Source organism: Lolium rigidum, chromosome 7 (assembly GCF_022539505.1).
Source record: "Lolium rigidum isolate FL_2022 chromosome 7, APGP_CSIRO_Lrig_0.1, whole genome shotgun sequence".
In the NCBI taxonomy this organism is placed as follows: domain Eukaryota; kingdom Viridiplantae; phylum Streptophyta; class Magnoliopsida; order Poales; family Poaceae; genus Lolium; species Lolium rigidum.
Genome location: NC_061514.1, coordinates 356,528,530 through 356,659,699, shown reverse-complemented (window position 1 = coordinate 356,659,699; position 131,170 = coordinate 356,528,530). Strand labels below are relative to the sequence as shown.

At 44.6% G+C, this 131,170-nt stretch overlaps 5 protein-coding genes and 2 long non-coding RNA genes across 10 annotated transcripts; 4 read left to right on the top strand and 3 right to left on the bottom strand.

The window, feature by feature from the left end:
* Window positions 1-12,765: 12,765 nt before the first annotated feature.
* Window positions 12,766-41,544, bottom strand: LOC124677138 (IAA-amino acid hydrolase ILR1-like 8). Its single transcript, XM_047213140.1, has 7 exons — window positions 41,342-41,544; window positions 29,690-29,714; window positions 17,177-17,554; window positions 14,029-14,154; window positions 13,406-13,720; window positions 13,186-13,314; window positions 12,766-13,110 (listed from the first exon to the last, which is right to left on the bottom strand). Exons 3-7 carry the CDS (start codon window positions 17,522-17,524, stop codon window positions 12,766-12,768), a joined length of 1,263 nt encoding a protein of 420 aa, XP_047069096.1. The 5' UTR covers window positions 17,525-17,554; window positions 29,690-29,714; window positions 41,342-41,544.
* Window positions 19,589-23,181, bottom strand: LOC124677137 (exosome complex component RRP45A-like). 4 transcript variants are annotated; one of them, XR_006993953.1, is made up of 10 exons: window positions 22,992-23,181; window positions 22,642-22,851; window positions 22,477-22,572; window positions 22,268-22,382; window positions 21,968-22,048; window positions 21,681-21,869; window positions 20,843-21,105; window positions 20,696-20,751; window positions 19,831-20,139; window positions 19,589-19,745 (listed from the first exon to the last, which is right to left on the bottom strand). XR_006993953.1 is itself a non-coding variant. In XM_047213136.1 (9 exons), the coding sequence occupies exons 1-9, from the start codon at window positions 23,117-23,119 to the stop codon at window positions 19,937-19,939; spliced, it is 1,341 nt and encodes a 446-aa protein (XP_047069092.1). In that variant the 5' UTR covers window positions 23,120-23,181; the 3' UTR covers window positions 19,589-19,936. The 4 variants fall into 4 exon arrangements, 3 of the variants coding, with proteins under 3 accessions (XP_047069092.1, XP_047069093.1, XP_047069094.1); XM_047213136.1 differs by having other exon boundaries at window positions 19,589-20,139; XM_047213138.1 differs by lacking the exon at window positions 19,589-19,745 and having other exon boundaries at window positions 20,027-20,139; window positions 20,943-21,105.
* Window positions 41,545-62,144: 20,600 nt separating the features above from the next.
* Window positions 62,145-66,548, top strand: LOC124670110 (cytosolic invertase 1). The gene is made up of 4 exons (XM_047206614.1): window positions 62,145-62,713; window positions 62,812-63,243; window positions 64,909-65,467; window positions 65,864-66,548. Exons 1-4 carry the CDS (start codon window positions 62,309-62,311, stop codon window positions 66,157-66,159), a joined length of 1,692 nt encoding a protein of 563 aa, XP_047062570.1. The 5' UTR covers window positions 62,145-62,308; the 3' UTR covers window positions 66,160-66,548.
* A 2,768-nt stretch (window positions 66,549-69,316) lies between these two features.
* Window positions 69,317-70,565, top strand: LOC124678666 (trafficking protein particle complex subunit 12-like). Its single transcript, XM_047214533.1, has one exon. The coding sequence runs from the start codon at window positions 69,325-69,327 to the stop codon at window positions 70,300-70,302; it is 978 nt and encodes a 325-aa protein (XP_047070489.1). The 5' UTR covers window positions 69,317-69,324; the 3' UTR covers window positions 70,303-70,565.
* A 3,756-nt stretch (window positions 70,566-74,321) lies between these two features.
* On the bottom strand, window positions 74,322-78,742 carry LOC124678056 (protein disulfide isomerase-like 5-3). Its single transcript, XM_047213994.1, has 5 exons — window positions 78,427-78,742; window positions 77,884-77,987; window positions 77,419-77,789; window positions 75,102-75,409; window positions 74,322-74,822 (listed from the first exon to the last, which is right to left on the bottom strand). The coding sequence occupies exons 1-5, from the start codon at window positions 78,673-78,675 to the stop codon at window positions 74,586-74,588; spliced, it is 1,269 nt and encodes a 422-aa protein (XP_047069950.1). The 5' UTR covers window positions 78,676-78,742; the 3' UTR covers window positions 74,322-74,585.
* Window positions 78,743-109,401: 30,659 nt separating this feature from the next.
* LOC124669760 lies at window positions 109,402-110,709 on the top strand. Its single transcript, XR_006992317.1, has 3 exons — window positions 109,402-109,504; window positions 110,086-110,241; window positions 110,372-110,709. It is a non-coding gene; the product is annotated as an uncharacterized LOC124669760 (long non-coding RNA).
* Window positions 110,710-114,000: 3,291 nt separating this feature from the next.
* On the top strand, window positions 114,001-115,544 carry LOC124673022. The gene is made up of 3 exons (XR_006992738.1): window positions 114,001-114,044; window positions 114,160-114,235; window positions 115,396-115,544. It is a non-coding gene; the product is annotated as an uncharacterized LOC124673022 (long non-coding RNA).
* Window positions 115,545-131,170: the final 15,626 nt, after the last annotated feature.

Here is a 131,170-nt window from a genome sequence, read left to right as displayed (position 1 = left end):
TAATCTGTTGCATGATTGAATTACAAGTTAAGTGTTTGAATGAATTCAAACCAAATTTGAATTTGAATTTCAAATTCAAACATCAAATGATTATCAAATAATTCAAAATTGAGATAATTAATCAAACAATTATCATTAAGCAAGAAAATAAGTAATACAACAAATACATTAGCTCATTAAGGAAAATTGGAGCTTTATTGAAATTCACACAAAATACAATGTCAATTACAATATCCAGAATTGAAATATAAATTTACAACACATTACAAGAATTGGAGAAATAGAAAAAAAATAAAAGAAAATAAAAAGAAAAGTACAAGGATGGATCCTATCCTAAATACTACAAGATCCTCTTCACTTGATCTTGGATTTAATGACCTCCAGATTCATTTTGATCCATTGTTGATCCCTGCACATAATCACAACAAATAGAAGTTAAGCCAAGTGGCAAAGCCACTTGGCAGGTTAGAAAGAAAGGAAAAATTGAGGATATGGATCAGCTCTGCCGAGCTGATCATCTCCAAGCCAAGTTCAGAGTATCAGGTGCACACACACACACACAGGCAGCACACACTGCATGTGTGCATGCTGTACAACACACAAGCCAGAGAGGAGTCACCAAGGGAGGCCAGGCCAAGCTGTCGACCAGGGAGCAAAAGAAGGTTCATATAAAACCTTTTTCCACCGCCAGAACTAGCTCATTCATCGACAGGCAACAGGGTAAGTCACCAAGAACACCAAGAACAGCTAGAACAAGAAGAACAGCCAGTGCTGTTCAATCTGTCCAAACTCACCACTGAACCAAACCAAGAATCACAAGCCACAAGGAGGAGCAGGGCAAGTCAAGCAAACCACCGAAGCAAAACCTCTACACCAACACACTATTTCTAGGAGCTGGAGTGAGGTATACACATCATCATGAACAAACCGGATGGTTTTGTTCATAAATTGCACGAGCATGATCTCAAGCACACCACAAGGGTAGAAACCCTATATGTGAGTCATCATATGGCTACTAGCCAAATTGGTGCAAGTGAACAAGAGGGAAACAAATAGGAAAGCACCCGGGAACATTGGCTATGCCAAACCAGTGACATAATCAAAGAAATCCAACAAGGGATGATCCTATCTAGCTAGTCAGATTCACTTTACACCTATAGCTACTACACCATCAGACAGATAGACTATCAAGTGTCTATTCATGTTTATCAACATCAAAGGAAACTGGAAAAACCACAAGGATTCTTCCAGTGAGATATTCCCCAAATCACAGCAAGCCAACACAGGTGGGAGCTACCCTAACAGCAAGGAATTGCTGTCAGGGCCACCTCAACCACTTTACCAAATTCCACAGAGAAGTCATGCACTAATATCATCACCCAGATGGGTTCAAAATAGAGTCAGGGTTCCCAACAGATGTTGGCATCCTTCTAGCTCAATCAAATTAACTGTCAGATGATCACAACTGCAAGCAGTTCACATCATTTATCCACTTAGCCAAGCAAGACAACACAGATAAATGAATTTACCAGTAATCAATACACCAGAGCTTTGCAGTGGATCCAATTGATCACTGCAAGCAATAGTAATTGCCTGAGCCAACCACAGCTCACACTAGCACAGGTATGTGTGTCACACAGACACCAAAATGAGCATCAGATAGGCACTGACAGTAGATAGTGAGCAAAACAACATGCAACAGATGATCATTGGATCATCAGTGCTTGTCAAATTAAGCAAGTGCTTGTCAGAGACAAACCAGACATCAATTCATGAACTACATAAAATAAACAGCCACAGACAAGCAACAATTGAATCACCGAATAACCCATAAACCATTTCTATGATTGTATCCAGAAGCACTCCATCAAGGGATGGAGCTGCCAAGTCAGTAACAATGCTCAATTGAGCATGATCATGAATTATAGCACAGAGATAGCACACCAGGAGCACTGGCACTTGCCAAAGGCAAGGATCATGCATCATGATCAAGTCAGGGAGAAGTAATTGCACACACAGGAGAGGTAGGAGCAAGATAGCAGCAGCAGTAACGAATGAATAAAGCAAAGCATCACAAGTATGCTCATGAGCAAGAGCTCATGAGTTGCAACCGCAAGCTATAGAGCACAATAGCATAGCACAACGAGCCGAATCTATGGCAAATGCACAGCGAGCAGCATACGCATAGCAGCGAGCTAGCACAAGACCCGAGCCGGCTTGGCGCAAGGCACACGAGAGGCGCCGAAGCAACAAGAAGACGGCAGAGCCCGCATCTCCATGAGGAGAGGCAGGCTAGTAACTAGAGCATGGCATAGAGGAGGAGGAAGAAAGGGAGAAGATGGAGGCGTACTAACCTGGAGCAGTGTCACGGCGCCACCATGGCGGTACGGCGGCACAGCCTGGCCACGGCAGCGCCAAGCCATGGCCAAGCCAGGCGGTCGCCGAAGCACAGAGGCTCCAGCGCAGGCACGACGAGGCCTACGGCCAAGCCGCGGTACTAGGAGCGTCGGCGACGGCGAGATCACCGTGGATCTCCACGCCTGGCGACCAGAGCGAAGAGGGTCGAGGCCGAGGGCAGCTGGTCGTCCGCGTCAGATCGACGCGGATAGGATTGACCGCCGTCGTGGGGCGCGTCGGCTGCGCACCATGGCGGGGGCCAGGTCCGGCGAATCTCGCCGGAATCGAGCGGCGACGGCGGCGGCGACACGGGTCGCCGAGCGGCTAGGGTTAGGGTTCGGTCGCGCGTGAGAGGGAGAGAGAGGAGTGGGGCTGGTCGAGCCGGACCAGGCCGGTCGGTTCGACCTAACCCACGGGGTTGCACCGACAGGTGGGCCCAGGGGCATTTTTGCCATTTCACAATTCCATTTAAATACATAAACTTTGAAAAAGCACCATAAATACTTAATAGCTCTAACAAAATAATTAAAAATATGAAAATAGATCAGCATAAAATTCTCTATCATAATAAAATACAAAGGGGAATTTTTGAAGACAATTAAGAATAAGTCTTAATTTGAGGATTTAAATAATGATTTAAATCACACACCTTATTTTCAACAATAAAAATAAGTCCATTAATGCAATGGGACTTTAAAAACACCTTGACAATATTTCAAGGTTGTATTTTACTTTAAATCAAGTATCTCCAAATTATTCTTAGTATTAAACTCTTACATGAAATAATAACGCCATCGGAAGGGGGGAACAAACCCTAAAACTGGAATCATGCATAATTGCTTCTTTAACCATTGCCCTTATCGGACAATGATGCTATTTTTCAGAGACAGAGGACAAGGGTCAGTCCACACCTTCCAACTGCAAAACTTTGCAGTGTTCAGGCAAGTTCATCACTTGCTCATGTCATTTGAGTATTTCTATCAAATTAATTGCAAAGTACTATGGTTATCACTATCGCATAAAAATCAAAACCACTACTTTCATAACTATGAATATGACTATGTGGTGGACAATGGAACCATGGATTGTGTTGATATGGTGGAGGTTCCATTGCACGGGTTTATATCCATCTAGGATTAAACAACAAATGTCGCCAAGTGATTCTTGTGCCGTAATACCCGTGTTAACCATAAGATCCGGAGTGGGACGGAGTAGTCAAAAGTGTTTCCACCTCTCGTTCATCAACGGATGCGCTTTACCGTAGTACACTTGTGATCCAAGGGGGCAAGCGGTGAGGCCGGGGAGTCCTAAGTCCCCACGGCATTGTCCGTAGTACACTTGTCGCCCGAAGGAGCAAGCGGTGAGGCTGGGGAGTCCTAAGTCCCCACGGTATTGCGGTCTATGATGGGTTGCAGCCACCGGCGTAGGAGCGTATGGTAGAGCCCAAGCATCGTTGTCGTGGTCGGGGTCCACCTTGAAATCTACAGGAATAATGGGACCGACGTGGACCCAGGGTCGACGCATGCAACAAAGGGTGGGTGTTCGAGGTAGCGGAGGAACATGATTGGCTAGACCTTATACCGGGCCTCACACCGAAGGAGGTGTGGACGGGAAAGCTGCCCGGTTGGCACCAAGGTTAAGATCTCTTATGGGTAAAGCAACACACCTCTGCAGAGTGTAAAGAACTGTGACCTATCACTCCCTGTTCCGGGATAAGGAACTGCGAACGCGGCCGGAAAAAGGAGCTCCATGAAGTTCTAGTAAACCGGTGAAGGCTGACGGACATAGCTATTTGAAATAAAAGCAATCTCTTGAAGAAATGTTTATCAAAACTTGCATTGATATTAGACTTTCTGGTCTAATACCGTAGCTAGTGCATTAAACACCTCTTATCTATAATGAACTTGTTGAGTACGCTCGTACTCATACCACTCTTAAATCCCATGCTTAGATTGTCTGAATCGTCTGGAGGAGGACTACGACAACAATGAAGAAGCCGAGATCATCGGCTATGATGAACCTGACCTCTCGAGCGGTGTTGAAGGCGTAGACTATCTCATAGTCTACGGATCCGGGAGGCTTCCGGAGGAGATCAAGCCTAGAGATATCCTATAGTAGTAGTAACCGAGCAGCCCTAACTCTTAGTATTTAGCTGCTCGATGAAATAAATGTTTAGTTTAATGAGACTCTTGTATTGTAAGTTAAGTTGGGTTCGCCTCGAACCCAGGAGTATTCCTCTTAGGACCCAAGAGGAGCTCCAAGATGACATGTGGATGATAGTTGTAATAATAAGTGAATGAGTTATGGACCCTGCTATGTTCTGTTGTACTACTCTGAGGGATGTAATATTTGCGGAATGGTACTTCGTGAATGTTATATCAACGACTGGCATACTACAACATGCAGTGGTATGCAGGGTCACCACAGCGCTCATTAACGGCGGCACGAAGAGCAAGGCGCGCGCGACGGGACGGTTCGCTGCGCGTCTGCGGAAACTGCACCGCCGCTGCGTCCCAATAACTCCCGTCGCGAGGTAGCGACAGTTAGGTTAAAATTGAATGAGCCGCTGACGCGTCGGCCCCGCCACTCCCCGCTGGCGTCGACTTTTGGGATGTGTGGCTGATAGGCGGCTCCCACGCCCAAAAAATCAAGCCTCGTGAGGCGTCGGCGCGCCCTTGGCAAAGGGACCGGCACGGGGTTGCCGGCGATTCTATTGGACTCCAAAATTGCGGCGCCGTTTGGGGCGCGCCAGTGCGAGCCCATTTTCGCCCCCGGCCCTCAAATCGCTATCGGGGTCGTTATCGGGAACGCCGATGGAGATGCTCTAACAACCAAGAACAGCACCGCGCAGTCGTGCCAATTGGCATGATTTCCTACATGAGCATGAAAACAAGACATGTACTCTCTTTTCCGTCCGTTGCTGATTTTAACTAACGGTTATAAACGCGACAGCCATATTAGAGCATGTACAGTGGTGATGAGTCAGTTGTCTGTAAGAGGTAGTTATATGTGATTTTCGTGATATGGAGAAAAGAGAATGAGGAGAAAGAAGGAGGCTGTCTGTAAAGTTCCAGACAGTCTGTAGGCTTCTTACAGACAGCTTACAGACACCATTTTTATTGTTGTATGAAGGATGTCTATAATTTATACTCATATATAGCTATGGCTAAAAAAGAAAACTTACAGACAGACTATTGTATATACTGTCTATCATTGTATATAGATGACATGGAGTAGTACTACAGACATCATCCGTCTAAACCAATGTACATGTCCTTATAAGGAAGAACAAACAAATCGATCACGTGTGGAAAAATAAATGCATACGGTGACAAGTATTAATGGGATATATACAGTGCAGATATGTAAAATAAGGCGATATACTGTTTAGTAATTAATTTATTTCACCTATCTTGGTACATTTGGGTGATAGCTAAATTTTGTATAAAGTAGGATTCACGGAAGCAGATTTGGTGCACATGAGCACTAGTGCTTCTGGTTTTTCAAATATTTAAAAAATTGTATATCTGCATTATAAAATTGTCACATTTATTCTGTGAATACATACATATGTCTTGAATACTCGTGCAAAATTTTGGCATAAATTGCATTGTATTTTGAGCTATAGGAAACAAACAAATATGTGGCCACGTATAGGGACATAAATTGCATTGTATTTTGTATAGCTCAAAATACAATAGATTTTTCTCCAAAATTCATACCGTATCTTCGAAATGTTTATATATATGTGGGTATTTAATATTAATTTTTTTGAAATTTCAAACGTATAATTTTCAATAAACAAGAACAGCGGTGCTCATGTGCCAAAAGACACTTTCTAAGGATTCACGTACAAGGAGGCTTCGACAAGAGGCATTGGGCAAAGAATGTTGGCGAGGGCATTCCTTCTAGTGTTTTGTATGAGAGTACATTTTGTTAGAATATGTAATTGTATGAAGACTATACTCTCTTTGTTCATAAATAAGTGTACATGTGGATTTTCTAAGATAAATTAGGAAGTGGAGTGAAAAATACATCTCTTTTCTCTTTAATTATTTCACATCCAATAAGCTAAGCGAATGTAGAAAACAACGAGAACATATGCTTAATACTATTGGATTCGATTTCCGTGCGATGAGAAAAAATCGATTTCTGCTACTTTAAAATGCATTGATAAGATAGAAGTACACTCTTTTGTGGACAAAGTTTAGAACTAGACATCCACTTATTTGAGGACGGAGGGAGTAATTAATAATATGTTTGGCTCACGCTAAATATATTAATCATGTCTTGTGTTTTTTTTATAAACGAATGCAAATATTATATCTTTTGCTATTTGTTAAAGCCCAATAAACAATAGCATAATGTGGTTGTTAAATTTTTTTCCATAAAGGTGTGGTTGTTAATGGTTGGGTTACATAAATAATTTTAGCGATGACAAAACGTGGGCGTTAATACCATAAATGTGGTCGTTATTTTCCTCCAATTTAACGACCGCATATTGTGTCGTCGTTAGAAAAATAATGACCAAAGAAAGTATTTGGTCGTTAATATTTTTAAAGATAGAGCCTATAGCGACAACTAACGACCAACGGATTGTGGTCGGTAATAAATTTTAATGACCACAATGTCACTTTGAACGACCACGTGTTCCATCGGTAAAAATTGTTTTCCCGTAGTGGCGGCTGACATTTGTAGCACCCTCGACCATGAATGGTAGTATCGCCGACCACTGGTGAAACCACCGGCCACGAGCTATTGTACCATCTGCGACTGACATATGTAGCAGCGTTGATGATGTACGGTAGCATCTCCTGCACGCCGCCATGCCATCGAAGCAACGCCCCCATGCCATTGCAGCAACACTGTCGAGCCCTAGTAGCAGCATCACCAAGCCCTTGCAACACCGGACCTCCACGTTGCCGCGGAGACCAGTGGCGAGCGCCGGTACATGGCACGAGTGGTGATGTTGGAGCTGGTCGTTTTGCTTGTGAAGGAGAGATGCATGGGGGGAGAGATGGGAGATGCAGTGGGGCAACGGTGTGGCGACGACGCGTCGTCCAGAACCGCAGCGATGCATGCGTTGTAGAGGAACGATAGTGGAAATCGGTGGTATAGGAAAACAGTGGAAGAAATCATGGCGGTGGGAAACGGTGGGCTCCGGGCGGCTGTGGGCGGTAGCAGACGGGAGGAACGGCGGCGATGCGCCGGTGTGTGGAGTCAGCCATGGCTGTGATGCGCTCTTACATGTGGGAGAAAAGGGAAAATCCGAGGAGAACAACTAGGGAGAAGATAAGCTCAACGTGGAGGGAACCACCCCCTGAATGCCGCTTTGTTCCGCGGTCGGTGGGACACATGGCGACAGAACGAGGGGGAGGATGGAGTCGCACGATCCCCCGCCTGAACATACGTGTTTTTCTTTTAACAAAGAGAGGAAAAAATCATGGGAATAGCTCGGCTAATTTTCACTACATCGGAAATGTTTGCATTGACGCCATGGGTTCCTAGTAAAGCGATAAATCCTAGCTAGCAGCTTACAATATATATTTCATGGTGACGAGTCTCGCGCCACTCATCAGAAATTAACCTTCTTTATAAAAAAAATTGAAATTTTCACGGGGGGAGAGAATCCCCACCTGAATTTCAGTGATAAAAGCGGTGCTTTAGTCCTGTGAATTACAAGCTGAGAGGTGGTCTCGCCACAGCATGACATCTTCTCGCTGCTTAGGATTTTTGAACCTATGCAACCAGATAGATAGGTCATCAATTACATGAGAGATAGCTGTGGAGGGGGAAACAATTACATCTCTGAATATGAGTGAGTTCCTGACGTCCCAGATGCGCCATAGTGTAGAGAGGAAGATGGCTGGCCAGACTGAGGCTGGAAGGTGAGTCTGTGACTGTAAGTTCCAAGAGTTGGGGTAGCGTAGCAGGAGGTGTTGCAGCTGTGCCCTTTGCCAGATGATCCGCGCGGCAGGGCAGTCGAAAAGGAGGTGTTGACGGTCTTCTACTGTGTTAGGGCACCTTGGGCATGAAGGAGAGTCGATGATTGTCTTGCGGTGCAGATTTAATCTTGTGTTGAGTCTGTCGAGGTGGAAAAGCCAGCCGAAAATCTTGACCTTGTTTGGGACATGGGATGCCCAGATGGAAGCAGTTATGTCATCATCTTGGTGATCACGCAACGAATTGTATGTTGCTTTGGTTGAGAAAGAGGATCCGTCTAGCATAATGCGTCGATCATTCTGTTGGGTTAACTGAACATCCTACAATAAGAGTAAGAGTGTAGCTAGCTCTTCAGCAGCCACATTGGTTAGCCTATTCCTAAGCCCATTGCTTAGTCCTTGTTCCAAGATTTCACAGACAAAAGCATTGGGGTTTAGGTGGTGGGAGAAGATAGCTGGGTATGTGGTGGCTAGTGGTTCGGGTAGTAGCCATCTATCTAGCCAGAAAAAGGTGTTTTGGCCACTGTTAACTTTGCATTGTGTGATGGCTCTTAGTGTGTCTAGATTTTTGTGGATAATCCTACCAAAAGAGGAGCTGTTAGAACCATGAGTCAGTGGGTAGGGGGATAGTTGTGAAATCCAGAGTCTCCAGGGTGTGTTTTCCTTTTGCAGAGTTCTGAAACAAAACTTCAGTAGCAGACAAACATTTTGCAAATGTAAATTTTTGATGCCTAGACCAGCCATTTTTTTGGGTAGACAAGCTCCAGACCAAGCAACTAGATATTGTGAACCTGAAACAGAATCCTCCCCTGCCCAGAAGAAAGCTCTCCTTCTTTTGTCAAGTTTTTCAATGATGAGGAGAGGAATAAGCAGAGAAGCCATGAAATGGGTTGGTAAACTGTCCAGAACTGCAGATAGTAGTGTTAGTCTTCCTCCCTTGGATAATAGGGAGGCACACCACCCTGCCAAATATTTGTCTACTCTATCAATGAGGGGTTGGAATGCTGATGGGGGAAGTTTTGTAGGTAATAGAGGCAGTCCCAGGTAGGTCTGAGGGAAAGAGCTGATTGTTGTGTCAAGGGCATTGGCAATGTGTTGCTCCTCTGTTGGATGGGTGTTTAGTGTGATGAGGGTAGTTTTCTGAAAATTTATGTGAAGGCCAGTTGCTTCTTGGAATAGCTGTAGAATAGTTTTTAATTTTTGTGCAGCTTGTGGGGAAGCTCTTGCTAAAATTTGTGTGTCATCTGCATATTGGATTGTTGCAGGTGGTAGGTCATCTCTGATAGGGTGCAACATGTCATTTTGTGTGAATTCTTGTAGGATGAGCTGTTGGAGGATATCAGAGAAGATAATGAATAAGTAGGGAGAGATTGGATCTCCCTGTCTAAGGCCTTTGTTACATTGAATCCAGGGTCCAGGAACCCCATTAAGAAGAATTGCAGTTCTGCCAGTGTGTAGAATGCTTTGGATCCAGGAGCAGAATAGGGGTGGGAAACCTCTATGTATTAGAAGAGAGAGTAGAGCAGCCCACGACACTGAATCGAAGGCTTTCCTGAAGTCCAATTTGATGAGCATTGTGGGTGCTTTCCTCTTATGGCAACAATTAAGTAGATCGGCTGCATAGTTAAAGTTTTCGGCTATTGATCGTCCTCGAACAAAGCCAGTTTGGTCAGGGTGTATAATTGTTGGGATGAGAGGTTGTAGTCGGTTTGTGAGCACTTTGGCTATCGCTTTCATAGGGCAGTTCTGTAGAGATATTGGTCGGAAAGCATCAGGTGAGTTGGCAGCATCTGTTTTTGCCAATAGAACAATGAAGGCACGGTTTATACTGGACAGTTCAGTAGACTGATTGTGAAATTGATTGAAGAGTTGAAAGATATCTGATTTAATAGATTGCCAGTATTTTTTGTAGAAACTTGGGGCAAAACCATCAGGTCCAGGGCTAGCAAAAGAGTTCATTTGGAAAAAGGCGTCTGTGATTTCTTCCCGTGAGAAGGGTAGGGCTAAGGAAGATAGATTGGTAACTGTTTGTGGGTATAGATGTTGTAGACTGAAGCTCCAATTGGGTATGAATGGTTGTCCAAGTAGTTGCTTAAAAAATGCAGTGAGTATATTCATTTTATGGTGGTGAGAAGAGTAGTCAGAGCCATCGTGTTGGAGGGTGTGTATTTTATTTTTCCTATATTTAGTTGAGGCGATAGCATGAAAATATTTAGTGTTTTCATCTCCTTCAATGGCGAATTTTATCTTGCTCCTCTGTCGCCAGTAGGCGACCCTTTCTTTTATGAGGCGTTGTAGAATTTTGATGAGAAGCTTCCTTAGGTTAAACTCGAGGTAGGATAGGTTTCTACTTTCTTCTAGGTGATCAATGAAGGCAATGGTGCATTTGGTGTTGGATTCTCTATTTTTTTGTGGAGAGAAGGATCGTCTCCAAGATTTGAGTGCTTGCCTTGTTCTTTTTAATTTCCTCGGGAAGCTGCATTTGAATTGATTTGGGCAGAGGCCCATGCGTTGGCGACTATTGGGTCGCACTGTGGGATTTGGGCCCAGCTAGATTCGAAACGAAAAAAGGCAGGACGAGGAATGAGCGTGGAAACGGTGATGAGGAGTGGTACATGATCGGATGTGAAACGTGTTAGCGATGACAGAGAGGAATTGGGGAATATTTGATTCCAACATATGTTGATAAAAACCCTGTCTATCCTTTGAAGGGTTGGTTCGATACGATTGCTAGACCATGTGTAGAGGCGATCAGTTAGAGGTAATTCTATGAGGGCTAGGTTGCGGATCGCATTATTGAAAGCACCGGCTTCGTCCTGCCGAAAGGAGGGATTGTTTTTATCGGCTGAGTTACGCATTAGGTTGAAATCGCCTAGGAGGATCCAAGGAGTGTTTGGTGGTGGTTGGATTGTTTGAATTTCTTGGAGAAATTGTAGTTTTAAGTCGTGGTCCGTGGGTGCATAAACGTTGGTTACCATAATTTCTTGATTGTTAGCTGTGGAGGTGATGATGGTGGTTAGAGCAAATTGGTGCTGGGTAATAGATTTAATGTTGAAGCAGTTATTTGAGGCAGCATTCAGAATTCCTCCAGCGGATACTATGGAAGGTTTGTAAGCAAAGGCGTTTAGGTGGTTTGGAAGAAAGGTTTTCGCCTTTTGATTTGTTATATCATGTAGTTTGGTTTCTTGTAGTAGGAGGACAGATGGTTTGATGTTAATAAGTTCACTTAGTAATTCATCACATTTTGTTTTCTGGCCTAAGCCACGCACGATTCCAAGAGCAGAATAGGTAGGAAATATGATTCATTGATAAACTGCAGTTACACCAAGATAAAGAGTGGTAGTAGCACATTGGCGTAGCAACATTAGATCTAGGAAATAGTAAGTGCAGATAAGCATTGTTTGACAGGTTGAGAGTCGATAAGCCGCTAGCTGACTGAGCTGCGGCGAGGTCTTGAGCTAGTGGACGAGATTCATGTAGCTGCTTCTGGCACCGGCATGTTAGAGAGGGCCGCCAGCTCATCGTCAGTGGCGCCACACTCACGGGCGACTGCTCGGATGGTGTCTACGTTGGTGGAGGGGAGGTCAGGGTCGTCGATGAGCCCGGCGTCGTGGAGGGCAGCATTGAGCGAGGGTGAGGCTGCAGAGAGATCGAACGAGGCGGCTTTGTTTTTGACGGCACGCTCGAGCATGCCGACGAACCTAGCTTCCTGCTTGGCGGCGAGGCGCTGGCTACGGCGCACTTTGGCCGCGGCCTCATGGCCCGGCGGACACGGGTGCGACGGCGGTGCGCTTCCCTGACATGGAAGGGGTCGGGTGTGTGCACGAAGTTGTCTTTGTATGTGCCTTGGAGGAGTCGTTGCAGAGGTGATGTTGACGACGCTGTTCGTTGCTGGGCAGAGATGTTGCATAGCTGTGAGGTTGAGGTGGTGGTGCGTGCGTCCATCCTTGGCATATGACGGTGCTTGCGTTGGTCATGGATGGGGTGGGTGGTGGCTGTTGCTGGAGGTGATTTTTGGATAGTAAAGTGACACCATAACACTGGAGGTGATTTTCCTTGCCCTCTTATGATTGCCGCGTCGCAAATTGTTAACATTTATGGGTCACATTACTCGCGTACGTATGAGATTGTGTTCAACTGGCCCTATTTAGTCCATATATAAAAAATAACTTGTTGCACTTTTTTTTTTGGTGTTGCAAGAAACAAGAGACCACTGCATATTTTAGTGGACTGTCTTTGCCTGCAAACTATCTCACAACCCGTACTTCACACACCGAATGCGCAAAATATGAAGACGGTCCAAATATGCAACACTGTACAGGCATTTAATGATCTGACATGAGAATTTGTTTTGCTGTTCTTCCGACTCCATAATCCAAGAACGGACCTTCGTTCTTGGTCTATTAGTTTCAGGAGGAGAAGCGGTTCACTTCAGATACTCAACTGCAACAGAGGCATGGAACGCAGCCCCAATCGGAAGAACTTCCTCATCCATGACGAAATGCGGCGAGTGCACAGGACTTACCCTGTCCATGGTGGTCTCATTGCCGACGCCGATGAAGAAGAAGGCGCCCGCTGTTCTCTGCGCGTAGAACGCGATGCTCTGGGGAGCCGGCTTCACGTTAGCTTCCCCAAGCATGACCTCTGCGACTGCCTTAGCATGCGTATACATCCCTTCGTCGTTGACGGTGGCTGGGTACGGCCTGAGTTCCTCCTCCATGAAGTCGACGGTGGCAGCGCAGCGGTGCACGGTGGCCTGGCCTTCTATGATCTTCCAGAGACGCACCAGATCCGTCAGTGGTTAATTGTTGGAAACTGAGAAATTCAGATTTGTACCACGTAATACCTCTTTGACCCTCTTCATGAGATATGCCAGGCCTTCATCTGTCATGCTCCTAACGGTGCCACCGAATGTCGCAGATTCAGGTATGGCATTGTAAGCGTCGCCTCCTCTCAGCAACGTGACAGACACCACCTGGAAGAATTAGTACATCACCTCTGGCTTAAATGAGCAAATTGATGATTAATGACGATGTAGTAGTGGCGGTGCGCATCATATGACATACGGCGGCCTCAAGAGGATCGGTTTCGCGGGCGACGAGCTGTTGAAGACTCAGGATGGTAGAAGAAGTAGCAACGATAGGGTCTATGGCGTTGTGAGGGCCACCGGCGTGTCCACCTTTTCCGGTAACTGTCGCGCTGAACCGAGCAGAAGCAGCAAGGAACGGTCCTGGCCTGGATGCGACGACGCCTACGGGGAGATGTGGGGAAACATGCAAGCCGAATATGGCCTCGACATCGTCGAGAGCACCTTCTTCTAAAATGTAGTAGGCTCCGCCGTAGCTTTCTTCAGCTGGCTGGAACACAAGCTTTACAGTACCCTGAAGGTCAAACAAGAACGACAGATTGGACTATTTGTCATCCTTGTAAGCTTCTAAATACTTGCTGATACAACGACCGATATATCAGCTCATATTTCCATAACATATTTCGATGTATATACTGACACGACCGATACAAAGAACATGGCTTATTTTGAATTGTACATGTTCTTGTTCTAGTGAAGAGTATCAAAATTTCCAATATAAATACGGAGAACTGTTTTTCACCAGGGCAGAATCAAGATTATGATGAGCAAAATACTGTTTTTCTTTTGCACTGGAAGCAAAATATTGTTCTTAAGCAGTACCTTCAAACCTTTTTTCCTATATTGAAGTAGTTTGGCTGCTCCGAGAAGCATGGTCACATGACCATCATGTCCACAAGCATGCATCTTTCCAGTTTCCAAGCTCTTGTACTCCCAATCTACCAATTCCTGATCAAGGACCAATTTACAATTGTCAATTAAATTCCACCACTAACAAATCAAAATCGTCCTTTGGAAAGATTAACTAGCTAATTGGTTCTGAGATATAAGCATCTTGTAGATTGAATTCTAGTATGTCTCTCTTATCATGAAACATGTCTATACTAATTGAGTGCATCAACGCTTGATGTAGCGCAAGTTACATTACTACAGCCCAAATTGCTTTTTCATGTCGGTTTGTATGTCCACATTTAAGGAGTACTACAGATTGTTGAAAATTAGTCTTTTTGCCGTCTCATGTCACTGCTGACCAATGCATCTTGTGTCACTAGAGCGACATTTTGTTGTTTTGTATCTACACGTTTAGGTTTTATGATGCAACAGATCACACAATTAATTTGTAATCGCAAGATTTGTCGTTCAATTTGCAGATGCAGTAGCCACTTGATTATAACACATTTGAATACTTGATGGATAAAACAATGGAAACAACATACATCAGTGAGAAGATTATAGACTTTTGGAAGCTGAGACATGAGAACTTATGATACTCGGAGTGATGTGCCTTTCACCATCACAACGATAAAAATAGTAGAAGAACCTTTTGTCTTTCTGATCGAATGGGAATAGGCTTCCGGTGCCTTAAGTAGGCTTACACATGCAGCCACCAAGGGCATCTCAACGGGTGCCCTAGTAGACGCCCAATATGTTCATTAGGGCGTCGGACAAAAAAATAGCTTCTAGGGACGGTTCCGACAGCCGTTCTTCTATCTGGGCTATCCATTAGATTGCCCAGCAACTCTTTGTCTGCTCCAACCATGGGTTTGTCTTGGGGTGCCTCATACACCCAGATAACAATGCCACGTATGATCCGGGCCTGACCTGCCAGCAACACACAATCGTTCAAGCGGTCCGTGTTGTTTAATGGGGGTTCATCGTCTTGCGGGTTCCCTAGGAGGGGTCTTGCAGGTTCCCTAGGAGGCTACTGCGCGTCGAGGGTGTATCTTCCCCACGTGTCGCTGAAATTGAATCAATACCATCATTATTGCCACCGTCACCTCACCTATCTTACTAGCCTATATACCCATTGTGCTGACGCCCTCCTCCAACACTTCCACGCCGCCCACATCCCATGCCTCTTCCTCTCCCTCTACGATCTATGCAATGATACACAATGATGTGGATGGCGGCAGGGGTGGTGGCGTGTTCAAGGGAAGCCTAACCATGGATTGGGTGACCTATTTGCCGAGCACGAACTTCTCGTGCTGCCAGATATGAGGGTGCTCGATTGGAACACCGTGACTCTTGTTCCTTCGGCGTGCATTTCAAGGCATTAGTATAACGGCACCGTGAGGGCCTCTCGGAGGCGAAGAGGGCCTACCTATCGTTCGCCACAGACAACAAGTTGTGGCCCATGATCTTTTACGTTGGATCATTTCCTCCTAAGCGATTCAACCACCCCAGTGGAGTGCATGGTGGAGGTGCCACACTGTCGATGGAGTCCTTGAGGACTACCACGATAGGATGGGTGGGTCTCCATATTCAAAACCGCGCCCCGCGATGGCGCCGCACTCGTCCTCGCACACCTTTTCTTCATGCGCACCGCGATGCCCCTCCTTGTACATAAACCCAAGAAGCGCATGCCAAAATGCTTGTCGTTGAGCGCGTCTTTGGTGCCCATCTTCACCCCGAAATCAAAGAGGTGCTCGCTTTTGTCCTCGTATTCTCTCCCGTTGTCAACATGCACTATGACACCCCTTCTTGTCCCCAAGCCAAAGCAGCGCTCGACAACACACAAGGCGGAGTGGAATTCCGACGCGTCAAGCCGGAGAAGCACTCACTGCCTAGGGGTAGGTTGACCTTTGACGCTCCGAAGCAAGAGCATGAGGAGAAGGTGCCGACGGACTACCATGTGCATTTGTCGATCTGCGTTCCCCACGGCTCGGCGGAGGAGTCGGGGATCACGGCGACATCATCGACTTTTTTTGTCTTGAATGGGTAAACTTAGGTTTAGGATTTTAGTCCAATTCTATTCAAATTTTGCAAAATATCTTAAGAATTTGAATGAAATTCAAAAAGTTTGTTTAGAAAATTTGTTTAAATTTAATGGAAAATATAGGAGACGCCGATGAGGACATGAGTCGGCGCCCCATAGCTACCTTGGATTGATAGTTGCCAAAACCGTCGGAGATACCCTAACTTCATGCACTCTCACCACACCAGCTGGCGGACTCTACGGACATGCTTGTTTGCTGAGCATTTGGACATGCAATTCTGATGAAGCTATGTCGTTGGGCTGGATTAAGTCGAAATTCATGTTCGTCACTTTGTTTGGTTATCCGTATTAGGCTCAAAAAAAATGTAAGGGCGTTTGGTTACCCTGCACCTAACATGAGGCATTAAAGTGAGTTGTGTTTAACTAACCTATTTACTAATATTGATCCCTTCTAATCTACCCAACTGATGCTTCCATTCAATAATAATGTCTGCATGAAACAATGCAGCTTGATGTTGTGATTACATTTCCGCGACCAGTTCTTTGTGTTGTTGAGTGTTTAAAGTTTATTTCGTGTTCATGTATGGAGTTTTTCAGATGAATTTTGTGAAACTTGTCGCAAACACGGTTGGCCGTTTGAAATTTTCTTCGAAAAGTAGTTCCATCTCACCGGTTTACTTCGTTTTGTATTATAATATATATTTCCCATTTTGACAATCTTAGACGAAATGAGAACTACATCTTGGTATGATGTATCAGGGTTGCATCTCGCCATGCACCCGTGCTAAAAGGAACATGTAGATCCAATGAAAATCAAGATCAGCTCTAACAGTTAACTGTGCCTCCTTTTATTTATCTTTTTCTTTCACAATATATAAATGTATGCATGTATTTTAGTATTTTAGTATTTTTCTGAAGAAATCAATTTCTGAACTTAATTTGTTGATTTACCAGATCATACGAACGACGAAGGAAATAATCTTAATAACAATGCAAAAGATGAAAAATACGGGGTGTATGTACGTCACCACGGACCTGCAAGGGGAGCGCGTCCATGTCAGCCCGGAGTGCGACGACGGGCCCGATGCCTCCGCCGCCAGCGATCGTGGCCACGACGCCAGTCCGGGCAACGGGCCAGACGTAGGAGACGCCGAGCGCGTCGAGCTCGGCACGCACGAGCTCGCTTGTGCGGTGCTCCTGGAAGGCCAGCTCCGGGTGCTGGTGGATGCGCCGCCGCAGGCCGCGCAGCCACGACGCGAACGATGGCGCGCGGGCGGCGCCCAAGAGGTCGTCTCTGAGGGTGGAAGTCGCTGACGAGAGTGTTATGAGGTGGAACAATAGAAGGAGGAACAAGGCGACGAGTTTAGGCGCAAACGAAGCCATGAGAGCGCGACCCCTTGCTCGATTGATGCTCTGCTGAGAATCTCTCACGACGTGAGACTGAAAAAAATGATGATTCTCTTGTTCAACTTCAAAACATGCCAAACCGGTTCAGCGTGTGAGACCGTCCCTTGTTGATACTTAAACCAGGCCACGCTAGGCAGTACTTAGTCAATGGCTCAATGCTGGGTTTGCTCGCCCCTCATTTCTCCCTTTTTTTTTCTTTCCGGGTACTCATTTCTCCCATATGTACCTTCCCCATTTGCTGTATGTTTTTCAGAAATTATTTAAATTGATGGATGTTATTTTCATTTCATCTAAAGAAAAAATCTGATGCAAAAGGTTGTGCTTTCTGAAATAATGTTTTCTGTTTAATAATGTCCCTCAATGTAAACCATTTGTGCACTTCATTTTGAGTCGGTTGTGAATTCAAATTTGGAGACGATGAAATTAGCAGACATGTTTCTACAGAGTACGAAACAAGACTGAAGCTCTGAAAACAACTAGTCCTAAGCACCACATTTACTTAGTACTGTAATACCATACGAAATTCACTCGAGGTGCTAATGAGCAATTAATCTAACATGTGCCTAGAAATTAGTGCTGACATTCCTAGTGATGTGTCTGTGCTCTTGCACCTGCATGTAGACCAAACTCCAAATCATAAGCAGTCATATCCATCCGTCTCCAAAGGATGCACTCCTTACATGTATCAAAAGAAATGTATCAAGTTCCGTGTCAGGCTTAGCAACAGTCCTAACTAAATGACTTGTTAGTGAAGTATCACCACAACAATGAAACACTAGTACTCCTAGCATAACTGATTTTACGAACTTCAGTTAAAACCTTCAAACGATAACAGCATCTCTACTCGCGTCCCCAAATTGTCCCCTAAAAGTATTTGGGGCGCGTCAGACAAAAAACGTTTCCACCGCGCGTCCCAAAGACCATTTTTGTCCGGCGCGGATCAATACGGTGTCCGACACCCCAAGCCCGTCCCCGCTACACAGGGGACGCTCCGGGCACGCCGGACAAAACGAAATGAGAGGCGAGAAGGCGCGGGCCCGACGTGTCAGCGGCTCGGACGCTCAACCGCCGCCTACGTAGCGACGGTGAAATTGCCGGGAAACGGAACCGTCGCATTGGCAACCGCGTCGACCGACGTGCCAACCGTCGGAATGGAGCGCGAACTCCTCGGAAGAGCAACCGCCGCTCTCTTCGACTTCTGCGCCGCCGTTCATCCGCGCTCAATAAGACCCTTACGTAGGCGCTTTCGGATCTTCAACCGGCCGCCATCAATTCAAGCTTCTCACGATGAGCTACATATCTGACCTTCCATCTAACACCTCCAGCGAGGGCAAGCCTTCAGGATGGCGCTATTGGTGCGACAGAGTCCGAACGCCCAGCAGCGACGATGATTCCCCGCCGCCACTTGACGGCGTGGAGGAATAGCAGGCCATGGAGGAGGAAGGGTCTGAGGAGGCGACGGCGGTGGCCCGTGCGAAGGCGGAGGCGGACGTGAAAGCAAAGGCCAAAGCCAAGGTGCAGCCGGCGAGAATCAGCGACGACGAGGAGGACACAAGTTCTTCCGACGCGTCGACCGACACCGCCTCTTCGGAAGAGGTGACGAGCAGGAAATGCCACCGTGATGAGGACGACAAGGCGGGGCCATAATCAAAGAAGAAGAAGTAGTAGTTTACAATAATTTATATGTAATTTGATTATGTTTTTTCGAAGTTTTATATGTAATTTGTTTAAGTTGCACCGATTTGAATATTATTAAAGAGTTTTCTTCTATCTATTAAAATTATTTTTAAGTTTTGGGGGCGGCGTTTGGAGGATTCAGCTGGAGAGCGGCGTCCCCCTAACGCGGTACGAATGAAACACGTCCCCAAACGCTCAATCCAGTACAGCTTGGAAGTTTGAGAGACGCGACTAGAGATGCTCTAACGCTCAGCTTGGACAGAAGTATCACCACAACAATGAAAGTATTAGAACTGACTGATTTTACAAACTTCAGTTAAAATCATTTCAAGAATAACGTTACATATCTTGAACAAAAGTATGAGCACAACAATGAAACATTAGTACTCCTTAGCTCATTTCTGCACAGCGGAAAGTACATAAGACACAATCCTCCAAATGCATGGTGACCTGCCACTCTAGATGCAGGTCCTTCAATCAGGAAAGATTTGCCTAGAGAGATGCTCCACTCAGTTAATGCCTACAAAAGAGATCCGTAACTGGATATTACAGTAACCGGGACACACCAAAAGAGAGCAATAGTACTCTCAAATATCAGAAAATACCTCCATATAATGTGCACCATCAAGAGAATAAGAAGGCTAACTAACTGAGTCTACAACCATCATGATATTTAATTCTTAGCTGGCAGACCTGTAAGTTACAGTTCATCTAACTCTTTCCATGTTGTTTTTTCTTCCTTTTATGCTTTGGTTTGACAGCATCCTTTAGACTCTTCGGTGATACACTTTCCTTGGCCTCATCTGACTCTCCAGCGATTCCAGAATTTGGCATGCTTTCCACGTCCAGATTAGATTCACTTAACCTTGATTTGGCATCCTCATGCCTCTTGTCATTTGGTATAGCTGGTGGATCTGCATACAGCAAGGAAAAAATAGAATTCAGAAGGAAGAATTGTTCTTGTCCAGTCAAGAGAACAAACGTTTCCTAGTGTAAACACCTTTAATAGTTCTGCTAATGTTTAGCTTATAGGAATACCATGGTCTGAATAAAGCAATGAAACATGCCTTCAACTGGCACATTCTCTCAGCAACAGGCATTTTAACCAAAAAGGAGCCAGCTAGAAGGATATTGGTGGATAGGTACAAGGCAGATTTTAAATCAAAGTTTGAAAAGAATAATGCCATGTCATGATTATATACAGATGCAATAATTGGTTCACTGAGCCAAAACCTGAATATTGGTTTACGCAGCTAAAACACGCTTAGAATAAGGAACACTGTGTTTTAGAAACTTCATGAGATCGTATTTCATGGTTAGTGAGAGGACTAGAATTGACAACTAAAGCGTGATCCCAAACTAGCAACATTTTTCAGCAAATTTATAATAGTTAGTAAGCCCTCAGATCATGCAACTAGAGAGATATATAATAATAATAATAATACTAACAAGCAAACACAATCACAGTACCCGGCAACTGAGAGATTCTGAGGGAGCTTAAGGAAACTCCTTTGGAGTATGGATCCCTACATTGCAAAAATCAGGGTAGTTGGAAAACTCATATCAAGCAACTATTTACTAGGATTTGAAGAACAAGTACAGCACTCCAGTAACTACCAATTTGATGGGCCACCAAGGAACATGGATGTTTGTTTGGGTTTAACAGTTCGGTCCCCAGTCAAGGGTGAAATCCTTTTTATACGATAATCATCATCACCTTTGCTTATGCCCTGAGCATCATTGGGTGTCTTTGAGGTTTGGCTTTCCAATGCACCGTCGTTGCTCTCCATAGTTACATCAGGAACGTCATTTTTCTTAGCCACCAAGACTGGAGTACGCTTTACTTTCCGCACTGCCTTCTCAGTGGTGTACTCGTCAACCTGGACACAACAGAATGAAAATGGGTTGATGCTTAGAATGACATGCATGTCTGATCTGCCAGAATAGAAGTTCAGAAAGATAGTTCATCAGAACCAGGTTCGTTCATACAGCCGTTGAATCCCAATCCAGATCGATTGATCCAGCCTGCTTGGAGGCAAATCCAAGACGCCAAAGACGGGTAAATTGCATAGCAAGTAAGTGTGGTGCCCAGGCCTATGTCAGCGATGGCATGAGATCATGCCTGAGCAGCACAGTGTCAACTTTATGTATTTCCTATCATCTTTCTTGATTCCCTTTTATGTTACACAGGGATCCTTCGTATGGAACTCTTGCTGCCCAAACATGTTACATTTTCAGAGTGCCTAACCAGAACCAGATTTAAAGAATTCACGAAATTCCATCCCCAATTCACTAACCAGAGAGGTATCAACCCCCCACACCAACACACCACCACTGCCACACACACAAACAAACGCATGACTAACCCAGTTTCATTTCATATTTCAGAAAACACCAAAGCAGGCATCTGAAATTCTAAATTTGCAATGCCACAGAAGTGATGCTGCTGACTCACCTTGCTCTTTATCTTGCTTGTTATATCAGCAGCTTTAACCGAAGCAATCCTTAAACACTGCATGATGACGCTTGACATGACACCCTCTCCACCAGCTTTCTGAATGGAACAGACATCACCATTCGAGTTAATTGTGGCTGTCATTCTTCCTCCCATAACAGCTTCTTCCTTGTATGTTGGATCAAGAACCTACACACCAAAATTCAGCCAAAGAATGTAAGAAGATGAGAGGAACATAAAGACTGCTAATAATGGTGCATTTCATATTTGGAAATACTGGAACATACCATGATATTACCATCACCAAAATATGCAAAGGTTACAGCTATCGGGAGGTGATGGATTGCTAGCGGAAGAGGATCTCTGACCTGTAAAATACATTATACAAGTAAAACATAAGATAATTTGCATGACATGATGGGACCCGAAAATGATATTTAATAATGGGGTTGTGTTTGTGACTGCATATTAGAGGAAGTCTGTACAAATTTGCTACTTCTCTGGAGATGTAGTGCTTTGTAGGTGTGCTAGAACGTTGAGGAATGAGTGAGCAGGCAAATTTACGATATAACACCTTATATACCTACCTCAGGGTCATGGACTGTAACTTGCTGACCATCGTCCCCACCAACTGTGCATTCAGGCCTCCGGAATGTACACAAAGCTGCCAATGCAGCGATGTTAGCTGCATCAATTAGATTCCTGAGGGATTCAACCATGAAATTTCACCCAATTAGCACTCTAACGAGAAGCTCACACTCATTAATTACATCAGTAGGCAATATACAACGCATACCCCCCATTGTCGAGAATGTGAAGGTCGACACGAACCGACCAGACGTGCTTCCCAGCAACAACACATAGGGACTCCATATCCACAGCTCGGCTCTCCCTGAGAAACACCCAAAATCCTCGTTAAACTCCACACTTAACAAAAAGGACAACGCGGCAATAAGGGGACCTTAGGCCACGATCGATGACACGGCCCAGCTCAATCGCTGCTTCCCCAGGTCGCCCAGGCTCAAAGGCAGGATCAGCCATGGGGGAGAACTCCGTGAATATGGCCAGCGTCCCCTCGTTAGGCCTGTCCTTGTAAGGCTGGACCAATTGGGCAGTAACATAACCCATCACACGCGTTTCGCCGAGCTCCACCTCCGCCGAGCCATCCTCCCTACAGAGTCCAACAGCGACAATCAGCAACCGCACAACCTCACATCGAAGCGCGGGCAAAGCAGCTCGCCGTCGCGGCAGCAGAAGCCCAAAACCGTGGGCGAGGGAAGAATGGAAGGGGAGGGGATTGAGCCAAGGTACCTGCCGAACGCGATCTTGAGCTTGCGGAAGTCGAAGGGGCGGCGGCCATCGACGCGGAGGTCCGACTGGAGGGCTTGCTCGATGAACTCCCGCTCGTTCACGGTCGGGCGCCACCGCTGGTCCATCATCTCGCTGCTCGCCGGCGGCGGGAGCTAGGGTTTTAGACTCAGCTGAGGCGGGGGTGTGAGAGCTTGTGTTTTTTTCTTGTTTGGGGGTGTGCAGCATTTTTCTCTCTTTTGAGCGGCTTGGGTTGAGGCCGACCTCTAAGGCTTACATGGGCCCAGTCAATGCTGGTTAGCTGGGCCTCTGTTGAACTGCCATAGCTGGCGTAGAATCTTATTCCCTGCTTAATGCGGGACAACAACCTGTGGCAAATGCTTTTTGGGCTGCCCATTGCGGAAAGCTGGCGAACCTACACTCACGATTTTTCACCAGTGGGCCGCTCCAACAAATTCGGGATCTTTTTCTTCTTCTTTTTTGCCGGAAGCGTCCAATAGCAACCCTAATAGCCTACGTGGGTGCCTCGCTACAATGGCCCCACCAGTGGATCTCCAAAAATGGTCGGTACATTTTGAAACCTAATAGAATAGTCGGCAACCCCACATGGGCTCTACGTGCAAGGGCATGATTGAGAGCACCAGCAGTGTAGTCCACATACGATTTTCCATGTGGGTCCCTCCTAGCAACCACACGCAACCATTCCCCACCCCCTCCTGATTCGCCTCCCACCCCATCATCACACCCGCCTTCGCCCACCCCACGGGACACGATGCCATTGATGGCGGCCAGAAGGCTAGCTGCCGCTCGCCAGGCCTGGTGCCCGTGCAGAAGACGAAGCGGCATCATTGATGGCGGAGGCTACGACGCACACGCGAAAGCGAAGACCGCTGGAGCGATGCGTTCGAAACAGGACTCCCATCCGCTGCCATGTGGACCTGTGGGAGAAGTGAGCGGTCACGCCGCGCGACCGCGCAGCGTTCGCCCAGACGCATCTGAGGCACATCTTTAGGCTGTGTTTGCGTCTCGGCGGATAGCCCGGTCACTATGCGTCTCGGCAGATAGCCCGGTCACCGGCTACCACGTCACGCCAAACTCAACGGCGAACGGATCGACACCCGCTGGAGATCGGTGTGGGATCCCAAGATCCCCCACACTAGATCCCAACTTGGCCGACCTCCTCCGGAGGAAGAAGTCGCCACAACCATGTCCGGGGCCGCTGCCCCGACACCCAGATGATGCGAGCGCCGCAGTCCTTTGTTGCCTCCGGCCGCCGCATCGCGCAGCCTTAGGCTGGTGACGCTTACAGTGGCGGAGAGAGGAGAGGAGGGTGGGGAGGAGCTGGAGCGATTGACGTCGGGATCCCCGGGCGGCGCGGTGCGGGAACGCGTGGGTTAGTTCGCGTGCGTGAGTTCACAAATGAAACTCATGAGCAACGTGGATGCCGACCAACGCGCATGGTTCGAGAAGAAACGAGCCGACATCCGCATAGGGGACGCTTGGTCGCTCATGCCTACATCGTTGGCACTATGACCTTCTTCTACCTTCTTGTACCTTCCTACTCTTGACCTTCTTGTGTCCCTTTTGGTTAACTTGGTAATGTGTAATGAACTACATTAGACGTAATTTGTAGCACTGATGTCGCGTTTTAAATGGCCCAAATATGGCTTGAATTTGGCTAGAAAAGATGGGTGGACTGGGTTGAACAAAATACATCGGGCCGGTTGGGTCTCCAGACGCAAACGAATAATCGAGGACCGATAACCATTTTCGTATCTGCGGTCTGTCGTGAACGGACACGAACTACATTTTTAGGGTCCGAAATGCCATGGGCTGCTGGATATAACCTTATAGATTGCTTACCACGTGCTCTTTCTAAAAATATAAAATGCGCTTTTTCCAAATGCTGGAAAGCAACATCATATCTGCGCCACAGATAACATGGCCCTGGTTGGTGTCGTTATGTACGGTGAGCAGGTGCGGGTTGGCCCATCGGCCAGCTGCAGCAGCACAGAGGCGTGATTCATCGATTGGATGTTCAGATTACACCTTTATCTAATTGATTGATTGATCGGTGTTACGCTACAGGTTGTTGTGCTGACTTGGCGCCATAATCCCATATGACCTCACATTATCTGTTTTCAGATCTCCTGTGGAGCCAAGACGCCAGAGAGTCTAGACCGACGCGATGGGCTGGCTGGGGTCCCCACATGCGGTGCGGGGGCAAGGGCAATGGTTGGCTTTGGCGTGTGGACACGGTGTAGCGTGTCCCGCGTGCCCCGTCGGAGCCAACCACCGACGGGCGGAGTGACCCACAGCCCGCTGCCCGCTGGTGGCCGGCGACCCACCTCCCCGTCCACCGGCTGCCGCCGGACGTACAGAACGTAGCCGCACCGCTGGGCGTGTACCACCTGGAGATCGTCCCGTCCGTTCGTACTCTATTGGTACAACCTTTTCCATTGATGCCGGTGAACTTTTGCTTTGATTTGAAGCTCTGCTAGGCGTGCTGCGCCAAAAGTGGACAAATAAACAAGAGTACTCGCGGCGTGAGTCTCGTTTCGACGTGACCCCTCCTCCTCCTCGTGTGCCCTTTCTGTTTCTCTATTCCAACCACAGGAGAAAATATCGCCTTTGCTTTCGCTTTTGCGCCGGGCTGCAAGTTTCTTGTCTCTTCCGACGGAGCTCCTAGGACACGTTTTTGTAAATCACAGTACACGTTTGTCTACGATTTTGTAAATCACGGTATCCTAGCTCTGCCATTTGGGGACATCGCGCCTGCTTTGTCCTTTTCGCCGCTGCTCCATCCCTCGGGTGCCAATTGTTTCATTCATCGACGATGACACCGAGGTTTCGATCAGAGCTGGAAATGTACGCGTTGCCATCTCATGCTGGACAGAAGCGAGTGGTTACTTTTATGTTTCTTCCTTTCAACCAAAAGAAAAAAAGTGCAGGCGGAATTCACTTTTGATCCCCGCAGCAAATGGTTCCTTTAACCAGATTTTTTTTTCCTTTCAAAACTCTAAAAAACCCTAGAAAAAGGTCTCGTCCATTTAATGATCTCGATATATTGCATGTGCGCACGATGAAGTTTCGCGAAAAAACGCCTCTCTCTGTGCCTTGTGTAGAAAGAATGTCAGGTTACAAGCCTTTTTTTGTCACATGATTAATTCTTATGTCTGAAAGCCGCACACAAAATCGGTTTTCCTGGAAAAGTATAATTGAGCATGTAGGATGTGGAGATATACACATGAACACTTCTTTTAAGAACATTTTGACATTTATAAATATATTTAAAATGAATTTAAAGTAAGAATGGGGAAGCTGGGTGAGTGAGAGGACAAAAAATTTACATCGAGAATTCAGGGGCTTTTTTGCCAACTAGACAAAGTTGGGCCGGAGCTGGAGATCTGACAAGTGTGATTTAATCTGACGGTACATGTTTCTATTTTCAGATTATCTATTTGAGACCAAAAGTTTAAACCAAAAATCTCTAAACTAAATTAGAAGCGCGATATTGGTAGGATCCTCCTTGCATTCTACTAAGTTATAATTAGCCTCTCTAATGACCATGATTTTTTAAAAAATATTTGACAATTACACTATCGCCTAATTTCAGTTCTAAATTTTGTTTGCATGTCTGAAAATAAAATCATAATATTGCACTCGACCAAATGGCCGAGATAAAAGCTGGTGTGAGGGCCCAGCTAGCAAATATTAATCTGAGTTGGCATCCAGCCTAACCTGTCGAGATATATAGGAATCAACGTGAAAATTGGTTCAAACTAGAGTTTTGATTTTTTGAACTGCAAATTAGAGTTTTGATGCTTAGACATAATTCTGTGTTTCATACCCCCACCGTCTCATGAAATGTTGAAAATATAAGCAAATATTCATATGAAATAATCCGTACAAGTAAATGATAAATCATGACTACGAAAATAACAAATAAACTAATCATGCAGACTAGTAAGGTAGATGAACAGATCACATCTAAACAAGATAAACTGATCGCATCTACCACACAAACTAGAAGAAGAAACTCTAACGTAAACCGAAAGAGAAACGACAAGATCACATACTTCGCAGCAGCCGTCGTTGTCGCCCATGTTGAGGTTGTTGAAGAAGTCGCCGAGGTCCGGGAAGAAGTTGTCGGTGTGGAGGAACTCGTCGTCCGATGACGACGTCGTGATGCCGCAGTCGCGCCGGAGCGCTCCCCAAAACCCGATTGCCCCTCACCCGTACAGGTTCACGAGAGGCAGGGTTCCGGAGGCCTACTGTCCCGGCAGTCGGTGCACGCCGACGGACGGGATGAGGAAGTCGAAGGCGGCGGCGCAATGAACTGGAAACAGGTAGTCGCGTATGCGTCTAGTACAGACTAGGTCGTGGGGCGCAGCCCACGTCCGAGTCGGCACAGCCACGATCCAAAAAAATCGGAAGGCAAAACGGCTGAGTAACGCGTCCGTTAATGACTCGAAATTGATTACACAATTAATTCCCCAAACAGCAAAAAAGATAAGCTCGGCTCGGCGAGATTCCCGCAACCCGCGTCGTGACGTGTCGTGTCGTGTCGTGTCGTGTCGTGTCGTGACGAGGCGAGGCGGGCGGCGGAGGAGGAGGAGTGCGCGAGGGCTCTCTCTCTTCTCACTCACTTACTAGGACTAGAACAGCCCACCTTATATACCACTCCAACTCTCTCCCAACTAGCAATGTGGGACTAAACTTTAGCTCCCACTAGTGCTGCCACTGATTATTGGAATGGGCCATGTGAGTTTCAGAATTTGATAATGGGCCATGGGCCAAAGGCCAAATGCCCCAAATTGGCACATCTCATCAATAAGTTTCCAGAACATTGTTTTATATACCCGTATGTCGTGGAGACTGTTAAGTTGAACTTCCACTTAAAGCTTCATATTACACTAGATTGCAACTTGGATAGTGGACTATGCCTTGAAGTACAAGTTTTCTGCGCACTAGCTTCATACAAAGCCTAGACCGATACTAGGCCGCCGCGAGACTTCCTCGCGGTTTGGAGCTTATACGTCATACTCCAGGGCCTTTCATGAGTTTACTAGAGAGCACCCAACTCTCATAGATTGCGACGTTTAACAATCAGACTCATATAGGTGTGTTCTTCAAAAGATGTTCTGCAGGTAACATCTTTGCTAAAATAAGCCACTTAGAACACATTAAGATAATTATCAACCCGCCATGCGCATTAGGAGAGTATCGCATCTTACGGAGTGGTAAAATTGCTATAGGGATATATACTCTCCTCCCAGCTAACCAACAGCTTGTCTCCCGGCTCTAATTCACGGGATCTCCGATCACATAGAGTGGGTTACCACCGTGGACAGCTCATACTGTGGGTCTCATACCCATCTCCCTCGATGCATTTTCTATCACATTTCGTGATAATCCCTTTGTGAAGGGGTCTGCCAGGTTTCTAGACGTATGGATATAATCCAACGCTATAACTCCGGAGTTTCTCATTTTCCTGACAGTTTTCAGTCTCCTCTTCACATGCCTTGATGACTTCATATTATCCTTAGAACTATTTACTTTGATGATCACAGTTTGATTATCACAGTTTGATTATCACAGTTCATAGAAATAGCGGATATTGGTTTCTCAACCACAGGTAAGTCCATCAAGAGCTCACGAAGCCACTCTGCTTCAACAGTGGCTGTGTCTAATGTTGTGAGTTCTGCTTCCATAGTTGACCTCGTAATGATGGTCTGCTTGCAAGACTTCCAGGAAACAACGCCACATCCAAGTGTAAACAAATAACCACTTGTGGCCTTAGTCTCATCAGCGTCAGATATCCAATTTGCATCACTATAACCCTCAAGTACCCTTGGATACCCAGTATAGTGAATGCCATAACTCGCAGTGCCTTTCAAATAGCGCAAAACTCTCTCAAGATCATGCCAATGAACATCTCCAGGTCTAGACACAAAACGACTGAGTTTACTTACAGCAAAGGAGATGTCAGGCCTCGTGGCGCTTGCTAAATACATAAGCGAGCCAATGATTTGCGAGTATCGCAATTGATCTCTAGCAATTCTTTTATTCTTACGAATTATCACACTAGGATCATAAGGCATTGGAGAAGATTTGCAGTCGCTATACCCGAAGCGACTTAGGATCTTTTCCACATAGTGGGACTGAAGCAATGTAATCCCCCCATTTTCATCCTTCAGCAGCTTAATGTTTATGATCACATCCGCTACTCCCAAGTCCTTCATCTCAAAACAACGAGATAGGAACTCCTTGACCTCCTTAATCATAGTAAGGTTGGTCCCAAATATCAATATGTCATCGACATAGAGACAAAGAATAACTCCCTCGCCCCCACCATGGCGATAGTATACACACTTGTCAGCTTCGTTTACAACAAAGCCTTCAGCGGTTAAAGTTCTTTCAAACTTCTCATGCCACTCGCTTAGGCGCTTGCTTAAGCCCATATAAAGATTTCAGCAATTTACACACCTTTCCTTCTTGACCATCTACTACAAATCCATCGAGCCGCTCCATATAAATTTCCTCTTCAAGCTCTCCATTTAGGAAAGCAGTCTTAACATCCATTTGATGAACGAGAAGACCATGTGAGGCAGCCAAGGATAGTAGCACTCGAATGGTGGTCAATCCGGCAACAGGTGAGTATGTATCAAAGAAATCTTCACCTTCTTTCTGGGTATAACCCTTGGCCACAAGACGTGCCTTGTACTTTTCAATAGTACCATCGGGCCTAAGCTTTTTCTTGAACACCCACTTGCATCCTACATGTTTGCACCCATAAGGACGATCAGTAACCTCCCAAGTTCCATTAGCTAAGATGGAGTCCATCTCGCTACGGACGCCTTCCTTCCAGCAGTCAGCATCCTGAGATGCATATGCTTCTGAAATAGAAGTGGGAGTATCATCCACGAGGTACACAATAAAATCATGACCAAAGGACTTTGCAGTCCTCTGTCTCTTGCTCCTTTTGGGAGCTTCATTGTCATCCTCTACATGATTGTCAAAGTGTTCTATAGCCATGGTAGGTTTAGGAAATAATTCCTGAGTAGATGAACTAGGTATCTCCTGAATTGATGAGCTAGACGTTTCTTTCATAGGAAAGATGTCCTCAAAGAAAGTCGCATCATTCGACTCCATAATTGTACCAACATGCATGTCGGATACCTCAGATTTTACTATCAAAAATCTGTAGCCAATGCTTGTAGGATAACGTTGCATAGAAAACAAAAATTTTCCTACCGCGAACACGCAATCCAAGCCAAGATGCAATCTAGAAGACGGTAGAAATGAGGGGGTATCGAGTCTCACCCTTGAAGAGATTCCAAAGCCTACAAGATGAGGCTCTTGTTGCTGCGGTAGACGTTCACTTGCCGCTTGCAAAAGCGCGTAGAAGATCTTGATCACGATCGGTTCCGGCGCCACGAACGGGCAAGCACCTCCGTACTCGGTCACACGTTCGGTTGTTGATGAAGACGACGTCCACCTCCCGTTCCAGCGGGCAGCGGAAGTAGTAGCTCCTCTTGAATCCGACAGCACGACGGCGTGGTGTCGGTGGCGGTGTAGAAGTCCGGCGGAGCTTCGCTAAGCAAACCGGGCAATATGAAGTGGAGGAGCAAAGCTAGGGTTTGGGAGGGGTGGCCGGCCACTCTATGGGGGCGGCCAGCTTGTGGTCTTGGGGTGGCCGGCCCCCTCCCTTGGCCCCTCATTATATAGGTGGATCCCAAGTGTTGGTGTCCAAGTCTTCGAATAAGACCCGAAACCAAAACCTTCCATAGGAGGGGGCAAACCTAGCCCAACTAGGACTCCCACCCAAAGGTGGGATTCCCACCTCCCATGTGGGGTGGCCGGCCCCCTATGGTGGAGTCCACTTGGGACTCCACCCCCACTAGGGCTGGCCGGCCATGGAGGTGGAGTCCCTTGTGGACTCCACCTTCCTTGGTGGTTTCTTCCGGACTTTTCTAGAACCTTCTAGAACCTTCCATAGAACCTTCCGCGACATTTTATTCACATAAAATGACATCCTATATATGAATCTTATTCTCCGGACCATTCCGAACTCCTCGTGATGTCCGGGATCACATCCGGGACTCCGAACAAATATTCCAACTTCATTCCATATTCAAGAACTACCATTTCAACATCCAACTTTAAGTGTGTCACCCTACGGCTCGAGAACTATGCGGACATGGTTGAGTACTCACTCCGACCAATAACCAATAGCGGGATCCGGAGATCCATAATGGCTCCCACATATTCAACGATGACTTTAGTGATCGAATGAACCATTCACATACATTACCAATTCCCTTTGTCTCGCGATATTTTACTTGTCCGAGGTTTGATCTTCGGTATCACTCTATACCTTGTTCAACCTCGTCTCCTGACAAGTACTCTTTACTCGTATCGTGGTATGTGGTCTCTTATGAACTCATTCATATGCTTGCAAGACATTAGACGACATTCCACCGAGAGGGCCCAGAGTATATCTATCCGTCATCGGGATGGACAAATCCCACTATTGATCCATATGCCTCAACTCATACTTTCCTGGATACTTAATCCCACCTTTATAGCCACCCATTTACGCAAGTGGTGTTTGGTGTAATCAAAGTACCTTTCCTGTATAAGTGATTTACATGATCTCATGGTTATAAGGACTAGGTAACTATGAATCGAAAGCTTATAGCAAATAACTTAATGACGAGATCTTATGCTACGCTTAATTGGGTGTGTCCATTACATCATTCATATAATGATATAACCTTGTTATTAATAACATCCAATGTTCATGATTATGAAACTAATCATCCATTAATCAACAAGCTAGTTTAAGAGGCATACTAGGGACTTCTTGTTGTCTACATATCACACATGTACTAATGTTTCTGCTAATACAATTCTAGCATGATATATAAACATTTATCATAAACATAAAGATATAAATAATAACCACTTTATTATTGCCTCTAGGGCATATCTCCTTCAGCCTCCCACTTGCACTAGAGTCAATAATCTAGATTACATAGTAATATACCTAACACCCATGGCATTCCGGTGTTGGTCATGCTTTGCCCTAGGGAGAGCTTTAGTCAACGGATCTCGCTACATTCAGATCGCTGTGTACTTTGCAAATCTTTACTTCTCCATCTTCGATGTACTCGCGAATCGAGTGGTAACGCAGCTTGATATGCTTCAGCCTCTTGTGTGACCTTGGTTCTTGTGCATTGGCGATGGCACCCATGTTATCACAAGTAAATGATTAATGGGTCCAATGCACTAGGAACCACACCGAGCTCTACAATGAACCTCTTCATCCATACCGCTTCGATGAAGCCTCCGGGCCGCTATGTACTCCGATTCCGTTGAAGACTTCGCCACCGTGCACCGCTTCGAGCTTGCCCAGCCTATCGCAAAGCACCATTCAATATAAACACGTACCCGCATTGTGACTTAGAGTCATCGTGATCGGTGTTCCAACTTGCATCGGTGTAACCGTTTACAACGAGCTCTTGGTCACCTCCATAACAAAGAAACATATCCTTAGTTCTTTTCAAGTACTTCGAGATATTCTTGATCGCCGTCCAAGTGTTCCATTCCCGGATCACTTTGATATCTGCATAGTCAAACTAACAAGCATGTGCTATATCCGGTCTAGTACATAGCATGGCATACATGATAGATCCTATCGCCGAGGCATAGGGGATATTATTCATCCTTTCTCTTTCTTCTCGCCGTAGCCGGTCCTTGAGTCTTACTCAATACCTTGCCTCGGTAACATAGGTAAGAACCCTTTCTTACTTTCGTCCATTCTAAATTTCTTTAGAATCTTGTCCGGATATGTACTCGTGGATAGCCCTATTAGGCGTCTTGATCTATCTCTATAAATCTTGATGCCTAATATATATGATGCTTCACCAAGGTCTTTCATTGAAAAACTATTATTCAAATAACCCTTAACATCGCTTAATAGTTCTATATCATTCCCGATCAATAATATGTCATCTACATATAATATCAGGAATGCTACGTAGCTCCCACTCACTTTCTTGTAAATACGGGCCTCTCCATGACACCGTATAAACCCGAAGTCTTTGATCACCTTATCAAAGCGTCGGTTCCAACTTCTTGATGCTTGCTTCAGCCCATAGATTGAACGCTGAAGTTTGCATACTTTGTCAAGCATTTTTAGGATCGACAAAACCTTTGGGTTGTACCATATACAACTCTTCCTCAATGTCTCCATTAAGGAACGCCGTTTTGACATCCATCTGCCAAATCTCATAATCGAAAAATGCAGCTATTGCTAACAAAATCCTCACAGATTTTAGCTTCGCTACCGGTGAGAAAGTCTCATCGTAGTCAACTCCTTGAATTTGTCTGAAACCCTTTGCGACAAGTCGAGCTTTATAGACAGATAATATTACCATCAGCATCTGTTTTTCTCTTGAAGATCCATTTATTCTCGACAGACCTTTCGCTCTCGTGTAAGTCTACCAAAGTCCATACTTTGTTATCATACATGGATCCCATTTCGGATTTCATGGCTTCTTGCCATTTGTTGGAATCTGGGCTCATCATCGCTTCTTCATACGTCGCAGTGTCCTCATCATTGTTATCCACAATCATGACATTTAGACAAGGATCAAACCAATCGAGAGTGGTACGTTCCCTTGTCGATCCATGAGGTTCGATAGTTTCCTCGCTCGAAGTTTCATGATCATTATCATTTGCTTCCTCTCGTTGCCGGTGTAGGCGGTACATGTACAACTTCCGTGCATCGCGCTACTCCGATCAACGAGTATAGATTCATCAATCTCATCGAGTTCTACTTTTCTTCCAGTCACTTCTTTAGTGAGAAATTCTTTCTCAAGAAAGGTTCCGTTCTTAGCAACAAAGATTTTGCCTTCGGATCTCGTGATAGAAAGTGTACCCTATAGTTTCCTTAGGGTATCCTATGAAGACGCATTTCTCCGCTTTGGGTTCTAGCTTGTCCGGTTGTAACTTTTTACATAGGCTTCGCAACCCCAAACTTTCAGAACGACTGACTTAGGTTTCTTATTAAACCATAATTCATACTGTGTCGTTTCTACGGATTTTGATGGTGCTCTATTTAAAGTGAATGCGGCTGTCTCTAATGCATAACTCCAAAAAGATAACGGCAAATCGTAAGAGACATCATAGAACGAACCATATCTAAGAGAGTTCGATTACGACGTTCGGACACACCGTTTCGTTGTGGTGTTCCCGGTGGTGTCAATTGTGAAAGTATTCCGCATTTCTTTAAATGCATGCCAAACTCATAACTCGAGATATTCACCTCCGCTATCAGATCGTAGAAATTTAATAGTCTTGTTACGTTGATTTTCTACTTCACTTTGGAATTCCTTAAACTTCTCGAAAGTTTCGGATTTATGTTTCATGAAATAGATATACCCATATCTACTCAGATCATCCGTGAAGGTTAGAACATAACGATAACCACCGCGCGATGCTACGCTCATTGGTCCGCACACATCGGTATGTATGATTTCCAATAAGTCAAGTAGCTCGCTCCATCATACCAGAAAATGGAGTCTTAGTCATTTTTCCCATCGACATGCTTCGCATCTATCAAGTGACTCAAAGTCAAGTGATTCTAGTAATCCATCAGTATGGAGTTTCTTCATGCGTTTCACTCCAATATGACCAAGACGACAGTGCCACATATAAATAGAATTATCATTCAATTTAATTCGCTTAGCATCAATGTTATGTATATGCGTATCACTACTATCGAGATCTAACAGAAATAAGCCATTCTTTTGTGGTGCTCGACCATAAAAGATATTATTCATAAAAATAGAACAACCATTATTCTCGGACTTGAATGAATAACCGTCTTGCATTAAACAAGATCCAGATATAATGTTCATGCTCAACGCAGGTACAAAATAACAATTATTTAGGCTTAAAACTAATCCCGAAGGTAGATGTAGAGGAAGTGTGCCGATCGCGATCACATTGACCTTGGATCCGTTTCCAACGCGCATCGTCACTTCATCCTTCAGCAGTTGTCGTTTATTCTTTAGTTCTCGTTTCGAGTTACAAATATGAGCAACCGAACCAGCATCAAATACCCGTGTACTAGAACGAGAACCAGTGAAATGAACATCTATAACATGTATATCATATATACCTTCTTTCTTCTTCTTGACAAGGCCGCTCTTCAGATCAGCCAGATACTTGGAGCAATTACGCTTCCAGTGTCCCTTCTCCTTGCAGTAATAGCACTCAGCATCAGGCTTAGGGCCGTTCTTAGGTTTCACAGGAGGCGTGGCAGCTTTCTTGCCACCCTTCTTGAATTTTCCCTTAGACTTGCCCTGTTTCTTGAAACTGGTGGTCTTGTTGACCATCAACACTTGGTGCTCTTTCTTGATCTCAATCTCAACCAGCTTTTAGCATGCCAAAGAGTTCGAGTAACTCCTTGTTCATGTTCCGCATATTGTAGTTCATCACAAAGTTCTTGTAACTTGGTGGCGAGTGATTGAAGGACACGATTAATCCCTAGCCTATTAGGAATCACTATTCCCAAGTCATCGAGTTTCTTCGCATGCCCGGTCATGGCGAGCATGTGCTCACTAACGGAGCTGCCTTCTTCCATCATACAACTGAAAAATTGTTTCGATGCTTCATAGCATTCCACGACCGCATGAGTCTCAAAAATAGTCTTCAACTCTTTCATCAACTCATGAGGATCGTGGTGCTCAAAACGTTTTTGAAGATCGGATTCCGCACGCATAAGATGGCACACTGAACTTGAGAGTACCGAGTTTTCCGAGTCGCGTAAACAGCTTTTACTTCATCGGTTTCAGTTTCTGCAGGAGGGTCACCTAGCGGTGCATCAAGCACATATTGCAGATTTCCGCCAGAGAGGAAGATCCTCACATGACGGAACCAGTCGGTGAAGTTGCTACCGTTGCTCTTAAGCTTTTCTTTCTCTAGGAACTGGTTAAAATTGATTGGGGACGCCATCTCTACAACATATATTTGCAATAGTTTAGACTAAGTTTATGACAAATTGAGTTCAAATTTTAATTCTACATAATTAAAAATCTAGATGAACTCCCACTCAAAACAATATCCCTCGCATTGTCTTAGTGATCACACGAACCAAATCCACCGCACCTAAACCCGATCATCACGAGAAAAGGTGTGATTTCATTGGCAAACACTCAAAGTGTTCATCATATCAACCATATGATTCATGCTCTACCTTTCGGTATCATGTGTTCCGAGACCATGTCTGTACATGCTAGGCTCGTCAAGGCCACCTTAGTATCTGCATGTGCAAAACTGTCTTGCACCCGTTGTATGTACTTATTGAATCTATCACACCCGATCATCACGAGATGCTTCGAAACGACAAGACTTGATAACGGTGCTACTAAGGATGAACACTTTATTATCTTGAGATTTTAGTGAGGGATCATCTTATAATGCTACCGTCGCGATCTAAGCAAAATAAGATGCATAAAAGGATTAACATCACATGCAGCTCATATGTGATATGATATGGCCCTTTTGTCTTTGCGCCTTTGATCTTCATCTCCAAAGCACGGACATGATCTCCATCATCTTCGGGCATGATCTCCATCATCGTCGGCGAAGCACCAAGGTCAATGGCGCCGTCTTCAAGATTGTCCTCCATGTAGCAACTATTACAACTACTTTGAAATACTACTCAACATGAAATTTAAAGACAACCATAAGGCTCCCGCCGGTTGCCACAATACAATAATGATCATCTCATACATATTCATCATCACATTATGGCCATATCACATCACCAAACCCCGCAAAAACAAGTTAGACGCTCTCTAATTTGGTTTGCATATTTTACGTGGTTTAGGGTTTTTCGATATAGATCTAATCTACCTACGAACATGAACCACAACGTTGATACTAATGTTGTCAATAGAAGAGTAAATTGAATCTTTACTATAGTAGGAGAGACAGACACCCGCAAAGCCTCTTATGCAATACAAGTTGCATGTCGAACGAGGAACAAGTCTCATGAACGCGGTCATGTAAAGTTAGTCCGAGCCGCTTCATCCCACTATGCCATAAAGATGCAAAGTACTCAACTAAAGATAACAAGAGCATCAACGCCCACAAACCATTGTGTTCTACTCGTGCAACCATCTATGCATAGACACGGCTCGATACCACTCGTAGGATAACGTTGCATAGAAAACAAAAATTTTCCTACCGCGAACACGCAATCCAAGCCAAGATGCAATCTAGAAGACGGTAGCAACGAGGGGGTATCGAGTCTCACCCTTGAAGAGATTCCAAAGCCTACAAGATGAGGCTCTTGTTGCTGCGGTAGACGTTCACTTGCCGCTTGCAAAAGCGCGTAGAAGATCTTGATCACGATCGGTTCCGGCGCCACGAACGGGCAAGCACCTCCGTACTCGGTCACACGTTCGGCTGTTGATGAAGACGACGTCCACCTCCCGTCTCCAGCGGGCAGCGGAAGTAGTAGCTCCTCTTGAATCCGACAAGCACGACGGCGTGGTGTCTGGTGGCGGTGTAGAAGTCCGGCGGAGCTTCGCTAAGCAAACCGGGCAATATGAAGTGGAGGAGCAAAGCTAGGGTTTGGGAGGGGGTGGCCGGCCACTCTATGGGGGCGGCCAGCTTGTGGTCTTGGGGTGGCCGGCCCCTCCCTTGGCCCCTCATTATATAGGTGGATCCCAAGTGTTGGTGTCCAAGTCTTCGAATAAGACCCGAAACCAAAACCTTCCATAGGAGGGGGCAAACCTAGCCCAACTAGGACTCCCACCCAAAGGTGGGATTCCCACCTCCCATGTGGGGTGGCCAGCTCCCTATGGTGGAGTCCACTTGGGACTCCACCCCCACTAGGGCTGGCCGGCCATGGAGGTGGAGTCCCTTGTGGACTCCACCTTCCTTGGTGGTTTCTTCCGGACTTTTCTAGAACCTTCTAGAACCTTCCATAGAACCTTCCGCGACATTTTATTCACATAAAATGACATCCTATATATGAATCTTATTCTCCGGACCATTCCGAACTCCTCGTGATGTCCGGGATCACATCCGGGACTCCGAACAAATATTCCAACTTCATTCCATATTCAAGAACTACCATTTCAACATCCAACTTTAAGTGTGTCACCCTACGTGCTCGAGAACTATGCGGACATGGTTGAGTACTCACTCCGACCAATAACCAATAGCGGGATCCGGAGATCCATAATGGCTCCCACATATTCAACGATGACTTTAGTGATCGAATGAACCATTCACATACATTACCAATTCCCTTTGTCTCGCGATATTTTACTTGTCCGAGGTTTGATCTTCGGTATCACTCTATACCTTGTTCAACCTCGTCTCCCGACAAGTACTCTTTACTCGTACCGTGGTATGTGGTCTCTTATGAACTCATTCATATGCTTGCAAGACATTAGACGACATTCCACCGAGAGGGCCCGGAGTATATCTATCCGTCATCGGGATGGACAAATCCCACTATTGATCCATATGCCTCAACTCATACTTTCCTGATACTTAATCCCACCTTTATAGCCACCCATTTACGCAAGTGGTGTTTGGTGTAATCAAAGTACCTTTCCTGTGATAAGTGATTTACATGATCTCATGGTTATAAGGACTAGGTAACTATGAATCGAAAGCTTATAGCAAATAACTTAATGACGAGATCTTATGCTACGCTTAATTGGGTGTGTCCATTACATCATTCATATAATGATATAACCTTGTTATTAATAACATCCAATGTTCATGATTATGAAACTAATCATCCATTAATCAACAAGCTAGTTTAAGAGGCATACTAGGGACTTCTTGTTGTCTACATATCACACATGTACTAATGTTTCTGTTAATACAATTCTAGCATGATATATAAACATTTATCATAAACATAAAGATATAAATAATAACCACTTTATTATTGCCTCTAGGGCATATCTCCTTCAATGCTATGAAATGCATATCCCAGAAGAACACAATCCACGGTTTTTGGTCCAAGCTTGCGCTTCTTGGGTATTGGCACATTTACTTTCGCCATACAGCCCCAAGTTCGTAGGTAAGAGAGTTTCAACCTTTTCCTTTCCCATTCCTCAAACGGCGTAATGGTTTTGTTCTTTGTGGGGACACGGTTTAGGACATGACATGCAGTCAATATCGCCTCCCCCCACCATGCCTTGGATAGACCCGATGTATCTAACATGGCGTTAACCAAATCAGTTAGAGTATGGTTCTTTCTTTCGGCCACCCCATTTGTCTGAGGTGAGTAGGGAGGCGTCCTCTCATGGATAATACCATGTTCCACACCGAAAGAATCAAACTCGTTGGAAAAATACTCTCCACCACGATCAGACCTTAGCCGCTTGATCTTTCGATCAAGTTGGTTTTCTGCTTCATCTTTAAAGATTTTGAAGTGATTAAGAGCTTCATCTTTAGATTTCAGGAGGTACACATAACAATATCGAGTAGAGTCATCAATTAAAGTCATGAAGTATCTTTTCCCTCCTTTTGTCAATTCACCACTCATTTCACAAAGATCCGAATGTATAAGCTCCAATGGTGCCAAGTCTCTTGCCTCCGCAGTCCTGTGAGACTTACGTGGTTGCATAACTTGCACACATACTTGGCACTTGGATTTCTTGACAATAGCATATTTCGGAATTATATTCATATTCGCTAGCCGTGTCATGCACCCAAAATTAATATGACAAAGTCCTGAATGCCAAATATCGGACTCAGTATCATTGCAAACATGATTAATAATTTGAGTACACAAGTCTGACAGAGATAAGCGGAACAAGCCTCCGCACACATAACCTTTTCAAACAAATTGTCCACACTTGGAAATTACAACTTTATTGGATTCAAAAACCAACTTAAAACCATCTCGACATAAAAGCGATCCGCTAACGAGATTCTTATTAATTGATGGAACGTGCTGCACATTCTTCAGCCGGATGGACTTTCCTGAAGTAAACTTCAGATCCACCGTACCAACACCACGAACAGAAGCACGTGAGCCATTTCCCATCAGCACGGAGCAAGTCCTTGCGACCTGATAAGAAGAAAACATAGAGACATCAGAACATACATGTGTATTGGCTCCGGTGTCTATCCACCAATCGAGAGAATTACATACCGAAAGGACAAGAGGAGAAATACCGTACCCAACGTCCTTCATCTCAGTATCAACGCCAATAACAACATTTGCGGACTTGTCGCTGTTCCCACACCGATCATGGCGTTCTGGCCAATCAGGAGCCCAATGTCCAGGAGAGCCACAAACATGGAAATTCCCTTTCTTCTTATAAGGAGTCTTCCTCTTGAAGTTGGTTGACTTAGAGGCTTTGTTCTTCTCGTCAAACTTGCATTTTCCATTGTTCTTATTCTTAGACTTGTGAGATTGGAAGTTCTTATTTTGTACCACATTGGCACTAGAACCTCCCTCAAAACTACGAGCGCGTGTGTCCTTTGCTCTCTCCTTCTCTTCCACATGAAGCGAGCCAATGAGATCCGAAACAGAAAACTCTTGTCTCTTATGTTTCAGAGAAGTAGCAAAGTTCCTCCATGAAGGAGGAAGCTTGGCAATAATGCCACCGGCCACAAATTTGTCCGGTAAGGTACACTTAAACTGCTCGAGTTCTTTGGCAAGGGATCGAATCTCATGAGCCCGCTCAACCACGGAGCGCTCATCAGCCATCCCGTAGTCATAGTATTGCTCCATGACATACGGCTCAGTGCAGCGTCCGAGACCCCAAATTTGGCCTCGAGCGCATCCCACGCATCTTTACCATGGTCGAAAGCCATGTACGGGTCAACAATGTTGTCCCCAAGAATGCTGAACAAGGCCGTCTTAAACATGGCGTCGACCTTCTCAAACTTTTCCTGCTCCTCTGCAGAGAGAGGCCCCTCGAGTCTAGCATCCGTGGCGCTAAAACAGCCTAGGTTTGTAAACCATAGAACTGCCTTTGTGCGCCACCTCTTGTAATGCATACCATCAAAGAGGGGAGGTTGAGTAGCGGCAGCAACGCTGCTTGAATTGATTTGCCTAAAATCAGGTTTTTGGATTGTTGGAAATATAAGCAAATATTCATATGAAATAATCCGTACAAGTAAATGATAAATCATGACTACGAAAATAACAAATAAACTAATCATGCAGACTAGTAAGGTAGATGAACAGATCACATCTAAACAAGATAAACTGATCGCATCTACCACAAAAACCAGTAGTAGAAACTCTAACAGACCGAAAGAGAAACGACAAGATCACATATCGCAGTAGCGTCGTTGTCGCCCATGTTGAGGTTGCCGAAGAAGTCGCTGAGGTCCGGGAAGAAGTTGTCGGTGTGGAGGAACTCGTCGTCCGATGACGACGTCGTGATGCCAGTAGTCGCGCCGGAGCGCTCCCCAAAAACCTAATTGCCCCTCACCCGTATAGGTTCACGAGAGGCAGGGTTCCGGAGGCCTACTGTCCCGGCAGTCGGTGCACGCCGACGGACGGGATGAGGAAGTCGAAGGCGGCGGCGCAATGAACTGGAAACAGGTAGTCGCGTATGCGTCTGGTACAGACTAGGGTTGGATTCCGCGCTTATATAGTGCGGTTCGGGAAGGTCGTGGGGCGCAACCCACGTCCAAGTCGGCACAGCCACGATCCAGAAAAACCGGAAGGCAAAACGGCTGAGTAACGCGTCCGTTAATGACTCGAAATTGATTACACAATTAATTTCCCAAACAGCAAAAAGATAAGCTCGGCTCGGCGAGATTCCCGCGGCGCGTCGTGACGAGGCGTGGCGAGGCGGACGGCGGAGGAGGAGGAGTGCGCGAGGGCTCTCTCTCTTCTCACTCACTTACTAGGACTAGAACAGCCCACCTTATATACCACTCCAACTCTCTCCCAACTAGCAATGTGGGACTAAACTTTAGCTCCCACTAGTGCTGCCACTGATTATTGGAATTGGCCATGTGAGTTTCAGAATTTGATAATGGGCCATGGGCCAAAGGCCAAATGCCCCAAATTCCAGCATGAAATGTGTCTAATTGTGTTTAGATACACCTAAATTTACATAAAGTTAAGATATCTTTTATGAGACCAAGGGTGTACACAAATCAGCTCCTCAAGGATATCTCGTGTTTAGGAAGATCCACTCAAAGCTCGTATACTTATAAATGAGAAGAGTGGACCTCTTTATAGTATTTCTTCGTCGTTTGCTCCAAGGAATGCTCTATTCTCGTTTATGTAATTTTATAAACAGATAAAGTATGCATCATTCATGACGAATTGGCTAGGTACTCCCAAGGGCAGTTCTTCAGATCATTGGTCACTAGTCTCTATCTCTTTCCAGTTATACTGGCATTATTATTTTGGCGGACAGATACCAACAGTTTTTCCTTAATGTATTGCTTGGCAGCTAGCATTGCACGCATGCGCTCACTTTGTTTGTTGTTTGTTGTGGCGCTTTCGCTTAAATTATGCATCCAATAGTCAGCAGGGCTCTCTGACTCCGAATTCTGATCTGACGCGTATTCTCTCTGCATGCGTTAGAAATAGTTCTATTTTCTTGGGAATTTTTCATCCATTCAGAAGGCTGCTTACGTGCTGTATACACAGTTAGGTACAGCTCTTCTACCTGCATCAAACTAGGAGTTCTCCAAGTGTGATGCTTTGTTAATGTATATAGTCAGCTTTACCATTGTACTGATGTGACAGCCGTTTCTCAAATAATAATTAGAGTTGTCAATCATTTGTTGCGGGCATTTTTATACAGCGAAGTCAAAGAATAATTTATGAAAAAGTGATGCCAAAGTTTATATAGGATCCTCCATATCTTTCTATTCTTAATAGGTGATCCCATTTCTCTTCACATGCAGCCTATCCACATCATCAGACATCATTGACCAATCCTAACTTGCCAAGTCATACAAGCCTTACACCATCATTCACCATGTCATCCACCGCATCATAAATAAATTATGTTTATAGCATTATCTTCTATCTCCTCTTATTCATCCACGTCATGCCCTTATTTGCCCTCACGTTGCCTGGTCATGAATCCAAAGAATCGGTGCATTATTGTCTCTGTTGTTATGCCGCACAATATCATAAAGCAGTACAACCATCGAACCCTTCCTCTCCGCAGTGACACGGTCGTTTCCTCTCCCAACAATAATCACTAAGAGAAACGGAAATTAATGAAAGCATATGAAAAGTTTAGGCAGTTTTTCCTATTTAAACAACATGCGTCCGTCTCAAATCTCTCCAGTATGGGTTCGCGTCTGGCAGGCCGGCCGGCCGGCCGGCGTCCTGTATAGCTCGTACTGTTGGCACAGGCGATCCACTCCCTCCCATCTTTTTTGACATGAATATTACTTCTTGCATCCTTCAGGCGCTTGACAACTTAGATGACAAAGCGGCCATATTTCTTGGTCCTTTGTTGTCTCACACGCTTCGATCTGTGGCTATTTCTGATTTTTTTTGTTTCTGTTTGCTTGATCCAAATCAGAATTCGTCTAACATCTCTGTTTTTCACATCCTGCCAGCCGTCGATGTACCTGCAGGCTGATACCAGCTCGCACTGTGCTTGGATGCCAAACCCCAACCCTTTGTGAGCTCATTCAGAAGTGCCGAGACTGTTAAGATTTTCGACATGAGATTTTGTACTAGCTCAAAAATCGACTTGGGTTGTATAATCAGGAGAACCTCTTAATTTGATTTATTGCAATTGATTCATTAATTTGCTCTTTCTGCAATGATCCTGTGGTGATGGTAATGTGTCAATCAAATTCAATTAAGTACTGTCATGTTCATGTAATATAGAAAAGAGATCAGTTTTGTTCGTCTTCAGCGGTGTTTAGCTATGCATTGCTTCTAATAGTCACTGTGTTGCTCAGTTTCAGTTTCAGGTGCATATAGCTTCTATCAGGTACCGATTGCTTCGTAGATCTATTGATTATTTGTCCAACTTGGACAAGTTGCAATTATTGGCCTGGTCACTTAATATTCACGATGTTCGTTCTTCTATGTAATTTTCTTAAATAACTCAGTAATATCTATTGTGGTTCCCTTTCAGAATATTTGAACGTTCGTTGAGATGAGACTATCTACAGAATGAATGAGAAGGTGATGCACTAAACTAAGGACACATGACTTCGCAGTAAAATAAATAAATAAATATGTCACCAGTGCATCTTTAGGTAGTCCTATATGTCCTTTTGTTGCTTTCAACTAATTTCAGCATGTTATCTACAATGTACCAGCGGTATAAATCAAATACATTTCTCTAAATCAAGTCTTATTTCTATATAGTTTGCTAACTTATTATGTTGACCACACTATATACATAGTTGAGCACTATTTCTATAACCTATCAGGTTATGCTATCTTATCTATATGATCTTTCAACATTCATATTGTCCAACTACTTTTTCTAAAAGGACCCGCCGCAACGCGCGGGGTATCGTCTAGTTTTATCGTTACAATGACGCAAGCTATAAAGGTGTTGATCCATTGAATTCACCACCAAACTCAAATCCTATTTTGTTACAATGACGCAAGCTATAAAGGTGTTACAATGACGCAAGCTATAAAGGAAACCATCATAGTCCAGTAAGGTAGGATAGAAACAAATGGATAAAGGTTTTACCTATCTATAAACAGCAAACCGGTAAAACCTTCAATATGGAAAATGCAACAACTTGAGTTAGGAAACTCGGATTTAGGTGAAACCAATTTTGTTGTAAAGAAGATGACAAGAGCTACCCCACAAAGAGTGAAAAGCTTAAGAACAAGTGGTGTAGGTTTTTCTATGTATTTTAGAGTGAAACCTCTCAATACGAGAAACCGAGAAAAACTCCAATATCGAAAACGCAAGAAGTGATTCATGCGGAACTGCTGATGAACTAGAGCTTGCTATGGAAATAACCACAAGCTCTAAATCACCACATGGATAAGATCCAAATAACAACCAAGAAATATGATGCAAGGATGCAAAGGTTTGAGCTCTCTCCGAACGATGCGATCGAGTTACTCACTCGAGAGCCCTCTTGATAGAACGGCAACTAAACTATAAACCGGTCTCCAACTACACCATGAGACCGGTAAGAAAGAAACCCTATCAAGAGCAAACCTTAACCTTGCGCGTTCCTCTTGAGCTCGATGAAGACGATCTTGATCACAACAAGATGGAACGCCTTTCTTCATTGTGCTTGCTTGATGAAGTCTTGTGGATTGCTCCCCCATAATCCACCATGGGAGAGCTTCTTCTTCGGCACATATTCACATATCCATGATCACCATATGGATGGCAAGCTTCAAGCAAATGATCTATTAGAGATGGCTCATCTTGAACTTGCACTTCATTTCTTCATTCTTCATCATGTTGATGTATTGAAGTTAACTTTGAGGGCTCACTTCATCTTCATCTTCAAGACATACTTGATACTTGATATCCTTCATCAATTTCTTCTTATTGCAACCTTGAAGCCAACATATGGTTCAAGAATTGCCTATGGACAACTCTTGATACTTGATATCCTTCATCAATTTCTTCTTATTGCAACCTTGAAGCCAACATATGGTTCAAGAATTGCCTATGGACAACTCCTACAAATATAACTCAATGCAAACATTAGTCCATAGGGATTGTCATTAATTACCAAAAACAGAGAACCAACCCGTGGTTGGATGGTTAGGAGGGCAGTGGCACCCCCAGCCCACCAGAGTTCAAATTCCAGATTTGACACTTTGGTGTCTCATAAAGGCGGAATATTCTTCAGTGGGAGGCGACGTTCCCGTCGACAGCCGAGGCGCCCGTGGTGACTTCGTCAATCTCAAGACCCGCCGGATCAATTCTTCAACGCAGTCTCTTGGAGGTGCTCATAGGGGTAGGGTGTGCGTGTGTGCGTTCATAGGGGTGAGTGTGTGCGCGTATGTATGAGCGTCTTTGATTGTACTGTGTTTCGCAAAAAAAAAAAAAAAAATTACCAAAAACACACATGGGGGCTCCATGCACTTTCAATCTCCCCCATTTTGGTAATTGATGACAATCTCTTTGAGAGGGTTTATATAAGGAATTGAAGTAACAAACAAGTTGAATATATAGAGCAAACTCCCCCATAATATATGCGTGTGTGAATGATCTTGACTTTCATTGCATATATTGGCATTTAAAGCCTAGTGGAGTTTCCTCTAACTATTCAACTATGCAAAGCAACAAGATGCAATGCAATAAAGGAACATGCTTAAGCACAAAGCAAAGACATAACCAAATTCCCTAAACCCTCCAAACTTCTCCCCCATTGGCACCAATTGCCGAAATGGGTGAAAATTTTAGAAGGCCAATATAGTGAGAGTTCCTCCGTAGCGTGTGCATTTCTCATAATTTGAGTGGATTCAAATGCACATATCCAATGATGAATATTCGGAAGGAATCACACTATAGATAGGATCAAAGATTTCAAAAAGATAACAAAGTCAAGAAGCTTCAACAAATGAAGCAAGCAACCAAATGAACCACAAAGAAGATACCAAAAGAAAGATAGATATTATGATAAGATCAAGAAGATTGCTCTAAATAATATGAGGAAGCTCCCCAAGGTTTGTGCACAAAACTATACAATTTGCATTGGAGTATAAAGTGCACAAACATGGAATCATCACTTCCATAATATCATTCAACAACAAAAGATACCAAGTGAATCAAACTCTAATGATCACCAAAAGATAGTGCTCTAAATGAAATGAGGAAGCTCCCCAAGGTACATGCATAAATTAAAATGTTGTATTTGAATACAATATGCATAACATGGAATCCTCACTTCCTCATTACCATTTAAAACACAGACATTTGCAATAGATCATAGATAGAAAGCTTAACACTTGCAACAAACAAATAGTTGAGCAACAAGAAAGAGGCACCATAATAAAAAGGCTCAACCAAGAGGATATGTGAAAGGCATGATAAAGCATATTATAAGACTATTACAAGGATGAGCAAAAAGCATCATCATAGTCTTCAATGAATTATATGCTTAGCATGACCAATCAACACGCAATAAATAAATAAGATATCAAAAGGATATGTATCATCTCTTATGTGTATAAGTTTCTCTAAGTGGGCAATATCACAAAGATATTTATCCACAAAGAAACATGCACACACAAAATAGATACGCAAGAAATATAGAATGATATCCAAGACGAAGTCATGCAATATACCAATAAGAATTTTGCTTAATAGCATGGCCAAAGGCTCAATTTTATCTTATTGTACATTCATGAACTTCAACCACAAACAACTAAAATACATCACAAATATCAACAAGGGATAGAAGATAGTTGGGATGCATTTGAGAAAGGCAACAAGTATCACAAACGAGGATACCAAAAGAAGTAACTAAATTTGCACTTTCATCTATATTGCACATGTGAGAGCCTTGAGGAATTGATATGCAATAAAATTGCTAGATAGGCATAGTTGGGATGGATGAATCATGAGCATGATTTAAAATACTTCCCAACAAATGCACTCATCTCAAATTACTCACATTCACAATAAAGAGGTTTCATAAAAGCTTTTCAAGAAGCACAATATTTGCAAATCAAGAGATTCATGCCAAGATGCAACCATAAGGTTGGATACAAGAAAAGTATGCATGAGAAGATACTTGTTACCAAGATAGCATTGGTGTGGATGTAGTAGATATGTGTTCGTTGACCATCCTAGCTTGCCTCAGGTTACCATTGAGTCACCACTTCTTTCCAAGAGTGAGACAAGCATGCAATGCATATCCATTGTACCTAACACAAAGGTAAGTACAAAATGGTCCCCAAACTAATTGGGTCCTAAGTAGTTAGACACACTACAACATATAGGACAAACTCCACAATTCTATGTGCATATAGATATGAAATTGAATTTCATGCACATCTTAGCCAAATTAGGATTTGATGGAGTTTACCCTATATATTGGATCAAAGAAAGTAACACATGCCATAAGATATACATATATTAAATATGCATGCACAATACTTTCAAGAACCAAAGGAAGATACAATTTGGACAAAACACCAAATAAATCAATAGACAATGGTTGCCCAAATTATATCAAAGAATCAAATCAACACAAGATTGACTCCAAAGACTTATCTCATTATAAGAAGCTAATTAAACCTAAACACAAAGGAATGAGATAACCAACTCCCAAGAGAGCAAGGTTCCAACGAATAAACCAAACCCTCGAAACTTTTATGATGGCACAAAGTACCAAAAAGAAAATTTTATGTCTCCCAAAACCAAATTTTTGATAGAGATCAAGAGATGTTAAGCATTCTAACAAATATAGGAGAGCTCCCCCAATATTAGTGCATTATATAGGATTTTGCATATGAATACAAAAATGCACAAGACTAGGATCATCACGCTACCTACATCTACTAAAATGCTAAGAAAGTTTGAATAGACAAATTAGATCCATAAGATGCAAGGAAGACACATGGGAGTCAAAGCAAAACAAATTCATGGCAATAAATAAGGCAATTTGAACACAAGAGCCAATCTAGATATGATCAATAAATATCTACCTCATAATTTATTACCACTTGTCCTAGGACAAGAGGTATTAGGAAATATTTCCCGGTGGTAGTTTGTAAGTATACATAAGATCATATTTACAACGAATAAAGCATATGGTAAAAGATAAGAGTTAACCATCATGCAAAGATAGTTTCTTGATAGCTTCATTTAGTCATACCAACATGCAAGGCAATTAATAGTATTCATACCAACATGCAAAGCAATTAATAGTATGACTTGAAGCACATGGTTTCCCAAAAATGTATTGAGGGACACGTTGTGAAAAACCATGCCAAGAAAAACTTTCACAAATGAGATCCACAAAGATATTAGCAATGAAGCTATTTAAGAAAATTGGAGCTTGTTTGAGCAAACATGTCACATAGGAGAGAGATAATTTACGATATCAATTCTATGTGACACAACCTCAAATGTTCACATTTTCTAGGCTTGTAATATGCACAAAGCTTATTACTCCCCCATAATGTGATAAGGAATTTATTTTCACAAGAGGCAAATAAGATCCAACTAGAGATATTAATGGACATTAGAATTAGAATTTCTCATGAAGATGACATACCACATAGAGACTAGATAATCTTGCAATATCAATTCTAAGTGATATTCCTCATGTACACACATTGTTAGGATCATGAAATTCCCAAAGAAATATCACTCCCCCAAAATGGGATAGTCCATAATCGCTCATAAGAGCCATATAAGATACAACAAGATGCAAAGTGGCTCCAACACAAACACAAATACATGGTGTGCAACCCAACATGCATAGACTTGATTTCTCAAGAAAAGCAAATAGGAATCACAACATATACAAACACATGTTAGGAACAAAACTAACACATGCAAAGGGGCGAGTAACTTTCAATATAAATGAGTTGAGCACATGTTACCGCAAGGAGGAACATTGAATATATGATAGAAGCAAGATAACCAAGACTTGGCTTGAGATAATATAAATGATGAAGATCCCTTAATTCTTCATGATGTAGCCAAGTATCCAATGCCCTCCAACAAGCACCTATTGATCAAGTTTTGAATTGTTGGTCCCGAACTAAGTTGGGTCCTAAGAGGTTAGTCACAATAGGCTTGGCAACCCAAATGGTTCTTTTCTTGACACCACTTTGAGTACCAACAAATTTGGCAAACACATTGCCACCCTCATCCTTACGAAGAGAATAAACATCATCAATGGTGATAGAGTTGGATGAGGTACCGATAGTGCAAAAGGAGGAGATGTGGCCCTTCTCACAGCATATGTAGCAAGTTCTTTTCTTCTCCTTCTTCTCACTAGATTTCTCCACAATGGGAGCATTGGCTTGTTTCTTCTTGGGAAGTGGCATTTCCTCAACTTGAGGTTGAATATGAGTTTGAACTTGAGGCCGCTTCCCTTTTTGCTTCTTCTTCAAAGGGCAAGATCTAACATGGTGCCCTTCAATTTTGCACTTGAAGCAAACAATCTTGGCCGGGTCTTTGACTTGTACTTGGCCCTTCTTGTTGTTGTTGTTGTTGTTCTTGGACTTGTTCTTGTTGTTGTTGGATTTGAATCCAAGTCCACTCTTGTCATTGGGGGATTGTTGCACACTTAACATCGTGTCAAGTTTGCATTTCCCTTCATGACTCTTTACCAAGTCGGTATTCAAAGAAGTGACTTGGGCCTTGAACTCTTTGATTTCCTCTACATGGTTAGTAACAACACAAGTACTAGAGGAAGTAGAACCTTCATTGTTAGAGAAACAAGGCAAGGAAGATAATTCATCACAAGATTTAGCAATACTATGAGTGGATGAATTACTAGGACTAGCACATGGCAATATAGTATTTTGGGTAGTAGTGCTAGTATCCACATAAGGCTTACAAGGTGTTGCCTTTGATATGATAGCCTCATGAGCTAACTTTAGCCTATCATGAGAAGCTAGAAGATCCTCATGGAAGCTAGAAAGCTTTCCATGATTTTCTTCCAATTTCCCATAATTTCTAGTTAGCAACTCAAGTTGAGCCCTTAGCTCAACATTCTCCTTCAAGATAGATGCTTCACAAGAAGTAGAGTTAGTAGCACAAGCATCATCACAAGACATATTAAGAAGAGAGGGTAACATAGCATGCTCTTTTAAATAGGAAGCTTGAAGTTGCTCATGGGACTTGGTGAGGATAGAGTGTTCGCTCTCCAAGACCTTGTGGGCCTTGTCTAGATCATCTAGATCCTTAACAAGTTTATCATGACCAACACCAACTTTGCGATTTTCCTTTTTAAGCATTTTTACTTGAGCTTTAGCATGGTCTCTTTCCTTGGTGAGTTTAGAAACTATTTCATTTTGAGATACTTCAAGGGTTTCAAGTTGCTCTTCAAGAGAGGCTATGGTCTCTTGTTCTTCTTCAAGATCATTCTTTAGGGATGCTACATCATTGGCATACTCTCGTTCAAGAGCACCCTTTTATCAATGGTGTTCTCATGCATCCAAATAAGTTTTTGGCTCTCAATAGCGGTAGTCAAGATTTCAAAGAAGTGAGTGCTAGCAATTTTATCTTTGCAAATAACCTTGAATACGCTCTTACCCTTATCGCGTAGAGAGACAACCCAATCCTCTTCTTCATATTCATCCTCATCCTTATCACCACGAGACATATTAGGTTCCATGGTAGGAGGTACCGTGGAACCCTTGGCCATAAGGCATATATGAGGACCGTGAGATAAAGATGAGGAGTTACTTGAGGCTCCTTTCAAGATCTTGTCTTGACCAATAGAATCTTTGGTTTCCTCTACATTGTTAGACACACAACAACTAGAGGAAATATAATCATTTTTATCATGGCCACAAGACAATGCAAGCATATCATCATTAGATTTTTCCAAGCAACTTACACATGATATGCAAGGACTATCAACACAAGCATGTAAATCATTTCTAGTGCTAGATGTGTTTGAGTCCGTAGATGAAACATTGCCATGAGATAGAGATGAAGAATCATTAATAGAAAGCTCAAAATCAACATTGCAATTTTCATCACCACTCACCATATCATTACCTTGTGTCTTGACACACTTTGGTGAAGTGGATGAAGATGAGAACTCATCACGGCCGGAAGTGGAAGCAATGCAATCATCCTTAATAATATTGGACACATCATATTTATCTTGAATTTTTGTCCATAACTCATGAGCGCTCCAAAAGGCAAGTATGGAAAAAGACCTACATCTCTCAAAGCATTCATAAGAACATAAGAAGCTTGAGAATTGAGATATAAATTTTTCTCATCCTCTAACGATAGATTTTGTGAATCCATAGGAGGAGAAAAACCTATATCTACAATTTTCTCCATATGAGGGTCAATGTCCCGAAAATGACTAAGCATGCAAATTTTCCAAACATCATAATTTGTGCCATCTAATATAAGAGTGTTATCGTGCACTAATCCTCTAGCCGACATCTTTACTCTCGAGGCGGTGAAGCCTAAGAATGAGAGACCTTGCTCTGATACCAATTGAAAGGACACGGATGTCGCCTAGAGGGGGGTGAATAGGCGATTTAAACTTTTACGAGATGGGCTTAACAAATGCGGAATAAAACTAGCGTTTACTTTGTCAAGCCCAAAGCCTATATACTATGGTTCACCTATGTGCACCAACAACTTATTCTAAGCAAGAGTTCACCTATGTGCACCAACAACTTATGCTAAGCAATACAAGCAAGTATGTGATAGCAAGATATATATAACTTCAAGCACGATGGCTATCACAAGGTAAAGTGCATAAGTAAAGAGCTCGGGTATAGAGATAACCGAGGCACGCGGGAGACGATGATTTATCCCGGAGTTCACACTCTTGCGAGTGCTAATCTCCGGTGGAGAGGTGCGGTTGCTTAGTGCTCCCGAACGCCACAAGAGGCTCACCTTGAGGTGTGGTTGCTCGATGCACACCAACGCCACAAAGGCCTCACCCCAAGATGCGGTACTCACACCACACACCGAACGCCACGAAGGCGCCTCACCTAAATCTCCGGTGACCCTCACCACAAAGGCCTAGGTCACGGTTCCACTAAGGGATTTCCTTCGAGGCGGAAACCGGGCCTTACACAAAGATTGGGGCACACATCCACAACTTAATTGGAGGCTCCCAACAAATCGCCACAAAGGCCTAGAATCCGTCTAGGGTTCCAAGAACCCAAGAGTAACAACCTTCTTGCTTTCACCACCACGAATCACCATGGAGAACTCAAACCGATGCACCAAATGCAATGGCAAGAACACCACAAAGATGCTCAAGTACTTCTCTCTCAAATTCCAACAAAGCTACAAAAGCTATTGGGGGAATAAGAGAGGAAGAACAAATAGGAGGAGGAACACCAAATTTCTCCAAGATCTAGATCTAGTGGATTCCCCTCACAAAGAGAGGGATTTGATTGGTGAAGATGTAGATCTAGATCTCCTCTATCTTTCTCTCAAATATATGCAAGATTCATGGGAGGGAGAGGGAGATAGCAAGCTCAAAGAAGGTCAACAATGGGGGCAAAAACGAGCTCAAACGGATGGGAAGCTTTGGGGAAGAAGACCCCCTTAAATAGGGCAAGAGAAATCTGCCCGTTATGCACAAAACTCGTCAAAACCGGAACTTCCGGTCATTTGGGGCGGAACTTCCGCCCCCGGGAAGTTCCGGCCAACTTCCGGGTGAAGTAGGGCGCCCCCGGAATGCCCCCGGTATGTTTTCTGCGTGCAGATTCGTCAGTTCCGGCAGTTCACCGGAAGTAGGGCGGAAGTTCCGGCCACCGGAACTTCCGGCCAACTTCCGGCCAAAAAACGGCTTCACGGAAACTTGAAGAACTTTTGCATCCGGACTCCGATTTTGATGATCTTGGGCTCGTTTCGAAGCTAGTAAAAATCTCTACAAGATCATGCAGGAAACCATCATAGTCCAGTAAGGTAGGATAGAAACAAATGGATAAAGGTTTTACCTATCTATAAACAGCAAACCGGTAAAACCTTCAATATGGAAAATTCAACAACTTGAGTTAGGAAACTCGGATTTAGGTGAAACCAATTTTGTTGTAAAGAAGATGACAAGAGCTACCCCACAAAGAGTGAAAAGCTTAAGAACAAGTGGTGTAGGTTTTTCTATGTATTTTAGAGTGAAACCTCTCAATACGAGAAACCGAGAAAAACTCCAATATCGAAAACGCAATAAGTGATTCATGCGGAATCCGTTTTCGATGAACTAGAGCTTGCTATGGAAATAACCACAAGCTCTAAATCACCACATGGATAAGATCCAAATAACAACCAAGAAATATGATGCAAGGATGCAAAGGTTTGAGCTCTCTCCGAACGATGCGATCGAGTTACTCACTCGAGAGCCCTCTTGATAGAACGGCAACTAAACTATAAACCGGTCTCCAACTACACCATGAGACCGGTAAGAAAGAAACCCTATCAAGAGCAAACCTTAACCTTGCGCGTTCCTCTTGAGCTCGATGAAGACGATCTTGATCACAACAAGATGGAACGCCTTTCTTCATTGTGCTTGCTTGATGAAGTCTTGTGGATTGCTCCCCCATAATCCACCATGGGAGAGCTTCTTCTTCGGCACATCTTCACATATCCATGATCACCATATGGATGGCAAGCTTCAAGCAAATGATCTATTAGAGATGGCTCATCTTGAACTTGCACTTCATTTCTTCATTCTTCATCATGTTGATGTCTTGAAGTTAACTTTGAGGGCTCACTTCATCTTCATCTTCAAGACATACTTGATACTTGATATCCTTCATCAATTTCTTCTTATTGCAACCTTGAAGCCAACATATGGTTCAAGAATTGCCTATGGACAACTCTTGATACTTGATATCCTTCATCAATTTCTTCTTATTGCAACCTTGAAGCCAACATATGGTTCAAGAATTGCCTATGGACAACTCCTACAAATATAACTCAATGCAAACATTAGTCCATAGGGATTGTCATTAATTACCAAAAACACACATGGGGGCTCCATGCACTTTCACTCGGGCTATGGTATCCAAAGGGGTCAACCTTTGAACTCATTGGCTATTCGGATTCCGATTGGGCCGGTGATAAGGTTGACCGGAAGTCTACCTCCGGGGCTTGCCAATTTATTGGCCGGTCATTGGTGAGTTGGTCATCCAAGAAACAAAACTCCACCGCTTTATCCACCGCCGAAGCCGAATACATATCCGCGGCATCTTGTTGCACTCAATTGTTATGGATGAAGCAAACCTTAAAAGACTATGGTGTGTCTCTTGGTATGGTGCCTCTTCTTTGTGACAATGAAAGTGCAATTAAGATCGCCAATAACCCGGTTCAACATTGTCGCACCAAACATATTGACATTCGCCATCACTTCCTACGTGATCATGTTGCCAATAAGGATATTGATCTCACTCATGTGGGAACAACCTACCAATTGGCGTATATTTTCACTAAGCCTTTGGATGAAGCCCGCTTTGTTAACTTGAGAGGAGAACTTGGTATTCTTGATCCTAAAAACTTGGATTGATTAACTTCTTGCACTATATTCTTGCATTTATCTTGCTATCTAGCTTAGAGGAATAGCACATATGGGGATAGTCATCCTACCATGTCTTGGTAAGATGCATACCTATGTGTGCAACATAAATAGACCCAATGTCATTATATGGACCCAAGCATGTCTCTTCGAGGTCTCATGACATTTGCGCTTTCACATAGGGGGAGTAATCCCCCGCCCCTCATTGAGCCTTCATTACAACTTGATTTGACTATATAAGGCCAAATGATCTTACTGCAAAAACTTACTTCAAAAATGACTTATGATTCTTGATATATATTTCGAATCATGCCCACTGTTGCTATTTGCATCTTGTTTGGATTTTCTCTCCAATGGGTATGCCTAGAGAACTTTGTGTTTCCAACCCCATGTCTATGCTCATCTCATCATTATCTATCTATCTATATGTACATGTCATCATCTGAGCATTCACACACATTTACACAAAGCATAGGGGCAAAACGAGGCAAAAAGAGACAAAACTGGGTGGCCGGTCTCTGGCCCGGTTGGACCGGCCTCTGCGCCGGATCAGCCGGCGCCAGGTCCGGTTCGACCGGGTGCCCGACCGGCCGCGCAGCCTGTTATGTTGGGAAGCGGATACCCCTTGGGGTCTTCTTCCTCATTCTTCCCCAACTCCCACACCTCCATTGCCGCCGCCCCCATCATCTCCACCAAGCTCTAGGGCCTTCCCACCACAAGAACCCCTCCCCCCAAACTTCACCAAACCATAGATCGGGCCCCTTGGAACATCTCCACCAAAGGATTTGGTCCCTCTCAAGCTATTTTGGGAAATCTTGGAGTTCTTGGGTTTCAAGCCCTACCTAGTGTTCTTCTTGCTCTCTTGATCAAGGAGGACGATGTCTTCGGGTAATGTGATCTATCTTTCTCCCTATCCTCTAGTCCCCCTCACACATTGCAAATTTTTGACAAATTTTTGGGAAATTTTAGGGTTAGGGTTAGGGTTTGTAAGTCCTCATGCCTTTAGAGTGTCTCACAACACAATGCACTTACTCCACTCCATTGCTATAGTCTATATTCAAGTTTATGAGTTTTTGCATGAATTTGTGGTAGAAAATCTGGGCAAAACTTCACAAATCGACAGATCCGGTCACCAGCCCGGTCGACCGGCCGCTCAACCGGCCGGCCCGGCGTGCGGCCCGGTCAACCGGTCGCCAACCGGCTCGTCCGGTCTGCTGCCCGGTTGGACCGGCCTGTGCGCCGGGTTGCCCAGTTTTCGCACAATCTCATCGATACACTTGGATATATGCTATGCTTTTTGGCTTCCCTCTTATTGATGACATGTACGCTTACCCCACTGCTATCCCTGCTCTATTTTCTCATTCACAGGTAGTTGGAGTGGTGAGGCACGTGGCAATGTTTCCAAGAGAGGAATGACTGCTGATCCTCCCCGCCGTTCTAGTAGCCGCGTACCCCCTCAAGCTCATCAGGGTACTGACATTGGCAGCTCAGCTGGGGGTAGAAACAAGTCTATTGGTGGCAAGAAAAAGGATAAGCATGCCGCCCAACAGGATGAGGAAATAGTGCCAAATATCAATGCTGGGAATGCAAACCGTGTTGAGTGGCAGGAAATGAGGACGGTGAATCCGTATCGCTTTGAGCAACGGACTTACCTTTGTGGGGACCAGTTCTTCTGGACCAAGACACAAGCAGCCCTATGGGATGGTTACTACGATTCTCATGAGTTTATGAAGAATGGTGATATTGTCTTGCCCAAGGCCATCAACCCTGAAGAGCTTGCCTTGCATGAAGCCACAAAGTACCGCTTTGTGGTTGAAACCTTGAAGGGTATGGGCTTGTATGACCTTGTGTGCCTGAAGCCTGATGATCACCAAGAGGATCCTACCTTCTGTCCTCTCCTTGTCCGTCAGTTCCATTGCACCGTTTTCTTCCATGACGATGAGGACCGCACCATCACCTGGATGACTGGCAAGGAAAAGTACTCATGCACCTACTCTCAGTTCCTTGCATCCATGGGTTGTGGTGGTGATAGCAATCCCGGGTACAAGATTCATTCACGGTCCAAGCTTACTAAGGGTGACATCTCCTTCTGCTATCATGCGAACCCTACACCTGGACCTCCCACTATCTCTGGGATGTATTACTCATACCTTGTCCTTGCCAAGATGTTCCGTGAAAGCCTCATCAGCAGTTCTGGCGACACAAGTGAAGTCAGGAACTATCACCTCAATCTGATGTACTATTGCCATCCTGACAGGGTAAGGAAGATTGATGGATGTGATCTTATCCACTGTGAGCTGAAGCGTGCAGTTATGGACCGCATGACTCCCAACTATGCTTAGTATGTTCAGCGGCTCATCAACTACATTGTCCCCGCTCCTCTCAACGTTCTTGGTGAAAGAGTCATCATGGACCCATTCAGGATACCCATTCAGGAGGCCACTCGTCCGGACGTTCCCTCCATGATGCCCTCCACTGAGCGCCGTTCCAAGGAACGTCATGATCATGATGCTAGCTCCAGCTACTCTCGGCGCTCCAAGCATGGTGCTGCTCGCTTCTTCTCCAGCATGTGGCAAATGTGCAAGAACACCAATGATGTTGCACATCAGACCCTTACTATGACCCAGGAGACACGGAGGCGCCAGAATGAGTTCATGGCTTCACGGAACCACCCTGTTCCTCCTTCTGGACCCGAGTTGGAGCTCGTGGTAGCACCTCAGTGGGATATGCCTCTCCTTACCGATGAGATGATCCAGAACTTCGACTTCTCCGTGTACGCTCATGGTGCCCTCCCACCTAGGACTGCTCGTGCTCCTACCCCTGCTGATGATGATGGTGATGAGGATGAGAGTGATGCGGCTGCGCGCGGCGATGGCGAGAGCTCCTGGTCGACCGAGCATGAGTTCTACTGATGGGTGCGATAGCATCTCTCCTCTCTTCTTCGCCTTTTTGGTGTTCCGATGCCAAAGGGGGAGAAGAGAGTAGAGTCTAGGACCACGGGGTTCTTTGATTGTCACAAGCCATGGGAGTTGCTTTATTTGGATTTTATATGGCTTGTGCTTATTTTCTTTGAGTTTTCAAGAACCATTTGCTACTTCCAATAATTCGTGTATGGATGTGTATGGACGACTATTATGTGTGCTACTCTATGTTAGGATGATTATGTGTGCTATGCTTATATATCTTGATATGCACATCTCCATACCATGCTTGTTTCCTAAAGATATTGGGGGAGCTTCTCATGTTTCACAAATGGTGCACTTTGCATTCAAAAGCACATTCTCCAAGTGCACACATTATGGGGGAGCTGTCGTAATATCTTATATGGAATCAAGGTTTAGAGCTTATCATAATATCTATTTGTGACTCTAGCTCGGTTTGTCATCGTATACCAAAAAGGAGGAGATTGTAAGGGTATTTTACCCTTATCCATTATTTTGGTAACAATGACACCGTGCTAGAATATTTGGCCTAATATGTTTGTAAGGATAATCTCAGGTATTAGGCAATGAGGCATAAATGGTGTATCAAAGGAACAACAAGGCTAAAGGAGACCCCCCACTTCAACAACAATCGAAAAGGGGTCTACAGCAGAAATCCGGTCTGCAACCCGGTCCAACCGGGCCAGCAACCGGCCAGTCCGGCGCACAACTCGGTCAACCGGTCGCCAACCGGCCGCCAACCGGAGGAGCTCCAGGACCAGCAAAGGGCGTCCGGTCGCTGGTCCGGTCTGACCGGCCTCACCACCGGGCTGTCCGGTCTGTGGCCCGGTCAACCGGGATTCTCGAGGAAAAAGCCGAGGTGGCAAGTGACCAACGGCCATATTTCGAAGAACACTATAAATAGACCTTCTCCTACCTCTGAACAGTCAGGCACTACACTACAAGCTGTTCTTGAGCTCCCTCTCTCATACTCCATTGCTAGAAACACCAAAAGCCTCATATCTACCTCCTCCTCCACCCAAACTCAAATCCCTCTGGGGAATCGTTAGAGGAGGACCCGATCTATCTGTTCTACCAAGCCAAATCTCATTCCCCTTTGTATTCATCGAGAAGCTTGCTTCCTAGGGTTCCTTGGAAACCCTAGGTGGGCAAGAGGAGTCCGGAAGCATCCGGGCGTGGATTTGCTCCGGGCAAGATTGTGAAGGTTTGGAGGCTACCTCAAAGTCTACCACAAGTGAGTGAGCTATTCCTTCGTGGGATAGGCTCCGGAGAATAGGGTGAGCCTTCGTGGCGTGGGGAATCCTTCGTGGGACCTACACCCCTCCAAACGTGACGTACCTTGTTGCAAAGCAAGGGAACACGGGAATACATTCTCGTCTCCGCGTGCTATCGGTTATCTCTAACCGAACTCTTTACTTGTGATTTAACTGCCTGTGAGAGCCTTCGTGCTCGAGTTAGTTGTATCCTCATATAGGTTGCTTCATCTAGTTTGCATTAGGCTCACCTTTATATTCCGCAAAGCCTAATATTGCAAAGAAAGAATTAAAACTTCTAGAAACTTATTCACCCCCCTCTAGGTTTACCATCTCTGTACTTTCACCGTTTGACGAAACGGACCCAACGGAGCCCGGTACGACCGTATGATACGGGCGGGTCTTCCTGTACCGATGGTCGCTAAAGTTATTGGATGCTTTCGTATTCTGGAGGCCATTTTTTCATACGGACTCCGATTTGGGTGTCCTTCGGCTCGTTGAACTCGTATGGACGAGGGCTATAACACCATGGACTTAGATCTTAAATATAAGATGTTGGATATATATCACTTTTCCTACACCTCATATGGCTAAGTCTGGTGCTTGTAATTCTCCCATCTACCCTCTTAGTTCCTTTTGCTCCCTTTTTCCATGATTGTCAATAACACCTAAATACACATCAAAGACAAGGGAGACATAGTAAAATCGTACTAAAACTACTAAATATGCGAAGCTCATATGAAAATGAACAAGAACTCGTAACTATGCAAAATAGGCACAGGTGTATCTAGCTGGAGCATGAAATGAGTGACAATATGAGTAATAGTATACTTAAAAATCTCGGTAAAATAGTGCTAAATTTAAAGCTATCAGTCTCCAATCGCGAATGAATCAAGATTACAAGTGTGGGAGAGAGGATGGAGACGATGATCACAATGAGGCGATGAAGTCTATGGGAATGGTGACATGGCCTTAGTGTAGATTGGATCTAACTATGGTGAAATAATGTGTTTTTTCTCTCTATGTGGTCCCTGAATGCCGTCAGTGAATTCACATTTTTATATTGTGTTTGACGGGGCGAAACCACCGACACATGGTACGTTCAGGCTACGGGCGGGCCTAACCATAGTAGAGGCCTTTTAAACCTTCTGTGATTCAGCTCCTAACCCTAGTTGACTTGGTGACATCTCCAACCCGAGTTCTTCATTAATTTCCCTTGCTTTCCTCCTAAATACCTAATTTCTACAGAAAACAAATAAAGAAGAAGATCTGCACATATTGGCATTGATTAGCACTATTGGTCTAATTGAGACAAAACATCTCGGTTTAGATGTATATAAAGTGGTTGTTTTCGCGAGTCATCGCCGGTCCTGGGTAGCCAACTGGCCCGAGCAGCCAGTCGGCCAGGGTATAACCTATCATGGTTTGCTCGAACTATTAACGGTTGACTCGCTTCTATCGACCTTCTTTTGTTCGACTTTTTGACTAGGGACCACCGGGGAGTCATCCCCATGATAATTGACATGCGCTTTTTGGTCGCATGAACATATGCACCCAAGATTAAAGTGATTTTGGAAGACTGAATTGATGTTTCCTCCTTGAAATAGGCCTTCGTCCCACTTTATAAATAAAGCCCAATGATCTAACCGACACAAAGTGATGAGAAATTCTTCTTACAAGCAGATCAGAGATAAACAAGAAAAACTATGAAGCACCGAGCTTGCCACTGAGACTAAGGATACCTGAGCTCCAGGACAACGTTCCCAAGACAGTAACAAGGGTCTAGTGTTTTCATCCGGAGCCCTAATGTGGGGAGGGTAGCCACAACGACACCCTAAAGAGGGTCACGACATCCGCATGCGTCGTCGTCATTGGCGCTGGAGTGCTAGGATTTCGCTCAGAAAACCCTTGCCACACCTGGTCCCTCGAACTACAAGTCATTCCCTAGCCTAGCTTCTACCATGCGATCTGGGCATTGTCGAGGGGCCGCCAACATCAGGAGCTCCGGACGCCCACTCCTCGTCGCCCCAAGAGACAACCATCAACACTGCGATGTGCAGTCCACCTTTCGGGGCTGCCGCCCTGGCATCCGTGAACTCACGCCCGTGTCGCGAGGTCCATCGCGTGACCTGCGAGTCGGAGGACATCCTCCACCACCCAGTGGACCTAGATCTAAATAGAATTTCCTTAAGACTAATCAATGGAATGTATTTCTACTTTTCTAGGAGTAGTAACAAAACCTTTGCAGTCGATTATGCACAACGTCACCTGGCAGTGTGAGTAACGAAGTCAAGTGCTCCATGTTGGACGGTGGACGAAGGCAGTCGCAGCTGGAGGAGGCTGCGCGAAGCAGCAAGGCACCCTGTACCCAGGAGGCCGCGGCAGCACCGGAAATCGCCGGGCAGCCGATCCCCTCTCCGGTCGGCCACCACCTTGGCTCACCTTTCCTTGGCAGCCCCTCAACAACCATTCCCAGCTGAGCACTGCACTCAACCGCGGTCGCTGTTCCACGTCACCGCCGCGTCCTCCGCCTCATCCCAATCCCAATTCCCCAGCCAGCCTCACCAACCCTTCCTTCCCCACGCCCACGTGCAGCGTGCCGCCTCTGCCATCGCCCACCCACCGTCGCGTACCGCCGCGGCGGGGCCCGCGAGCGAGCTGGCCCCACTCGACATCGACAATGTCACGGGCTTATCGCGCGCGTCGCCGTCGGCCGGCGAGGCCTGCTATAAGTAGGCGCCCCTCGGCCTCCTGCTCGTTTTTTCCACGCCCGCCTCCGCGAAATCGCCCGTCTCGCCTCGAGATTCGCGCGGCCGTGTCTGGGTCCGCGCGCGCCCCTCTTGCCTTGCCTTGCCTAGCGTCCCAAGCTAGATCTCTCTGCTCGCACTCCCCTCGGGCACGCACAGATCTGGCCGGGGCGACCAGGCGGAGGCCGGCCGACGATTCCATGGAGTTCGGCGCGCCGGGCGGGATGCGGCGGTCGGCGTCGCACAACTCGCTCTCCGGCTCCGACGACTTCGACCTCACGCACCTGCTCAACAAGCCGCGGATCAACGTCGAGCGCCAGCGCTCCTTCGACGACCGCTCCCTCAGCGACGTCTCCTACTCCGGCGGCGGCCACGCCAGGGGCGGCGCCGGCGGGGGGTTCGACGGCATGTACTCGCCGGGCGGCGGGCTGCGCTCGCTCGTCGGCACGCCGGCCTCGTCCGCGCTCCACTCCTTCGAGCCGCACCCCATCGTCGGGGACGCGTGGGAGGCGCTACGACGCTCGCTCGTCTTCTTCCGCGGGCAGCCGCTCGGAACCATCGCCGCCTACGACCACGCCTCAGAGGAGGTGCTCAACTACGACCAGGTACCTCCTTCTACACACACACTGTACCGACTCCCGGATTTTATCTACTAATTAAAAAACCCAACCGATTTTTCTGAATTGCGACGATGCTTTACCAGGTGTTCGTGCGGGATTTCGTGCCCAGCGCCATGGCCTTCCTCATGAACGGCGAGCCGGAGATCGTCAAGAACTTCCTGCTCAAGACCGTGCTGCTGCAGGGCTGGGAGAAGAAGGTTGATCGCTTCAAGCTCGGGGAGGGGGCCATGCCGGCCAGCTTCAAGGTGCTACACGACGACAAGAAGGGCGTCGACACGCTGCACGCAGACTTCGGGGAGAGCGCCATTGGCCGGGTCGCGCCCGTGGACTCCGGGTTCTGGTGGATCATACTGCTGCGGGCCTACACCAAGTCCACGGGTGACCTGACGCTGGCGGAGAAGCCCGAGTGCCAGAAGGCCATGAGGCTCATACTCAGCCTCTGCCTCTCCGAGGGCTTCGACACCTTCCCCACATTGCTGTGTGCTGATGGATGCTGCATGATAGATCGCAGGATGGTGAGTTACTCATGACACTTCCAATACTCTGCTTTCATGTCTATTTTTAGACTACTCCGATTTCACTAAAGTACTACCGTACTATTTTTTCATCCTAATAGTATTACTCAATGAACTGCCACTTCTACGATTCATTCCACATGCACACCGTTACTCTAGGCCCTTTGGACTGAAGTTCACATGATTAATAACTTTTATAAAAAGTTTTGTGTCCCAATCAAAATTACTGTATGAAACATTTAACACCAACTGTGCTCAAGCAAGGTTGAGATACTCAATCATTTAATAACTGAAAGTGAGATAGACCCTCAGCAAGCAAGTACCATTCCATACAGTGCTACACACACAATTTCATGTCTTCTCGTCTAGCCTCACACAAGTTCAAACAAGTTACATGTCTTTTTCTCACAATTGAACTGGACCAACTATTGAACAAGTGGTAGCTATCTGATATGTTAGCCCAAGGTAATGATAGGTCCGTGCAATTGCCAAATCGGCAATCGAAGTTTTGTTTCCTTCACTACTAGGGAAAAATAGTGGAAGTTGTGTGAAATGTATTCCTATAAATGACAGCTTTACAATATATTTCTTAATGAGGGGGCAAATGTCATGATCAAAGTCATTTTGTCTGACACTTCCGATTAATATATTCTCTCAATTAGGGAGAAAATGTCATGATCAACGTATTTTCTTAATTAGGGAGCTTTAAATGTAGTGATCTAACATTATTGCTTAAATCATCTTAGATTTTGATGTTTTAATGATTTTTTACTTTTCTTGTACACTGTCCTGAGTCCATAACGTATGGCCAACAACATGCAGATAACTAGTAAGTACCAGTTATTTCATTCTTACTGGACTTGCAAATTTCAGTACCTGTTGTTCAGGACAGAGCGCACAGTGGACATCTTACATCATCAAATTTCTGATTGTCTTCGTTTGGTGACGTGCTAATTTTCATACCATGCCTCTGCTTTCAGATTTGCATTGCTGAGATTCCAGGGTACAGTATATTTTGGATGCATTAATCTGACACCACTTGTAGTTGAGCTAGGTTCCACTGAACGGTTCAAAATCCAATCTAAATGCCCTTATGTCTTATTTGATGTGGTCCAGTCGAATAGCCAAATCACACTATACCATGAGTCTGGACGCTCAGTATGTCCCATAGGTATCAAACTACCTAAGTCCATCACCCGCACCAGTTGATACACCTGAATCCTGTTGTTACATCGGCATGTGAACAACCAAACAAGTACTCCTGTCTATTGCCTTGTACTGCTGGATATGCAATTAAGTTGTTTTTCTTTCAACATTAGGCTGATACAACGACATACCCAGCATCATACTTGAATTCTGCAACATGTCTCCGTCTGTGATATGTAAAATCCAGAAGATTACTTTCATTCTGTAAAACGGCAGGTTATGATGATGAATAATTTAAATAGATTCATTTATTTGTTACTGACTTTTGTAATGGATCTGTAATCATTTTGTGTGATACTTATTCGATCCTTTTGCCCTCCTTGTTGCTAACTTCTGCGGATGCATGCACCCTCTATGGGTTACCCTAGATATTAATTACTTTTATCTTAATTAGATTTACTAAATTGGTTTGTATTTGAGCTTGTTTTCCATGTCTTCATTATCAATCTTTATTTGCAGGGTGTGTATGGTTACCCCATTGAAATTCAATCCCTGTTCTTCATGGCACTGAGGTGTGCTCTTTTAATGCTTAAGCATGATAATGAAGGGAAAGATTTTGTGGAGCGGATTGCAACTCGTCTTCATGCTTTAAGTTATCACATGCGGAGTTACTTTTGGCTGGATTTCCAGCAGCTAAATGATATTTATCGTTACAAGACTGAAGAATATTCTCACACAGCTGTCAACAAGTTCAATGTCATTCCAGATTCTATTCCAGACTGGCTGTTTGATTTTATGCCTTGTGAAGGTGGTTTTTTTGTTGGCAATGTCAGTCCTGCAAGGATGGACTTCCGTTGGTTTGCACTTGGAAACATGATTGCCATAGTATCATCTCTTGCCACACCTGAGCAATCTACGGCTATAATGGATCTCATTGAGGAGCGGTGGGAAGAGCTAATTGGTGAAATGCCTCTGAAGATATGCTATCCTGCCATTGAGAACCATGAGTGGCGAATAGTGACGGGGTGTGACCCAAAAAATACGAGATGGAGTTACCACAATGGAGGATCTTGGCCAGGTTTGCGCACTTTGTGTTACTTGGATCTCTCTGTAATATACGTGAAAGTTACCCTGCTTTTCTTATGTTTCCTGTATTATTTAGATTGTGAATTAAATAATAACCATGAAACACTATTTTTTACTACCTCTGTTTGGAAATTTAGAGGTAATAGCATAGAGGAGGGTAGAATAATGCTTGGTATGTCAGCAAAATGATTTCCACCTCATACGTTTTTCACGAGTCCCACTCTGTTGGCAAAAACAAGATCTGTATTAACTCCTTTTGTCCTCTTTGTGTTTGGTGTTTTAATTATCTGGTCTTTCTAGTAGAAACCTGAAGCATGACATATTTGTTCAACCTTTATCAACTATCGCATGCGCTTTTTTTTCATGCATCAAACATTTCTTACTGCAGTACTTCTCTGGCTGCTGACGGCAGCAAGCATCAAAACTGGACGGCCGCAAATTGCAAGAAGAGCAATCGACCTAGCTGAGAGGAGGCTTTTGAAGGATGGCTGGCCTGAGTATTATGATGGGAAGCTCGGAAAATATGTTGGCAAGCAGGCACGGAAATTTCAAACTTGGTCTATTGCCGGGTATTTGGTCGCTAAGATGCTACTTGAGGACCCTTCACATCTTGGAATGATAGCCCTGGAGGAAGACAAGGCTATGAAGCCAGTTTTGAGAAGGTCCGCCTCATGGACAAACTAAGATATCGACGAAAACTCTTAGGGGAGCAAAGTCTGGATTGAAAACACGAATTCTTTGGGCAGCACTTCTCTCTGCTCATCCTTTCTTTGACTTTCCTAACGGAAAGGTTTGTTTTCCTCTGGATTGTACAATATCTCAGCTCATTTCTTGAGTTGGAAAAGAAGCAATTGTGGAAATGGGCATTTTGTTTTGTTTTTCCCTTTCAATCCCGTGTTGTAAGAAGATACTTCCGATTCTTGATTGGGTCATCCTGAAGTTATGGGATCCTTTTGGTTGGACTCAAACTTTGTTGTACGAGTTGACTATAGAGATGAGTAGGCTGATTCCAGCTCCCTGTGATGAAAAGATGTGCTACTCTAACGAATAAAGGTTCCATTTTCTGCAGTGCATATCAATTGGTTCATTGTGCTGCCTATGATTTATTTTCTTGTAAATACACATTGAAGGCAAGTCATACTAAGTGTGCGTCGTATGCTCTACTTTCTTGTAAGTTAGAATTGTGTTTTCTTCAAAGGTAAAAATATGTCAACCGCTTTCTTGTAAATCCTTTGTGGGATTTTTAAGACTTTCCTCACAATGCATGTGGTTACCAATATGTCTTTGTATTTGACTTCAAAACGATGATCTGTAATAACTGAGGTTGGGTGCGGGGTGCCCCAAACAATTATTTTTGCCTTTTTCAGATTGCTAGTAATAATCATGCTACCATTACCAAGGTCTTGTGTGCATCTCCTCCAAATGTTATCTTGAGAAAGGTTACAGTTGCTCCACGATCAATAGCAGGGAACACTGTTGGATCTGTTCAACTCGCGTAACATGCGAAGATGTATCCTTTACCAAAATGAAAATATCTCAGTTAATTGTCTACACCTTTGCTTTAATTCATAGCAACACTCGCATGAATAATAAGAAGCTGCGGAAGGTAAAAGTTTCCCTTAAGGTTAAGTTTTGGCTGACCCCTTTTTTGCCCTATCTCTTCATCATTGTGGCTGACATGCTCCAGCGTCTAATCCTTCAGGCCTGGTTCGACAGATCCCTGGCCCACCCTCTTTCCCCGGACACTCCCTACACCGTCTTCCAATACGCGGATAATACCCTGATCCTATGTAAGGCAACACCCGCTGCCGCCGCCTGCCTCAATCAGGTGCTCGAGGATTTTGCGTCCGCCACTAACCTCGCTATAAACTTCCACAAATTATGCTTACATAAACTCCACCAAACTAACCCTCTGCCTGGGAAGAAATGGTTCTTTCCGCATTCAGGTCGTGACTTGGGGGAATACTCGACGTCCCCATCTTTTTTGGAGAAGATCGTTGAAGAATGCCTCCCCCTCTATCGCGCCATCACTAGTATGCAGGTCGTGGACGACAGCTCCACGTCCTTCTGGCTGAACAAGTGGCTACCTGGCGCACCACTCGCTGAGCGCTACCCCGCCCTCTTCTACCACTACACCCGCCGACACGCCACAGTCGCCTCCGTGGTCGCTCTGGGCCTTGACTTGCAGGCTTGCCTCACCTCTGAGGCCGGGCTCCTCTTGGTCCGCCGGTTCCTCGACAACACCTCTCTTGGACCCGACCATGATAGGCGCTCCATCGAATCTCCCTCGACGCCCCGTTTCTTGTCACACGAGGCCTACCGCATGCTTTCGCCGCCACATCCGCGGGATGCTTTGGCATGCGTGGCTTGGTCTCTGCGGCTCCCCTCGAAGCTGAAGATCTTTGCGTACCTCGCCAACATCAACCGCCTGAGTACGAGAGCCAACCTCTTCTACAAGAACTGCGCCCCTCTGATGTTTGTGCTGCTTGCTCCGCCATGGAAACTAGCCGACACCTGTTCTTCGGCTGCCTCCTGGCTGAGGAGGTGTGGTCCAAGTTGGATGTCCCAATCCCTGCTGGACGGTTCTCCGTTTGTGATCTTTAGGCCCCTCCCTCCGTAGCTGTCGCCGCCTGGCACATAGGGGTCGTTGCATTCTTTGGTCCATCTGGAAATCCCGCAATGATCTTGTGTTCAACGGCAAGACCTCTACCTCGAGCTTCAAACTCAGGCATGTGTGTGATGACCTTGCTCCCTAGCGATGGCGCCTCCCTAATGCTACCAGAGCGGATGTGGATGCTCTTCGGTCCTACATTATTGCTAGAGCTGTTTGATGTGGTGTCTCTGTCCCTACCCCAGTTGTACCTCTCATACCATGTACATATAGACCGGCTTTTGGCCTCTTCGAGTAATAATAACAAGCGGTGGGGTTTTTCACCCCCCCCCCCGCTGCTATCCTCGAAAAGAAGGTTAAGTTTTTATTTACTATCGAGTGGTATTCGTAAAAAAATAGAGTTTGTCTATGTCTAAATGGATTGAGATTTCTTTAAAAAATGCAACTGTTCAAAAAAAATACAACTCAATTTAGTTGCACTTTTCAGGTATTTTTTTATAATTGCACTTATAAAGCATATTTTTGGTCGATTGAGACTTAATAAATTCTCAATCAGACCGAGACATTGCAAATCCGATTAAATAAACCATACAGAAAACGAATCTTGAAATCTAAAAAAAACAAAACAAAAAATCTTCAACGCACGACCCGTAAAGCTAAAAAGTAGCAGGCCGACGACCACAAAGTTACACTCACACGTAGCCCGGAGCCTTCTCCGAACAAGAGATTTTCAGCCCACTCGATCGATCTTCTTTAGAAAAAAACCTCAAAAAGAAAGAAGCGTGTTTCGGACAGAGATTTGGTGCACATGGGCACCAGTGATCTCGTTTTTAAAAAAAAATTAAAAATCATATTTTTGAGTTTTAAAAAATTCTGGAAAAAAATCCATACATAGTCAACGATGTATCCCACAAACGTGCAAAAAATCAATTTCAAATACTTAATATTTTGAGCTACACAAAAATGACAAAATTGTAGATCTGAGTAGTCATTTTCAAATCTCAAAAACATATCAGATTTTGTCATTTTTTTCTAGCTCAAAATAAAAAGAATTTCGGATTGGGATTTTGCATGATTGTGGGATGTATCAATGACATTCTTCATAATTATTTTCATGATTTTTATAACTTGTAAAAATATTTTTAATTTTTTTTAACACAGCGAGAGCACTGGAGCTCGGGAGCTAAAAGCACTTTTTGGTCTCTCTTCCACCTCCGTCCCGAGATCTCGATCCCACCATGTCCGCGACTTCCGCCCCGGGCTCTCTTCAGTCTCCGGCGACCGCCTCCGCCGCCGCTGCGCCCGACCTCTCCATCCCCTATGAACTAGCCACCCGCGGGCAGTGGCAAGCACTGCTGGCCCACCTCGCCCACCCCGCCCACGCTCTCCACCCGCACCACCGCCTCCTCCTATCCGCGCTCTCCGCGCTCTCCCTCGCCAAGCTCCGCCGCTTCCCCGACGCCGCCGCCCTCCTTGCCTCACTCCACCCCGACCCCAACTGCCCGCCGCCGCCCTTCCTCCTCCGCCTTCTCCACGCTCTCCTCCCGCTCTTCTTCCCCGACCGCCCCCTCGCGCTCGACCGCCTCTACACCCTCCTCTCATCCGTCCGCGCCCGCCCCGACGCCCAGCACCCCGAGTGGCGCCGCCGCGACGCCCTCGTCGCGTCCATCCTCGCCTCCGATCACCTCGCCCACCGCGAGTTCGACGTCGCTCTCGCCCTCGTCGCCGAACTGGCCGCCCGCGAGCCAGACAACCCGGTCCTGCTCTCGCGCCTCGCGTATGCCCACCTCCAGATCGGCAACCTCGCCGCTGCCTCCGCCGTCTTCAGACATGTGGAATCCGTCGTGGCCGACGACTCCTCTCACGCCAACCTCCTGGCTCGCAACCGCGCGCTCGAGTGCATCGTGGCTAAGGACTACGCCGCTGCGGTGCGGGAGTACGAGCGCTGCATCGAGGCTGACCCTGCCGACGCCATCGCCGTGAACAATAAGGCGCTGTGCCTCATGTACTCGCGGGACCTCGGCGATGCCATCAAGGTGCTCGAGGGTGCGCTAGAGAGGATGCCCACGGCGGCGCTCAATGAGACGGTGGTGGTCAACTTGTGCAGCATGTATGAGCTTGCCTACGTCAACCACGGCGACGTCAAGCGAACCCTCACTGATTGGATCACCAGGGTGGCACCAGATGACTTCGACAAGTCCTGCACACGCATGTAGGAGGTACTGGAAATTCAGCATTGAATTATTTCACCCTGCTCCTAGGATGTCTTCTGTGGGAGAGACATTGTGCTGCTATAGTTGGTCCACACACTGGATTTGACTGTTCATGTTTCCATGATTTTATTTTTAGTATTTTTCTTTGATCCAGTGAAATTTATGCAGTTGAGTAACTTGCTCAACTTGAATGTACAATGTGGTTTACAAATATGGCGAATTTCTAGAATTGTACTGTGCTGTTTGAAATGCAATGATAATACATACTTGAGTATTTTATAAGGATTTAAGATGTGCTGCTAGATTGAAGTTTGACATGCAATGATCATACATCTTTGGTATTTGATGATAAATTTGTTGTGGTCGTCATCCATATTGGAAGCAATTCAACAGTGTACTTATTGAAGTTTTTACCTCTGCAGCATGATATATTTTTGTGATTAATGCAAATATTAAAGAATGTCTTGATAATAACCGTAAGATGGCAGCTAAGTGATATGAATATTGTCGTCAATAGAATGTTCTGGGCTGGTAAAATATACATTTTCCCCCAATGGGGCTAACGATTTCTCACACTGCCATCCTCACAATGCAATGGCACAGAATATGAAGAGGGAATATATTGTGCCTATTTTAGCTAATAACTAGTATTAAGGGTATCATGGATAATGTTACTTAATATCTGGACATACTTTCTAGTTTGCAGTTTGATCCAGCATGGTAGCACATATTATAACGACACTTCTATCAGGTTTTTTGCCCATTAAGAATATCTCTTATTACCATTGTGTAGATATTGTTATCAATAAAACCTTAGATTTCCATTTGATGCCTCCTTTAATAATTATTCTGTGCCAAGATTTTTTGTGTGATTAATGCGAAGATTAAAGTATGTCATAATCGAAGCCTCCTTCCGTTTGGGTTCGTAAGTCCTAAATTTTGAGTCTAATTTTGACCCCATATTGGACTAAGAAAAAATATAAGTTATTTTTTTTTCGAAGGACCTTAGGCCGAACTTCATTAAGGTAGAAGAGAAAGATTTTTACAAGAGACCACAGCGTGGCAAATGACAGAAAAATAGCTATATGACATAAAAAGCATATCATTTGATTTGTATTCGAAAGAATTTTTCAACCTTGTAATGTTCTATGCTAAAAAAAAGGTACAATGTGTCAAGCTCCATGAACTAGCCAATGCAACCAAAAGTACTAACTGGTGGAAATGGCTAGGCAATTCACATATACACTTCAACACAATGTTCATGACATATAACTCATATTTTGTCAATAAAAATCATGGTCAAAGTTGGTTCAAAATTTGAGGAGGACTTGCAAACCTAAATAGAGGGAGTATGTGATATATAAGCCAATAGAAATCAATATAATGGTCTGGCTAACAATTTTACCCTGCTATGTCCACAGTGCAATGGTGGAATACAAACAGGGGATATATTGTGGAGTTTTAATTAGTATTTAGTATTATTTAGAGTGGTGATTGATACTAGCGTATATTTAACTTATCTGGACATACTTATTAGAAAATGATCTCTTAGTACCTTGAATTGTGTAGATATTGTTATCAATTAAATTAAACTTCAGATTACCATTGCAGACTCCTTTAGTAATTGTTCGAGTTGCCATAAGAAAGAAGTACACAAACCGGAAATTCAATTCGGCTCCCGGGTGCGCATGCTCCCTCTACCAAAAAATCATATTTTGAAATGTTGAAAAATTTGGACAAAAAATTCTACATGTACATCTCCATAATATATGAATGTTTGTCAAGTTTCACGAAAAACCAATATTTTTTGTGATCTATGTAAAAAGGAGAAAGTTTATCTTGTGAAAAGCATTATTTTTAGCACTGAATTTTGTCTTTTTTACACACGTCACATGATAAGTCGATTTTTTATGAAACGACTTTGTAAGCGCGTAGCACGTAAAGATGTACGTGCGGATTTTTTTGTTTCAATTTTTTTGAAATTTAAAACATGTGTAATATGCATTTCAAAATATAGGGAGCATATGCACCCATGTTCCAAAACACCACTCCCTACACAAACACAATACATAATATTATTAGATTAAGGTACTTGAAGCACTAATTTACCTTGCGTGGTTGCACTAGCATCCTTTCACAAAGGTGGTGAGCACCTCCAATCCTTCGTTCTATTTAATAGTTGGTTACTTCACTTATTCCCTGGTGCCAAAAGCAATGCACTAAGTTCCACTCTATGGATAACAAAGGAGATCGGTATATGCCAAAACTGATGCAAGAAGTTCCACACTTCATGGAGATCAGTATGAGAATGTGTCAGCGGCATAGTAGAGCTCTCAGTTATGTGACTGTCAGTCGGAGTGTTGGTAGTGTCAAACTACACTTGCTCCAAGACATGACGCTGTGATGTTTGTGTTAAGACCCTTGCACATTGTCTGTAGATACCTCTTTGCTCTTTGCCCAAATGAGTGTCCTAGGATAGGAGATCCGTCCAGATATTAGTTGCCACCTTAAAGAAGATCAGTAAGCTGGAAGATTCTGCATCATCCATGTAAGTGAACAGAAGACCTCTTGCTTTTACAGTCTCCCCCCCTCTAGCTAATAACATCCAAATACATTCCGGATCAAAGTACATCCTATGTGCATGTTTCCTTTGGTTGCAGCTACTTCATCTGTGCAGACCTGCTTAATGTGGTTAAAGGGTGACGATTGTGGAGGGTAAAGATGTGATGGTGGATACTGGCGGGCTGGTAGCGTAATGCTTACCATGTTCTGATCCTGGAATCATGAAAGATGACTAGGGAGGGATGTTGTGGATTGAGATGTGGATGCTGCTCAAGTATCCCCATGCTTTGTGTAGGCGCTGGTATTTTCAGCAAGGGGAAGGGACTTCAATTGAACGCATGCATTCATTTTTCCTATGCATCAGGTCTGACTTCCTTAGCTTTGTACACGCAGGCCTTCCCATCTATTTTGCGTTTCTCTAGCTTCCACGGTTCCATGTATATCATATATTGATGAACCTTTTGAAACATCAAATTTGTTTGTCATGGATGAATGTATGTCGATGGTTTGCAATGTAAATGTAATATGAATCAGATGAATGTGAATGTGATGCAACATAAACATGCAATCTTTAAAACTCCAGATCACCTGCAAGGGATATGCTACAGAACATCTCAAATAATATGTGGAGCCGGTTCTAGGAACAAACCGACCCCAGTTTTGTCTTGCTAGACTCAGTTCTTCGCTAGTGCTGAAATATCGTGTTTGGACTTCTGATCGACGGGCTAGGCATGGCTTATAGGATAACCATTCACGCTACTATCTATGCCTGTAGGAGGAAGATAATGTTGACCACCTACTAGGCTACTACTTCAATGGGTCTATGCCAGGGAGACTTGGATTCGTTGCTTCCAAAATCTCTTCCCAGGTGCCCCGGTTCCTACTACTCAGGATGACCCTGGTGGCTGGTTGCTTGATGCTCGTGGGCTCGTGGCACGGTGCCAGGACCTGGACCGCAGAGGCTTTGACTTATACTCATCGGCTGGAGCATCTGGAAAAAAAATAAACGCTCTGTGTCTTCGGCAATGTCAACCAGGACATCCATGAATGGCAGATGGCTGGAGCGGTGGGGTGCAATAGTCTAGACAATAGTTAGCCTTTCCAGTGGGGTACCTATCGCCTGTGATATGTTCAATCTTCTTGTAAAAAGAGCTTGCTGACTTCTATAAAACTAAGGTATGTCTTGGCAGTCGGCATACTCTTGAAAAAAGACTCAGTTCTGTAGTGTTGACTGAGGTGCGCAGCTCCGGTGTCGGTTCTGAGCCGATTTTAGAACCATTTCCAAATAATTATAAGTATCAGCTTCAGATTGCTAGAGGCAGTAACAACTGTTGATGGAACCCTCCAATAAACCCCTACGTTGTACTATCGACGATGTATGTCATAGCCATCATCCTAATCAGTTAAGCAGACAATGCATTTGTATGTATATGTTGATTATAATCTCTAGCCTTTTCCTATAATTCGAAAATCATCAAAGCAGATAGCTGCTCAAGTTATTAAATCAATAAGTTTACATGAAAATGAAAATAGCTAGTCAATGAAGTTAGTAACTGGCAGGTCGGACAAGGGGAGATCAAAACCAAGCCTTCCGAAGGCATGTCAAACGAAAAATCAGAAACTTATCCGCCATCTTTAAGTTACCCTCTCTAGAACATGCTTCTATTCTCATGCTTCAGGAATTCCTTGTAAGTTTAATTCTGGTGCAGAAAACTACTACACATTCATTCTTGATGGGCTCGTGTTGGTTGTCGATCTTCCTCGCCTTGCCCAGCGAAGAACATCAGGGCAATAAGAACAACAACCAAGAAAAGGAGGATGTACAACGGATTCACGCCGAGCAGTGTCGGGGTACGTCCGCCCACTGACTTCTTTGCTGTTCTTCCAGCTCTATATCCCTCGAGGAAACGACTGATTTGGGATCCATGGTCGCCTTCTTGCAGATTCTCTGAACCCTCAACCTGCAACAGTAATCATTTCAATCAATTGCATAGCATAACTAAACAGTCAGTATTTGAGGTTGTGGTGTAAGATACTAAGGAAACAGATATGAATGGATCAGTTTTAGCCTAAATCTGATGGCAACGGCAAACATTAGGTTGCACATAACAGTTGTATATCAGTATACACGCACAAACTTTTAGCTGTGAAAGAAATCATCCCTTTGATTTTTTTTTGCCAAAAAGGCACCATATATTATCCGAAACAAACTAACAGGGCAACAAAAATGCCATACTTACCACTTCATACTCCTCATCTTTGTCCCAGACTATCATTTTTGGCAGCTGTGAGGTCTTAGAATCATGGAAAGGCTCGGTGAATTCCTCCCATTGCTTGACTCCCACATATCCAAACACTAGATCATGGTTTGCATTGGCTGCAGACCTCAAAACTTTTATCAACTGCATGGAAGTTTCATCGAATTCATCCTCAAGAACTGTAAGAACAACTTTCCTATCATCATCTTTTAACATCTTAAGAGTCTCTGCATTGATGGGCACAGTTATAGGCAGTAGAGATTGTCGTATAAAATCGTCCAAGAAGGTTCCTGCATCCACAACAGTTATATTGTAATGGACCATCAATCTGGGAAAGACATGCATTACAAAGCAGATCGTTCATGTTTTGGTAAACTAGGTGAATTACATACATAGTTCTATCGCTAGAAAGTCGAGAAGCAAAGTTGGTGGATATGCCGAAAGGAATATGTCTTATGCTGCTAAAGAAACACTCAGAAAATCTGTTCTACAAGCACAAGCAACATATAGCATGAGTTGTTTTCAGCTCTCTAAGAACTTGCAAGACAATTATTTCAATTTGGGCAAAGTTCTGGTGGAGTGGTTATTTGGACAAGCGATCGATGCATTGGTTGGCTTGGGAAAACTTTCGGTTAATAAATCCCAAGGTGGCATGGGTTTTAGGGATTTGGAAGCCTTTAATATTGCTCTCTTAGGAAAGCAAGCATGGAGAACGATGATGTACCCAAACTCTTTATGTGCGGATAGAAGCTTTCTGGAGGCAACTGTGCCGAGAGCTGCATCTAAAACGTGGCGCGCAATTTTAGCAGGGAGAGAAGCTCTTAACTTAGGCTTGATCCAAAGAATTGGATCAGGTGAGACTGTGCCTATTTGGGATGATAGTTGGATACCTGATTCCTTTAATATGAAGCCCATGGGGTGACAGCATGACACTACAGTCATGACAGTTAATGAACTAATCACTAGTGATCACCAATGGAATTGCCTTTGATTCGAGGTCTGTTTTTTTGCTCCTGATGCCGAAGCAATATTGAAGATTCCATTAAGGCAAGGAGGAGGAGAGGATTGGCTAGCATGGTGAAAAGAGAACTCTGGTTCTTATTCAGTTTGTTTGGCCTATAGAGCACTGATTCTAAATGGCCAGCAGCAACTACAGGCTCAGAATGAGATTTCTGAATCATCAGCTGTGCAAAGTGGAGATCTATGGAAGAAACTTTGGAAGCTTGGAGTGGTACCTAAAGTGCATGTATTTTGGTGGAGGGTTCTTGTGGAATCCTTCCCGATTACGGGACCCTGTCACGGCGGCATGTCATGGTAAACAGCACTTATGGGATCTGCAAAGCAAAGTCGGAAACACTAATGCATGCACTTACTGATAGCAGTCATGCAAGTGTGTTCCGGGAGGCAGCCAGGACAGTACTCCTGGTGAAACTGCCAAGATTACAACCGGATACCTGGGCAGTGGGATATCCTGTGTGAGCAATTTTTTACTGTAAGGGAAAGGTCTATGATAATCACTACCATATACCAAATCCGGACATCTAGAAATAATGACACTAATAATGAAAATGGTTTTGATCCATCAAAAACCATGGAGTTCATGAGGGAAACTCCTCTCTCCCTGGAATTGCCTCGAGACCAACTAAAGTGAAGCGTCCCAGACCAGCTTGCAAATGGCAGGAGGCGCCAGGTGATGTGATCAAAATTAATTCGGATGTTGCAATTCAGGTTTCTTCGGGTATTGCTGGAACCAGAATAATTGCACGTGGACGAAGTTCTTTCCAAGGAGCTTCGTGCAAAACATATGAAGGTGTGCGAGATCCTCTACCCATTGAAGCTTTGGCATTGGGTGATGCGGTTCTGTATGCGGTTTCAAGAGGTATTGAGAGGGTAGTGTTTGAAGTGGATTACGCATTGTTGGTTAGACATTGGCAGGATAGAACCATATAGACTGATCTTTGATTGGTCCTATATTAGAAGAGATCAGCGAGCATAGTACTGTTTTTCAGTCTTTTAGTATTGCTCACGTCCGTTGCGAGGCTAATATGGCAGCTTACTGTTGCGCAAAATTTGTGCATATAGAGGCCGAGTCAATGTCATGGGATGCCGAGCATCCAGATTTCTTAGAGCACAGCCTACTGGCTGATTGTAATTCAGATATCAATCTTTGAATAAAGCTCGCAAGTTAAAAAAAGTAATTCGAGGAACAGCAATCAATAGGAACAGAATGACGAATCCAGGATTTCACTCCATAACACATGTACCAAGAAATGTAAATAAATTAATTATCCAAGCATACCTTCAAAGGGACCATAGAAAACACTTTGCTCGTTATACTTTGTGTTGAGCGAAACCAATGCTGGAATCTTGTCAAAATCATATACGGCCATCATATCCTCAGAGAAATCTTTTGCTATGGAAAACCATGCCTTCTTCTTGTATCTCGCTCCATACTCAGCAATTGATGACTCATCCACCCCAAATCCAATAAATAATGGAAAATCTGCACCGGCTTCCTGAACAAAACTTTTGATTGCTGAGTCGGACTCGAGAACAGAAACATGAGGTGCGACAAGCTTCTTCAGGCTCTCAATGAGCAGACCGGCCTTTCTTGAACCAGTGTACTCCGTGGGGACTCCATGGTCAAAAAGCATCAGTGTAGGGAAGCCACTGCATCCAGGAAAACAAACAAACTTGTCATTCATAAAACACACTCCCAATTGGTTTAACCAAATTAGTGGAGATATTCGAAGAGGTTGCTTACTCTACTCCGTATTTGGACCCAAGCTTCTTGTACTTCTCTGCATTCACTTTTGCGACTACGATTGGCGGGCTCAGCGCAGCAAGCACTGGAGCAGCTTCATCCAACTGTGAATGTGCAACACAAGAGATGGCTTATCAGTTCACATAAGGCAGGCCACGCGGGTACGGGAATAACAGAAAATTCATGTTACAAGCAGTAAGTGGTTGAGCGAGTGGATCTTAGACGCGCAAGTGCCAATTTCGTTTTCGTTCTACAATTCAATCAAATCAATGCAATCAATGCCTTTAAACGATCACCACCACTAAGCATCATTGCGGGCCCGTTCGGTTAATCTACCTCCGCTGGGATCCCGGCAAAATTTCCTTCGATCCCAATTGGTCGGCATCTCTCTTTCCCAGTCCGCACTTCGCACTACCCTACTACGTTAACCCAATCCCATTTCTCCTTGCAGACTCTTCGGATTACGAGGTTTCTAGCGAACAGCGGCGGCGGTGGATCGCGCGCAACGGAAAGAAAAGGGCGGGGGATAGGCCGATAGGGTACCTGCGGGGCGAGGCGTTTGCAGTGGCCGCACCAGGGGGCGTGGAAGTCCACGAAGAGGTAATCAACGGCGGCCACCGCTGCCTCAAAGTTGCCTTCGTCCAGCTCCACCACGCTCCCGTCCCCGGGGATCTGGAAGATCGCCGGCTCCCCTCCGCCGCTGGCCAAGCAGCACGGCAGCACTAGAGTGAGAGCAATGAGAGGAAGCAGCCGTCGTAGCTGCTGCGGTTTGTCCACCGCCACCGGCGCCATGAGTTAGCTCGATTCGATCTCGAGCTTTGCTGGCAGTGATGTTCTGGTTTGGACTTTGGACCGTACCCAGTGCCCGTATACGGACGTCAGCATCTCTATTTAGATGATGCAGTTCTAAAATAATATCTCTCATACATACAACACTTTGAGAAAGAAAAACGACTCCAACAACTAACAACTTGTTGTCGATATAAAAAGTCCATATAAAAAGGAAAGTGCTGGACGCTCCCCGAGGGATCTGATTCCCCAGCCCCGGTCTGATACGTTTTCAAATTTTGATGCTCAATGCTTGTTTTACACCAATTTATATACGTTTTGCTTATGCTTCGTTGCACTTTTATACATTTTTCGGCACTAACCTATTAACAAGATGCCACAGTGCCAGTTTCCAGTTTTCTGCTGTTTTTGTATTTCAAAAAAATTGTACAAGAAATATTCTCGAAATTGAACGAAACAAAAACCGAAGTTAATATTTTACTGTAACGAAGACAAAGTCCGGGGGGCGGGGGGGGTCGAAGAAGAGGCGCAGGGCGGTCAGACCAGCCCTAGGTGCGGCCTGACCCTGGCCTGCGCATAGGGGTGGTGTGGGCCACCCTGGCCTCCACGGGCATCGTCCCTCCACCTATTTAATCACGATCTCGCGAAAACCCTGAACACCCGAGCCTCCATCCACGAAAAGTTTCGCCGCGGCTGCCATTGCAGAACCCATCTCGGGAGGGTTCTGAAGCTCTTCCCAGCACCCTGCCGGATGGGGAAATCATCGTCGGAGGCATCTACATCGCCATGTCCGCCTCCGAAGTGATGCTTGAGTAGTTCATCCCTGGACTATGGGTCCATAGCAGTAGCTAGATGGTTGTCTTCTCCAATTTGTGCCTCATGTTTAGATCTTGTGAGCTGCCCTATATAATCAAGATCATCCTTATGTAACGCTACATGTTGTGTTTGCTGGGATCCGATGAATATTGTGTACTATGTTGAGATCGATTATATATTCTTGTCATATGTTATTTGTGATCTTGCATGCTCTCCGTTGCTAGTAGATACTCTGGCCAAGTAGATGCTTGTGACTCCAAGAGGGGGTATTTATGCTCGACAGTAGGTTCATGCCTCTAGTCTTCTGGAAGAGTGACAATAACTTCTAAGATTGTAAATATGATGTTGCTACTAGGGAGAAAACACCAATGTTTTATCCGAGTGTAATTCTATTGTTTACTTTACACACATTGCTTGATGCGATAATCTGTTGCTTGCAACTTAATACTGGAAGGGGTTCAGATGATAACCGGAAGGTGGATTATTAGTCATAGACGCAGTTGGATTACGGTCTATGTATTATGTTGTAATGCCCAAACGAATCTCACAGTAACAATCATGTCATGTATGATCGATATTCTGTCAATAGCCCAGTTCTAATTTGTTCACCCAACATGTTATTTATCTTTATGGAGAGACACCTCTAGTGAACTATGGACCCCGGTCCTTTCCTTTACACTGATAAATTCAACCACTACAATCCTGCTCTGTTTACTTACTGTAAGCTCCGTTCTCTTTAATTACTGCAAACATCTCCTTCCACTCGATATATTTAATCTTTTGTGTTCAGCGAAACCAGTGAGATTGACAACCTCACTGTAGTTGGGGCAAAGTATTTTGGTTGTGTTGTTTGCAGGTTCCACGTTGTTGCTGACGCCGGTAGTGCACCCTGCCACTAGTCAGCTAGCAACACCTTCAGAAGTCACGCCTTTCTCCTACTGGTCGATTAAACCTTGGTTTCTTACTGAGGGAAAACTTGCTTCTGTGCTCATCATACCTTCCTCTTGGGGTTCCCAACAGTGTGAAGTCTGTGTTACGACGAGCACCATCAGGGTCCCTAGCTGTCGGATCAACATCATGTACGGTCAGATTTGCATGTAGCAAAAGAACAACTCTGGCAGCAAAACAAATAGCCCCGACAACAACTGCATGTAGCAAAAAACGGTTCGCCCATGAAATAAAAGAAAACATCTGAGCTCGCCGGAGTCTCGCTGGAAACCTCGCCGGATACCGCGGAGCAAAAAAAATGCTTATGTAGCAAAAATAGATATCGTCGGAGACATCGACAGAGAACTCGTCGAAGACCCCGTAGCAAACATATGGTACAATTGTAGCAAAAACACATAAAAGTTGTCCCAAAAAATTATGAGAATGTAGCAAAATCGCAGAACATGTATAGCAAAAAAAACACCTCGTTGGTGACCCCGTAGCAAATTTATTATGCAAATGTAGGAAAACTGCAGAAGTGTTATAGCAAAAAAATTATTCGTATGTTGCAAAATCCACAAAAATGGAGAAACAGTCAGAGACATCAACGGTCCACCCAAGGCAGAAACATCAAGAACCTCTAGTAGCAATGTCCGGCATCTAAGGTAGCAAAACATGCCTCTGCCGTTACAAAAGGCACCCTCCACCGGTAGCGATGCTGGAGGCCTAATGAAGCAAAACCGGCCTTCGCAAAAAGCAATGTCGGAGTCCCAAGGCAGCAAACTCCTGGAGACGTTGCTGCAGGGATATGATGGGTGGGAAAACCATGGGGAGGGTGAGGCTGGAGGTCACGATGGGGTGTCGCTGGCAGCAGGATGATTCACGGCAATGAGCGGGCGATAGAAGAACTAGGGGCATGGGAGCCCGAAAAGCACTGCCAAAATCTAGGTGCCGCGCCATGGTGGCCCTAGCAGCAAAGCGAAACCACCATCCATCACGAGCAGAAGGACTAGGGAGGATATGGACCAGGAGAAGACAATCCTCTCCGGGCAGCATGGTGGCTGCCTCTCTCCTGTCGCGGCTATGAGGCGGGGCGACTCGGCGAGACGGGTGGCGCCCGCTGTGCGAGATGGGCAGCGGCTGCGCGGAAGGGCCCCTCGGCGAGACGAGCGACATCGTCTGCACGGCGGGAAGCCTCGGCAAGACGGTCGGTGGCGGCTGCGCGGCGGGGCGCCTCGACTAGACGGTTGAGGAGGAAGGTCAGGGGCGGCCGGGGCCAGCGGAGGAGCTGGCTAGGGGCAGGCGCGTCTGTGGAGGAACCCGGTGGCGCGTCGGCGACGGAGGAAGGTCAAGGGCGGCGAGCTCGCGATAGAGAAGAGAATGAGTGGATGAGGAAGGCTCGTGAAACGATAAGGCCAGCGTGGTGGGCCCCAACACGCTCGTGCCCTCGGGGGATTATAATCATTTTCCATATAAAAAGTGGTTTCAAAATTTTACAACAATTGCAAATTTATAACACTTGCGATAGCTGTTGTACATCCCGAAAACGGCCACGCGCTGCCTCCAACCGCCAGTTTGTCCTCTACCGTCTCCATCCATGCGAGCTCCACGCCATCGCCGACCGAATCCGGCTATGGATCCATTCTCCGGCTACTCCCAGCCCCCGCCTGCCCCTTCGCCGTCCCGTCGGCGCCCACTTGCCGGAGAAATCGAGCGCCACCGCGGTCGCAGATGCTGCAAACCCTAGTGCCCTCCGTCGACCGACATTCACCCTGCTGCGCGCTGCGCCAAGTGTACTCGCTGCTGCGCCATTGAAAACGAAAAGGCCAAAGGCCACGACGAAGCCTAAGGAGGACGACGCGAAGAGGCCAGCATCGCCAACGTCTGCGTTGGCACCGACCGCTGCTGTTGCGCACATGACGAAGAAGAAGTCCGTCGGTGACCGTGGGAAGAATTCCGAAGACCCCACCATCAACTTCGTGGTCCCTCCGCCGCCATCACCACCGCCGTCAACCTGGGAGGAGCCGATGTTCTCACAGCCGCAACCTGCTCGATGAATTGGCCACTTGGTATTTTTTTCCTTTCTTCTGTTTTGCAAGATGAAGTGCAATGTGTCTAGTTTGTTGCACTGATGACGATACATTCTTGCAAATGATGGAAGTTGGAGCGGCTGGCAACATTGTCCAAGACACGTCATCACAAGAGTATGAGTATGCCAACAACAAGGTGGAGGAGGATGAAGATGCCGCCGCCGATGAGGGGCTAGATGTCGAGGACGAGGGGTTCTCTTTCCCAGTCCGCACTTCGCACTATCCTACTACTTTAACCTAATCCCATTTCTCCTTGCAGACTCTTCGGATTATGAGGTTTCTAGCAAACATCGGTGGTGGTGGATCACGCACAACGGAATGAAAAGGGCGGGGGAATAGGGTACCTGCGGGGCGAGGCGTTTGCAGTGGCCGCACCAGGGGCGTGGAAGTCCACGAAGAGGTAATCAACAGCGGCCACCACTGCCTTAAAGTTGCCTTCGTCCAGCTCCACCACGCTCCCGTCCCCGGGGATCTAGAAAATCGCCGGTTCCCCTCCGCCGCTGGCCAAGCAGCCCGTTAGCACTAGAGCGAGAGCGATGAGAGGAAGCTGTCGTCGCAGCTGCTGCGGTTTCTCCATTGCCACTGGCGCCATGAGTTGGCATTGTAAGCTAAGAGCATCTCCACCGGTGCCCCCTAAATAGGCGCCGGTAGGGGCGTCGACACTACCGTATTGGGGGACCGTCACAACATGCTCTATTTGGGGATGCTGTTCCCACACCGGCGCCCTCCATACGGCGGCCAGCTAGCATGTTTTGAGCAGAAATTTGGTGCCAACGCCCCCAATCGAAGCCCTTAACATAGGGTTTCTTTCGGGAGTGTCGACGCTTTTACGGGGCTCCAAAACATGTCGGCGCTTTTTGAAGAGCGCCGGTGCGAACGCTTTCTCTCACTAGAATCCCAATAAAGCTATTGGGAGCTCTATTGGTAGCGCCGATGGAGATGCTCTAAACGGATACCATCCCATCCACTTCATTTCTTCCAACCAAACAAAACACAAAAGACGAATCGAGGACGATCCCATCCTCCAAAACCTGGACCATCCATCCCATCCCTTTCAATGCTTCCTACCAAACGGACCCTTAGTGGCACTGATGTTCTGGTTTGGATCGTGCCCGTCTTTGTAAGGGTACATTGCCCCTATGTGTGGTTTTGGTAATTAATGACAACCCCTATGGACTAATGTTTTCATTGAGTTTATATGAAGGAATATTCCATAGGTACTACTTGCTCTCCATGTGTTGGATTCAAGTATGGATTCCATGAAGATAAAGGTATATCTTGTGTATTGGCATCAAGATCATCGGTATGAAGATATATATATATATGTGATATGATCAATAAGAAGAAATGAAGATGGAGTTCTTATGTGGGACTCAATATTAGCCATGCTCTATCTTATCTTGCCGTCCATTTGATGATAATGGACTGTGAAGATGTGCATCAATGGAGCTTTCCCATCATAGTGTGTATGGGGGAGCATTTGTGACTCGTCACGAAGCAACATTGGTCAAGAGAGGCATTCCGGCTTGAGTGAAGCTTGAAGAGTTATCATCAAGATCAAGCGGGATGCGCAAGGCAAAGGTATGGCCTTGCTAGGTTTTTCCTTTTACCGGTCTCAAGGTGGATGTTGGGAGACCGGATTATAGGATAGATAGCCGCACTATTAAGAGGGGCTTTCGGTTGGGTAACTTGATCACATCGTCTTAGGGAGCTCAACCCTTTGCATACTTTGCATATCCTTATTGCCTCTTGGTGTTTCTCTATGTGAGGTTCTTGAGCTTGTTGCTAGCTTTACAACAAGCCCAAGTTCATCGAAAACGGAGTTCGCATGCATCTTCTATTGCGTTTTCGAGGTTGGGTGATTTTACCGGTTATTCATGATATAAGGTTCTACCCTTTTATATTAATGATAAAATCCCCTCCTACAATTTCTTGAGTTTGCACTTTCTATTGGATGGCATTTGTTATTATCTTTCCAACGGAATTTGTTTCATGTCAATCGGAGTTCGGGAGCAATAGTTATTAAAGAAAAGGGAAAAAGGAAAAAGAATAAAAAGAAAAAGAAAAAAGGGGGAGGGGCAGCCGGTCGGCCGGCCGGCCTGCCGGGCCACGCGCCGGCCCACCCGGTCGTGACCGGCCCGGGCGCCATTGCCATCCGGGCGACTTCCAGTGGGCCTGGCGGGATACTCCGGCCCAGGCGCCGGTTTCCTACCGGGCCGCCCGGTGGAGGCCTTGGCCGGACCGGCCTCTCCGCCGGCTGGGCTTCAAGCCCCAGCGCGGCCCACCTGCCTCGCGCTCCTCCCGCTTATCCGCCGCCCAGCGCGGCTGCTGCCCAGTCCGGTCGGTGGGCCGGTCCGACCGGGCAGGCCACCGGCCTCTCCGGCCCAAGCTCCGGTCGGCCGGCCTGCTGACCGGCTGGGCGACTTTTTTAACTCGTTTTTGAGCCGATTTTCACCTGGTTTTTTTCCCCAACGGTTATTTTTCTCCCTAGACTATAAATAGCCCTTCTTCCAACTTGAGCAACTAGTTCTTTCTATTCTCTCACCTCCATTGTTGCTATTTGAAGAACTTGCTCTCCCCCTTGATTCCTCCAACCATTCTTGCTCATATTTGAGGATTTGAGAGAGGAGATCTAGATCTACACTTCCACCAAACCATTTCTTCTCTAAGTGAGGGAATATCTTGGGATCTAGATCTTGGAGTCTTTAGTTGACTTTCCCCCTTGTTCTTCCTCTCCAATCTCATCCTAGCATCCGTTGCTTTGGTGGGATTTGAGTGTGAAGGACTTGAACACCTCCGGTGTTCTTGCTTTGCATCATTGCATAGTGTTGAGCTCTCCACCATGATTTGTTCGAGTGAGAGACCGTGAGCTTGTTACTCTTGGAGGGAGACCTCCTAGTTGGCTTGGCGGTTGGTGCTCCGGTGATCTCTTCAAGAAGATTGTGAAGAGGCCCGGGCTTCTCCTTCGTGGAGCTTGTGAAGTGGTTGTGGAGCTTGCCATCTCCGGAGCGGAGGAAAAGCTAACCATAAGGAAAGGGCCATTATCCTTCGTGGGTGTGGTTCGGAGAATAGGGTGAGCCTTCGTGGCGCGGGGAATCCTTCGTGGGACCTCCACTCCTCCAAACGTGACGTACCTTGTTGCAAAGCAAGGGAACACGGGAATACATCCTCGTCTCCGCGTGCCTCGGTTATTTCTATACCCGAGCTCTCTTTCCTTGTGATAGCCATCGTGCTTGAAGTACATATATCTTGCTATCACTTGTGCTACATATATCTTGTGCCTATCTTGCTTAGCTTTAGTTTCTATTGTTACACTTAGTGAGCTTAGCATATTTAGGGTTTGTGCTTGTAAACCAAACGATATTTTAATTCCGCATTCTTACAAGACAAATCCGCAAGAGTTTGTAATTGCCTATTCACCCCCCCTCTAGGCGACATCTCGATCTTTCAATTGGTATCAGAGCAAGGTCTCTCCTTGTTTAAGGCTTCACCGCCTTGAGAGTAAAGATGTCGGCTAGTATAGTGCACAATGACACAATTGTCTTTAATGGCACAAATTATCTTTTGTGGAGAAATTGCTTGCTTTGTAAGCTTCGGACCTTGTGTCCACATATAGAGCAATTTCTAGATGTCGGTTTTTTCTCCTCCGATGGATTCACAAAATTTATCTTTAGAGGATGAGAAAAACTTACATCTTGAAGCTCAAGTATCTAATGAGCTTTTATTCTCTTTGAGACCCGATTTTCGTAGGTTCTTGATATATATAAAGCAAAAATCGTCTCATGAGATGTGGATCAAGCTTAAGGAAATGTTTGGTGGATCCACTTCTCAATTGGTCGGTGGTGACTCCGAGGAGCTCTCTTCCCCTTCACATCATGAAGAGCTCCAAGTTGCTTCCACCTCCGGTCGTGATGAGTTATCATCTTCTTCCACTTCACCAACGTGTAGCAAGACACGAGGTAATGATATGGTGAGTGGTGAGGAAAATTGCAATGTTGATATTGTGCTCAATAGTGATGACTCTTCATCTCTATCCCATTGTAATGCTTCCTCTTTGGACTTAAACACATCTAGCATTGAAAATAACCTACATGCTTGTGTTGATAGTCCTTGCATATCATGTGTAAATTGCTTACATAGATCTCATGATGATATGCTTACCTTGCCTTGCTCCCATAATCAAAATGCTTATATTTCCTCTAGTTGCTTGTTGACTAACAATGTAGAAGAAACCAAACACTCTATGGATCAAGACATGTTTTCAAATGAGGATTCAAGAATATCTTCATCTTCATCCTCCGGTATGCACATGTGCCTTATGGCAAATGGATCAAAGGTATCCCCTACTTTGACTCCTAACACATCCTCTAATGATGAGAATGATGATGATAATAATGATGAAGAATATAATACCTTGGTGCATAATATGGCAATAGTATATGCTTCTCTTCATGGTAATAATGAAGCTCGTGCTAATCTCGAACACTCTATGGATACCTTGAATAAATATAGGGAAACCATAGTGGAGTTGGATTCCCATGTTGAAAATGAGGAAATGAGATTCACTCTCCTCAAGCATGAGCTAAAAGATGAGAAGCATACTAATTTTATGCTTACACAAAAAATTGAATCCTATATGCATGAAAATGAGAAAACTATTGTTGATGCTTGTGCTACTAACTCTAATTCTTGTGAAGCATCTACCTTAGAGGAGAATGTTGAGCTAAGGGCTCAACTTGAGTTGCTAACTAGCAATTATAGGGAATTGGAAGAAAGTCATAAAAAGCTCTCAAGCTCTCATGATGATCTTCTAATTTCCTATGATGGGCTAAAATTAGCTCATGAGGCAAGTATCACTAAGGTAACATCTTGTGAGCCTCATATGGATGTTAGCACAATCTCTACTACTAATGCTATATTGCCATGTGCTAGTTCTTGTAATCCATCTAGTCAAACTAGTGATACACCTTGTGTTGGATTACTCACTTTGCTTTGTTGCTCTAACAATGAAGCTTCTACTTCCTCTAGTACTTGTTTTTATACTAACCATGTAGAGGAAATAAAGGAGCTTGAGGCCCAAGTCCTTTCTTTGAAGAAAGACTTGGAAAAGCGTCATGAAGGGAAATCCGCACTTGACAAGATGCTAAGTGTGCAACAATCCCCCAATGACAAGAGTGGACTTGGATTCAACTCCAATAACAAGAACAAGTCCAAGAGCAAGAGCAACAAGAAGAAGGGCCAAGACAAAGTCAATGATCCGGCCAAGTTGGTTTGCTTCAAGTGCAAGGTTGAAGGGCATCATGTTAGATCATGCCCATTGAAGAAGAAGAAGAAGCACTTGAGTGAGAAACAATAAGGGAAACGGCCACAAGGTCAAGGTCAAGCTCATGCTCGACCTCAAGTTGAAGATAAGCCACTTCCCAAGAAGAATCAAGATATTGTTCCCCAAGAGAAGAAATCAATAAAGAAGAGAAAGGGGAACACTTGCTACTTATGCCGTGAGAATGGGCACTTTGCTTCTTCTTGCTTAGGTGGTACCTTATCTAACCCTATAATTGTTGATGATGATTATTCTCTAAGGAAGGATAAGAATGGCAATGTGTTTGCCAAGTTTGTTGGAACTCAAAGTGGTTTCAAGAAAAGAACCATTTGGGTTGCCAAGCCTATTGTGACTAACCTCTTAGGACCCAACTTGGTTGGGGACCAACAAGCTCAAATTTGATCAATAGGTGTATTTGGAGGGCATTGGAGACTTGGCTACTTCATGAAGAATTAAGGGATCAAAATATACTATATTTTTACCAAGCCAAGTCGTATGGATTATCATCTATATCTTATATCCAATGTTCCTCTTTGCGGTAACTTATATTTCAACTCTTCATGTTTATTGTAAGTTACTTGCCCCTTTGCATGTTTGGTTTTTGTACCAAATATGTGTATGTATGTGTTGTGTCTTACTTGCCTATCTTGTGTATTCAAGTATGTTTGTTTGACTCATCATATACTTGTGTATTGTTTTGAGCCTAATACATCTTGATGATATCTTATTTGGCTCTCTTTGAAGTGATTAATGGAACATCCCATTTTGGGGGAGTGATATGCTTTGTGCATCTCTCTTTCTTTAAAATGTGTACATGGGTACCACCACTTAGTATTGATATTGCAAGATTGTCTAGTCACTATGTGGTGTGTCATACTCATGAGAAATTCAAATCCTAAAATATCCATTAATCATCTCTAGTTGAATTTTAGTTGCCTCTTGTTTGGGAAGAAATGACTTATTACATTATGGGGGAGTAATATGTTTTGTACATATCACAAGCCTAGAAAATGTGAACATATGAGGTTATGCCACTTAGAGTTGATGCTCTTAATTATCTTGTTCCTAGGTGGCATGTTTGCTCAAACAAGCTCCACTTGTAGTAAAAAGATTTTATTGCTCATCTTTTGGTTCTTGTTTGAATACGAAATTCTTGGTGCGGTTTTTCCTCAAGTACATATCTCTATATCTTATTTGGGACACCGTTTGCTTCAAGTTATTCTAATCATTGCCGTGCGTGATTGTGTGACTAGTTGAAGTTATCAAGAATCTTCATTCATGCATAGTGCTTAATTCTATATACTTATCCTATGCCTTTTATTGTGAAGTTGATCCTTACTATCTTTGTCAATTCACCACCGGAAATTATTTCCAATATACTCATTGTCTTTGACAATTGATAACCTTTTATGTGGTTGAATTTATGGATCACCTTCACCTTGGATTGCTTCTTATTGCCTTATTTTATTTCCAACAAATCCTTGTTGCTCCCATGTTTCTTCCTTGTCTCTTTGAAAAATCTTTTGATAAAATATCTTGATTCATATCAAGTGTTTGTTTTGGAAGACAAACCTTTTCTTTATGGTACATTGTGCCATTGTGAAAGGTGTAGAGGGTTTGGTTTATTTGTTCGAACCTTGCTCTTTTGGGGAGTTTGCTATCCCATTCCTTCTTACATATTCTATTAGCTTGAATGAGATAAATCTTTGAGCATGTTTGCTTTATTTCATCCTCTATGCTCAATGGTTTCTTCTTAGTTCACTTGTTGAACTTTGTTGAACAAATCTTTTGTGATTTGCTTCTTAGATATAATTTGGACAACAAATTTGTTTTGTGACACCTCTATGCCTTATTTAATTCCTTTGGTGTTTTGTCCAAAGTATATCTTTCTTGGATCTTTAAAAGTTTTGGTGCATGCTTATATGTAATTTGTTTATACTTGTAGCATGCTTGCTTTCTTTCGATCCATTATGTAGGATATACTCCATCAAATCCTAAATGGCTAAGATGTGCATGAAATTCAAACTTCATCTAAATATGCACATGTTTATATGGAGTGTGTCCTATATATTGTGGTTAGTCTAACCATGTTGGACCCAATGAGTTTGGGGACCAAGATGTACTTTAATGATGTTTTAGGTACATTGGAGATGCAATGGAGGCTTGTCTCATCTATAAGGAAGGTGTTGTCACCATATGAGGATTGGAGTCAAGCTAGGATGATCGATGAACTCTTATCTACTACATCAAGCCATTGCCATCTTGGTAACAAGTATCTTATTCATGCACTCTCATATAGCATCCAACCTCTTGTAGGTTGTATCTTGGCATGAAATTATTTATTTCGAAAATGTTGCGGTTCTTGAAAAACCCTTTTAAAGTAACACTTCTTATTGAACATTTGAGTAATTTGAGAAGATGCATATGATAGGTTATATATATATATCATATTTTATGATTCACCTATCACAAATATGCCCTCTAGCAATTTATTGCATATCAATTCCTCAAAGAGCTCTTGTGTGCAATATTGATGAATTTGTGAAATAAATCCGTATTTGTGATACTTGTTTCCTTTCTCAAAACACTTCAACTAGCTCTATTTCCCTTATTGTTAGTTGTGATGTTTTTGAGGTTTAACTTGGTTGAAGTTCATGCATATACCATAAGTGAAAATTGGAGCCATAGGCTATATATGCTTCTTAAGCAAACATCCTTTGGTATATTTTATGACTTCATCTTGGATATCTTGTCTTATCTATTTTGTTAACCTCTTGTGTGTGCATGTTTCTTTATGGATCACTTTGTCCACTTTAGAAACTCATATACATAAGAGCGTTAATCCATCATCTTGATATCCTTGTTCTTTGCCGAGCCATCTTTTACCCCTTTTGTTTTTAGTGGGTTGGTAAAGAAAATTTATGAGTGCTTGGTTTATTTATTTTCTTCATGCACTCATATCTCGTAATTGTTGGACTAAAGTTGTTCTTGATAAGCATACTCTCTTTATCTTAGTTGTGTTCTAAAAGATATATAGGAAGTGAGGATTCCATGTTCGTGCATATTGTATTCAAATGCAAACATTATCAATTGTGCACGAACCTTGGGGAGCTTTCTTATTTTTAGAAGCACTATATCTCTCTTCTCATGATATCCTTGTTTGTCCAATTGGATCTTTGATTGCTTGCTTTACTTGTTGAAGCTCATTTCACCATGTTATCTTTTTGCAATCTTTGATCCTCAATATAGTTTGACTTCCTTCAAGTATTCATCATTGGATATGTGCACTTGATTCCACTCAAATTATGAGAAGTGCACACTTTGGGGAGGAACTCACATTATATTGGCCTTCTAAATTTTTTCACCCATTTTGACAATCGATGCCAATGGGGGAGAAGTTTAGAGGGTTTAAGGGAATGGTTTTATACTTAAGCTTGCTTTGTGCTTAAGTGTTTTGCCTCTCATGCATTCCATATTTATATGTCTTGCATGGTTGTATATATATAGTGGAAACTATCCCAAAGGTTAATCTTGACAATGTATGCAATGAATTCATGTTCATCACACGTGCATACATTGTGGGGGAGTTTTCTCTATATATATTGGTTCTACTCACATCCATTGCATTTGTTGTAGTTGTGTGAGTAGAGCCGGTTTTGATATGGACTAGTTGCTTTGTGTTACTTGACCATATCAAATACAACCTCTTGTATACAACTTATTCTCGGATAAGTTGCGTACTTGTCACTAATATTCATTATATAAACCCTCTTATTGTGGTTGTCATCAATTACCAAAATGGGGGAGATTGTAAGGGTACATTGCCCCTATGTGTGGTTTTGGTAATTAATGACAACCCCTATGGACTAATGTTTTCGTTGAGTTTATATGAAGGAATATTCCATAGGTACTACTTGCTCTCCATGTGTTGGATTCAAGTATGGATGCCATGAAGATAAAGGTATATCTTGTGTATTGGCATCAAGATCATCGGTATGAAGATATATATATGTGATATGATCGATAAGAAGAAATGAAGATGGAGTTCTTATGTGGGACTCAATATTAGCCATGCTCTATCTTATCTTGCCGTCCATTTGATGATAATGGACTTGTGAAGATGTGCATCAATGGAGCTTTCCCATCATAGTGTATGGGGGAGCATTTGTGAGTCGTCACGAAGCAACATTGGTCAAGAGAGGCATTCCGGCTTGAGTGAAGCTTGAAGAGTTATCATCAAGATCAAGCGGGATGCGCAAGGCAAAGGTATGGCCTTGCTAGGTTTTCCTTTTACCGGTCTCAAGGTGGATGTTGGGAGACCGGATTATAGGATAGATAGCCGCACTATTAAGAGGGGCTTTCGGTTGGGTAACTTGATCACATCGTCTTAGGGAGCTCAACCCTTTGCATACTTTGCATATCCTTATTGCCTCTTGGTGTTTCTCTATGTGAGGTTCTTGAGCTTGTTGCTAGCTTTACAACAAGCCCAAGTTCATCGAAAACGGAGTTCGCATGCATCTTCTATTGCGTTTTCGAGGTTGGGTGATTTTACCGGTTATTCATGATATAAGGTTCTACCCTTTTATATTCATGATAAAATCCCCTCCTACAATTTCTTGAGTTTGCACTTTCTATTGGATGGCATTTGTTATTATCTTTCCAACGGAATTTGTTTCATGTCAATCGGAGTTCGGGAGCAATAGTTATTAAAGAAAAGGGAAAAAGGAAAAAGAATAAAAAGAAAAAGAAAAAAGGGGGAGGGCAGCCGGTCGGCCGGCCGGCCTGCCGGGCCACGCGCCGGCCCACCCGGTCGTGACCGGCCCGGGCGCCATTGCCATCCGGCGACTTCCGGTGGGCCTGGCGGGATACTCCGGCCCAGGCGCCGGTTTCCTACCGGCCGCCCGGTGGAGGCCCCGGCCGGACCGGCCTCTCCGCCGGCTGGGCTTCAAGCCCCAGCGCGGCCCACCTGCCCCGCGCTCCTCCCGCTTATCCGCCGCCCAGCGCGGCTGCTGCCCAGTCCGGTCGGTGGGCCGGTCCGACCGGGCAGGCCACCGGCCTCTCCGGCCCAAGCTCCGGTCGGCCGGCCTGCTGACCGGCTGGGCGACTTTTTTAACTCGTTTTTGAGCCGATTTTCACCTGGTTTTTTCCCCAACGGTTATTTTTCTCCCTAGACTATAAATAGCCCTTCTTCCACCTTGAGCAACTAGTTCTTTCTATTCTCTCACCTCCATTGTTGCTATTTGAAGAACTTGCTCTCCCCCTTGATTCCTCCAACCATTCTTGCTCATATTTGAGGATTTGAGAGAGGAGATCTAGATCTACACTTCCACCAAACCATTTCTTCTCTAAGTGAGGGAATCTCTTGGGATCTAGATCTTGGAGTCTTTAGTTGACTTTTCCCCTTGTTCTTCCTCTCCAATCTCATCCTAGCATCCGTTGCTTTGGTGGGATTTGAGTGTGAAGGACTTGAACACCTCCGGTGTTCTTGCTTTGCATCATTGCATAGTGTTGAGCTCTCCACCACGATTTGTTCGAGTGAGAGACCGTGAGCTTGTTACTCTTGGAGGGAGACCTCCTAGTTGGCTTGGCGGTTGGTGCTCCGGTGATCTCTTCAAGAAGATTGTGAAGAGGCCCGGGCTTCTCCTTCGTGGAGCTTGTGAAGTGGTTGTGGAGCTTGCCATTTCCGGAGCGGAGGAAAAGCTAACCATAAGGAAAGGGCCATTATCCTTCGTGGGTGTGGTTCGGAGAATAGGGTGAGCCTTCGTGGCGCGGGGAATCCTTCGTGGGACCTCCACTCCTCCAAACGTGACGTACCTTGTTGCAAAGCAAGGGAACACGGGAATACATCCTCGTTCTCGCGTGCCTCGGTTATTTCTATACCCGAGCTCTCTTTCCTTGTGATAGCCATCGTGTTTGAAGTACATATATCTTGCTATCACTTGTGCTACATATATCTTGTGCCTATCTTGCTTAGCTTTAGTTTCTATTGTTACACTTAGTGAGCTTAGCATATTTAGGGTTTGTGCTTGTAAACCAAACGATAGTTTAATTCCGCATTCTTACAAGACAAATCCGCAAGAGTTTGTAATTGCCTATTCACCCCCCCCTCTAGGCGACATCTCGATCTTTCAGTCTTCGTCTCACCAAAAATGTCTCAACTTTATTGTATCGAATTTTAATAAAATTAAATCTAAATTTTAACAAAATTGAGACACTTTTAACGAGATGAAGAAAATACTACAACACTTTAAGCCAAAAAGAAACGGCTCCACCAATTGTTGTAGTCATTGTTCAAACAATCGGCCGAGATATCGATTTATCGGTCGATTAATCGTGAATCGGGTGAAACCGATAAAATTTTGGCATATCGGTTGATTTATCGCCGGTGTTGATATTGCGGCGATTTTCAGTGTGATAGCCGACATTTTGCCTGATTTTCGCTGAAAGTTCGCTAAAATTCGGTCTAGAAGTCGATATTTTCGTCCTATATAGTTTTTTAGAACTGTGCATTAGCTCAAAATTTCCATTTTATTCTTTCAAATGCAAGGGATCAAGGTAATACTTATTTTCAATGCTCCAATATTATTTTTACATAGCATATTATAGAAATTTAGTGCCAAAAATTAGGATTTAAAAGAAAAAATACCGATAAATGGCCAACTGATAAAATCGATTTATCGGCCGATAAGTAATTAATGTCCATTTTAGGATTGACCGGTATGTTAACGATTAACGATTTCTTAAACATTGATTGTAGATGTAACAAAGTGATTTCATAATTTTACTGGGAGAGGTGTTGTAAAAGGCAAAAATAGTCACGGTGCGCATCCTCCAAGCGCATTAGGCTTTAGGAATTTTAGACTACGGGTGGAAAGCATCCACGGAGAACGAACTTGTATATAACTTGCACTCGTTGCTTCAAGTAGCCTTTTATTTCATATATATACTCCGTGGATGTAAGGAATTGTTTTACATAACGTACATTATACAGCTACTAGCTAGGCAGATAAACATTACATGCATGGTTTTCAGAGGTTCGGATACATTTATATATATGCACGGAGCAAGTCGAGAGCAACCATGGCAAGTTCAACTGCGGGCAGTGCGGTATTTCTTCTTCTTGGATACCACACGCTGCAGCGTGTGTACCTCACAATTGAACACGTAGTAGTAGTGAGGTGGTAAGTGGGATCTGGATGCAAGAACATCGAACTTCCCTTGAAGCCTAGCACCTCCGTACAAGACATCTTGCACCGTCACGACTGGAGCTTCAGCATCACTCTGAAAGGAGGGCGTTTCATAGTTATCCAGAATCACAAAACCATGCCGGCCAGGACATGTCGATTTGCTGTTTATCGGGACTCTCACTGGTCCTTCTGAACTGTCCCAATAATCAACCGGGCGTGCAGCACTGAAGAGGGACAGGTTATTCTTCCTGAACTCTCTCAAGGTTGCCAGAGCCAAGCTCCAGGATCGAGCGTTCATGCTCGATTTCAGTATCCCGCGGAAGATATTCGCGGACATGAAGCACCCGTTAAGCTCCCTGGCTATCTCCATGGCTATTGATGCGAGCTTCGGGTGCTCCGTCGCGTCCGTGCTTCCGAACGTACGAACCTTGAAGAAGTACCAGTAGGCTTCCGGAGTAAAGAAGTTCAATTTCAGCGGCAGAGTTGTCGCTATGTTCACGATCTTATCTGATCGACTTGTGACTATCATCTTGCTGCCACATGAGACGCGGCGGCTTTCTGAAGCTGAGCACAGCCTTGTCCATGGACCCTCCTCGACATCCCCATCCAGCTCGACGATGATCAGTACCCTTTGATCGGCAGCTCCGTCCGGGGCGAGAGCAATTTCCCTCTCTACGGCTGTAAGATCATCACCGGACGCGCGGAAGAAGACGACTTGCGAGAAGTGGCCGCGCACCCTGTCGTCGGCGCAGGCGTGGTGGACGAGGGTGCTCTTCCCAACTTTTCCCGGGCCGACGATCGGCAGAACACCTAGTCGAGCTCGAGCCTGATCATCCGCTTGCAGCAGAAAGTTGACGACGTGCTCCATCTCCATCTGGCGGCCGAACATGCACCTGTCCATGAGCAGGTACACGCTGTACGGCTGCCGAAACAGACGCGGGTATCCGTCGGAGAGCCTAGCAAACTCCGGCCCCACGTCCTCGAGAGCGGCTTCCATCCTCGCCAGAGCTCTCTGCAGCTCGTGCGCGCTTTCACCCACACTGCCGCCGCCGCCGCCATGGACACGGAGACGTTTGGCGGAGCTGAAATTAGACTGCAGAGCGGAAGAGCGGCTCACCTCGTTGACCTTGCCGCCCTCATCATCCGGGACTCCGCAGCTGAACCTGTCCAGGGCGTAGTACCCTCTGTGCATCTCCGTTCGCAGCGTGTTCAGTTGCTGCAGCATGGCCAGGCTTGTGATGCGCCGTCCCTCCGCCTCCTCCACGACGGCGCTGACCCGGGATAGCAGCCGTCGCAAGCTGGCCTGCCTCTCCTCCTCGGTTGGCGACATCTGCTTGTTTCGCCATTTGCCCACAAGGAAACAGATGGTTCGATTGGCTACTTCGCCCATGATAGCACAAAGGATTGCATCAGTAATTTTGGTGGACACCTCCTCCATTTTTCCCTCCTACTATCCTTGGAATGGATTGATCGCCAAGAGCGCCCTAATATACTAGTCCCTTCACAAATGTAAGTTGTTGAAGTATGTTGTTTGATTCATCCACTTTAGTTTATATCTAGTTTATTTTTGTGGATAGGTTCACTCACTTTGTTTTTATCTAATCTTAAAGTAGCTAAAACATCTTACACTGATGCACGAAAGAGAGTAGTATAATGAACAAGTTGTATACTTATATACTGGAAACAAATTGCATGAAGCGAACAACAATCGGGCATATACAAAGATGCATTTTCTCTCGTTCCGTTCTCCTCGCCAGCCATGCAGGTGGTTCGCTCCACCTCCAGTGGCCTTGGGGCCTTGGGGGTGTGGCGGACTATGACCCCTTGGGGCGGGAGTTTCCTTTACTTTTTAGATTGTTTTTAGTATCTTTTTCGGTATGGTGAGGCGGCGGCTACATCCTGTCACGATAAGATTCTCTCCCCCCATATCCTCTATCTGATGGTGTGTGTAGTGCTGGCGAGGGCACGTGGAGTCGTGTGACCGGCGGATATCCTGAGATCCGGCAGGTTTTCGTGTTCGTTGGTGTGGTTTCATGTCAGTCTCTTCTCATCTACGGTTGTCATCATTACCGATAGTTGTTCCTCTAGTGCGCTGGTCGCCTAGTCCTCTGGGGCCTTAGCACACCAACTTTTCATATGTCTACTACAATAAGCTCTACTGTGAAAAGCTTTGCTCGGCTCCTGTGATGGAGAGGTGAGGATTCGGCTCGTGCTAGTGTATGGTGTATGTAGTCGTCGCTAGGTCCAAGTACCTGTTTATAATTTGTATTACCTTTTAACTATTTATACTATTGTTAATTATTATTAATAGATGGGTAGAATTTTCATAAAAAAATGCATTTTCTAGGAGCAGACGCTAGATGTTTTGGCTACGTGGTGTGGGCCAAAAATCATTCCCTTTTCGGACGTGGCAATTCTCCCGTTCACATGAGATTCCTTGCATGTGAGAGCCATCGATCCAATGATTTTAGATTTGTGTCACGATATTTCATCAAGTTTTCAGTCAGTTCCTGATATTTCATCAAGTTTTCAGTCAGTTCCTGTAAATTTCAGTTAAAGAAATGCAAAAATAACTTTGCAAAACTGAATAAAATCGTGCACGGAAGGTCTCGTAGTAGAATCACTTCTTTCCCTTTTCGCATCATTGAATTTCATACCATGTCAAATATGGATCCAATGTTTCGTGAGGACCGTGAGGCGACTTGCGTGAGAGGTAGGTGTGGTTCGAAGCTCTACTACTCCCGCCAATATCTAGGTAATTCCTCTCAATCCTCTTTGATAATGCCTCTATATAGATCTTCTGGCCTATGGACCAACGCTTCAATTAGCTCTAACTGACATAGGCATCCCGAATGGGTCTGCCGAATAAGGTACCCGAGGTTATTTGGAGGCCCACTACCCGAAGTTTAGTGAGTCCGGAAGCCCAATAAACCTCGATATGGAAGATAGAGATAGATTAGGAATAGTCTTGTATCAATACGGGAAGGACTCAAATAGTCTCCCGGACTTTGTAACTTAAACGATACAAAAGTCTCGGCTCCACCTCCTATATAAAGGGGATAGAGCTCAAAGGGCTATGGATGACATAGAGCCGATGACTACCACAGCTACACCAGAAGAGTTGCAAGCATACCAATATAAACTCGCTCGTGTCGGAAGAGAGTTAGAGAAACATAAGAAGAGTACTCGAAGCAAGGAAAGCCGCAGCTTCTGCGTCAAGCGCGCGCAGGGCCGAACTAAGTCGACAATCAGGAATGTCGGGAGACAACCACAGAGACGCCCGTGCGAGAGGAAGATCTTGACTGGCAAACGTGCCTAAGCATGAAAGAGAGAACCTGATCCAAAACCTCGACATGTCATTTATGTCAATAGACACGAGAGGGCACATCATCCCAAAAACGCCAGAAGCAGGATATCTAGCGACACTTGCTTTCATGTTAGCATCCAAACCACCCGCAGGAGATCCTAGGGAAGCATTGTATAACATGGCCACGGCAGGAGTTGGAATCATGGGGACAGCAATACAAGGGTCAAGTACACCGCAACCCGAGAGTGCTCCAAGGTAAAATAGCCCTCGACCAACTTCGGCAGCGCAAGATCCTCCACGAGCAGGTGACGCAAGATATACAATGACACAAGCACGAGTCGATAGAGCACGACAGGAGAGAAGAGAACGTCGGCACTCACCAAAAGTTTGCGATGAGGACATGTGTGGACTCCCTTTCTTTACCCGACGGGTTTGCAAAACTCGGGTTCCTTCTAGCTTTAAGCTACCTGATAATTATAAAAAGTTTGACGGATTGCAAGATCCAGATGACTGGTTAGTCGACTACCTGGAAACAGTGAAGTTGATGGGCAGAACTAGAACAACACCTATGCAAAGCATCCAAGTTCACCTCAGTGGAGCCACAAGATCTTGGATGAAGAAGTTACCAGGAGGATCCGTCGACAGCTGGGAGACTTTTGAGGACATGTTCGTGAAAAACTTTCATTCCACGTGCAAGAAGCCTGCATTAATAGAGCAGCTGAGGGCCTGCAAATAGAAGTATGACGAGTCGATGAGGGAATATATCCAGCGATGGAGCATTATAAAAAACTCGGCAGAAAACGTATCCGACGAAAGAGCAATCGATGCATTTGTCGCAGGGATCCGAAGAAGGGACTTAATCGAGGACATGGGTAGATCCAACCCGAGGACAATAGCAGAACTCATGGAAATAGCGAATCGCTGGGCGGATGGCGAAGATTTTTGTTCAAAACAAACGGAAGAGGTCACCCGACGAGGACCGCAACAGAAACAACAATCAAAATAGACGACGATATCGCCAATTCTCAGACTATGATGGTCCCGGCCAAGTGGCGGCCAGCTTCCGAGGAAATAGTGGAGGAAATCATCGGGATGATTATCAAATAAACAACGATCAGCGTAATGATCACAGAGATGCACCAGGCTCCAGCAGGCAAAATAATCAACCAAAGTTTTACCTCAACAGTGAAGGGAAAATACAGTTAGGTCATCGTCAAAAGGACTGTCGAACTTCCCAAGCTTTACATAGGTATGCAGAGCACACCAACGCACAAGCATCAAACCGGGGGCACGTACAGGGGCCACGGAGTGAAGTCCACCTGCCACCACCACCCGCAGAGAGTGATGAAAATGGAGATATGGAGGAGAGAATTCGGGGTCAGCTGGTGCAGCTGAATCCCATAGATGAAAAGGAGACCACGAAGAAATTCGTGGATAGGAGTGGAGAGGCCGCGAATAAGGAAATCGATGAATGTTACCTGGAATCCGATAGGAGGATAAGGTAAGATTTCATCGCCCGGAAACTTCAGCGATTCCTGCTTTTTCAGCAGGCCCAATTTCTTCAGAGTCTTCTGGTCCTGAGCGGAGATCTTGGACTGTTCCCAACCTGAATCCCGAGCCTTCTCCGTTTGTGCGTCAGTGCCTGAAGCTTTTTTCTTCACCAGCTTCGTGTGAGGAGGCATGTGGAGCGCTTTGGTGGAAGAGTGGGACGACAGGAAGCAAGAGCGCAAGGAGCTTGAGGGATGGCAATGGCGGAGAGAGAGAGAGACAAAGCAGATGTGCGGCGTGGCGAAGGGGATGAATGAGGACGACGCGGTGAATTTATAGAGAGAAGCTGACCCGCCGCGCCGTAGGATGAAAAGAGGAAGTGTTTCCAGCCTTACGCGTGTCCAAAATGGTAAAATAGTCTCGTCAGCCTGAAATTACTGGACAGAGTTACTGCACGCGTGCCGGAAATTATGGAGGATGTGTGTACCCCACTTGCGCAACGTGTCGACGGCGCAGAATTTTGGACCCACAACCCAGTGAGGTGACAGGAGCCGTGGCTTCCCAAGGAGGGAATCGTGGCTGTCATCAGTAGTGACATCATTCAAAAAAAGAGGAAAGTGCATTAAGGCTGGCCGGCCACCACCCCCTCATATAAGGAGATGGTGCGGCTAGGGTTTAGGGGAGAAGAAGTTCGAGTTTAGTCTAAACGCTAACGTGTGTGTATGCTTGGTGAAGCATCCCTCCGGGGATGGCGACACCGTTTATCTAATAAAGTTGTTGCGGAGGTTCTTGTGTTCATCAAGTATTATCGTAGATTGGTTTGAGGCGTAGTGATCTCCATCACGTTGCTTGCTGGATTTATCCTCGCCTTCGGGTGATGTTCTTCGATCGTTGTTGGAAGGTTTTCTATCCCAGGTTCTCGCTGTGAAAGATCGGGCAAACTCTGAGAGGATTAGGTTGGATTATCGTTCTTCGATCGTTGTTGGAATGTTTTCTATCACGGGTTCTCGCTGTGAAAGATCGGGCAAACCCCGAGAGGATCACGTGGGATTCCTTTATCATGTGGTATCAGAGCTTTTGGTTGCTCACAGTGATGTTTTCTTGATCGATCTCATCTAGATCGGTTTGCATCGGAGGAGATTTGCTTAGGGTTCGTGGAGATCGAACGGGGGGATGAAGGTTTTGTGCTGTTGAGATGCAATTTATCTATCATCTAGGGCTGCCGCGAGAGGAATTTTCGTGTTTTGCCCTGCGGTGCGACCTCGAGGAAGAAGCAGTTTCCGTCAGGAGACCGGCACTGCCGGCCTTGACACCCCGGCACTGCCGGCCACACTGGCACTGCCGGCCTCGACACCCCGGCACTGCCGGCCCTCCCAGATTTTTGATAGTTTTCTTTGCCGCGGCAGGAATTCTTCCAGTTTCTCTGCCGTGATAGGAATTCTCTGCCGTGAGCTTGTTTTTGCTGTTTTCTGCTGCTGCGATTTTCTGTTGTTTGTTTCCGTGAAAGGTACCAATCATGTCAACTTTCATTCCATCGTTTGAAGGTGACTTCTATGGGAAGAGGTGTGTTTCGGGAGCAAGGTCTGGTGATGTCTTCAATGATTATCTTGACATATTGAATAGTGTGGCGTTCGCTGAAACTACGGTCAAGTGGAGCCTTCATAATTTTGCAACGGTTTCAGAATATGAGTTGTGGAAAAATCATATGCTTCAAGGTTTCCATCGATGCGATACATATGAATGCATGAATGGTTCTACACGTTTGGCACTTGCGGTTATATGTGTGGATGGGGAAGTAGCAAATTGGTGGAACAAGGAGATGGGTGTGAAGGGCATCACTTCTGCAACTTGGTATGACTTTCAAAAATTCTTACGTGCATGGTGTAAAGAAAATTGGTCTCAAATCTATGACTCCTGAACAAATTTTAAAAGATGATCTTGCTAGAGCTAGTAGAGTAAAAAACGAGGAGAAACATAAGAGTGAAAATCAGATTATTGCTGCAGATTTTGTGCCTCGTAAGACTAATACTAAATCTGTTTTGAACCATGCTACTGAAATTCGTTTAAAAAATCCTTGTTTGCTTGCTAGAAAATCTGATATTGCTGAACTTGATGTGAACACTACTCAATGTTATGCTATTATTTGCAAAGAAGTTTTTTGTTTTCATTTGAGAATATGCCTCATTCTTTGCCACCTGCGGCTCCTAACCTTTTGCAGGAATTCATTGATGTGTTTCCATAAGATGTTACACTTGGACTACCACCTATTCGTGGGATAGAACACCAGATTAACTTGATTCAAGGTGCTTCGCTGCCCAACTGTGCGCCATATCGCACCAGTCCTGAAGGGACCAAAGAGATTTAGCGACAAATTAAGCTTCTTCAAGATAAAGGTTACATTCGTGAGTCTCTTAGCCCATGTGATGTTCCTATTATTTTGGTACCTAAAAAAGATGGTTCTTCGCGCATGTGTACTAATTGTAGAGCTATTTATAGTATTACCATTCAATACCGTCACCCTATACCTCATTTGGATGATATGCTTGATGATGTTAGTGGTTCTATTATGTTCTCTAAAGTTGATTTGCGTAGTGGTTACCACCAGATTCGTATGTAATTAGGAGATGAATGAAAAACAACGTTTAAAATTAAGTTCCGTTTATATAAGTGGTTAGTAATGCCTTTTGGATTAACTAATGCTCCTAGTACTTTCATGAGACTGATGAACGAAGTTTTACGTGATTTTGATGGTCGTTTTGTGGTGGTATACTTTGATGATATTCTGATTTATAGCAAATCTTTGGAGGATCATTTGGATCATTTACGTGCTGTTTTCAATACTTTACGTGATGCATGTTTGTATGATAATCTTGAGAAGTGCACCTTTTGCACCAATCGAGTTGTGTTTTTTGGCTATGTGTTATAACGCAGGGTATTGAAGTTGATCCAACCAAGATTGATGCAATTGACAGTTGGCCACAGCCCAAGACGGTCACACAAGTGAGGAGTTTTCTTGGCCTCGCTGGTTTTTTATAGGCGCTTTGTGAAAGATTTTGGATCCATTACTGCACCGCTGAGTGAGCTTACCAAGAAGGATGTGCCCTTTGTGTGGGGCGATGCACAACAAGAAGCTTTCATGATACTGAAAGATAAGTTAACACACGCTTGATGTCTACGGGTGCTTCTATTCTTGTAGACAGTGTTGGGCCTCCAAGAGCAGAGGTTTGTAGAACAGCAGCAAGTTTCCCTTAAGTGGATCACCCAAGGTTTATCGGACTCAGGGAGGAAGAGGTCAAAGATATCCCTCTCATGCAACCCTACAACCACAAAGCAAGAAGTCTCTTGTGTCCCCAACACACCTAATAGGTGCACTAGTTCGGCGAAGAGATAGTGAAATACAGGTGGTATGAATAAGTATGAGCAGTAGTAACGGCACCGTAAAAGTGCTTGCTGGCGTGTAGTTGATGGTGGTAATATTGCGGACAATACGTATGCAAGTAGAACAAAAAACAAGCAGCGATAGCAGTATTTAGGAACAAGGCCTAGGGATCATACTTTCACTAGTGGACACTCTCAACATGGATCACATAACAGAATAAATAGATAGATGCTAGACTCTACACCCTCTTGTTGGATGATGAACACCACTAACTGTGTAGGATTACACGAACCCTCCATGCCGGAGTTAACAAGCTCCACAATATTCGATGTTCATGTTTAAATAACCTTAGAGTGCATGACAGATCAACATAACCAAACCAAGTACTAACATAGCATGCACACTCGTCACCTTCACACTACGAAAGGAGGCATAGATCACATCAATACCATCATAGCAATAGTTAACTTCATAATCTACAAGAGATCACAATCATAGCCTACGCCAAGTACTACACGATGCACACACTCGTCACCATTACACCGTGCAGGAGGAATAAACTACTTTAATAACATCACTAGAGTAGCACACAGATAAATTGTGATACAAAACACATTGCAATCATAAAGAGATATAAATAAGCACTTCACTATGCCATTCATAACAATGAATAAGTATTCTCGTGAAATATAGCCTAAGAGACCCACACGGTGCACACACTAGTCACCTTTACACACGTGGGACAAGGAGTCTCTGGAGATCACATAAGTAAAACCCACTTGACTAGCATAATGACATCTAGATTACAAGCATCATCATATGAATCTCAATCATGTAAGGCAGCTCATGAGATTATTGTATTGAAGTACATAGGAGAGAGATGAACCATATAGCTACCGGTACAGCCCCGAGCCTCGATGGAGAACTACTCCCTCCTCATGGAAGACAAGCAGCGTTGATGAAGATGGCGGTGGTGTCGATGGAGGAGCCTTCCGGGGGCACTTCCCCGTCCCGGCGGCGTGCCGGAACAGAGACTCCTGTCCCCCAGATCTTGGCTTCCCGATGGCGGCGGCTCTGGAAAGATTTCTCTGGTTTCGTCGAACGTGATAGGGTTTTCGCGACGGAGATCTTAAGTAGGCGGAAGGGCAGCCTCGGAGGGGGCCTGGTGGGCCCACACACTAGGGGGGCGCTGATACGTCTCCGACGTATCGATAATTTCTTATGTTCTATGCCATATTATTGATGATACCTACATGTTTTATGCACACTTTATGTCATATTAGTGCATTTTCTGGAACTAACCTATTAACAAGATGCCGAAGTGCCGCTTCCGTTTTCTCGCCGTTTTTGGTTTCGTAAATCCTAGTAACGAAATATTCTCGGAATTGGACGAAACGAAGACCCAGTGGCCCTATTTTTCCACGGAGCTTCCGAAGACCGAAGAACACACGAAGTGGGGCCACGAGGTGGCCAAACTATAGGGCGGCGCGGCCCAAGCCCCGGCCGCGCCGACCTATAGCGTGGGCCCCTCGTTAGCCCCCCGACTCGCCCTTCCGCCTACTTAAAGCCTCCGTCGCGAAACCCCCGATGCGAAAAACCACGATACGGAAAACCTCACCGAGACGCCGTCGCCGCCGATCCCATCTCGGGGGATTCTCGGAGATCTCCTCCGGCACCCCGCCGGAGAGGGGATTCATCTCCCGGAGGACTCTACACCGCCATGGTCGCTCCGGAGTGATGAGTGAGTAGTTCACCCCCGGACTATGGGTCCATAGCAGTAGCTAGATGGTTGTCTTCTCCTCATTGTGCTTCATTGTTGGATCTTGTGAGCTGCCTAACATGATCAAGATCATCTATCTCGTAATTCTATATGTTGTGTTTGTCGGGATCCGATGGATAGAGAATACCATGTCATGTTAATTATCAAGTTATTATACATGTGTTGTTTATGATCTTGCATGCTCTCCGTTTCTAGTAGAGGCTCGGCCAAGTTTTTACTTTTAACTCCAAGAGGGAGTACTTATGCTCGATAGTGGGTTCATGCCTGCATTGACACTCGGGACAAGTGATGGTAAAGTTCTAAGGTTGTGTTGTGCCTGTTGCCACTAGGGATAAAACATTGGCGCTATGTCCGAGGATGTAGTTGTTGATTACATTACGCACCATACTTAATGCAATTGTCCGTTGCTTTGCAACTTAATACCGGAGGGGGTTCGGATGATAACCCGAAGGTGGACTTTTTAGGCATAGATGCAGCTTGGATGGCGGTCTATGTACTTTGTCGTAATGCCCAATTAAATCTCACTATACTTATCATGACATGTATGTGCATTGTTATGCCCTCTCTATTTGTCAATTGCCCGACCGTAATTTGTTCACCCAACATGCTTTTATCTTATGGGAGAGACACCTCTAGTGAACTGTGGACCCCGGTCCATTCTTTTAATACTGAAATACAAATCTGCTGCAATACTTGTTTCTACTCGTTTTCTCTGCAAACAATCATCTTCCACACAATACGGTTAATCCTTTGTTACAGCAAGCCGGTGAGATTGACAACCTCACTGTTTCGTTGGGGCAAAGTACTTTGGATTGTGTTGTGCAGGTTCCACGTTGGCGCCGGAATCTCTGGTGTTGCGCCGCACTACATCCCGCCGCCATCAACCTTCAACGTGCTTCTTGACTCCTACTGGTTCGATTAAACCTTGGTTTCTTATCGAGGGAAACTTGCCGCTGTGCGCATCATACCTTCCTCTTGGGGTTCCCAACGGACGTGTCGAGTTACACGCCATCAAGCTCTTTCTACGGCGCCATTGCCGGGGAGATCAAGACACGCTGCAAGGGGAGTCTCCACTTCTCAATCTCTTTACTTTGTTTTTGTCTTGCTTTAGTTTTATTTACTACTTTGTTTGCTGCATTAAATCAAAATACAAAAAAATTAGTTGCTAATTTTACTTTATTTGCTATCTTGTATTGCTATATCAAAAACACAAAAAAATTAGTTACTTGTTTTACTTTACTTAATATCATGCATGTTTTTATTTCACTAGTTAAGCATAATGGAAAACAACAAAAATATGAGAGATCTTTATGAACTTTATCTTGAATTAGGACATGATGTGTTTGAAGAGAGAATTAAAAAACCCATGGAACTTTATATGCATGCTAATGGGAATGTTATTACTATGGATGCTTTGAACACCATTGTTGCTAATGCTATGGAAAATTCTAAGCTTGGGGAGTAGCTGGCTCGATGAGCATGATCTTTTTAGTCCCCCAAGCATTGAGGAGAAAATTTTCTTTCATGATTACAATATGCCTCCTATATATGATGATAGCCACTTTGTTGAATTTGCTCCCACTACAACTAATAAAATTGATTATGCTTACGTGGAGAGTAATAATTTTATGCATGAGACTCATGATAAGAATGCTTTATGTGATAGTTACATTGTTGAGTTTGCTCATGATGCTACTGAAAATTATTATGAGAGAGGAAAATATGGTTGTAGAAATTTTCATGTTACTAAAACACCTCTCTATGTGCTGAAATTTTTGAAGCTACACTTGTTTTATCTTCCTATGCTTGTTACTTTGCTCTTCATGAACTTGTTTATTTACAAGATTCCTATGCATAGGAAGCATTTTAGACTTAAATGTGTTTTGAATTTGCCTCTTGATGCTCTCTTTTGCTTCAAATACTATTTCTTGCGAGTGCACATTAAAACTGCTGAGCCCATCTTAATTCTTCCTATAAATGTTGAAAGACTACCCAGCCATCCAGGGGGTCTGAGAGGGGAAAAACGATCGTGTTCGTCCGTTTCACCCGCACAGTAAATTCTGAAACCCGCTTTGCACCTCAACCGTCGGATCCAGTAATTTTTTTTCTACCAGCCGCTGCTTGTTCTGGGTGCATGACGGCTGGGCCCGTGCATGCGTGGGGCCGTTTGTTTGACACAACGAGGGTTCGTGCTCGCGTCGCTCAGACAATTGAAGACGTGAAAACCCTAGCCAACCAAAGCCTCATCCTCTCCCCAATCCCGTGCCTCCCGTCCTCCCCCAATCCCTGCCTCCTCTCACCTCCTCCTCCTCCTCTAGAGACAGCGGCGGCTCGGCCCGGCCATGGAGACGGAGCTCAGCGCGGTTGGAGGTGAGACCAGCAGCTAGAGGCGTGGTTGCGGGGAGAAGGGAAGAGGCGCCGTCCGTCGATCCTCTGCGCCGTCTTGCAGCGAGATCAAGAAGGAGGGCGGATGGCGGCGGCGACCGGAGGCGCCGGGCGCGGCCACAGAAGGGCCGATGCGCGGCGGATCCGCGCAGGAAGTGACGCCCGAACAACGGGGGCTTTGCCGGCGGCGGCTGGACACGGCAGCGTTGGGGACGGACGACGCGTCAACGCGGAGCAGCAGCATGCTCTGGATGCGGAAAAAGGAGGTGCAGGTCGTCGCGGGAGCTCCGACGGCGGCGGCGGTCAAGCAGTAGAGTGGCCTCCTCACGGTGGAGGATCTTCTCCATCGACGAGGCGAGATCCGGGGTAGGGCCGGCCAGATCGTTGCGGGCGGCGGATTTCGAGCGTGGGCGACAGCGACCATGAGTATGGGTATCCGTCTTCTTCCCCAGCCATTCGGTGACCAATGCCCCGAGCAACAACGGATGCCAGGTACGGATCTTTGACGTGTGCTTCTGTGGTGTTCGAAAAAATGCAAAAAGCTAGCGACGATGTTGGACAGAAGTTGTTCTTCTACATGGTAGGAAGGGTTTCCCATTGGTGATTCACTTTGCCTTTGGCTTCTGTTTTTGTACAATACTTACAGCTGCTGCTTGGAGCCTGGTGGAGTCGGCGCCCTTGCTGCAGCCTACAGCCGTCTCCCCTTGCCCGCTAACTCATGATGCAATTACAGCTGCCCGGGTGAATCCACACTTCTCCCTTTGCTACATAGAAACAGATCAGTTGTTGAAAATGTATTAAAAAGATAGAAGGTATGGTCTCTTGCAAGCAAAATTTGATAGTCTGTCGTGTTTTTCATGGACACCTTCTTAAACTCTTAACTTTCATCTTGATAGAGGGTTGGTGTCCAAAGAAAGAACGATTCTTCCTATAAATGTTGAAAGACTACCCAGCCATCCAGGGGGTCTGAGAGGGGCAAAACGATCGTGTTCGTCCGTTTCACCCGCACAGTAAATTCTGAAACCCGCTTTGCACCTCAACCGTCGGATCTAGTAATTTTTTTTCTACCAGCCGCTGCTTGTTCTGGGTGCATGACGGCTGGGCCCGTGCATGCGTGGGGCCGTTTGTTTGACACAACGAGGGTTCGTGCTCGCGTCGCTCAGACAATTGAAGACGTGAAAACCCTAGCCAACCAAAGCCTCATCCTCTCCCCAATCCCGTGCCTCCCGTCCTCCCCCAATCCCTGCCTCCTCTCACCTCCTCCTCCTCCTCTAGAGACAGCGGCGGCTCGGCCCGGCCATGGAGACGGAGCTCAGCGCGGTTGGAGGTGAGACCAGCAGCTAGAGGCGTGGTTGCAGGGAGAAGGGAAGAGGCGCCGTCCGTCGATCCTCTGCGCCGTCTTGCAGCGAGATCAAGAAGGAGGGCGGATGGCGGCGGCGACCGGAGGCGCCGGGCGCGGCCACAGAAGGGCCGATGCGCGGCGGATCCGCGCAGGAAGTGACGCCCGAACAACGGGGGCTTTGCCGGCGGCGGCTGGACACGGCAGCGTTGGGGACGGACGACGCGTCAACGCGGAGCAGCAGCATGCTCTGGATGCGGAAAAAGGAGGTGCAGGTCGTCGCGGGAGCTCCGACGGCGGCGGCGGTCAAACAGTAGAGTGGCCTCCTCACAGTGGAGGATCTTCTCCATCGACGGGCGAGATCCGGGGTAGGGCCGGCCAGATCGTTGCGGGCGGCGGATTTCGAGCGTGGGCGACAGCGACCATGAGTATGGGTATCCGTCTTCTTCCCCAGCCATTCGGTGACCAATGCCCCGAGCAACAACGGATGCCAGGTACGGATCTTTGACGTGTGCTTCTGTGGTGTTCGAAAAAATGCAAAAAGCTAGCGACGATGTTGGACATAAGTTGTTCTTCTACATGGTAGGAAGGGTTTCCCATTGGTGATTCACTTTGCCTTTGGCTTCTGTTTTTGTACAATACTTACAGCTGCTGCTTGGAGCCTGGTGGAGTCGGCGCCCTTGCTGCAGCCTACAGCCGTCTCCCCTTGCCCGCTAACTCATGATGCAATTACAGCTGCCCGGGTGAATCCACACTTCTCCCTTTGCTACATAGAAACAGATCAGTTGTTGAAAATGTATTAAAAAGATAGAAGGTATGGTCTCTTGCAAGCAAAATTTGATAGTCTGTCGTGTTTTTCATGGACACCTTCTTAAACTCTTAACTTTCATCTTGATAGAGGGTTGGTGTCCAAAGAAAGAACGATTGATATTATATTTGGTCCTTCACCTTAGCAAGCATATTGTAGTTTAGAAAAAAATTTATAGTTCAGTAATATACTCTTTCTAAACCTCATCAACGGATAATATCAATAGCGCTATAGCCTACTCAAATTATTTGTCTTCACCAGAATGTGTTTCCTGTTTCCTCCTATAATCTCAGTATTTAGTTTTTAGTTTTAGTTGGTTGTTAATCTGTTGCAAGTTAAAGATTTTTTACTAAATGCATCACTATCTATTTATGCCCTCACAGTAGGGCAAATTACTAAGCTTCATTGCCTCCAAGGTGCTTCTACATAGACATTAATCAGTTTTTGTGCAACTAATATATATAGTTCTATTATTTATGGTTTGAGTAATATGTTCAATTTGGTTAAGCTATGTTTGTAGAGAGGGAAGCAGGCTGGACGTGTCAAACTGAAGTAAATGTAGATGACTTCTACTCTGTACTGTGCAGAAGTCCAAAGAAGATGTTGGGGCTTGGTCCTAGGAAGAGTTAGTGCGAATATTGTGGAAAGTTTTGTCCATATACAGACCAATTGCAAAGAGCCAGCTGACCAAGAATTTTCAGAAGATAACAGACCGTTCCCTCTTTTGGTGCAAGCACTGCTAGGTACTCTTTGTATCCTTTACAAAAAATCTTTCAGATTCTGTAAAATTGTTGTTGTTATGTAAACCAAATGCATTTCTGTAGGTTCAGAAAAATGAGTTAATTGTCCTATAAAACCAATGCATCTCTTTAGCTACAGGAGACCAATGAATTTATGTTGATCGGTTTGGAGGTGTCCATACCCAGGATGGTATGGGCTGTAGCGGAGGAGCTTTGACGGCTTCGCCTCACCGCAGTGCACATACATGCTACTACTGGTATGCCTCTATTCTCAATGTCTCTTGGATTGTTTCTTTTTGTGTAGGATTATTTATGTTCCTTGCTTGCACACACACATGTACGGCTGGGTTGTGTAAGTACCTTAGCCTAATCCTGAATTCCTTTCCAGTAGATAAACATGATGACACATCACAGGCACGTGACTTGATTTTATTTATATTGAGAATGTTTGTGAGAATGCGCTAAATCTGAATTCATTAGACTGTACCACTTCATTTACTGTATTGAGAATATTTGTCCTAAAATCTGAATTCATTAGCAAAACTCTCTCTTTTTAACAGTGGATCTTTTGAGTTTCTACCAGCTGAAGGTGCAGCAAATGACCTGGAATTCACAATGGTGGGTTTCCTTGCAGAATCTCCTCTGCAGAGAGCCCCTGAAGCTTGTTCATGGCATCACTCCCACATGTGAGCTCCATACTCATTGCTTGTTAATTTCCTCTAGAAAATGATGAGATGCATATTGTTCCACTTGTGCATATTTCTCTGCAAATCTATGGAGAAGTTGAATATAACAAGGATTCTGATCAGATACGTGAGGGCTTTGGTTGCAGCAGATGTTTTATTTTTTTACCGATTTTCTTTTGCCAAATTTGGTTTTCAAACTCATGTTTTTTTGTGTGTGATTGTGATACCTGTAGGAATTGGTACTGAGCTGGATGCTGAAGCACTTAATTACCGTATGTCGAGTGCCTCAAGAGACAGAAGATGTACCTCAACGATCTGTCCCAAAAACTGACAAAGTTGCTTGAAGCATTTCTGGTTCATGACACCTTCATGATAGGACCATTATCTGGTTGAAATATCTGGTAGACTATCAGGTAATCTTGTCACAAAAAGTTGCTTTTTATACACCGTTAGCATTGAAATTAGACTTGATGTTAGATGAAATGGTAGCATGACTGGATGTTTGATGCAAACTGAAATTCAACACCAATTAGTGAGTTCAAATGGAAAACTGTTTCCCAATTTTTTTTGTCAAGGTTAACAGGGTGTTATCATACATATGGGCCGGCATAGTAAGTTTTCTTAGGTATACAAATGCCTTGTTTAGAAACATCAAAATATAAGATTCCTAATGCTGATTGTTGTGCTCTTGCAGGTTAAATTACCAATGAGGTTGATGCTATTGTTTCCTGAAATGGTACCATTGGAATGGATCAGCTGCATTGGTAGCGATGACTGCAAAGCTGTGATTTTATCTCCATTTGCTCTAGACTATGTACATCTCTACGTCCCTGGATTCTCCTTATTTATTTGAGTCATTGGTACCATCAGGTTTGCCTCCTTACTTGCTTGTTGTTTTATGAGACAACATGGGATGTTAGGAAGGTCGATAATGCCACCTCCTTCTCCCATGTCAATTTCTTCTTTAGATCATTCTTTTGTTCTTCCGGTTCAGCATAGTTTAGTTTGAGGGTTCAGTACAGAATACAAATATTTCAGAAATGATATAATGAGACTTAAGCTCTGGCATGCAGACCAGCTTGACCACCATTGGAGAAAATGGCAGCGGGCGGATATGTCATTGTTTACTTTAGTTTTAGACAAATGAAAAGCTTGATTGTTGCCAACTCAAAAGAACATGTTAGACCTTGCATTTGTGTACTTTTCTGGATCCAGATTATGCTTGACACGGGTGGCCGGAGCCACTATTGATTTACATATCGCAGCAGACACAAAACACTTGCAGGCTAAAATAATAGGCCAAGCCTAGGACTTGGCCTTTTGGTCATATGATGTTGCAAAGCTGAGCAACATCATTTCTTTTAGTTAGTTTCTCAAGATCCACCTTTTTCTTTCCCGACCCTTTGGGATCAGAATTTTGGCCACTGCAAACCTTCTGCATTGCTCTGATTAGTTAGTGTTGGGCAAGATTTAAAAAGTTCTCTCACAGATTTTATTTCGGTTGCATGTGCTTTGCCCCTCGGATCTTGTGACCATGATGTGGGTAAGCTCAAGGCTCATCTGGTGTTTCCAGTTGAGTAGCTGGGCTGCCTCGTGCATTCAGGTCACATATTTTGATTTTGATACATGCTAAATTGGTATCTTCCTGCTATATTGAGCTTAACAACTTATCTAGGTTAGATATGCTTTCAAACTGGGATATTTGGTGTATCATACTTAAGTAGTTTACTGAATGGTACTAATTGTTTAGATCACTATAGTATCTCATCCTTTGTTTTTGGGTTTTGCTCCAGGTTGTCCCTTCAGTTCTTCTGTTAGCTGCTCTTAGATGAGGCATTCAAGCCCCAAATATCTCTCACACACACTCAGTCCCTGTGTTTGTTTTCCTGAGGTGAGGTCTTCAAGCCCCTCTTATGTTATTGCATGCGGCTGTGCCATTTTTGCCCCGCTTTTAAATTTCCCTTAGATAATCTTACCATTACTTTCAAGGTTTTTACAAATATTGTTGGGGAACATGCCTTAAGCTTTGACTGTCGAATTCAGCATTTTTGAGCTCTGACTGCTGAATTCACAAAATTGATTTTCACGCTTTGACTTCTCAACAAAGGTATTTTATTTTACCCTTTTCTGTATCGTGATTGTTATCTAAATTTTGTTGGGTGTATGTTCTCTGTACAAAAAAAGTGCTTCAGAGGTCACGCTTACTCCTTGGGCTCTGGCTGATGGGAACCTTTTCTTGTTGCAAACCTTCCTGGCTGTGTCATGGGATTATCACCATTTCAAACCATGGATATCTATTTATATTAGATGATCTTGACTTATCCATCTAATTATTAGTATTTTAACTCTTTTCATATCTCCCTTTTGCCACTCGCTTCTGTCAGGCTTCATGCCTACAGTTTTAAACTTGCTATGCACAACCTCGGTGTTCGTTGTATGATTGTTAGATTTTCCTACGTAGGCATTAAATAGTTTCTTATCCTACTATTGCTTTTGTTAAAAAAAATCCGTGCGAGAACTAAACGAGTTCAAAGGGATTGATTTGTTCTAGAGAAGCATATATTGTTGGTCTTCGTTTATGTCCATCCTTTTGTTATAAATCAGAACAAAGTTGGAAAGAAGAATGATAATATCAACTCAGCTCGGGATATATCAGAACAACAAATATGATTAAAAATAATACACCCTAATTTGAAGAACTTGTCGTGAAAATAATTGTTAATGCTTTCTTATCTAGGATTTGCCAATGAACGAGCTTTGGGACATTCACTGAAATGAGATAGTTTTGTAAATGGCATAATATATGAGAACTCTCTTCATTTGCCGTTTATTCTCCGTATCCTCTCTTTTTTTTTGGCTCAGATTGATGCTGATTGTTCTAGGATTTTTTTTGTTCTACCTAGGTGCCTATGAGAACTACATAGATATAATTCAAGTGGTTTGCTTTAGTTGTGGCATGTATGGCCTTAATCAAGGTAATTTACCTCTCCTCCTTTACATGTCATGGTAGTATTTGGTGGTTGCTTTCCATTACTAAAGTGGGGGCTATTACTGTATTTTTTTGTGCAGATCCATTTAGTGCTTTCCATTGGCTCCATGTTCTGCTATATACATCTCCTGGTATGCTGTTCTTGATGTATAAAATTTACCGATATGCTTTCACTTGGTGTTGCACTGCTTTATGACCTGGTTTTGGCTGGTTGTTTCTTTTTACCTGGCCCTTTTCACTTTGCAGGTTTTAGGATTTAGTAGGTTGCTTCTTGTCTCATATTGTACTGCGCTCTGGTTCTGTGCTCTTTTGATGTGTTGAGGTTGGTCTCTTTCTTCTCCTTACTAGGAATGCATCTTCCATTTAGGGTCTGTTTTCTCTATGACGATTGACTGATTGTTCTTGCTCTGTATCTGATACATCGCAAGTGCTCAACCTTAGTTTCTAGAGATGGGAGGAAGTCGAAGCTTGAGAAACTTTCTCTTTCAGTTTGGTATTGCCTAGAGCCGATACCATGAATGAAAGCACCATTGCTTGCACAGCTGTGTGGTCCTAATGAAATTGCATAGATGTGAGCCTTTTTCAGAATTAGATTGTTTAAATTATTGCTAAATGAGAGTTACGGGAAGGAACATGTAGCTTGCAGTTGACGTTCCCTAACCTTATGGGAAAAAATATTGTGTAATTATAATATGCACTTCTCATCCGCTATATGAAGGAAAACTTTGCTGAAGAAATTGGATTATTCCTTGCTGAAGAAATCAAACTGGACCTTAAGTTTCTTTTTTTTCTGAGATAATAAAAAACATCAATAAGATAAATCTACTTTTTTCTTTTTAGCTTATTTTAACTTTTAACACCACAGTTGGAAAGTAGTTTCGTTGAAACTATACCAAATGTTTTGCTTTCTTTTATAGTCAAATTCAGTATATACGTGAATAATTTTCTAATAATTTTCTACGAAATGTCATCACATAGTTTTGCACTACGGAATGGAAGTCACTCTTCACCAACTATGATGATTGGCTTACCAGGTCTATATGCAATTAAAAAGTCCGTAGTGCTTACAACGTCAGTAATGTTATGCTGTTATCCAAACTACCGATTCCTTTAGGTTTATTTTTTCTCTTTAGGTGGAAAGCATGGTGTCTACTTTGTGATCATAATTTCGGTTTTTATGTTTTGTTCCCAATTTTGTATCATGCAGATAATTCTGTCAGTTTGGCCTTTTTTGGACAGTGAGTTCTTGCCTTCTTGGGATCTGATAGTACTGAAAACCAGTGTGGGATCTGGGATGATTATTTTGTCTCTTTGTCGCAAATGTTAGAGACTCCAGGGATGATTATTTTGTTATTAATAGACCTTTCCTAAGGTCTTAAATGTTTTCCTTTGTTTTCTTAAGTCTTTAACCCGTAGAAACATTTCTTCTTTGTTTTCCTTTGTTTCCATACTTAGCTTTGTTTCATGGCTTCATGACTGTAGGACGTTGTATGGATGGATGAAGGCGTAGAACAAGCGCAGCCCAGCCTTCTCTTTCCGAGATCTGTGAGGCAAGCATCCTTCCATCGTTTATGGATTGCAGAAGGCACAGAATGAGATCGGCCCAGCCTTCTCTTACCTGGATCAGCCAAGGGAGCATCCTTCCATGACAATGGCCAAATCATGTACTGATGTACGGAGTAAGTTTGCTCTGCCTCCACTTGTATTTTCAATCTTTGTGTACACTAATGGAACTGGTTCATGTGCAATATTAATTACCAGTGACTGATTTTCTATTTTAGTAGACTTAATATTGTATATATTGCTAATCAGTTCTATGGCGCTTCACAATTTTTAGACAACATGGTAAATTTGCAAATAAAGTGACAACTGAGATCAGGATGGATTCGAGCTAGGGACATCGCATTATTTGTTTTCATTTTATGCGCTTACCAATTTAAATAACTATCCTGATTGCTTTAGATTCATTGTGAGCATGTGATGCTTTGCATACATCAAAATGCCTAATAACCTGACAGCATCTATAAATCTGTTACACCAAACAATGTTCTGATTACAGCTCTGATGTTGTCGTCAACAACGGGCCTCTCGACGACGTCGTGTACGGCCAAGTCAACACATTCGCCTCAGGGGTTATCCTGATGGAGCTGAGAAGCGGCCGAGCCTCACTCTCCAAAGAAACAAGAGATGTGGTGGACTGCGTTATGTATATAAATAGCTCATGGTTATACTGTTTGGGGCCTGCTTGATTATGCACCGTTGGCCTTTTGTTAAACTTTTTTACTCAACTTTTGGCCTTTCTGAAGTTTATTTAAGGATACTGTGTTTAAAATGCACCCTGCTATAATTTGTACTTAGGGCGTGTTCGGCAATTCCCTGGCTTCCCGAAATCCTTCGATCCAGCTTCGTATTCCCGATTCCAGCTTCTTAGCTTCTTGTATGGCACAGGAAACGTTCGGCACAGCTCCACCGTTTAGTTGGGCTCGAAGCCCATTTTTGGTTGGGCAGCCTGCTTGGCATAGCTAAACCAGCTTGTTAGCTCGGAGGAGGCCGAACCAGCCTGAGAGGAAGAGGAGCGGGAGGTTGGACCGGCTGCTGCAGAAGCGGCTGGAGGTGGTGCCAGTGTCGTGCGAGCAGGTCGGGGGGGGGGGCATGGCCGGGGTTCCACCTGTTGGAGGAGGCGGATCGGAAGCCGCTCGGGAGCTCGAGCTGTCTACAGGCGGGCCGCGGTCGTTGTTCCACCTGCTGGAGGAGGCGGATCTGAAGCCGCTCGGGAGCTCGAGCTGTCTGCAGGTGGGGGCGCGGTGCAGCGACCGGAGGTGTGGCTTGGACTATGGCGGCCAGCGGCGCGGAGGCCTCTGGCCCTCAGGTTTGGGGAGCAAGAACGGGATTGGGGAAAGGAGATGACGTTCGTTGGGGAGGAACAAAGCGTTTTTTCTCACTCGGCGGTGGCATAGCCTTGTAATTTTGGGCTGCTCCGCATTTTGCTGATCGGCGAAGTACCGAAAGAGGTGCTCCGATTTTTGTTCACCAAGTTGGATCAACTTCTCGGATTTAGCTCCGCGGATTTAGAGTGTTCGGCGCTGCTCCACGGTGAAATTTCGGAAAGCTGGAAGCTGGAGGATTGCTGAACACGCCCTTAATATCTCCATGAGATCTATTCCATTTTCTATTGAATTAACAAAATCACTCAGTTATATTGTAATAGATTGTAATTTGTAGCTATGACATGTTAGATTTTGACAAATCAGTTAGGCTCTATGTTGTCAAGGATTTGATTTTATTAGCTTTATGAAATGCAGAAGATTCACACACGAGCTGAATTTATTGTTTTGTTTTACCTTCTATAACATAAGCTTTGTTACCATTTTTCATTTTTCTTAGCAGATTAGGCACGTAGGATACTTTGCAATGCTTGCATCAGTACTTCTGTTGTACTACACAACGCAAACAATTTTACACATAGGGCAACACGAGCACGATGATGTTAAAGATTTTGCTTTCAGATGTTGCAAAGCATGCCCCAGTTTAAAGGACCTTTCATTGCTATCGTGGAAACCATTTAAATTCACCGTCTTCAGTTCTGCGTGGCCACTAAGTTATTGGTGAATTATATGTTTTAAAAGATATGATCAATCCATGGCGGTCAATCCATTTCAAAGTGCGCCGGACACGCCGCTGATGCCATCGCCTCTGTTTGAAAGTAAGGAAACATCGGCTTTGTTAAGTATGGAAGCAATTTATATTTGCATTCATCGTCAACTTTAGAAGGTTTGCCATCATCCGGCATGTCGTCACCTGCTTGACGGCGTCTCCCTCCACAATGTCTCCCTGCAGCTGCATGCCTTCATGGAACGGTTGACCATCGCCTGATGTGTCGCCGCCCTCATGTCAAGCGGCTGCTCGAAGCGGACGATCTGAAATACATTTCTTTAAAACTTCCTACTATTACCTTAGGATTCTAAAATGTTTAGTATGGTTTGTCCGGATTCTAAAATGTTTAGTATGGTTTGTCCTCTATCAAGTTTTAGGTAAGCCTTGGGGCTAGCAACGGATGGCGTGGATGGTCGCGAGAGAGTACTTGGTCATGAGATTAGATGGGTGGAGGGAATGGAGGGAGGTGTTATAGATAAAGGCAGAAGGGTCGGGAGATAGGTTAAGAGGAAGAGCCGTTAACGCAATCGTGATGGAGATGAGGGGCATCAGCTGAGAATAGTGAAGGAAATTGTTTACGCGAGGCAAATATTTGTAATAGTTTTTTTGTTCCCATGGTATTGGTTAAGGGGCTCAGATTCTCAAACCAAACTTTTGTCTAAGTAAAAATATTTTTCTTGCAATATTAATTATCCTTTTATGCTTCTTTTGTGATGCTACCTTTCTTTTTGGTACAATAACCATAATATGGTGGTGGACCTTATACAAAAGCATAATAGCTGAAAAAATAGTGCGAAAGCGAACTAAATTGTCATATCTTCCTGCAACACCCCAATGAAATAGTGTTTCTGCGATACGGATGAACCTCGCTACCCATAGGGGTAGTTGCACACCCGCCAACACGTGTCCTATTGGTCAAACCTCATTATCTCCTCCTACATGTTACTATACCCGTACTTAACAGTTAATCTGATTAGCGCTGCCCTCTATCGAAGTCGCCTCCCCCCAAATCCAGCACATCTAGCACTGGCGCGAGTTCTCCATCCGGGCCGAGAGAAAACAGCGGACGGGGCGGGGCGGACACCGCGATTCCCATCATCTCCGCGCCTCCACTGTGGGCCTCCACGCCTCCACTGTGGGCGCGCGCGCAGGTCTAGGGTCTGCATAGATCGAGCGAGATGCCCTCCGCGAGCGGATTTGAGCTACCGCGCGGAATCAAACCCGCACATCAACGCTGGGGAGTGCGATGGTCGGTTTTGGAGGCTGTTCATAATCGCTTAAACGGATCCCCAAGCTCGACCTCGATTCTATGGCTCCAGATGGCCATGCCCAAGGTCGATGTGCTGGTTCGATTCTGCGTGGTTGAGCGATTCGAGCACGGCCCCTCTCCTCACCTCGCATCGGCCCGATTCGTTTTGCTACAGCAGGATGGAGCTCGACGCGGAAACGATGTTGCTGCTGTTGCGCGATGCAGGTCGTGCGGGACGAGCTTGAGGCGGCGAGGATGGTGCTGCAGGGCGGTCGGTGGCGGTGCGTGGAGCTCGGGATGCGGCGGTGTGCTCGACGGGGAGGCGCCGGTCGCGGGGAAGATGGAGAGGAGGCACGGGGCGGCGGCCAGCGAGGGCGAAGGGAGCGCGGGCGCTGGGGGAGCACCTGGTGGTGGCGTACGACGCAGAGAGGAGGAGGCAGGAAGAAGGGGCGCGGGCCGGCTGCGCGGAAGAGGATGGGGAGAAGATGGAGGGGAGCGCCGTCCACGGGAACGAGGTGATAATAGTGGAGATTAGCTATTCGTTTTACTGGATGGGGTTAGGGGATAATGAGCAACGGTGGTGGTTCCAGGTCAACGCTCGCTCTAACGAAAAAAATGAATCTTTGGATCGAACTGCAAAGCATGCATGCGCAGCTACCCCTATGGGTAGCAAAATCACTCTCTTCCGCGATATACTAATTTTTTGACTAACTCTTAATATTAAAATAAGCTAAAGATTATAGTTTGTATTCTGAGTTAATTCCGCCGTTTGCGCGATAGCGCAACAGGTCATCTAGTGGCTATAAAGAAAGAACTTCTTGGGAGATAACCCATGTGTTTTTACTACAGTACTTGGTTTTTATTTTGTGTCTTGGAAGTTGTTTACTACTGTAGCAACCTCTCCTTATCTTAGTTTTGTGTTTTGTTGTGCCAAGTAAAGTCTTTGATAGTAAAGTAAGTACTAGATTTGGATTACTGCGCAGTTCCAGATTTCTTTGCTGTCACGAATCTGGGTCTACCAACCTGTAGGTAGCTCAGAAAATTAAGCCAATTTACGTGCATGATCCTCAGATATGTACGCAACTTTCATTCAATTTGGGAATTTTCATTTGAGCAAGTCTGGTGCCCTAATAAAATCCATCTTTACGGACTGTTCTGTTTTGACAGATTCTGCCTTTTATTTTGCATTGCCTCTTTTGCTATGTTGGATGAATTTCTTTGATCCATTAATGTCCAGTAGCTTTATGCAATGTCCAGAAGTGTTAAGAATGATTGTGTCACCTCTGAACATGTTAATTTTTATTGTGCACTAACCCTCTAATGAGTTGTTTCGAGTTTGGTGTGGAGGAAGTTTTCAAGGATCAAGAGAGGAGTATGATGCAATATGATCAAGGAGAGTGAAAGCTCTAAGCTTGGGGATGCCCCGGTGGTTCACCCCTGCATATTCTAAGAAGACTCAAGCGTCTAAGCTTGGGGATGCCCAAGGCATCCCCTTCTTCATCGACAACATTATCAGGTTCCTCCCCTGAAACTATATTTTTATTCCGTCACATCTTATGCACTTTGCTTGGAGCATCGGTTTGTTTTTGTTTTTTTGTTTTGTTTGAATAAAATGGATCCTAGCATTCACTTTGTGGGAGAGAGACACGCTCCGCTGTAGCATATGGAAAAGTATGTCCTTAGGCTTTACTCATAGTATTCATGGCGAAGTTTCTTCTTCGTTAATTTGTTATATGGTTGGAATTGAAAAATGCTACATGTAGTAACTCTAAAATGTCTTGGATAATTTGATACTTGGCAATTGTTGTGCTCATGTTTAAGCTCTTGCATCATATACTTTGCACCCATTAATGAAGAAACACTTAGAGCTTGCTAATTTGGTTTGCATATTTGGTTTCTCTAGAGTCTAGATAATTTCTAGTATTGGTTTTGAACAACATGGAAGACGGTGTAGAGTCTTATAATGTTTACAATATGTCTTTTATGTGAGTTTTGCTGCACCGTTCATCCTTGTGTTTGTTTCAAATAACCTTACTAGCCTAAACCTTGTATCGAGAGGGAATACTTCCCATGCATCCAAAATACTTGAGCCAACCACTATGCCATTTGTGTCCACCATACCTACCTACTACATGGTATTTATCCGCCATTCCAAAGTAAATTGCTTGAGTGCTACCTTTAAAATTCCATCATTCACCTTTGCAATATATAGCTCATGGGACAAATAGCTTAAAAACTATTGTGGTATTGAATATGTACTTATGCACTTTATCTCTTATTAAGTTGCTTGTTGTGCGATAACCATGCTTCGGGGACGCCATCAACTATTCTTTGTTGAATATCATGTGAGTTGCTATGCATGTCCGTCTTGTCCGAAGTAAGAGAGATCTACCACCTTAATGGTTGGAGCATACATATTGTTAGAGAAGAACATTGGGCCGCTAACTAAAGCCATGATTCATGGTGGAAGTTTCAGTTTTGGACATATATCCTCAATCTCATATGAGAATAATAATTGTTGCCACATGCTTATGCATTAAAGAGGAGTCCATTATCTGTTGTCCATGTTGTCCCGGTATGGATGTCTAAGTTGAGAATAATCAAAAGCGAGAAATCCAAAATGCGAGCTTTCTCCTTAGACCTTTGTACAGGCGGCATGGAGGTACCCCTTTGTGACACTTGGTTAAAACATGTGTATTGCAAAGATCCGGTAGTCCAAGCTAATTAGGACAAGGTGCGGGCACTATTAGTATACTATGCATGAGGCTTGCAACTTGTAAGATATAATTTACATAACTCATATGCTTTATTACTACCGTTGACAAAATTGTTTCATGTTTTCAAAATAAAAGCTCTAGCACAAATATAGCAATCGATGCTTTCCTCTTTGAAGGACCATTCTTTTTACTTTTATGTTGAGTCAGTTCACCTATCTCTCTCCACCTCAAGAAGCAAACACTTGTGTGAACTGTGCATTGATTCCTACATACTTGCATATTGTACTTGTTATATTACTCTATGTTGACAATTATCCATGAGATATACATGTTACAAGTTGAAAGCAACCGCTGAAACTTAATCTTCCTTTGTGTTGCTTCAATACCTTTACTTTGATTTATTGCTTTATGAGTTAACTCTTATGCAAGACTTATTGATGCTTGTCTTGAAGTACTATTCATGAAAAGTCTTTGCTTTATGATTCACTTGTTTACTCATGTCATTACCATTGTATTGATCGCTGCATTCATTACATATGTTTACAAATAGTATGATCAAGGTTATGATGGCATGTCACTTCAGAAATTATCTTTGTTATCGTTTTACGCTTCGGGACGAGCGAGAACTAAGCTTGGGGATGCTGATACGTCTCCGACGTATCGATAATTTCTTATGATCCATGCCATATTATTGATGATACCTACATGTTTTATGCACACTTTATGTCATATTCGTGCATTTTCCGGAACTAACCTATTAACAAGATGCCGAAGAGCCGATTCTTTGTTTTCTGCTGTTTTTGGTTTCAGAAATCCTAGTAACGAAATATTCTCGGAATTGGACGAAATCAAGACCCAGGGTCCTATTTTGCCACGAAGCTTCCGGAAGACCGAAGAGGAGTCGAAGTGGGGCCACGAGGGGCCGCCACCATAGGGCGGCGCGGCCCAGCCCTTGGCCGCGCCGACCTGTAGTGTGGGGCCCCCGTGTGGCCCCCACGTTGCCCTTCCGCCTACTTAAAGCCTCCGTCGCGAAACCCCTGATGCGAAGAACCACGATACGGAAAACCTTCCAGAGACGCCGCCGCTGCCAATCCCATCTCGGGGGATTCTGGAGATCTCCTCCGGCACCCTGCCGGAGAGGGGATTCATCTCCCGGAGGACTCTACACCGCCATGGTCGCCTCCGGAGTGATGAGTGAGTAGTTCACCCCTGGACTATGGGTCCATAGCAGTAGCTAGATGGTTGTCTTCTCCTCATTGTGCTTCATTGTTGGATCTTGTGAGCTGCCTAACATGATCAAGATCATCTATCCGTAATACTCTATGTTGTGTTTGTCGGGATCCGATGGATAGAGAATACCATGTTATGTTAATTATCAAGTTATTACATATGTGTTGTTTATGATCTTGCATGCTCTCCGTTATTAGTAGAGGCTGCGGCCAAGTTTTTGCTCTTAACCCCAAGAGGGAGTATTTATGCTCGATAGTGGGTTCATGCCGCATTGACACCGGGACGAGTGACGAGAAAGTTCTAAGGTTGTGTTGTGCTGTTGCCACTAGGGATAAAACATTGATGCTATGTCGAGAGGATGTAGTTATTGATTACATTACGCACCATACTTAATGCAATTGTCCGTTGCTTTGCAACTTAATACTTGGAAGGGGTTCGGATGATAACTCTGAAGGTGGACTTTTTAGGCATAGGTGCGGTTGGATGGCGGTCTATGTACTTTGTCGTAATGCCCAATTAAATCTCACTTGTACTTATCATGACATGTATGTGCATTGTTATGCTCTCTCTATTTGTCAATTGCCCGACTGTAATTTGTTCACCCAACATGCTTTTATCTTATGGGAGAGACACCTCTAGTGAGCTGTGGACCCGGTCCATTCTTTAATACTGAAATACAAATCTGCTGCAATACTTGTTTCTACTTGTTTTCTCTGCAAACAATCATCTTCCACACAATACGATTAATCCTTTGTTACAGCAAGCCGGTGAGATTGACAACCTCACTGTTTCGTTGGGGCAAAGTACTTTGGATTGTGTTGTGCAGATTCCACGTTGGCGCCGGAATCCCTGGTGTTGCGCCGCACTACATCCCGCCGCCATCAACCTTCAACGTGCTTCTTGGCTCCTCCTGGTTCGATAAACCTTGGTTTCTTTCTGAGGGAAAACTTGCTGCTGTGCGCATCATACCTTCCTCTTGGGGTTCCCAACGAACGTGTGAGTTACACGCCATCAGTCTTCTATGTGCGATTTCTCGCCCAAGGCCCCCAAAGGGCTTCACCGTCATGTTTGTTGCCTTCTTGTTCAGCGGTCTCTCTCTTCCGGCCCATGATTTCCTTCGATCCCTCCTTTTCTTCTACGGGATCCAGCTCTGGCAGCTGACCCCAAATTCCATTCTCCATCTCTCCATCTTCATTACCGTCTGCGAGGCCTTCCTTGGCATTGACCCTCAATGGGGTCTTTGGAGGAAGATCTTCTACGTGAAGCATCACAATGACAGCAATGGCCCCCCCGTCGTCGGTGGCGTTGGCTTTGTTGTCAGGAAAGAGGTCGACTACTTCGACTATCCAATGAAGGAATCCGTCCAGGGCTGGCGCAACAAGTGGTTCTATCTGCGCGATCCTATGTTGCCTGGGCGGCGTTCAAATCTTCCTCCCTTTGATGAAGTCTTGGTAGCTCACAAGAAGAAGTCCTGACGAAACGCCCTTTCTCCCGAAGAGAGGGTGACAGCCGACAGGCTATTCGAGCAGATCGTCGTTTTGAAGAATTCGGGAGGCTTGACGATGTGCGGCACTGAAGTAGTTTCAGTGTTCTTGCAACGTCGAGTGAAGCCGCTAATGTCTCGACCCCACCAGTTATGGCTTTATACTGGCAAGACCGACAAGTCGAGGGTCAGCTCTGCCGACCTATCGGCAGACGAACTTCGAGACGAGGTTCGCCGCTTCACGTGCCTCAGTATGAAGGATAATATTGTTCTGACATCGGCTCGTTCTCCTTATGATTTCGACCATCTCCCGACTGAGGTGACCTTTTGCCGCTCCCTGCTTGCTTTTATTTCTTCTTTCTTTGATGTGCTTCTCAATCTTCCCCTTTTTTTATTTCTTGATAGGCCTCCTCCGTCGTTCGATGCTATCCTCCTACACCGGAAAGCGGTGTAGAACCAGAAGATGACGACGACGATTCTGAAGAGACCGAGGATGTCCAGCAGATCCTCGAGGACAGCGATGTCCAAGAGGACAACACTGCCGAGGAAACCGCTTTCACCAGGAGCAAACGTCGCTTGCAGATAGACGAGGATTTTATCACGATGGCTGAATCTAGTCCCAGCGACCAAGATAATGATGCCGTTGGAGCTTCTCCACCTTCTCCTGTTGATAAGGGGCCGTCAGGCTTCTTTGCTGCCGAAGATGACCTGGAACTGTGAGCATCTTTACCCCTTCGTAATTTGTCCTTTGTCATTTTGTATGCTAATCATCATTTTTTTTAAGTAGCTCTGATGATGATCATGTTCCTCTCGCAAAGAGGGCCAAATTATCTGCTGAGAGAACAGTATCAGCTAAGGAACCGAATCCTTCTCCTGCCAAGTCGACGCCTCCCACGAGGACAGCCGTGGAAAAATTTCCAGTGTCGAAGGTTATTTCTCCTGGCGATGCTCCTACTTCATCGGCTGCCCGCGACCACGTAAGTATTCACTCTACCTTGTATTGCTGAATTTTCTTCATGTCGACAGAGTCTCCCTGATTTCCCTTGCTGCAGCCGATTTATGCCACAGTCGATGCTGTGGTAGATTTCGCTGAGAAGTTTACCCGACTGGAGGCTGAAAACGCCCAGCTTCGGAAGACTGTCAAGTCTTCGGCTGATCAAGTGCTGGAGGCCAACAGGCTTGCCGCCGACGCTGATACGTCTCCGACGTATCGATAATTTCTTATGTTCCATGCCACATTATTGATGATATCTACATGTTTTATGCATACTTTATGTCATATTTATGCGTTTTCCGGAACTAACCTATTGACGAGATGCCGAAGGGCCGGTTCTTTGTTTTCTGCTGTTTTTGGTTTCAGAAATCCTAGTAAGGAAATATTCTCGGAATCGGACGAAATCAAGGCCCCAGCATCCTATTTTTCCACGAAGCTTCCAGAACACCCGAGAGTCGCCAGAGGGGGGCCACAGGCCCACCACACATGACCCTGGCGCGGCCAAGGGGGGGCCCGCGCCCCCCTATTGTGTCGTCGCCTCGTTGACCTTCCGACTCCGCCTCTTCGCCTATAAAAAGGTCCCTGACCTAAAACCTCGATACGGAAAAGCCACGGTACGAGAAACCTTCCAGAGCCGCCGCCATCGCAAAGCCAAGATCCGGGGGACGGGAGTCTCTGTTCCGGCACGCCGCCGGGACGGGGAAGTGCCCCGGAAGGCTCCTCCATCAACACCACCGCCATCTTCATCAACGCTGCTGTCTCCCATGAGGAGGGAGTAGTTCTCCATCGAGGCTCGGGGCTGTACCGGTAGCTATGTGGTTAATCTCTCTCCTATGTGCTTCAATACAATAATCTCATGAGCTGCCTTACATGATTGAGATTCATATGATGATGCTTGTAATCTAGATGTCATTGTGCTAGTCAAGTGGGTTTTACTTATGTGATCTCCGGAGACTCCTTGTCCCACGTGTGTAAAGGTGACGAGTGTGTGCACCGTGTGGGTCTCTTAGGCTATATTTCACAGAATACTTATTCACCGTTATGAATGGCATAGTGAAGTGCTTATTTATATCCCTTTATGATTGCAATGTGTTTTGTATCACAATTTATCCATGTGCTACTCTAGTGATGTTATTAAAGTAGTTTATTCCTCCCGCACGGTGTAATGGTGACGGTGTGTGCATCCGTGTTAGTACTTGGCGTAGGCTATGATTATGATCTCTTGTAGATTATGAAGTTAACTATTGCTATGATGGTATTGATGTGATCTATTCCTCCTACATAGTGTGAAGGTGACGGTGTGCATGCTATGTTAGTACTTGGTTTAGTTGTGTTGATCTGTCATGCACTCTAAGGTTATTTAAATATGAACATTGAATATTGTGGAGCTTGTTAACTCCGGCATTGAGGGTTCGTGTAATCCTACGCAATTAGTGGTGTTCATCATCCAACAAGAGAGTGTAGAGTATGCATTTATCTATTATGTTATGTGATCAAAGTTGAGAGTGTCCACTAGTGAAAGTCTAATCCCTAGGCCTTGTTTCTAAATACTGCTATCGCTGCTTGTTTACTATTTTCTTTGCGTTACTACTGCTGCGTTACTACTGCTTGTTTACTCGTCCTGGGCAAAGCACTTTTCCGGTGCCGTTGCTACTGCTCGCATTTATTCATACCACCTGTATTTCACTATCTCTTCGCCGAACTAGTGCACCTATTAGGTGTGTTGGGGACACAAGAGACTTCTTGCTTTGTGGTTGCGGGGTTGCATGAGAGGGATATCTTTGACCTCTTCCTCCCCGAGTTCGATAAACCTTGGGTGATCCACTTAAGGGAAACTTGCTGCTGTTCTACAAACCTCTCGCTCTTGGAGGCCCAACACTTGTCTACAAGAATAGAAGCACCCGTAGACATCAAGCTATTTTCTGGCGCCGTTGCCGGGGAGGAAAGGTAAAAGGTACTCACACTCCGGATCTCGGCTACTAAGCACTTTTCCGGCACCGTTTTAAGTACTCGAAGCTATTTCCTTTAGATCCTGCGATTGCATCTTTTTGTTTCTTGTTTACACTAGTTTGGCATAATGGACAACAGTGAGCTTCTTATTCTATTTCCTGATTTAAGACATGGATGGTTTGATGCGAAAATTAAAAAACCTATGGAACATATTAGTATGAACGCTTTGAACACCATTGTTGCTAATGATATGGAAAATTCTAAGCTTGGGGAAGCTGGCTTTGATGAGCATGATATTTTTAGTCCCCCAAGCATTGAGGAGAAAATTTACTTTGATGATACTTTGCCTCCTATTTATGATGATTATAATGATATTGGTCTTTTAGTACCGCTTGTTATGGAGGATAAATTTGATTATGATTACAATATGCCTCCTATATTTGATGATGAGAATAATAATGATAGCTACTTTGTTGAATTTGCTCCCACTACAACTAATAAAATTGATTATGCCTATGTGGAGAGTAATAATTTTATGCATGAGACACATGATAAGAATGCTTTATGTGATAGCTATATTGTTGAGTTTGCTCATGTTGCTACTGAAAGTTATTATGAGAGAGGAAAATATGGTTGTAGAAATTTTCATGTTACTAAAACACCTCTCTATGTGCTGAAATTTTTGAAGCTACACTTGTTCTATCTTCCTATGCTTGTTACTTTTTGCTTCATGAATTTTTTTATTTACAAAACTCCTATGCATAGGAAGCATGTTAGACTTAAATTTGTTTTGAATTTGCCTTTTGATGCTCTCTTTTGCTTCAACTACTATTTCTTGCGAGTGCATCATTAAAACTCGTTGAGCCCATCTTAATGGCTATAAAGAAAGCACTTCTTGGGAGATAACCCATGTGTTTATTTTGTTACGAGTACTTTTATTTTGTATTTGTGTCTTGGAAGTTGTTACTACTGTAGCAACCTCTCCTTATCTTAATTTTGTTGCATTGTTGTGCCAAGTAAAGTCTTTGATAGTAAGGTTCATACTAGATTTGGAATACTGCGCAGAAACAGATTTCTTTGCTGTCACGAATCTGGGCCTAATTCTCTGTAGGTAACTCAGAAAATTATGCCAATTTACGTGAGTGATCCTCAGATATGTACGCAACTTTCATTCAATTTGGGCATTTTCATCTGAGCAAGTCTGGTGCCATTTTAAAATTCGTCTTTACGGACTGTTCTGTTTTGACAGATTCTGCCTTTTATTTCGCATTGCCTCTTTTGCTATGTTGGATGGATTTCTTTGTTTCATTAATGTCCAGTAGCTTTGAGCAATGTCCAGAAGTGTTAAGAATGATTGTGTCACCTCTGAACGTGTGAATTTTTGATTATGCACTAACCCTCTAATGAGTTGTTTCGAGTTTGGTGTGGAGGAAGTTTTCAAGGGTCAAGAGAGGAGGATGATATACTATGATCAAGAAGAGTGAAAGCTCTAAGCTTGGGGATGCCCCCGTGGTTCATCCCTGCATATTTTAAGAAGACTCAAGCATCTAAGCTTGGGGATGCCCAAGGCATCCCCTTCTTCATCGACAACTTATCAGGTTCCTCTAGTGAAACTATATTTTTATTCGGTCACATCTTATGTACTTTACTTGGAGCGTCTGTGTGCTTTTATTTTCATTTTGTTATTTTCATTCTCTGAATAAATGCTTGTTTGGGAGAGAGACACGCTCCGCTGGTTCATATGAACACATGTGTTCTTAGCTCATAATGTTCATGGCGAAGGTTGAACTGCTTCGTTAAATTGTTATATGGTTGGAATCGGGAAATGCTACATGTAGTAATTCTAAAATGTCTTGAATAATTTGATACTTGGAAATTGTTGTGCTCATGTTTAAGCTCTTGCATCATATACTTTGCACCCATTAATGAAGAAATACATAGAGCTTGCTAAAATTTGGTTTGCATATTTGGTCTCTCTAATGTCTAGATAATTTCTAGTATTGAGTTTTGAACAACAAGGAAGACGGTGTAGAGTCTTATAATGTTTACAATATGTCTTTTATGTGAGTTTTGCTGCACCGGTTCATCCTTGTGTTTGTTTCAAATAACCTTGCTAGCCTAAACCTTGTATCGAGAGGGAATACTTCTCATGCATCCAAAATCCTTGAGCCAACCACTATGCCATTTGTGTCCACCATACCTACCTACTACATGGTATTTCTCCGCCATTCCAAAGTAAATTGCTTGAGTGCTACCTTTAAATTTCCATCATTCGCCTTTGCAATATATAGCTCATGGGACAAATAGCTTAAAAACTATTGTGGTATTGAATATGTACTTATGCACTTTATCTCTTATTAAGTTGCTTGTTGTGCGATAACCATGTTTCGGGGACGCCATCAACACTTTGTTGAATATCATGTGAGTTGCTATGCATGTTCGTCTTGTCCGAAGTAAGGGCGATTTTCATGATCAAAAGGTTTGAGTATGCATGCTTTGTTAGAGAAGAACATTGGGCCGCTAACTAAAGCCATGATTCATGGTGGAAGTTTCAGTGTGGACAACTAATCCTCAATCTCTTATGAGAATTTTAACTGTTGTTGTATGCTTATGCATTAAAGAGGAGTTCATTATCTGTTGTCTATGTTGTTCCGGTATGGATGTCTAAGTTTAGAATAATCAAAAGCGAGAAATCCAATGCGAGCTTTCTCCTTAGACCTTTGTACAGGCGGCATAAAGGTACCCCTTTGTGACACTTGGTTGAAACATATGCTATGCAATGATAATCCGTGTTAATCCAAGCTAATTAGGACAAGGTGCGGGCACTATTAGTATACTATGCATGAGGCTTGCAACTTGTAAGATATAATTTACATGATACATATGCTTTATTACTACCGTTGACAAAATTGTTTCATGTTTTCAAAACCAAAGCTCTAGCACAAATATATCAATCGATGCTTTCCTCTTTGAAGGACCTTTCTTTTTACTTTTATGTTGAGTCAGTTCACCTATTTCTCTCCACCTCAAGAAGCAAACACTTGTGTGAACTGTGCATTGATTCCTACATACTTGCATATTGCACTTGTTATATTACTCTATGTTGACAATATCCATGAGATATACATGTTATAAGTTGAAAGCAACCGCTGAAACTTAATCTTCCTTTGTGTTGCTTCAATACCTTTACTTTGATTTATTGCTTTATGAGTTAACTCTTATGCAAGACTTATTGATGCTTGTCTTGAAAGTACTATTCATGAAAAGTCTTTGCTTTATGATTCAGTTGTTTACTCATGTCATTACCATTGTTTTGTCGCTGCATTCATTACATATGTTTACAATAGTATGATCAAGTTTATGATGGCATGTCACTCCAGAAATTATCTTTGTTATCGTTTACCTGCTCGGGACGAGCGAGAACTAAGCTTGGGGATGCTGATACGTCTCCGACGTATCGATAATTTCTTATGTTCCATGCCACATTATTGATGATATCTACATGTTTTATGCATACTTTATGTCATATTTATGCGTTTTCCGGAACTAACCTATTGACGAGATGCCGAAGGGTCAGTTGCTGTTTTCTCGCTGTTTTTGGTTTCGAAATCCTAGTAAGGAAATATTCTCGGAATCGGACGAAATCAAGGCCCAGCATCCTATTTTTCCACGAAGCTTCCAGAACACCCGAGAGTCGCCAGAGGGGGGCCACAGGCCCACCACACATGACCCTGGCGCGGCCAAGGGAGGCCCGCGCCCCCCTATTGTGTCGTCGCCTCGTTGACCTTCCGACTCCGCCTCTTCGCCTATAAAAAGGTCCCTGACCTAAAACCTCGATACGGAAAAGCCACGGTACGAGAAACCTTCCAGAGCCGCCGCCATCGCAAAGCCAAGATCTGGGGGACAGGAGTCTCTGTTCCGGCACGCCGCCGGGACGGGGAAGTGCCCCCGGAAGGCTCCTCCATCAACACCACCGCCAT

Bases quoted from the DNA above. Each gene is read 5' to 3' on its own strand.
- LOC124677138 (XM_047213140.1), bottom strand. From the start codon at position 17,524: ATGGCTTCGTTTGCGCCTAAACTCGTCGCCTTGTTCCTCCTTCTATTG. The intron at 14,155-17,176 runs GTCCGTGGTGAC...GTCCTTGATCAG, and splicing joins TGGACGCGCTCCCCTTGCAG to GAATTGGTAGATTGGGAGTA. The intron at 13,315-13,405 runs GTATGTCATATG...TAATTCTTCCAG, and splicing joins CCGATCCTCTTGAGGCCGCC to GTGGTGTCTGTCACGTTGCT.
- LOC124670110 (XM_047206614.1), top strand. From the start codon at position 62,309: ATGGAGTTCGGCGCGCCGGGCGGGATGCGGCGGTCGGCGTCGCACAAC. The intron at 63,244-64,908 runs GTGAGTTACTCA...CTTTATTTGCAG, and splicing joins GCATGATAGATCGCAGGATG to GGTGTGTATGGTTACCCCAT. The intron at 65,468-65,863 runs GTTTGCGCACTT...TTCTTACTGCAG, and splicing joins CAATGGAGGATCTTGGCCAG to TACTTCTCTGGCTGCTGACG.
- LOC124677137 (XM_047213136.1), bottom strand. From the start codon at position 23,119: ATGATGGACCAGCGGTGGCGCCCGACCGTGAACGAGCGGGAGTTCATC. The intron at 22,383-22,476 runs GTATGCGTTGTA...TGAATCCCTCAG, and splicing joins CACATTCTCGACAATGGGGG to GAATCTAATTGATGCAGCTA. The intron at 20,140-20,695 runs GTACTGTGATTG...TGCTGTATGCAG, and splicing joins CAGAATCTCTCAGTTGCCGG to ATCCACCAGCTATACCAAAT.
- LOC124678056 (XM_047213994.1), bottom strand. From the start codon at position 78,675: ATGGCGCCGGTGGCGGTGGACAAACCGCAGCAGCTACGACGGCTGCTT. The intron at 77,988-78,426 runs GTACCCTATCGG...GCACATTCACAG, and splicing joins GCAAACGCCTCGCCCCGCAG to TTGGATGAAGCTGCTCCAGT. The intron at 75,410-77,418 runs GTATGCTTGGAT...TTGTGGATGCAG, and splicing joins TTTCTATGGTCCCTTTGAAG to GAACCTTCTTGGACGATTTT.
- LOC124678666 (XM_047214533.1), top strand. From the start codon at position 69,325: ATGTCCGCGACTTCCGCCCCGGGCTCTCTTCAGTCTCCGGCGACCGCC.